This window comes from Phalacrocorax aristotelis, chromosome Z (genome assembly GCF_949628215.1).
Source record: "Phalacrocorax aristotelis chromosome Z, bGulAri2.1, whole genome shotgun sequence".
In the NCBI taxonomy this organism is placed as follows: Eukaryota; Metazoa; Chordata; class Aves; order Suliformes; family Phalacrocoracidae; genus Phalacrocorax; species Phalacrocorax aristotelis.
Window position 1 is genome coordinate 63619138 of NC_134311.1, and position 133302 is coordinate 63752439.

The 133302-nt window shown below is 40.6% G+C and overlaps 3 protein-coding genes across 6 annotated transcripts; 2 read left to right on the forward strand and 1 right to left on the reverse strand.

Moving 5' to 3' along the window:
- Positions 1 to 11014: 11014 nt before the first annotated feature.
- ITGA2 (integrin subunit alpha 2) lies at positions 11015 to 115191 on the reverse strand. Of its 3 annotated transcripts, XM_075078372.1 has the most exons (32): positions 115057 to 115191; positions 96237 to 96360; positions 88130 to 88239; positions 86867 to 86958; positions 82835 to 82949; positions 82313 to 82440; positions 81017 to 81165; positions 79745 to 79895; positions 79152 to 79317; positions 77785 to 77858; positions 76191 to 76329; positions 74008 to 74153; positions 73153 to 73296; positions 70808 to 71011; positions 69874 to 70010; positions 68264 to 68403; positions 67089 to 67240; positions 65913 to 66023; positions 65240 to 65322; positions 64281 to 64422; positions 62535 to 62627; positions 61413 to 61489; positions 61231 to 61314; positions 58363 to 58465; positions 57435 to 57545; positions 56808 to 56912; positions 56374 to 56487; positions 53990 to 54079; positions 50365 to 50481; positions 44630 to 49605; positions 21941 to 22143; positions 11015 to 13261 (listed from the first exon to the last, which is right to left on the reverse strand). In XM_075078372.1, the coding sequence occupies exons 1-30, from the start codon at positions 115103 to 115105 to the stop codon at positions 49516 to 49518; spliced, it is 3540 nt and encodes a 1179-aa protein (XP_074934473.1). In that variant the 5' UTR covers positions 115106 to 115191; the 3' UTR covers positions 11015 to 13261; positions 21941 to 22143; positions 44630 to 49515. The 3 variants fall into 3 exon arrangements, with proteins under 3 accessions (XP_074934473.1, XP_074934472.1, XP_074934474.1); XM_075078371.1 differs by lacking the exons at positions 11015 to 13261; positions 21941 to 22143; positions 115057 to 115191 and having other exon boundaries at positions 38874 to 49605; positions 96237 to 96436; XM_075078373.1 differs by lacking the exons at positions 11015 to 13261; positions 21941 to 22143; positions 44630 to 49605; ... (1 more) ...; positions 53990 to 54079; positions 56374 to 56487 and having other exon boundaries at positions 56770 to 57545.
- Positions 33539 to 38073, forward strand: MOCS2 (molybdenum cofactor synthesis 2). Of its 2 annotated transcripts, none has more exons than XM_075078377.1 (4): positions 33539 to 33801; positions 34157 to 34278; positions 36693 to 36829; positions 37945 to 38073. In XM_075078377.1, the coding sequence occupies exons 1-3, from the start codon at positions 33790 to 33792 to the stop codon at positions 36817 to 36819; spliced, it is 261 nt and encodes an 86-aa protein (XP_074934478.1). In that variant the 5' UTR covers positions 33539 to 33789; the 3' UTR covers positions 36820 to 36829; positions 37945 to 38073. The 2 variants fall into 2 exon arrangements, with proteins under 2 accessions (XP_074934478.1, XP_074934477.1); XM_075078376.1 differs by having other exon boundaries at positions 33541 to 33801; positions 36693 to 36839.
- LOC142050050 (molybdopterin synthase catalytic subunit) lies at positions 37951 to 42249 on the forward strand. The gene is made up of 4 exons (XM_075078375.1): positions 37951 to 38071; positions 38875 to 39028; positions 40473 to 40596; positions 41778 to 42249. The coding sequence occupies exons 1-4, from the start codon at positions 37951 to 37953 to the stop codon at positions 41844 to 41846; spliced, it is 468 nt and encodes a 155-aa protein (XP_074934476.1). The 3' UTR covers positions 41847 to 42249.
- Positions 115192 to 133302: the final 18111 nt, after the last annotated feature.

Below are 133302 nucleotides of genomic sequence, written 5' to 3' on the forward strand. Positions count from 1 at the left end.
ATCTGTGACTGGCCAAATCCTGCACAGGTCACAGCTCAGGATGGTGGCTGAAGGTGAAGTTTTACATAGCTAAACCTGTCATTTTCAAAGATGGATTAGCAGTCGAATTCTTCTTATTGGTCACCTTACCATAACACAATAAAAGCCATGCTGTATCTTTCATTGTTGAAAATAAATGCAGAGAGATGGCTATAATTAATTTGTTGACTTTATACACAAAGGGCATTGGAGTCACAAAAACATGCAGTGTCCCAGAGTGATGGATTTTGCATCTGGATCTCTTTGACTGCTGTCTAAAATTACATGCAGGCAGGCAATTTCCTACTGAATCGAAGGATACTAATTTGTATTGCCCATTCCTTGTAGCCATGTGGGATACACTATACTTATTAAATATGCTGATGACACCATACTGCCAGGAAGCAATAGCTGCTGAGTTGGGTAAAACCCACAAATATTTGATCAGAACATGTCTTTCATCATAGCAATGTAGCCACATTTCAAAGCAATGTGATGTAGATGGTTTAAAGCAAAAATAGCAGTAGCCAACGCATGGTTTCAGTGCTGGGACAAGTGGTAGGAATTGATCTTTACAGTATTCATCCCAAATAATCTTATAACCATGAGCAAGAGCAAAGCACAAGCAATGTGAGCCCAGATGGCTCCACTGCAGGTGAGAAGACATAGATTTCGTGAAAACGTAATTATTTTAGCTAACCAGGATTCCACTACGGTAAAAGTTTGTGGTTTCTCTATCCCTTGACCAAAAATAATGTTACTTAAAGATACTTGTGCCTCACCTCAGCAAATAGTAGATACATGCTGGAATTACTATTCTTACTGACAGACTCACTAATTTGAAAAACCATGGGGTTAGGGTTTAAAAGAAAAAAACCTATGATAATTTACACTATTTCAGCATTATGAAAAGGATAAAAATCTCTATGAATAGTCTTAGGTTTATATCACTGCAAAGGTGGAAAACAGATATACAGTGCTTCTTTACTAGGAAAATTGATTTGTTCTTAACCAAAATATTATGACTACCACAATACATAATCTTAGTGAAAACAAGGCAACTTAGAATTTTCACACATTTTGGTAGGTTGCATAGACAGTAGGAAAATCTCAGGCTATGGATAAGCCACCTCATGCTAGAAACAGAAACTGGGTTTTCTTCAGCTGGATTTTACCCTGGATGTTTCTTCTGGTTCTTGGCACATGAGCAAGTACTGAAAGCACGGTGTGGGTACAGGGCCGCTAATGATAACTATCCTGGTGCCTGCTCTTCAGGAAATTCACTCCTTAATGACAGCAGGATTGAGTTAGTTTGTACTTACTGGAGAGTATGGTGTGCAAGGAACAAGTACAGAGTGGCCAAGCTAACACACAGCTCTGTGGTAACAAGCCCATGTGACAAAGTCCTGGTGGAAGCTTGCTCAGGGAAATCACCTCCTTCCTAATGAAGAAAAAACAACTGTGTATATGTGCAAGGCATCTATCCATCTTCCAGGGTGATAGCCCTGTTTACACCACAAATCACTTTTTTGACTGAAGTACATGCTCATTAAGAAATCAGACACTAGGTATTACAAACAATAGCTCATTAAACCAGTGCCTTCTATATTGCTTATCTTCCTTTTAACTGTTAAAACTAATTTTTAAGAAACTTTCCTTAGCCAGTGAAATCCTTTTATTTTAGGAGACACGAGAGAGCTCCTTTACAGCTGCTGAGGATGAGGAGAAGGTGGCAGCTCTACCTCTTCTGTTGTTGAGGTCTTCAGTGAAAACTCCTAAGCCTTCTCTGACTTAGAGTAACTTGGGTATTCCCAATGGTAAGAGTAAGTATTTTCAGGTAGTTAAGTGTCTGTTTCTATATTTCTGACCATTGCAATTTTTTTAATGGTTTGGTTCTTTCATGTTCAGAACCCAAAACCCAGGAGTAGTAACACTTGCCTACTGCAAAGAGGTGTTGTGAGGTTTTATAAGTGTTCTGTACTGGAAAAATGTAAACACTATAAAATATAGGAAGCCAGACTGTCAAACCAGAGAAGATAAAATTAAACAACCTGTTCTCTGTTCAAGCATTCAGCTATGCCAACAGCTTGTGGAAACTAGTATGCACCTGTAGCTCTTGGTGAAAAGTGAGGGACTTCCAAAGCTGAGACTGTTAACTTGGGTGCTCACATATCAAATTACATTTTTAAAATTCACAGAGACTTGAAAATGCAGAGCTTATATTCTCCTTTTTTATATAGATATGTATTACTGTGTGTATATATTTAGATATATCCATGATACATAATTTGTGCATTCTGCTCCTTCATGTCTGTGTTTCAGAAATTCTCTTGCTTCCAGGAACGATTTGCAGGTGGCTGCAGCCTGCTTCAGGGCACACAGTAACATTAATACAAGCTGACTACATGTTGTTTAGTTTGAAGCTGGACTGTTGTAAAAATCCCGAAGCTCAGTGTCCTTCTGCCCTTCCATTCTGTCATTACTCTTACAGGTTCCCTCCTCAGGCCCTTTCTAGGATCCTTTCCTGGTTTCAGTTTGGACTAATGAGCTTTTTTATACATAAGTTTACTTAGTGCAGATGGTATTTGTCCACAGCCAGAAACACTTCCCAAGAAGTACCACAGCTCAATAAATAAGTTCAAAAAGCATCTTAGTGAAAACAAACAGTCAAATGAAATATTGCTTGGATCAAAACAGAGATTAGCAAGTATCAACCCCTATGAGCACAATAACTGTCCCCTTTTCACCTCCCTCCTCTTTGTTTTAACAATTTGATCTGGTACACAAGTGTAAGAGATAGAAAATTGATTTCATTACTGTATAGATATGATTTAATGAGATTTGGTAACTCAATCTGCCAACACCTGTACTGCATTAAAAATAGGATATTGTGCATCTCTCTAAACTGTACCAGATAAAACTGTTCACTCAGGGTGTAGTGTACTTTGCATTGCAGGAGTGTGGTAATACACGCTTCCTACCAAGGACAGCAGAGGGTCCCTGGGGACATCCTGGCCATGGCTTTTTCTATATAGGTGGAATTTCTTCTTTGCATGCATGCTGTTAATTTTATTTAATTTGTCTTCACTTTATTTTTGCATGTAAAGAAACAAGCAATGCAGGCATACCATTGATACTTCATGTTAATCATAATTCCTACGAAAATATGTCACAGTCCCTTAGAAGAAACAATGGTAGGAAGCAAAAATGAACTGTTTTCATTGTAGCTGAAAGACGTACTATGAAATGTAAGTGAACAGCTCGTCATGCATTTTCTTCATATGAATGTCTCATTTACCTGTTTCTGTTAGTGGGCTTTAAGAGTTGACATTCATCCCTTAGCACTGAAGAGTTTATATCAAGATTTGGCTCCAGCATTTGATACATTTGAAAGGAACAAAGTTGAGATATAATCATAATGAATAACACGATAACATCCCCAAAATTACAGATTGCTGCTAATGTGTACTGCCACCAAATGGTCGATTAAATGAAAAGCACCAGTTTCCCCTATACACAAAGCAAAATGATCACCAGTATTCCCAGAAATTTCTCATGTGGCTTGTTAGAAAAACATGTTTTTATTCATAAAATAATAAATTTGATACAGTACTTAGTATTTCATTAATAGAAAATAGGAAATTAGGTGTTTCAGATCCAAAGGGGAATTATTATTGGATTAAATATAAATGTTTAACCTTTTGAAAACCCTTTCCTCTCCTTCATTCTTCTGCTTCTAGTCTTTATTACACTGTGCCCTCATTAAGACCTGAACATCTCCTGTCTGAAATGGGATTTCCTGCTTCATTGCCGCACCAGGGAGCATTTTTTTCCCTTTTAATACTTCTCTACAGGTTTTGTTCCCCAAGCCTATGAACATTACCTTGCCAGCGATTTCCTGTCCCTTCATTACAGCAATAAAGACAAAAAAATAACCAAGCTGTATGCCCCCCCACCCAGTCTGCATGGCTTTGTCTACTAAATTAATCTTATCAAGTTCAGGTTCTGGTCCAGGACTCATTCCTTGTGCAAAGCCTGCACGAGACTGACGCCAGCTACTGGCTGATGACAGAGCCACAGTGGGCCACTGACCAATGCTCTTCTATATCACAGACATTCCAGTGAACAATTTAATGCCATTCTTTGGTGAGCAGTGTCAGCCTACAGCAACCAGTCACCCTGACGCCCATCTCACCTTGTTTATGATCCTACATTTGCTTCCTAAGTTAAATGTTAAGTTCTGCAGAGCAAAGCCTGTATCTTCTTGTACGCTTGTATGGTGTTAAGCACAGCAGGACACTGATTGGGACATCTGGGTACTATTACAGAACAAAAAATGAATCACGCCAATAATAACTAGGACTTTAAAAAAAAGCAGCAAAACTTATGGTCAGATTTTGGCGTTTGCAGCATGGGAATGTAAGACGTGCATCCCCTTTCTCATGGTCTCATGCACAGACTGTCCTAATTTTGGTACTTGGGCTAAATTAAAAAACACATGGTAACAAAGACTGACTTATTTGGGGTGAGGGCTACTCTTGTATGGTATTTATGTAGAGAGAACTTAGTGCACAGGAGCTTGGAGGGACTCACAGGCATTGCCCCAGTACAAAAGTGGTACCACTGGCTCTGACACCCACGCAATGAGATGGAAAGGTCAAGCCTTACCCAAGACACTCTTCTGTACCAGACTTGGAAGTGGGTGCTGAGCCATGGGAAATAACAGCATTCTGCCAGCATGCCACAGACAGCAAAACATTTGAAACCTTCAGCCTGCACAGTCCTCTGGGCAGTACCGTGCTTTCCTATCTGCATGAACAGGATTTATTTATCAACACCTACAGGTGCGCTAGAGCTAGAGCAGGGGGAGAAAACTGCCTTTGGCGTGAACCCCTCATTCTCTGAGTTTGGATGGGATGAGAAAAAAAAAAAGGAAAGGCAGAAGTGGTGAATGAAGAGAAAATGAAGGGCAAGATAAAATACTGAGATTGCTGGTAGCTAGAGAAGGCATATGACCAGCTTGGGATAATATATTTTTTATTTCCTGGCACTACTCTTCACAGCAGTAAAGCTGTCACTCTAGTCCATGTTTGTTGGCCTGGGGGACGCAATGGTGAGGACAGATTAAGGCACAGTGGAGAAAAAGGTGCAGCTGAGATCTGAGCCTGTGTGAAAAACTGTGTGAGATGAACGAGGCATCAAATCTGTCACTGCAGGAGGCATAAAGGGAGACAGCAGTGCAAAAACAGCAAATCTAAGTTCTCAACAGACAATTAAAATAGCAACAATAGAAGAAGAAAATATCTAAATCCCTTTGTCACTATGCACAGAATAATTTGTAAAGATGAAGTTAATTTTTTTTATGAAAGGCAGTGCCCAAATTAAATACCTGTAGCCAGAAGACAGGTTCCAGTATGCCAAAACCAAACTCTGGTATACTGTTCCAGACGGGTCAGTCTCAAAACTAGACCTGGGTTAACACAAATGTTAATGCATATACTTAGGCATCTGAGCACACCTTATATTTTGTAGACTTCCAAAGGAAAGTTAATTCGATTCAATTAAAGATAGTTATGAAAAATTATATCCTAGAGGGCAAGACATAACAAATACTGAGATCTTATCCTGTACTTGTCTGTGGCAACAACACAGAGTTAAAAAAGAAATCAAGTAAAGGGGAGACTTTACAAAACCATGGAAAAATTAGTCTCAGTTTGCATATCCTCTGGAAAATTTGTCACTGTGATGGTTCAGGATTAATTATAGTTCTGACTCTGCTTTTAAGATAGAAAGCCAAATATCAGTCACAATAAAACAATAAGCATTGTATATAATGTGATACTTCAAACAGTCACAACTACTGTAATGTCCTTAGAGGTCTCTTCCAGACCTTTGGTGCCCATCCTACTACACATATAACCCTTCTGCAACTGTAGCTAACAACGTAGGCTTGAGCACCAGGACCTCCTCCATATTGATTTATGGGCCAAAGGACCATTGCCTAAAAAGCTGGGGAAATAAAGCCTCCCAGAGAGGACAATGGGTTTTCTTTACAAAACATATGTGCTGAATTTCCATGTTTTTACTCTTCTCTGTCAGTTTCACTCAAGATGCATTGCAAGTTAATCGCTTTATCATTTTTCACATATGAATATCACCCATCCTGCAGAATAATATCTTCCAGATTTCATGAAATAGCAACGTGCTTTTCCTTTTGGGGGGGTGGGGGTGGGGGGGGAGGGGAAGAAAAAAGAAGGAGCCTTAGCTGAAAATGAACGACTTGTGCCAGACAGACTGGATCTGCATTTGCAATACCCTTGCTTCAGGGTATTTGGATGTATCCACAGTTTTGATTCAGACCATTAGAGAGACAGAACCCAACTGTAAAACTCTAAGTGAGATCTGAGCAATGCTTAGAGTGTATTTGGATATAGAGTTTTGGCTGACCTATTTAAAGGATGATGTTGTGCAAGCGATTACTCCATAATCTAGGAAAGTGCCAAGACATATTTAGTAGGAAAAAGTAGCCAAGACCTAAAAGTTTTGTTTTTTTTTTTAATAAAGACTGAAAAAAAGGGATTATATACCACTTTGTAGAGTTTTGCAGTTATCTCTCTGCAGAAAAAGTCACCACTTCTCCTAGAAAAAAACAGCATCCAAATTGGAGCGGGATAATTTAGCATTATTTCTGTAGAAGAAGACATATTTATTGTGGTTCTGAAACAACTGTGATGGCTTCTCTTCCAGTAAGCTGGAAGAGCTTAGTTACTGCCTAGTCGTCTGTTTGGGCAACTTCACCTTACAGAGGATCAAAACAATGCCCCACTCCCAGGGCTGTGCTTTCTCCCTCTTTCAGTTCTTCTCTTGGCCTCTGCACAAAACCCAAGAGGGTTCAGCTATTATTATTGTAGTTGTTAGGTTCCTCTGAAACACTGGACCAAAACCCAAGTGCTGTGAGAAACACTGTACTGTTATCAGCACACTGAAAGACAGGGTGAGTAAGCAAGGGAAAGGCATTGAGTTAATACCAGACAAGGAATCAGGATTTTAATGCCTTCTGCTTTGTGGTCTGGAGGACTATCACATACTCTGTCTGCCTTTGCTTCCATATCCTAGCCGCTCAGTAAGAGGGTAATGATCTCAGAGGTTGTTGTAAGAATTAGTTAATAACAATAAGCGTGTTGATAAGGTCAACTAGAAGGTTTGTGAAAGAAGAAAGTGATCTTGAGCATGAATGAGCCTTTTTCTGATGCAAAACTGGTTTAAAGAAAACAGATTTAATCAACAAAAAAATGCCTTTTGGTCAAACCAGAGTGTTGAAAAGATAGAAAGTCTATTACTGAAAAAAAGAAGCTCCAGATTAGAAATGCAGACAGTATTTGCTGGTAAAAAGCAAGGCCCTGTTGTAAATATTTGTACATATTTGCACCAAGCCCCAAATCCACTCAAGCACAGATCCTGTCTAGTCTCAGAAAATAGGTCAAGTTTATAAATGTACTAGCTAACATACGGATAAGTACTACCACACACAGAGCATCACTGCTAAAATACACTAGGTGGGCTGGCTGAACCTGAGATGCTTCTTGTTGTGGGATGACATATTCATTAAATTCTATCCATGTTTGCAACAGCTTGATGGTAATGGGCTCATTTTGGTTTCTGTTCCGAGAAAAACATCCCGTCCTTCTGACTGGGATCTTCAACTCTCTAGTAAGGTTCAGGGCAGACCTGGAGACATCTAAGAATAAAAAAAAAAGGGAAAATATTCCAGGAAATTACATTTGGGATTGAACTTTACATGCAATCAACATGTACGTGCAAAAACCACTAACTGTGGAAGTCAGTCTTGCTGGGAGGCTGGTGCTGGGGGAGGCTGTGTGCTGCACTGCTCTCCCTGCTGCAGTGCCACAATGCCTGCCTTCTATTAAACTCTCCTCCTGGTGGGGTGGGAATTCTTCTGTTCCTAAACCACTCATGGACAATTCATAAGCATAATGGAAATTAAATTCATTGAATAAAATATGTGCTGTAAGTTAGGCAATTGTCTCTAGTATGTTCTCTAAAAACTTTGTCCATTCAATTTCAAATGATTCCAAAGACAGATACATGGATATAACTTTTGGTTTCCTCTGGCCCTCCGGACTCTAATATCTGAGTTCTTTACCATCTGTAGCATATTTATTCTCACAGGACCCCTGTGATGTAGAGAGGGACGATTAAATCCATCTTAACCATAAGGAACGAGAGCCAGAACAACACTGGGATCAAATAGGTGATCCAGACTTGAATAGGTTATGAATCAAAGCCTTCCTGATCATAGACTAAAGCCTTAACTACTGCCTGTTTCCCCCCTGGTACTGTCTTTGCTGAGAGCTTTTTCAAGCTGGGGAATTCTGTAGAGTTGGCAAAAATTCTATGAAAATAATTTCTTTGCTTTTTTACAGTCTATAGGGCCTTTTCCCAGAATGGAAGGTTGGAGGGACCTGAAGGGTGAAATCTGGGATAAGGGGAATAGGTTTACAACCATCACATGAAGGTAACTTCTGTGATATCAGTGAGATAGAAACTCAAGCAAGGTCTCAAGGAGAGAGGGGATAGGAGAATTTCCTTAGGGCAGTGGGCATAAAATTCACAGGAGTGATGCTTTTCACTTTTCAGATATCAAACTTAAGAGCACTACGTGGCTATTACCCAGCACAGTCAGCTCTCCTGTCAGAGCTGCAGGTAGGTGTAGTTTTTCAACTTGATTTGTGTCTCAGTCCCCACTGCCCCTTACTGCCTTCTATTGTTCTCCTATGATTGTTTAGCCCAGAAAAACACTTTTATTTAGGCACTAGATCACATTAGACATATCTAAACTGCTGTCCATTATTACTACCTTTCAGTTTTGCTAATTTCCAGAAATTCTAGATTCTCTAGTTATATTAGGTTGCATTTTTTGAGGCTGAATTCCCATTTAGTGTTTCCAACCCATATTCCTTTCCTCTCAGTCTGGACTTTATTATTGTGCCTGGCCTCCTTCATGTTTACCTCACTTTCCAAACATAATTACTGAAGTTTTACTATTCTTTTCCATCAAATCAATATTGACATGCAATGAGGCTAATCCCTGTGACACTATACGAATATTCACTGCCAGCTTAACCTTACTGCCATTAACTGTTACTCTTCATTTATAACCCTTTACCTAATGAATGAACTGATCAGGTGCTTATTCACTTCCCAGTCAATTTACAATAATCTTCCAAGTTTTCAAGAAGCAATGAACAAATTCCTCTCTCATATCTGGCTAGATTTACTCCATATAGATATCATACAAATCACTGATACTGATTTACATGCTGCAATAAGTATTGCACCCAAACAGAGATCCCTCTATCTCTCCCTAACTATCCTGATATGATCATTTTTATTTTTCAATAATTCTTTGCAGCAAAAGCACATGATCAGGCTGCAAAGTGTGCAGCATATCAAACGAGCCCACTGATGGGGAGCACTGTTAGCCCACAGCAAATGGGCTTAATCTGAAAGGAACTGATAAAGGCTGGGAGGACATACACAGTCAATTACCATGGCTTGGATGACTTATGGCAACTTAACTGTATTTTTGAAATCAGGAGTGATAAATCTATACTGTAAATGCTTACAGCTCACTGTTCCATCGGCCCTGACATTCCCAGTAGCAAAGTATGCATATGTATCACGAACCATTAAGAGCAAATATAACATCAGTCTTGCCACTACCAGCATTGTCTTACACTGAATGACACCCTGACTCAGATTCTGATGTGACAGGATTCTACCTGAACATACTCAAAATGCCTTTTTGTTTTAATTACACCAGATGGAAGAGTTAGAATTGTCCAGTACTTTGGGAGAAAACGTGAGCATTTGTAAGACAGCTTTTAGTGACTAAGTGGCATTTTGTCCTTTCAGTAAATTTTGAAACAATGCTTAAATAGATATTATTTTCCTTTTTTTCTTTTCTGCTGCTTAAGGTGCTGTTTTTGAGAAAAGGCAAAATGAAGCTATAAGAACTTGTGGCAATTGGAATATTTATGGATACCCATATCCCTATTACAGATTCATGTATTTACAAGAAATCCTTTAAATACATTGACCAAATGCAAATGCTAGTAATTAGATCCGGCCCCCCTAGATATTCCCATTATTGTTTTATATGAAGACATTTTTCTTAACTTCCCTTACTCAAAAAAGCTGTTATTCCTGGCATGGTATGGTTACCCTATTCTTCTCTAGCAGTAACTGCATTTCAGTGGTGGGTAAAGAAAGATTTTTATATGTAAAGTCTGTAAAACTCTTTGCGATATGTCATGATGAGAGGTACCCTGTACAATACTATTATTTACTTACTGTATTTCATCAGATTATTCTATTTCACATCATGCCACTCTACTAAAAAAGCCTTGCCAAAAATAAAAGCAGTGCAATGTCATCGAGAAAACAGACGACTCCAAGAGGCAATGTAGCATGCAGATAGCATGGAAGTCCCCTGGAGTCCAGGCTGGTATTGCTATAGCATGTAGGGACATCTGTGGTTTCAGTGTGCGTTAAGTGTAAAACACTGTGTTTTCTAATGTACAGTCGGATGAAGGATAAGAACTGAGTTAGATTGTGAAGAATGCATAATATATCAACTTTTGAATAAATATATCTTCAAAACTACTGGAAACTATAATTTAGATTTTATTAGTTTATGCAGATGGATATAATTTGGAAAACTCTGAAACACTTTGTTAAGATTTTTAGCTGTCCTAATGAAAAACATCTGAGTCCTCTTAAACGGAAAGCTTCTATTCAATTATTCATTACTTTGAGAGGTAAAATAAAATCATTTGTTATTTCCATTTATTTTACCAGAAAGTCAGTGTCTATTACCTCTAATAATCCTCTTTTTTTTTTTTTCCTAGCTAGTTCTTTGTAATGCTATAAAATCCATCATGTAGTTTTTGTAAAATTTATGGAAGACTGTTGCAGATAAAGAATAAATACAGTGAAGATCAAACTTAGGATCTGAACAATTTTTAATAAGACTTGAGACTGTGACTCCTGAAATCCTAATCATATTCAACCAAATCCTGGCTTCCTAGCTGTATTCCAGAATAGGTCATTTTAAAGAAGGAAACTACACCGAGAACACAATCTAATGAATTTCCAAGTTAAAAAAATCACATCAACACTTTATTACTTGTTTTGCAAATCTTTACACAAACAAACAAGTACTACTGTGATTAATTTATTGTATTCCCAAGGCCTCATAAATCCACAGGCATTCTGTGACAATATAATAACAAGTTTTGTTTTGAAGGTTGTAGCTAATATTTTAGCTAACAGACTTTCCTTAAGGCTAACGGCGGATTTGTTCCAAGCCCTAAGCAAGAGGCAGTGCATTGCTGCACTGCCACCAGCAAAGACCAGGGCTGTGCTTGTAATTTTGAGAACCACCTTCTGCCTTGCTCACCTCAATGATGTGAGGAGGCAGCGGGCAGTGATTACACTGGTTCTTTGCCCCATAAAGGGTATGTTTCATGGGAGACCAGCCAGCATAGCATGCTGTCCCCTCTTTGTTTTGCACTTCCACGCTTCCAAGCTATCAGATGGCCCTAGATTATTATCCTTACTTTAACTGAAAGGAAAAGAAAAACTGTCAGAGATGGATCACATTCTCTGGTAAATCACACTGTTGTGGGCACAGGGGAGTTAAAACTGAACAAGGGCAATTCTTCTCTTCACCTTCATGATTCTGGCCTATGCCTGAAAGTGGTCTTTCCTTGTCCAACTTAAAACAGTCCAAAAATAGACTAGACCGAAATAGCTCTTCCTAGGCTGCCTTCTGGGGAAAGAACTACCTAGTAAATGCACAATGGCCATAACCTCTGTAGCTGCGGACTCATCAGCAGCTCATCAAGTGCATTGGAATAAGAGTGGTACCTGGGTTAAAGCTGTTAATGTTGTATGCTAAGAGGCAGGCTGCACTCTCTTCACAGCTCTTCTTAAGTGCATAATAGTGCAGTGTTAACACAGAAATAAACACCTATGTTAAAGTAACATAATATAAGTTAAACCAAAAGCTAAGGTTTCTGATTTCAGAAACACAGGGAGCTATACCAGAATAGTTTTACCACACTTTTGTTGAAATCTCATAGGGTATTATTCTCAGCCCCCTGTGGCTGTAAGTACAATGGGTAGACTGAGCATTCGCCCTGCATATGCTGCTTGGCTTTAAGTCAGACTTCTTAACAGTATCCCAGTGGCATTTTCCCTAGGCCAATTCCCTTTGTTGTGTTGGTTTTTTTGCCACAGGAAAAAAATATAAGTCACTGAAGAACCACATCAGAAACAGTCTTAAAATTGTGACATATCCTTCATCTCAATAGAAAAGCCCCCAGTGTTTCATCTTAATGAAAATATTGTAGGGCTGCATTGAAATGTAACTTCTTATAAGAAAATACAAGCAAACCCAGAAAAAAATATACTTGCTACCCTAGAGAGAAGTATATTAAACTCCACTGCTTCACTCTATTAGAAATGACTGATGAAAGAGAAGATCAGCAGATGTAAAGCACTAAGGAAGAAGGTGAGGAGGTTCCAGCAGGAAGGAGAAGAGAGAGCTGGGCACAGAATGCCAAACAGCTGTCTGCCCCAATGGCTTGTATGGAGGGAATAAAGGTGGCTTTAAGACATCTGTCCATTCAAGACCACTAAAAGAAGAATCACATAAGACATGTATCTTCCAAAAAGTTCGATTAAGCTAACCCACCACAAGCCTTTGCAAATTGCACTGACTGGGACCTTTTTGGCAAAAATTTGGGTTCTATTACTTTGCAAAGCTGCCATAAAGAATTCACAATTATTTTACCTTTAAATCAAAAAAATCTGCTAGCAACTGACAATAAATATAACTGACTAGCAAACACAGTATATAATGGCAATAATAAAATCAATAAATTCCATATATGCATATTTATAGAGCCTCTTTCAGACCTTGAATATACTCTTGGCTTATGGCTTGATTACTCCATGCTACTTCTTACAAAGTTTTAATCTCCCATTAATGGCCAGAAGTTTATTTTTTGTTTACAACAATTACATGGTTTTTATGGGTCAAGCAAGGGGCCTTAGGAAAAATGCTGGGATGGAAGGGAGGGGGAAGTGCTTTGAATGTCGATGAAGAATTAATTCAGAACTCAGTTCTTCCAGGCTTTTAATGATGTTTTCTTTCCTGAAAGACATTAGAGTTATTTAATTCATGTGACCTCTGTAGCATTGAGGACAATGCTTTGGGGTTTTTTTTCTTTACTATGCTTTCTGTTTTATCTTTTTTATCTGTTATATTTAGAGGTCTTTGTTACTTATCAGATGTGATGTTTAAACTCTGCTGTAATTACTGGCTTTTTCTCTTTCTCACATTTAGTTTATTAATGTTGTTACATCAGATTGTCCAAATATTTTGAGAATTCTTCAGAGATTGATAGAGGGCAATTAATATCAACTGTTGATATTCTCTTTCCTTTTCCCGTGCTCCGAAGATTTTATCTTTAATCTAGATTAAAGGGATGGGAGAAAGAGAGGAATCCAAGTCATTTGGACCAGGATTTAGAATCTAAATGTCTTCAAAGTTGTGCTCAGCTGTTTTGGTTTAGCCTTCTGCAGTGACAGGGACCATCTGAGGACTTTGGATTTGGATCCAGGTTTGGATTCCTTGGAAATGAGCCTCACACACAGAAGCAAAGATAAACACAGAAATGTACACGCAAATGTTCAGACTGGACTGGGCCCACCTCTAGTTGCATATTTATAAAATTAATCTGGTATCATAACAAGGTTTATAGTGGAATAATCATAGACATAAATAGATGGTCAGAGACAAACTAGGAAACCTCTAAGACAGAAACCTAAACCTTATTGCTAGATCAGTCTGGCACATAAAGCCAGGATATTAATTTCATGGTATTTAACGGATGAAGCAAAACGTCTTCTAGAAAAGACTGAAATTTAAAATGCTAAAAGATGCTGTCTGTCTCTAACAAGATACAAGATGGTCCTGAATGTGGGCTCAGCAGTTAAAAGGAGTGCACCAGACCCACTGCACTTATTCATGCACACAAGCTTCAGCAAGACAGTCTCCCAAACTACTGAGGAGTTGCTTCGCAGCAGACTGAAGGCTTTTCTTTGAAAAAAATGTGGTCAACCTGATAAAGTTGACAGGAGCTAGAGAAAGATCTCTTTGACCCCAAAAGTGTGTGAGACTAGTGAGATGCACCTGGTATTGACTAGTGGACAACAATTAAATATTGACAAAATGACAGCAAGGTATATGATCTCACCAGAGATCAGAGGTCAGCCTCACCTCTGTGCCTGGGAAGATCATGGAACAGATCCTCCCAGAAACTATGCTAAGGCACACAGAGCACAGGGAGGTGATCCAAGGCAGCCAGCATGGCTTCACCAAGAGCAAGTCCTGCCTGACCAACCCAGTGGCCTTCTATGGAGGGACTACATCAGTGGACAAGGGAAGAGCTACAGGTGTCATCTATCTGGACTTCTGTAAGGGCTTTGACATGGTCCCCCACAGCATCTTTCTCTCTAAACTGGAGAGATATGGATTTGATGGGTGGACTGTTCAGTGGATAAGGAACTGGCTGCCTGGTTGCATCCAGAAGGTAGTGGTCACTGGCTTGATGTTCACATGGAGACTGGTGATGAGTGGCATCCCTCAGGGGTCTGTACTGGGACCAGTCTATTTAATATCTTCACCACTGACATAGACAGTGGGATCGAGTGCACCCTCAGCAAGTTTGCAGGTAACACCAAGCTGACTGGTGCAGCTGACAAGCCAGAAGGATGGGATGGCATCCAAGCAGACCTGGACAAGCTGGAGGGGTGAGCCTGTGAAAACACCATGAGGTTCAACAAGGCCAAGTACAAGGTCCTGCACCTGGGTTGGGGCAAGTCCTACTATAAATACAGGCTGGGGGATGGAGGGATTGAGAGTAGCCCTGCAGAGAAGGATTTGGGAGTACTGCTGAATGAAAAGCTGGACATGAGCCAACAATGTGCACTTGCAGCCCAGAAAGCCAACCGTATCCTGGCTGCATCAAAAGCAGCATGGCCAGCAGGGCAAGGGAGGTGATTCAGCCCTGCTGCTCCTCTCTGGTGAGACCCCACCTGCAGTGCTGCGTCCAGCTCTGGGGCCCTCAGCACAGGAAGGACAGGGGCCTGTTGGAGCAGATCCAGAGGAGGGCACATAAATGATCAGAGGGATGGAACACCTCTGCTGTGAGGACAGGCTGAGAGAGTTGGGGTTATTCAGCCTGGAGAAGAGAAGGCTGAGGGGAGACCTTATTGCTGCCTTTCACTGCTTAAAGGGGGACTGTAGGAAGGACGGGGGCAACCTCTTTACCAAGGCCTGTTGTGACAGGACAAGGGGTAAGGGTTTTAAAGTAAAGGAGTGTGGATTTAGACTGGATATAAAGAAAAAATTTTTCGCCATGAGGGTGGTGAAACCCTGGCCCAGGTTGCCCAGAGAGGTGGTAGATGTCCCATCCCTGGAACCATTCAAGGTCAGGTTGGATGGGGCTCTGAGCAACCTGATCTAGTTGAAGATATCTCTGCTTACTGCAGGGGGGTTGGACGAGATGACCTCTAAAGGTCCCTTCCAACCTAAATAATTCTGTGATTCTATGATCTGTAAATAACCAAGAGAGGAAAAAAATTCCTACAGAATTACAGCACATCAGCTGTAATTCCCCTTTCCTCTTTAGTCAGCTTCACATTTCTTCCTTCTTTTTAGCTGCTTCATGTTTCACCTTGTCTATACTTCTAAATTAGTGTATCACCCATTGTTTGGGTGTGGCGGGATCAAATCCAAATCAGGATCTGAATGTCATGGATCATTTTTGATCTACTGCAGGGCTCCATTCTGTAACAGGGTAGAAAGGCTGGAGCACATGATGATGTGCAGAGCAGTTGTTTGCACCAAGGCAGACCTCACATAGCTCTGGCCCCCACCAGGATTTAGGGGTTCTACATTCCTCCCAAAAGCCCAGATGCATATTCTCCTAACCCAAGTCTTTCTACTATCCCCTCATCTTCCTCTCTTCATCTTCCTGTCTTTCACCTCCACAGCTCAGCAGCTCATTTTCTCTCCCCTCTGCCTGCTGCAATTCTGCCTCCCAAACCTACCCCATGTCTCTGCTCCCATCCTCTCTGGTCTGTGGCACTTGCTTGTGGGCAGGCTTGGACCTTGGTACATGCCAGGTAGCTTGCTGTTGCCAACCCCTTTCTAAAAGAAGAATGAATTATTGTGGGGTAAGAGCCCACACATTGCTTGTAAGGACTGTGCCATTGGAATAAGATAATTGAAGGATGGAAGAAAGGTTAAACAAGCCAGGTCTGAGGGGCTGCTAGGAAAATAAGATCGTTGCTTGGACTGTCTGGGATTAGGGCTGGCCTTGTTAGCATTTGTACTCTGGCTGGTTTCATCTCACCTAACTCCAGGTAGCTGGCCAAGTACCTTTTCAGTTTTAGCTCCTTCTTGAAAGAGAAGAGAAAATCTTTGCAGAGTATTCAGGTAACACCTAACTCCCGCTGAAAAAGTCTCTCTTTCTTAACAGATTATTAAGGTAGCCTAGGGCAAATAGGCTCCTAATTTAAGTCCCTCAGTTAAATCGGGTGAGTCAGACCTTTGCATTCAGCCCATGCCCCACAAACCTGAACTCTACATGCATAAAATTGAGGAAGAATCAGAAGAAAAAGTGTAGACCTGCAGGCAAGAAAGTGATGCAGTTGAATCCTCTGTGACACTTTTATTCAGACAGTAGTGTAGCACAAGTCATTGCATGAGCTGGCACCATGCATTTGAGTGTTGGGACATATGGTAACCAGAGAAGCCGCAGCGCTGCTCAGCGCTACAGGCAAAAAACGTGCCGATCTTTGTTTCTTACATCCCCAGAGACTAAGCCAGCAAGAAACAAATGTTGAGAGGTCTGAGAGAAAGCCACAAAAATGGGTCCAATAGTGGAACCAGGTCTCCTCCTCTCTGAGGAAGATACACAAATAATGACATTTTCTGCAACTGAACAGTTTGCAACCTAATGGATTGAGAAAAAAAATCTGGGTAGGAAGAGCCCTGAATGTTGGGCTAGTTCCATCTGTGGATCAGCATTTTGTGATCCAAATCTAATACCTGGACAGAAAGCAAAAATCTAGACCATACCTCAGATGAAGAAAGACATGAACTAGATGATTCTTTTCTGTCTCAGGGCTGACTGAAAACACTTAATACCACTGACCATGCGAAACTGCAGTCAGAACAGCGAGCACACAGAAGTATTTTGGCATCCAAGCTATTAAGAAAGAAGACCTGGTTCTGATCTGAAGAATATACACATCAGTGTTAACCCCATTCAAGAAAATGGTGTTAGGCTGCTATAAATGTAGTTTTTGAGAAAAGACATTCACCTTCTATTACTGGTGACCAAGATCATTCAGTTCTTACCTAAATTCCTAAGAAAAGTGTCCCACTTTTAAAATACCCATTTAATTTGTAAAAACCCTCTGGTTCTCTCATTTTCTCCTCCACAGCCAGTTATTTTATCTTACTGATTAATAAGGGCCCATTTATGGGCTGACAGTTTGACTAGGCAATAAATGTATGGTCCTGAGCACAGGAATCCGCTGAGAACTGAAGCGCAAGAGTTGAAGAAATTAGCATTTCCTGTGGAAGTCCTCAAAATAATAGATTAATAGAAGAACTGATACTGGAAGGGAGCGTTGGACATCACGCAGTCTCAGCATCCAGTCATGGCAGAACTACTTCCAATGTCAGGTCAGGCTGCTCAGTGCCTTGCTCCCTTGAGTTTTGAATGGAGACTCCATATCCCTTCTGGGCCACCTGTTCTAGTGCTTGTCTGATCGATCCCATTCTGAAAATATTTTCCTTAGCATCTTCAAGGAGTAATTCTCAGAGTAACAACAGGTGCCCAATTTATCTTGAACAGATTCAGAGGTCCAGTGCTTGCTCCCCAAATAATAATTTTAAAAAAAATCCAGTCTTGCCTAAGACCTTCCTGGAAGAGATGAAACAAAATAATTTTTTTTTTCTGGAAATTTAAAAAATGCATGTTACATTATTCTTCCTTTCACCCCTTGAGAAAGTTGTTCTTGGAAGAGCAGCCTCTTCAGAAACTGGAATAGCTAGAAACTCTAGAGATGCCAGAGCAAAACTAAAATAAAAGGGGCAGATAACAGAGCTACTAAGATTTTTTTCTTTGCATAAATCTGTTGCAGAGTAACCTACAGTTTTGTGTTTTACACTCAGCATTGTGTATCGGAATTAGAACAACAAACATCAAAAGAGACGTCATTGCCATCCATGGTGTGTTGAAATTCTGGGAATATTTACTCAAAACAACTACACTCCTGGCAGTTCATTCTGTTTCAAGGCTGACAAAGTTTCAGTGTCTCAAAAACAGCAAGGAAAATAAACCATTATTTTAACGGGCCCTGGCTGCAGAGCCCTGCGATGGGACCACTTTTTTGTCAGGGTCAGTTTAAATCAATTCTGCCATTGATCCCCATTTCCCGAGAGTGTTTACAATAACTATCCTGTTCTTTCCCCATGACTAAGTGTAACACTGATGTAATGGCCAATACTGTTGTTACATGCCAATAGTTAAAGGCAAGTGGTATGAGAATTACCCAGTTGCAAATTTTACCAAGCAAAGGTACTGAACTTGGAAGAGTTGCAAAATTTATCATCTGTATAATTGCATACTATCAATACATACTATTTTCCTGTCATATACCCTGCGCCACCAGAGGGATTCTAGTCCCCTGGGACTGCTCAGTAAAATGAAACTGGGGAGCTCCATGGTCATCCCCCGCTCTGGGGAAGACTAGTAAATTCCCAGCATGTCAATGATCAAGGTGTGCAAGTTCTGGGAAAGTTTTGCCACAGGTGTCAGTGACAAGCACACATCAGTGAATATCCACCCAGATTTCTCACCTAAAGACACAATGGTGCTATACTTATATTTCTTCTGCAGAAACATATATGCTTTACTTAATAGTGTGGCCAAAGGCATCTGACTGATTTGTTTTTCCTTAGAATACCTCCCAGTATCACACCTTCCATGAATGCTAGCAGGCATTCCTAGCATGCCTAGGTCTTCTGTGCTGTCATGCCCTCCTTCCAGCCTGACATGTTTTTAAGCTTTAAGAGTAAAGTGATTTAGCCTGCTTTAGTCTTCATGGCAATGAAATTATATAAACTGGTCTTAAAAAGCATACTTACTAGCATCATTTTGTGTATTTTAATCATATCTGAAATTTCATCTTGGGGTGGCAGTACTGTGAAAAATCTCATACACTGGGAAATATTTAGTTTAAAAGACTGTTAACCTATTTGAAGTACTTCAGTTCCTACAGAATGAAGTACAATCTGTTCTTCATAATTTATATTATTGTTCTGCTTTCTTTACATTCTAACAGTTAAAGCTGAGATAGCTTCCTCTGCATTTATTAAACATCTACTGCAATGTCTCTGAAGCCCCAGTAGTCTGACTTTAACAATAAAACATCTTTGACAGTGGTCAAGACAGAACTGAAGTTCCAAGATGAATATGTAAAAACAGCGGTAATACAAAATAGCTGAAAGAAAGATATTCTGCTTTTCCATCCCAGATCCTACTCCTTGAAAGTGTTGCTCTATCTCATTCATGTGCTGGTAATACGTGGCATATATATATACAATCCTTTCAAATATTGGTCTTTGAATGTGAGGACTTGGATTTTCTTTCAGAGCTGCCACAAGCAATGTGTTATGATTTGCCCTAGCCTCCTGAAGAGACCAAGGAGAAGGACCCATAGCTTGAAGAGGTAAAATGACAATCTCTGTTCAGCAACATACAAAGGCAATGCCAAGGTGAAAATCCTTCACAGCTTGCTGCTGTAATTTGCATCAAGCATTATAATTTCACAGAACCACAGAATCGTAGGGTTTGGAAGGGACCTCTGGAGATCATCTTGTCCAACCCCGCTGCTTGAGCAGGCACACCTCGAGCAGGGGGCACAGGAACGTGTCCAGGCAGGTTTTGAATGTCTCCAGGTAAGGGACTCCACAACCTCCCTGGGCAGCCTGTTCCACTGCTCTGGCACCCTCACAGGAAAGTTTTTTCTCATATTGAGGTGGAACTTCCCGTGTTCCAGCTTGTGCCCGTTGCCCCTTGACCTGTCACTGGGCACTACTGAAAAGAGCCTAGTCCCATCGTCCTGACACCCACCCTTTAGATATTTATAGGTATTGATGAAATTCCCCCCTCAGTCTTCTCTTCCCCAGGCTGAACAAACCCAAGTCTCTCAGCCTTTCCTCATAAGGCAGATGCTCCAGTCCCCTGATCATCTCCATAGCTCTCTGCTGGACTTGCTGAAGCAGATCCGCATCCTTCTTAAACTGGGGGGCCCAAAACTGGACACAGCACTCCAAATGTGGTCTCACTAGGAGAGAGTAGAGGGGGAGGATAACCTCTCTCGACCTGCTGGCCACACTCCTTTTCATGCATCCCAGGATACCACCGGCCTTCTTGGCCACAAGGGCACATTATTGGCTCATGGTCAGCTTGCTGTCCACATGCACTCCCAGGTCCTTCTCACAGAGCCTCTTTCCTGTAGTTCAGCCTCCCGCCTGTACTGGTGCAGGGGGTTGTTCCTCCCCAGGTGCAGGACCTTACATTTGCTCTTGTTGAATTTCATGAGGTTTCCTTCGGCCCAGCTCTCCAGCCTGTCCAGGTCTCGCTGGATGGCAGCACAGACTTCTGGTGTATCAGCCACTGCTCCCAGCTTGGTATCATCAGTGAACTTGCTGAGGTTACACTCTATCCCTTCGTCCAGGTCATTGATGAATATATTAAACAGGACTGGATCCAGCACAGGCCCCTGGGGAACACCACTAGTGACAGGCCTCCATCCAGACTCTGCTCCATTGATCACAACCCTCTGAGTTCTGTTGTTGAGACGGTTCTCTGTCCACCTCACTGTCCACTCATCCAACCCACACTTCCTTAGCTTGCCCGTGAGGATGCTATGGGAGACAGTGTTGAATACCTTACTGAAGTCAAGATAGACAACATCCACTGCTCTCCCTTCGTCGACCCAGTCAGTCACGCCATCACAGAAGGCTATCAGGTTGGTCAAGCATGATCTTCCCTTGGTGAATCCATGTTGACTACTTCTGATAACCTTCTTGTCCTCTACATGCCTGGAGATGACCTCCAGGATGAACGGCTCCATCACCTTTCTGGGGATGGAGATGAGGCTGCCTGGCCTATAGTTTCCCTGGTTCTCCTTCTTGCCTTTTTGAAGATTGGAGTGACATTTGCTTTCCTCCAGTCCTCGGGCACCCCTCATGTCCTCCACAACCTTTCAAAGATGATGGAGAGTGGCTCAGCAAGAACATCTGCCAGCTCCCTCAGCACTCGTGGGTGTATCCCATCAGGGCCCATGGATTTGCAAGGATCCAGTTTGCCTAGGTGATCTCTGACCCAGTCTTTCTCAACCAATGGTAAGTCTTCCTTTGTCCCAATTTGTCGTCTCTTCTCTGGGGGCTGAGATGCCTGAGAGCCAGCCTTAGCAGTAAAGACTAAGGCAAAGAAGGCATTCAGTAACTCTGCCTTCTCTGCATCCTGCGTTACCACGGCCCCTTCCTTGTTCAGCAGTGAGCCCACTACATCCCCAGTCTTCCTTTTACTGCTGGTGTATTTAAAGAAGCCCTTCACATCATCTTTGACATGCATTGCCAGATTTAATTCCAAGTGAGCCTTGGTCTTCCTCGTCGCATCTCTGCACACCCTGACAACATTCCTATATTCCTCCCAAGTGGCCAGTCCCTTTTGCCACATACCGTGTACCTCCTTTTTCCATCTGAGTTTCTCTAGGAGATCTTTGGTCATCCATGCAGGTCTTCTGGCTCCTCTGCCTGACTTCTTCCTCCTGGGGATGCACCGATCTTGAGCTCGGAGGAAGTGGTCCTTGAATACTGTCCAGATATTTCCAGAGATAAAGATATTTTCTTTATCTCGCTGGGTCAAAGAGAATTCTGAAAAGCTAAAACAGATACACTTGAGGTACAAATGATATTGATACTGGTCAGTAATTACTTGAAGTTAATTCTGGCCCTGTTACTTTCAGTTTCACAATCTCTGAGATCCCAAGAGAGTTTACAAAACAGGATTGTCACATAACAAGAGAGTGAAAAATGGACATGACAGTAGAAGTGATTCCCAAACCACAGCTCCTCACGTACATTGTATGTCTTGTCACACATAGGCTGGGTTGTAAAACCAACTCTTTTATCTGACAACTCCTACTCATCTTGCTGCAGAGAAAAAGCATCACTTCATTGAACAACTTTTTGAAAAATAAATCACAAACAGCTCCATTCTCTGTCCATATCCAAGGGAATGATCCAAAGCAAAAGCTCAGATCACCTATAGGCATGTAAGCTGCAGGCTCCCACTAACCATATTAATGTATGTGTGGATCAGCTTGTGCTTCATGCAATCTTAGTAATAAAGAGGCTAAAAGTGGACATGACCATTTTTAAATTGGACCGATGCTGGAGCTGTGTGAAACTGAGATGGCAGTTCAGAAGGAAATGTCTAAAAAGAGGCATTTTCCCTCAGTCCTGAGGAGCATTCCCAAGATGCTTTTACCAAAGGAGAAGTAGCAACAGAAGCACCGAAGAAAAGAATTATTACCTTGGGGTCACTGGAGGATGCTGTGTAGCATTTGAGCCCCTATTAGGTTTGTTACAGATCACATTAATTTCCCAGGTCTGAGATCTGAGTACTAAGCCCAAAGGAAAATTCCATATCAATTTCTACTTTGGAGAGTTTACTTTTACACGGGAAAGCCTTATTCCAGATTAGTTGAGTAATCCATAGGCACTCACTTAATGGCAGGAAGTTACTTGATTCTAGACATTTCTCATTGTATCTTCAAATACCACTTCTTTAGTTCAACTAATTACTTTTGAATTTCTAATTTGTTAAACCAATCATAGGGTCTAGACTTATTCTCAAAATATAGGACAACTTTACTTCCCAGGAACCACCCCTGGGTCTGCTCACAGCCACAGCCTGTGTCTGGGGGTACCAGCACCCTGAAGCCAGCTGTATAGGTGAGCCGATGATGTGCATGGACAGCAGATGAAACATATTCAACTTCATTATCTTGCACCTTCATTTCTTTGACAACAGCACACCCATCTTTAAGCACAATTTTTTAAACTGCCTCTTTTTTGAATTTAATATTAAGAGTACAATTATATTCTGGTATTGGACACCTGAAGTTCTTCTGAAATCTGGGTTCTCTTTTCTGTTCTTAAATTTATGAAACTAAGAAAAGTCGTTATCAGTGTGAGTTTCTACTTACATGTAATTGTTATATTGGCAACCCTTAGTTAGTAGACCCATAAGCAATTTGTTTTGTCATAAACCCCACACTGCTGCTGAAATAACTGATCCCACCTTCCCACTGCTTCTTCCCACCCATATGCCTGAGCTGGCATCAACATCTGTGCAGCTGCATGCTGAACTGGTACACACTCATTGAGAAGTTTTTTTTGGCTGGGGCTAGATGGCTTTCAACAGTTACCACATTTGATGGTGAGGCTGACTACACTAGCTGAAAGTGCTTATGGAATTAGAAAAGCTACACGTGTACATACTATGGCAAGAAATGCTTTTGTAAGCCTTTTAATACAAGGCCAGTAATCATAAGCATCAGGTTGATTGAAGTGTAACTGCTCATTATCAAAAAAGGATGATCACTGACTGGCTATCTGCAATACTTTAAAGGTATTATGAATTTTGACCAGACTTGTAAGTGCAAATTCTTCACAAAAGACTGTAAATGTCCTCATTGCAGAAAGCAAATAAAGCTACGTGAAACTCAAGCTGCAGATACCACACTGCAGACATGGTATGCTTCAAACCGTCCAGCTATTTTTACTTCTCACTGTTTAGATATAGAGGCTTAAGAGGAAGTGACAAGACTATTCTTAGGAGTAGCTATAAATTCTGGCCAGCTTGGAAGACCTGAATTTCAGCAGTGGTCTGCATCTAAAATGGAAAGACAAGGAGACATTCCTTTATTTCAATTAATGTTCACATTCCATTTTTATCAGTTCTGCAGAATTTGACTGAGGGACATCAGCTCTCTAAAAAAGACCCAGGTTTGCAATTCCTAGAACCCTATAAAGTTGCTGTATATTAGTACAGAGTATGCTGCTACAGGCAGCACTTATAGCACTCTCTTGAAGCATTCTGCGGTGTATCTAGACTCATTGCAAAGGTAAGGCTGGTAAGTCATCTCAGTTAATCCACAGAAAACATGTTAGTGCTTCTGCTCATAGAAGGACTATTCTTTTAGTAAACAGATAGCTGGGGTTTTTCCCTGTTAATTTTCATTTTAATTATTGAACAGCATTATTCCAAACACTGCACTGGAAAAGCAAGAGCCTTTTAGAAGACTTTAGGGCTCGTATCACACAGCTTTCATGTTGTTAATGCATTTGGATTCAGTCTCTGAAATGGTCCATTTGAACGAATTTACTCTATTTGTGAATTGAAGTGCTAAGGAAGAGAAACTCTTAAGTATATAGGAAGATCTATGCTCTCACTGAATACCTATTAGCAAGAAAGAGCTGATAAGGAAAACACCACATGACAACTCTGTAGTTACTTCTAAATTTTTTCCAGAGTTGCCACTTCCCAGTACAAGGAGTCTTGTGTGTTCAAAGACTGCACTCTGCACATGCATGACCATGCATCTGGATTGCTCATCTACATCACTGCTTTGTTCTGTGCCACATTGGTGTCATTATTTTGGTGCCATGTTTGGTACCTGGGTCTCCACGTACTAAATATAAGAAACAGTTCAACTATTAAAACCTTCTTATTTAGAGTTATAAGCCATGTAGGAGTGATCATTATTCAGACATGAGTTGCAAATGCAAAATACCACCTAAAAATTGATGGGACTATTTCACTTAACTTTAGCTGTCTAAAAGTTAGGTGTCTAATCGAGTCCCACATGATTCCTCTATAGTCAGTGAAGCTCCACAGTTGCCACTAGACAGCAGATATCTTACCCAGGACAAGTATCAAAGTTACATCAGTAAAAGACCTGAACCACTTTCTGAAGCTGTCTCTACCTCTTCAGTAACTACAGGAGAACCCTAGGCAACAAATTAAGGCTCACAAAATAACCCTTGGACAGCTAAAATTAAGTCAAACAACTCCCGTCCTTTCTGACAGACCTCAGCTCAGAACCTCCCCACAGAAATCGCTGCTACTCTAGCCAGTGTTGTGACCAATCTGGGCTACAGCTTCAGTTTATAGTCTTTTATTTTTCATCCTTATGTTAGTTCTTGTAGATCCTGCAACACTTTTCAAATCTTCTCTGTCAGTACCACTTAGATGCAAGAGGTGGTGACTCACAGGAGTACGTAGAGTGTTATTGGCTTCACAATTCTCCTCAGGTATGAACACTATAGAGCTTAGGGTACTGACCCTCTCAGGGTTTGACATTTGTTTGTAAGAGAGCTACATTTTCTGCATTATTTCTGTTGTCTCAGTGTGCTTGCTGAAGTCTCAGGTTCCCTGTTATCATCATTAGCTTTGCGAACTCACAGGACACTGAAATTTTGTTTTGTCCTATATTATAAGCTATATTGAGCTAAATTGAGGTCTGACCTATGTTAAAATCAGTTACCCAGAATCTTTAGAAATCTTCCGGTGTTTCCAAGGCATCAGGCTTTTCAGCTGGTGAATATATATTCACCCAATCCAGTCTTCTAGATAGCTGAACAGTACGTTATGAATCAATCAGAACCTCTTTCACTGTAACACTTGTAACACTTACTGGCACTGCTGATTCCTTCACCTTAAAAGTGCTTTGGAAAAAAAACAATGCAAGAAGACAACCAAACAACTCTCATCCCCCTCCTCCTTTCCCCTGACATACAGCTATCATTGAAATAGCAGAGATACTTGCTGGGGCCTATAACCAACAATCACCCATTAATCTTCTCTTGCATTTCTCTTGGCAATATCTGAAGAAAGGAAATAATCACTTAAAGTAGCTCCGGTGCCAAAAGAATATCCCAAAATACAGGTTCATACACATAAATACCTTAACATTTTCTGCCATGCATCTAATTTATATTTAGTGGACATGAAACACTTACATGGAGAACTTTTCTTTTTCAATGCATAGGGGAGGCAGGGAGGGATCTTATAGATATTAACTTTTTCCTCTTTCCCAGAAATAGTCACTTGAGGATTTTGGTTCCAGAGTACTTCTGTAAATTTTGCAAGACTAAATTACTGTGCTAAAGGGAGGATATTGTCCTTCCAAATTACTGTATTTTCTTAGAAAAAAATAACCTACAGATTCTTTAAAGTCACTATTTTTCACCAGGATTTCTAGTAGATTCATATCCTCACAATTTTTAATGTCTGTACCAATGCTCAAGTTTGTTCTCATGCTATGAAACATACTTGTATCTATGTATCTGCATTGCAATAAGGACAGGGTGATCCTCAGCTCAACACTTTTTCTGACTTTTCCAATTCTGTGGCTTTCTGCTGAAAAAAAATTTTCCTAGGCTTTCACCACTCCAGAGGACTATACTATACCACCATATCTCTACTCTTTAAATAATGGTATTTAGTTTCTCTGTCACCAGGAGAGAGTATTCACTAAGACCAAGATTAGTCCTGAGAGGCCAATTTCTCCAGACCACCCCAACAGTCAATGGAGAAATAGGCTTTGGCGAGGGGCAAGCAAGAGAAGTTGCTAATTTGGTTCTTCTGAATCACTCTTTGGAAAAGTTTTGGGGTTTCCACTGCTTAGAGTCTAGAGAGATTAGCCTCACTAGGATAAAACAGCTTTTGTGAATACCCTCCGAAGCATTTTGGAAGTTCTTGACAAGTCTCTCTTTCCTTCAAAATGCTGTCCAGCTGATTTCAAAGAAAAATACCTTTAACATCACTTCATGTTGTGTGCAGTCACCGCTGCCAGATAACCCTGCAGTCTGCTTGGGTCACCATCCCTATTTAGCCAATATATTGTTACATCCTCCTTATAGCATGTGGTCTGCTGGCCCCTGGAGAAAGCCACAAGCCTTTGCACTGTTGATAGCCTGATGCTTTGGGAGCTGGGAGGGGAAATGTGATTGTTCCTGTATGGTATTTACATTGGTCAATGTTCCTGGAGTTCAGTGGGGGAAGGAGGCGGACCATCTTGGTCCTGAATCCTCAGCCTAACACAGAGTAAAGCACCAATTCCTCTTTGCCTTTTTAGAGAGACTGCATAACTTCTACAAGTGGTATGGGTGTTGATTGCATATTTTTGTGGATTTCATAAAAATGAGGCTAAAACCTTGGGATTTTTGTTCGGCTTTCAAAGCTAAGAAATAATAAACTTTACCAATTTTAATGAGAGTTCACTTACATTCCATATGAAGCCAGGTTAAAAAAGAATTTTAATTTTATGTCTTTTAAAAACTTAGCATCCTCACATCTCTATGTGATAGAAGTTTATTTCGAGATTTCTGTTTAATGTAGAGGTTAGGGAAAGTAAAGGTATTGTTGCCCTGAGAACTAAAAAAGAATAAAACAAAAATTGGGAACTGTAACATTTAGCTGTTAACCTTCTACTCTAGCTCTGTAAGTGTAAGGATGGAGTGGCCATTGCTTGATATGTTCATATCAGAAACAGATTACGTACTGGTCTGAGAATAAGATGTCAGCTGGTGCCCTCATGTGGATATCTGTGTTGTCATATATAATAGAAGATGAAACTTTTAGTCAAAACAGAGCCATAGAAACTTTAGCATCTCAGTTTTGCACACAGAATTTGGACAGTTTGTTTAAGACAGTCTTTCATTATTTGCTTGCAGTGTGGGCAATTCCATATTACCTATTTGTAAGCAGAATTTCCTAGCTGGATGCCAGTATATAGCCCTTAATGTAAATTTGAAGTACAAAACTGAAATATTTCTTAACTGCACAGCCAGTTTATCTCCCTGACAAAAGCAACTGACTCATATTAAAAAGTAAAAGTTATCAAGTAACTGGCTTTCAGAGTTAATCACACAATTTTTATCCAGGATTTGGAAAAATTTCAACAGAATATAATCTTTATTGAAAAAATGCCTTTCTTACTTTCAAAGAAAGCATTCAATTTGTCGGCCAACACAGAGAAGAGTTGAATATGCACAGGGCATATAGGTGGAAATAATTCCACTTTGGTCAATCTCAGTGTAAGATATTATCAGTCAAGATCTAGCCATGTTTTTCTGGAAATGTGTGAAACAGGTGAGCGAAAAACACATAGCACTTCCAATAAGAACACTGATGCAGTTTCATACATTGACCACATGATAATGAACATCTGCAGACTGTCAGCAAGAGTCCTACGTAAATGACAGGGTAAGCATGGGAATATGGCACAACGCAAGCTGCAGCCAACTCCCCAGCTCGGGTCAGTGAAGATCTACTCCTAGTGTCTCTTGTGCCACTGTCTCTTTGGAATGCTTATAAAAGTGCATGCATTTTTTACTCTATTGCTCAAAAATGCTAAACTTTAAGTGTAGAATTAATCAGGATGTTTAAACACAGGCCCAGCATTCTACAGAATCAGCTATATAATCTTTACATCTAAAGTGTAACAAGAAGATTGAAGGCAAACCAGCTAGAGTACTTTAACAGATATTGAAAGAATTAACCATGTGATACAACTAGAATCTAAATCTAAACTAGAATACCATTTGCAGAATATCCTATCATAATTATGCTGTATGTGTCCCCAGAGGCAGGTAAAGATACTGATCTGAAATACTGTAAAAACTTCACCAAAACTTAAATTTTCAAGCTGAGCAAAGCAGGTACAATTATAAAGAATTTATAGGTAGGGTAGTTGCAATCTGTAATCTGATACCAAAAGTGTCCACCTCAAAACCCAAATTCTGAACTGGTCAGTAATGAGGTTGGTTTTATTTTCATCGACCAGCCACATATCAGAGTAACTCCTATGGAACTCCATTGGCTTCAGCAAATCCATATTGTGAAATGTTTCTTACCTTGTGCAGTGTTTCAAGTTCTTACTCATTGTGATAATTAGAGGGCCAACAATGTAATCTGGGAATATAAACTAAGACTGTATTACCTATCTGCAGGAATTTCATGCCTCCCTGCACAAGGTGCTTTACAAAAGATGGTGAGAAAAGCACACAAGCCAAGCAAAATACTACAGATGAGAGAAATCTTGTATTTTAAAACATAGTATCAAGACACATGACTTGTAGACTTGATTGCATTCAAATTCTTTGCCCTTAAATATATTTTGTGACACAAATTCAGGGTCTTTGCAGGAAGTAATGCATTTTTGACATTACAATTTTTTTTTCCATAATGACAGATAACACACTAGATAAATATTTAGATTACGCAGATCAAATATTATCTGGGAGTTCAGTACCAGGCACTTTAAAAGATGAGACTCTGTGGATTAAAACTGGTGCTTTCCCTTGGCATCAAAGATTGCAGAAACAGTTTTTACCTTAGCATCACCACTGAATGCCCTAATGCCCTTTCACGTCATTGCTGTAATGCCCTATCCTGTCATGTATAACACAGAGCATGTGTTATACTGCTTAATGATCATCCAGAACACCATAGCTAGCTTTATTTGAACGATACTGGTGTGTTTGCTGGTTTAACACAACCTTTAGCTATCCTTTGGGGCAAAAGACAGTATGAAAATGAAAGAGGTCATCTCTTTAGGAATACTGTAGCGATCAAAAGAAAAAAGAATAGTTTATACAAAACCTGTGAATTCATGAATTTTTAAAAAATCTCATTTAAGAAGTTACATATTTCACTTACTGCTGTTGCTCAATTAAAATAAAAAGAAATTCTCATAGAAAAGACTTGCCCATAAATGAGACAGTTGAACAGAAGGAGTTGCATGCCTCTGAATTATCGTTCCAGACTGCTCATACTCTGCCTTAAAGCTGTGCATTCTTTCTCTGTACTTGTGCAAGCATTTATATTGGAAGGCCCTCTTAAAACTGGGTGATCTATTGGTTTAGGGAGCTAAAGATTAATTCCAGATGGGTCATGCTCTTCTAGCCCTTCAAAAAGTAACTACTGCACCATCTGTTTTGTAACAGACAGTTTCAAAGAGTGCCAAGGGGAATGTTAAAGACATTGGTCAAATGGACACATATACCTCACACACAGGAATCTTAGAGGTCATAGTGCTTCAGACAGATTCATATTTTCACTTCTTTCTCTCCATTGTTCCTCCACGGAAACTCAAGGAACCGCTCTTCTTCCTCCCAAAATAGGAAGGAGATGTTTTCCAGATTATTACCAGTGTTGACAAGTATAAGGCCAAATTCAGACCTGAATTCAGTGGAATGACTGGAATTCATGGTGACATATCTCTTATACCTGCCCCACTTTTAGATCCTCATAGAGTATTCCAAACCACTTTGGGTTTTTTGTGGGTTTTGGTTTTTTTTTTTAAATTAACTCAGTAGGAGGAGATTAACCCTAAAGTGACTTCAGATCTGGCTGGTTGCCCAAGACAAATGATGGGTGCAAGAGGTAACGAAGGGATATTCCAGCTCATGATAATTTTTTTTAAATTTTTCCTCATTATTTCAGGAAGCTTGAAGTAAAGGAATTGTGTCCATTCTTCTAAATATAGTGTTATCCATCAATATCTAAATCTCAGGAATATAACAAAGATACACTCAGATCTACCACCAATATAACTTAAACTCTGCACAAGAGTAAAATTGGAATAAAAGACATTCTTGGAAGACTTCCTAAGTATAAATCTTAACTTTAGAGCAATAACTCGTGATTAATACCAAATAGTCCTGAGAAAAGATCTAAAACAAAAACCAAAGAGAACTGGAAATCTACTAAAGGTCAGACATTCACTATCTTGTGCAGTCCCAGAGAGTCATTGCTCCTGCAATGCAGTGATATTAAGTAATTCATTGGTAAAAAAGAAATAAAGATTAACAACATGTTTCCATTTCATTCCTCTTTGGTTTTTCCAGTGTATCCAGTCTTGTTTTATACAAATCTTAGTAATAAGTTATTACAAAAATATCTTAGAACTAGCAGACTAGTGTACCTACTTAACTTCTGTTGACTTTGCTGTGCCTGTCTCCATGCAACGGCACCCTGCAGAATCAGTGCCTTAGACTGTAAGCTTAGTGCCTGGGTATATCCCAGCTAGATCTTCAAAGTTTGCTGCTGGTACGTAAGAAATAATTAAAAGGAGTAACAACTCCTCACCATTTGCCTCTCTCTAGTATTATTAGAATTCAATTTCTTTTAAGCCACAGTTTATTTGGGTAGTGTAAGTAAATTCCATACGGTAAGATTTGCACTTTTTCAGTATTAAACACTAAGAAAATGAAGAAAAATTGGAAAGTGGAATAGGAAATGTCTGCTTTGGAGGGCTTCATCACAGCTTTTAAAATCAAGTACATCCAGAAGAAACACATTCTGAGAGGCTAATATGCATATTGGTGAGGGAGAATGCATACACACCTGTTAGCTAAAGCAAAGGCCCCAAGGCTTAGGACAAGATTTAATATTAAATATTGGACTCAATAAATAATACTTAGAACTAGATGTTATACATTTCAGCTACTCACAATCACACTCCAAACCCAAAGCTGCATGAAGAAAATGATGCCTGAAAGGAAAATCCAAATCAGAAAATATTTTAGAGGGAAAATCATATAGAGATAGCCAATGAAATCATAGAAAAGAGATGGTTTTGAAATCCCACAGAGCTAACACACCTCCTCCACAGCTACAGAAACACCTCTCGTTTCACCTTATGTAAGTATCTGCTACCAAAAAATCCACAAAAGACAAAAAATAAAAAGGCTATCTCAAAATAACTCATTCTTGCAAACCAAGCAGTGTCGTAGTCACACCGCTTGCTGAGGTTAGTGTTGCTGGAAGAAAAGACCTCCAGAATGAAAAGGTATTTAAGGACAATTTTGTTTTAGACGTTCTCATTACACCTGAACTTAATTCCTGCTTTTGTTTAAGAACTTTTAACCTCTTTTTATCCATTCTAGAAGATAGTTAATACATTATCAGAGGCACAAATCCTACTCTATTCCTGTGCTTTCTAGGTATAAATTCTGCCTTTAACTAAGTCATGCAACAGAGAGATGAAAACTGACCCATCCTTCAAATAATACTTAAGAATTGGCTTGGTGAGTCATTAGTTGGAGCTCTAATGAAGAAAATCCAGAAACTCACTGCCAGTAACTCCTCTCTCCTTATTCCATAGCTGACCTAACCCTAAATGCAATGCTAAATGTACAGCTAAATCTTTCAAAGCTCACTGTTCTCTGTGCTAAGAGGCTAATTTGCTCCAGCTGAGCCTAGCACTCACCCACTTCACTCTAAGGACAGTCAACTGTCGCACATCTTTTGCATGGGAAAGTTTTTTTTTAAAAAAACCTTATTTGTTCCTCACAGCAGAGGATTAAGACATGGTGTACTGGGTAACTGGTACAAAATACATGCTCCACGGAAATAACTGTATTTCTGTTGCATGTTTTTTTTGAAAACTTTTATCACTGTAACTTTCTTTGTCTTTGTATCTCGGAGGCAAGAATTATTACATAGAAAGGTCCGTTTCCTTTCTCAGTCATCTTTTGAAATGACTGGATAGTAGTTCTTTATTTGAGGGCTTTTTTTTTTTTTGCTGAGAGCGTTGCACCCAGCTAGGACAGATGTTTTCCACCTGACTGCCTGCCCAAGTCACAATTACTGACCACAAACTCCCTGCTGCTGATAATGGCTGCAAACTTTCCCCTGGTTCACCTGACAGAAGGAGCTCCTCCGCTGCTGTGAGGTTACAAGTGTTACCAGACAAAGAACACAGAAATAACCCCAGCCAGGCCACAAGGACACAGTTTCGGGCACAGTTGGGCCCTGCAGAACAATTGCTACGGGTCTCTCTGCAGCACCTGCTGCCATTTCCCACTTTCCCCGTTCTCTGGTGCCAAACTGCAGGAGGTTAGCTCAGCATTCTTCCACCATGCTATGTTTCCACACAGGCAATTTCTGAAGGTGTACAGTTGTCCACATGGAGACAGATGCCATGGCAATCTCTGCACTGGGACAGGACCTACCCCAGGAATCCTGCGTCAGCATTGTGATGGATCTTTGGCTTTTCCATGTTATGTGCTATTACATGTGTGTGCAGTGGATGTATAATGTGTGCAAGACAGTGGACGTGTAACGTTTGGAATCATCTGCAATCTGTATGCCTTCTGGGGACTAAGTCCATGTGAAAACCTGGCTTTTAAGGCGCTGCCCCAAAATTACAGGTTGCACTTACGGTGCAAAGCCACAGCCTCCCAGTCCCTGATCCCACGCCACCCTCCAAAGGAAGGCCGCCTCCCACCTCCGTTACCCACCCGTGCGAGGGGGAGAGTCCCCGAGGCTGCCCGCGCCGCACCCTTAGGCCGCGCACGGCCCGGCTCGGCCAGGCCTAACAGCGGCGGAGCGAGCCGCGCCACGCTCCCGGCCCAGGCCGCAGGGGGCGGTCCGCGCCCTGCGCCTCCCGCCCGGGCGCAGGCGCCGCGCTGACCCGCGGCGAGGGCTGCCCGCCCGGGACGGCGGCTCCATGCGCTGCCAGGTAGGTGCAGCCTCCCCCGGGGTAGCGGGCCCCGCCGGCGGCGCGGTAGGGCCGCCTCGGCCCGCTCCTCGGCGGCCAGGGCGCCAGGCGGGCGGCCGGGCTAGGCCGCCGGGCCGGGGTCCGCGCTGACTTACACGGCCTTCCCCCACCCCGACCTTCCCCTACTCCCCTTCTGACAGCCGGGGCGGGAGGAGCGCCCCACAGCTTGTCGGCATTAAACAGAGCCAGGGAAGGCTTTTCCTTACGCTGGTTTGGTTTCGATTGTTTTGGTGTTTTCGGGGAAGTTAACGTGCAGTAGCGGTTGTTTTTTGTCAGTAGGCCCCGCTTCCCTGACGGGCGTTTGTTCTCCGAGCAGGTCTCGGTGCTCTATTTCGCCAGGAGCGCGGAGCTGGCGGGGCTGCGCTGCGAGACCCTCTCGGTGCCACGACAGATCACCTCTCTGCAGCTCTGGGAGGAGATCGTCAAGGTGCACCCAAGGTATTGTGCGGTGCACAGAGTTCGATGTGGTTGTGGGTTTTGTGGTAAATACAGATTCAGCCTTTAGAGTTCAGCTGGAACATGTATCTGTACTTTGATACCATGAAAACAGTGTCATTGCCTTGTTTTTGCAACTTGCAGGAAGCATTGTGTGTTTTGGCCACTTGAAAATGCTGTAGTTTTACGTATGTAGGAAAGACTAGGTCTAATAAATGTACCCAGAAGTTGAGCCTGAGGGGTATTTTAAGACATTGCTTGGGAGGGCTGCAGTGCGGTAGCTGCGCTGCACTTGAAAACGGAGCTGTGTTATTAACCTGTGGAGAAGGTGAGATGTCTCAAGAGATCAAGCACAGCCAGGGCAATAAACAAGAAAGTCATGATAATGTGCAGGTGTTTACATTCACTTGTCTTTAACTGTACTGTTGGCCTTTGGTCTGAGCTTACGGCATGCTCTGGAAGGCAGGTCAGGAAGGGAACTGAAGCCCTGCCACAGGCCAGCCACTCAGCCTTACAGCGTAGATAGTCGCAACTGCTTTCAACTTCCTCTGCTTTGGAAAAAAAGAAACCAAAGCACACTGTTGGTTGCATTCATAGGGATTCTGGTCCTGAGAGAGCGCTAGGTGTGTGTTGTAAGGACCCCCGTGGCGCTGGTGCTCTTTGGGCATGTCAGCAGAAATCCCCCCTCAGGTGAAGGCTGAGGGAGGTATTCAGCCCTGTAAAGAATGAGTCTGGGATAGGCAAAGGTGCAACACCATTTTGGAGGGGGAGGAAAAAAAAAGGTGCAGCAGAGGTTGAGGTCCTCAGGATTTAGTGCTGAATGCACTGAAATTCTCATAACTTTGGACTTAGGTGCCAAAGTCTTCCGTAGCCACCAGCCTCCTCTATTAGATCTACTCTCAAAGGCTATGAAAAAAAATTTCATAGTGGCATATGTTTCCAAATGAGAAGCTCTAACCAAATGTTAGACCAGGGGCCTTTTCCTCACAGAGAATTGAGACTAAGTGTGTTTTGGGGAGGAGACTACAGGGAATTAGTGTTCTACTTTGCAGCCTATTACTTGGTGTCAAAAGCAGCAGCAACACCTTTTGTTGGTTTGTCATAGTTTGTCAACTTTGTCCTTCTATGAATGATGACTTGGGGCAGTGTATTTTGCATGTGCAGTTACTTCACAGTGGCCTTCTTGGAAAATGCTTCTGCTCCTAGCTTTTCTGGAAAAACTCAACATAATTGTGGGGCATTGACCACAGACTTCTGTTCACATTGCTAATGGATATGCAAACTACAGCTTGAGCGTACTTGACAGTGCTCTTCTGTTCCACCCATTTTCCCCAATGAATTAACTTGCAAGTGACATTAATTAGAGCCCATCCTTCTAATGGGCACTTCAGTTCCATAGTTGCGCTCAGTTCCTCAGTGGCTTGCTTTACTTTCCTACAGTCCCTCCCTTCAGCCTGCCCTCTAAGTCACTGCTACTGTGTTTTGCTCAGCCTGTGTCTTGCCTACTTTTGTCTATGTGGCTGATAGGAAATAAGATGATCTTTTTTAGCCTTTTGGCATGCCTGCTTGTTTCTAGGCAATACAGTTCTCTGCTGTCTGTGCCAGATTTTGTAGCCTGAGTTAATAACAGTTATCATGCCTGATCTTCTGAAGTAAAATGTTCGCATTCTTTTTCTGTTATCTTACTGGTGTTCCCCTCATACTCACTGTGTGATTGCACTTAGTCATGAAGGTGACTCCCTGCCTTATGGTATCCAAAGCTGTGGACAATCACAGCAACATCTCACAGATGTGAAGTCAAAGAATACAGAGAAGATCTGCCAGAAAACTCACCATATCCACCCTTTTAGTTCTGTTGCCACTCCTTATCAATAGCAAATTTCAGACCTGTAAGTACAAAAGACTCAAAGCCTCATGAACTGTGAGGTTATACAGCAAGAGCATCTCTTTGACCACTGAATCTTCATGAGATCTCAGGAACAGCATCCTGCAATGCTTCTTGCTGTGTAAGAAAATTGCTCCGGTCCAGCCAGACTGAATCAGAGGAACATTTCCTTCTAATCCCACAATGGATGGTTGCTACCTCTTGAGTTACCTACTTGTTTGTTAGAAGCTGCTGAAGTGGGTCTGGTATACATTGGTTTGTTCTGATGTAGGCCTATGACAAATCCAGTTCCTTGTTTCTAAAAATTATACTGAGTTGGTCTCTCCTTAGCCACCACAAGAAGATCCAAGAGTAGGAGGTGGGTGGGTGTTGTATTTTTGAAAGTGTATTGGAAGCAGAGTTGCATAAGTCTTGAGTGGTATTTACCTCAGCTGCCCTAGACTGTGCACCAGTTTGTTGTTTAATGAAATCTCATGGTTAAATGAAAACACTCTATTTAGAACTTATTTGTGCCCCTGCCAATCCCCCTCAGGCTTGCTGTCATCCGGAATCAAGTGGTTTTTGCTGTTCGGCAGGAATACGTGCTTCTTGGAGAACAGCTCCTGGTCCTGCAGCCTGGAGACGAGATTGCCATCATCCCACCAATTAGCGGAGGCTGAATCTGCCCAGGTTCTGTTCGGTAGTGTCACTTCTTGTTTAAATTTCCTATGGAGTGTCATCCTCTGCTAACATATCTCATGTATAATGTTTCGATAATCTTTTTTTTTTGTTTAGGTCTGGAGATGTGATTGCGGTTCTCTCCCTTCACTCCAGTATTCTCTTGAGAGAGGATAACTTGCATTTCTTACTTGAGAGAACCATTCTGCTGACCAGAAACTATAAGCTGGTGTGGAAATAAATGATCATTACATATGCAGTAAATGGAAGAAAATTGCCAGAGAGATCAGGCATTGTTTTGAATATGGGTTTTAGGTCTTGTTATTCTTTTGTAGTTGTTTCTGCTGCCAATAGATACCCAACTTGCCTAAGTAAGATAATAATGAAAAACCTCCTGACACTTTTTAATGGAAAAGATAATACAGAAAAAGAATTGATGGCTTCTTAAAAAAACCCAAAAAACCCTCCTTTTTTGTTTGTTGCTGTCAAAGGAACAGGCACCCTTAGAAAAGCTTAATTTCTTTTCATGCTTTCAAGTGTCAGTCCATGTATTTACTGCACCTTGTTCTATTGCCGGTGCTCAAAATAATTCCTTTCGTCCACATTCTTAGATGAAATGCTGACTGGTTTCTGCTCAGAGAAATTGTATCTCCTGTGTCACTGAAACAGACTGACAGTATGAGGTCTTGAATGTCCTGGAGAGCATATTAAACTTTAGGCTCAGAACCCTAATCCGTGTTTATCAGAAATCTCTGGTTCAGGGTAAGATAGGGAGGAGGAGCTCACACTCTTACCAAAGATTTATGAGCACCAGTGGTCCATGCTGGTTGATTGTACTGTTAAACTGGGACCTTACACTAGTTGTAGTTTTGTCCTACTGGACCAGACTTTCCTACCAGGAAGCAATCTGTGTGCATTAAAAAACAGGTTATTGATATTTGCAATTAATATTCTCTCAGCAAGTCTGCTGAGAAGTGAATTTGCCATGGAGACTGGTCTCTTGGGGTGAGGAGTTAGATGGTGCATGTGTTCTGTATAAATTGGGGCACAGCTCTGGATAAAAAGCAGTTGGCCAATGCTAGTATCACTAAAAACAATAACAGTCTGTTTGGTTTCGGCTTTTCTAGTGAGCTATGGATGAATGTGAAGATGTGCCAAAAGATTTTATCAAACTCAAGTCTGGAAAGCTCTCTGTAGATGAAGTGTCAGAGCTGGTCATTTCACCATACTGTGGGGCAGTGTCTCTGTTTATTGGTGAGTTTAATATTTCTGAGCTGTATGACTGGGTGTGTTAATGGTCTAATAAATGGAACCTAGATTGTCCACACCCCAGACTTGTGCTTCTCAAATAAATAAATTCCTGGACTGAAACCAGTGTGTTTAGAAAGCACATCCTGAATTATTTAGAACAAGACCATGGCAGCTCTTAAATGGTTGCACTGGGACAAAGTGGTGAGAAGCATATGTGCTGGTGTGGCTACCCTAGGGCTGAACAAAACAGCAGCTCTGGAGTACAGGGACTTCGGGAGCTATTCCCCCATCCCCTTGGACACAGCTCATTCAAGCTGGGAAGTGGGATGTTGTGGCTATGCAAACCACAGGTCCACACCTGTGTGAAAGCTCCTCCAACTCAGACCTTGGTTGAAAGTAAATTACTGTTTTACCCATGGGCTGGTGAAGGTCAATACTAATAGCTCTGTCCTGTTGCTTAATGTACATGATACAGATCTTGAAATCTTGGGCAAATGCAGTAATAGCACCTTAGCATTTACCACAGAAGATGTCCCAGCCTTGGCCATTACAGACTGCAGACTTGCACGATGTGTAAACTAAACGCTTTCTTGTATTTTTAAGATTTCTCTTGTTCTCTTTATCTCTTTACACAGCTATGATTAGGGAAGGTTGTTTATATTTGCGTAATGCTGACCTTGACCATAGGAGGAGATCCTGGGTTTTACTTAGTATTTGTATGTAATATTATATAACAAATCTATTATCAATACAAAATATATATTTATTTACTCAGTGCTTTTGGTTGATAAATTGTTTGTGTTTAGGTACTACAAGAAATAATTTTGAAAGGAAAAAAGTGATTCACTTGGAATATGAAGCTTATACTTCAATGGCAGAGACTGAAATAAAGAAAATCTGCAGAGATATCAGACAGAAGTGGCCATCAGTCAAACATATTGCAGTGCAGCATAGACTTGGGTATGTATGACCAGACCCCATCCTTCTGCAAGTGCAATATTAATCCTTGTCTGGTGCATGGCTGTGCTTACATAGTTACAGGACATGGAGGAGTCTTTGTAAACTGTAATGCAGCAAAGCTGGCTGCAAGTTCAAGCTCTTGCTGTGGAGCTGTTTCAGAAATCATCTTTTCAAAAAATGTATGTATTTGTGTTGTTTGGAGTCTGCATTTAGCCTGCAGGATTGTTGTTGCCAGTCTGATGGTTTGCAAGTAGGAAGAAGGGATTGAGATTTCGTTCCAGAAAAGTGGAGACTGTTGATTTGTTTCATCATTTTTTAAAGACATGAAGCTGGGACCACTTTCCTTTTATTTTTCTTTTTCTGTCTTCCATTGAGGTGCTGCAGAATGTTCTTACTGTCAGATTTAAGTCAAATTATGCCATAGGGAACCTGAAAGCTTAGACTATGGGGACAGAAAGACCTGGTAATTGCCAGCCATGTTTGCCAGAGAACCTCCCATTGTTCCTTGAGTCTTGGTTAAGCATTTTCTCTTGGGTTCAAATCATGGAATACTAGTGTGTCTGATGTACTCTTGAGTCTTCACTGATCATCACATTTCTCACTGGAACTAGCAGGATTTGCAGAGGCTGTGGGAAATGCTTGTTATCCATTTCTCTTGGCAGAAGGAACTTAGGAGGTGATCACAAAGGGTAATATTAACTCTGAGGTGTTGTTTCCTTAGATATCCTGTGTAGCCAACAGAGGGTGATTCTTTGAGGGCAGCTCAAAGCATTTAAGCGCAGATTTTTCCTAGGAACTGTTTGCCATAAGAGTCTTATTGTAGAGGGAGGGTTGGGAGGCAGCTTTTGGGAATACTACCCTCGTGAGAAGCAAAACAAAACCTTGTGCTGCTTCTGTTAAGTTTGGAAAACAACATGCCAAACAGGAAAAACTTCATAATTTGAAATCAGAATTTGTCAAAATTGAAGTTTCATTGCAAAACCTGCTTAGTCTGAGGGACTTAATTTTGCCTTTCACAAATTTTTGTGCAAACCGAGATGATTTCGAAGGTTTTCAGATAAGAACTGGCTGTTCCTAACTTTATATTGTTCATTGTTAAGTAAGCTTCCAGTGAGTTTCCTATGCATTGTTGCAAGTTAGCAATTTTTCCCTCTTCATGCCACAGACTTTATTTAAAAAAAAAGAAAGAATGGAAGAAAAAAGCCTATGTCTGGTGGGTTTATTTATTCTAAAGTGTGGAATTCTCACATCTGGTACTGATTTTGGTTGTGGTATTCCTTCTTTTAAGAAGTGTATAATCTTTTGGACATGGCTTGACACTTGCTCAGTATGATGAGTCAGGAGAGCATGTGGCCAGAATACTGACGTGACATGGCCACAACTTTTGGGTGCTGTTGATGTTAAGCATTAGCTAAAGCTGCTGTTGTTCCTCTTCTCTCCCTAGTGTGGTTCCAATAACTGAAGCAAGTGTAATTATTGCAGTCTCCTCTCCACACAGAGCAGAGTCCCTTGAAGCTGTAAAGTACTGCATCGATACCTTAAAAGCATCTGTCCCAATATGGAAAAAGGTACGTTTGGGGACAAATTTGGTTTTACGGCTGTGCCAGTCTTAGACAGCTGGGCTAAAGGCTGCTGCTCTTAAGGGATGAATCTGAAGCTTTACTGGCAGCAGCTGCTTCTGATGGGATGGTAATGTCTACATTCAGTTTCCTTTAATGCAGTCAGGCCCATCTGTGGCAGGTAGGGCACCTGGAAGGCCCTTCCTTGCCTATACCATCCAGCTCCTCTTCAGCACCGTCCTGGGGTTGAAGTGAAGGAGCTCTGAGCTTTCCTTTTTTGAGTGCAAATCTCAGTTCTGCACAGGCTTGTGGAAGAACTTCGAGTCACCTCTGCTTTGGTCAGCATTGCATTTTGCAAATAAAAGTGGCATTTCTTGTTTTTCTGTTTTCTTTTTATCCCTGTGGCCTTGGGAAAGCACAAAGCGTTAAGCAACAGCACACAATGAAGGGATGAGCAGAGGGCCCAAAGCTAGTATGGACACACAAACAATGTGTGGAGAGACCAGCCTGGGTCTAGAAAGAGCCCCATTGCATAACAACAGTATTGCATGCAAGTAATGAGCATTACCTCTGCCTTCTCTCCGAGGCAGAACTTGGCATGTGGTAACAGTGATGTTCTCTGCATTACTGCACTTTGACACCTCTTTCAGGAGACTGGAGTTCTGTGGTCTCAGAAAGAATAATCAGGGGCTCAGAGCCCTGCTGAATTTGCTCCTTAGGCCTGGACTGCTGCTGGGTAGTTCAGTCTGTCATGAAGATCTAATACTCACTGTATTTTCTGTATTGTTGCCATTTTCATTTTTTAAATATTGACATTTTGTATATGCTTAAATACTCCCCTAAACATTATGGTACAGTAGGTCAACGTGGCAACATGTAAAAAGGGCAGCTTCAGACATGAGTGCTGTGGCAGCTTTTAAATAATTTCTTCTAGATCTTTCTTGAATTGACTTCAGTATAGATGGGCCCTTCTAAATTTAATGGGGCTCAGCCTGAGGTTCAGCATCTGCCCACATGTAAGTCAGTATGTTCTAAGGGTGGTGCCCTCTTTTCTGTTTGCCAGGCAAGTGCTGTGCAGTCCTGTTGTAATCAGTAAATAATAGCAGGATGGCTGTTGAGTTATTTGGCTTGGGTTGTGCAGTATCTAGCAGACTCCCACAATATTTCCCATTCTTTGTTTATATTTGCAGGAAATTTATGAGGAAGAATATTCTTGGAAAGAAAACAAGGAATGCTTTTGGGCAAATTCAGAAAAGTAACTACTCTTTTAAAAAGAAAGTGTTGCTGTTCCTAATGAGCATACTGGTTTAGCTTTGAGTTGTTTTTATGGAGAATCTGTATGTTCTTCAGTGGTTGTAATAGACATTTCAATCTGAATAATTTAAGTAGGACTGAATGAAATGAATGAGTTATCATTAGGGTTTTTAGATATTCTTGACTCTCCTTTGAAATCATGTCTTTGGCATTTTAATACGGAGTCAGTATTTAAAACAATCTTCCTTAAAACTCTTGGTTGCAAGGTGTTTAGTCCTCTTTGATATACATTGCTTTAATGACTTTACATTGGTAGTCTGCATTCGCTGTCTGCTTGGGAGGTCACAACAGGACAACTGGATTTTTTTTTTATTCTTAAAAAATAAAATCCTGCATAGTTTAATTTTATGTGACTGTAGAATGAATTTGCAAGCTTTATGCTATTTTTACATTCTTATAACATGAAAGCTTCTTGAAGTAGATGAAACATTTTGGTTCAGAGAAGAAAATGTAAACTATACCCCAGAGTTACTAATTTTTTGGTAGTGGTTATGTTCCAGTAGCTCAGTCTCAGAAACATTTTTACTGTGCAGCTGATATTACAAGTCCATTGCATTAAAAAATACGGACAGACCTTGATTCAAAGTTAGATCTACTACTCTACTAGCAACAAAATTGCATTAGCAATAACACGCAAACTCATAACTACTTAATGATGTCTAAACATGATTAATATTGAAGGAGCCTTTTTGGCTGTGTAATTGTTTGGTGCTGCAGAATAAAAAGGGCAGCTATTATTATAAATAGACAAATAGAAGTTTAATTGGTTTTAGTTGCTTGACTTTGGACATGTTAGGATTCAAAGTCATCGAGATGGATTAGTTTTTCAAAGGCAAGTGAGTTTGTTGAACTTTTGCAGTTTATATATGCATTTATGATTCTAATACGGGTTTTCTCTTGTTACTGTGTTGAAACCTAGTTAAAAGAGAAAAATACTGTCATAGCATACCTGAGCTTCCACTGGGAACAACGGTCTGCTTGTCTGAGCAAGACAATTTTATTTATGTTATTGTAATGTGCCATGATAGTGTTTAGATGCTAAGAGTTCAAAGTCCCATTACATATGGTATTTTTACTAATGCTGAGAGGAGGTTTTATCTAGTCATCATTATCAATGTAGACAAGGTAGGTATAAAGGAAGGGGAATGAGGTAAAGAGAAGTAAAATGGTTTGCTCAAGTTTATATATCATTACATCACACCACACTTGAGCGTCAGCTGTATAATGCATTTAATTGTGTCTGCAGTAAAAATCTACAAACAGCTGCTAGCTACACAAAATAAAATGAGAAAAATAGGCGAGGATCTTTTTCGCCAGTGATTGCAATCAGTTTTAATACTTAGTGATGGTTACTCTATCTGGATTAAGTAAATGCCACGGAAACATACTTCAGGCAGAAGCATGGTTAAAATGTGCTTGTCAACTTACTGATACACTTTCCTCAGTGGAAGTAAGTCCTTCCTCTGCAGGACAGCAGGTTCTCCTTGCATTCTCCTTGCACACTCACACAGCCTCTAAACCATGTGGGCCCTATCATCTAGGCAGAGCTCAGCAAGGTCGAGTTTTGCTTTGCTTTGGAGGTTGGAGAGAGGACCTCTGCTATTTGAATGTCATTTTTACCCCGGGAATTGTACAGAATCCCAAGTACAGATCACTTCCTCTGTCAAAAAAATTCTTTTTGTTTTTAGAAAAGAAACCCACAAACTTTCCCATTTTTGGTGTTCATTTTTCCATGTTCATGTTTGCTGTTACCATGCAACTAATGTATTAATTTCAGAAAAATAATGGGCTATCTTGCCTTGTAGTGGGATGGTTTATGAATGAAGTAAAGCCTATGCGGTGCTTGCACACTGGTGCTGTGCTCTGATAGAGAAAAATAGTGGTATTTAGAACAGTTAAATTGTACTTGTACCCTGCTATGATTGGGGCAATTCCTGTTGCTCTAGTGCCTCTCTAGTGCTGCAGTCTCCCGGAAGACTTCTCTGGGGTGACCTTAACTGCACCTTCCCCATCAGCAATGCAGCTGGGAAGGAGGGTGCAGAAAAGAAGAGAAAGAATAATTGTGTACTTCCCCACAGTGACCAGGAACAATGAATGGAAGAGATGTTGCACTGAGTCACAGCTGAATGTTACAATGTGTGTATGCTGCCATGGTCAAAACAATGAAATGTCATTTTGTGTCCCTAGCTGTGCATGAGGCAAATACTGCTTTGTTCTGGAACAATGATGTATCAGTCTTGTGTAACTTTGGGTTCTTCAGCTGACATCTAAAAGCGAAATGGAAATGCCTCCAGGAGGGATGATGTACATATTTAGAGGTAAAATGTATCTCACTGAAATTCAAATCCATACTTTGAGCTCAGTGTTCCGGCTCCCTCTGTAGGGTTACCCTCTCTGTTAGGGCAGTGGTATTGTACAAGGGCAAACTACTCTGTTCTAAGAAAGCTGCCTAAGGCTATGTCTGGAGCAACTCAGAAGTGCTTCCAAATTTCCAGGCCAGGGATGAATTCTGGCTGTGCCTGACTTCATGTCAGGGTAAGATGTGGCTGCACACATCCTGGTTCCCACACATGCAGGACTAGGCTGCTGGATGAAGACTATCTTGTGTTCTGGTGAGGTCTGTGAGTGGGATGATGGGCAGCTGCAGATCAATATACAATGCAGTCCTAGCTTTCTGGGACAAGTCCAGCGGTTTTTCTGCCTTGGCTAAAGGGGAGGGTAATCTCACCCTGCTGTGGCTCTTCCAGCCGTGTCACAGCATGCTGCAGAGGTAGTGGCTCCAGGTGCAGACAGATGTTCCCAAGAACACTGCAGACGAGAGGGTTATCATGTGATTACTGTAGAGATCTGCCAGATGAGGGGTGTTTGCGGAAGGGAAGCGCATGTCTTCAGAGTGAGAATATGTACTTCTGAAAAGATGTCTTGGTATTGGCTGGCAACATTTGAATACACTGATCCATCCCTTTGTCTGGCAGAATGTCCATATACTAGCATTGCTTAATTCTAAAAGTTTCCTTTCCTGATTTTGATCTTGCATTCTGCTGTTTGCAAGAGAAGCTCAGTCTGATGGATACTATGAAAACAGTAACTGATGGATTGTCGTGACCTACATGGTGGGGGAGGCAGGACTGTCATGAGGACCCTACCCAGGAGATGGCAGCCGAGAGATAGCTGTGCCGAAGGAGCAGCTTCCACCCTGCCCAGCTGCAGGCTGTACTGGGAAATACAGGCACTCGCTTCAGCTGTCATATATGAAAGTGCCACTGTTGCACTCAGGAATCTAGCCTTTAGATTGCTTAACTTTAAACTAGATTTTTGGGTTTTCTCTCAGCTTACTTTTCCCATAGCTGTTCAAGGAATTTGTAGTTTTATAGACTAACACATTCATTTGCTCTATCAAAAACATTGAAAGGAAAAAACTGCTAAGACTAATTATTAACAAAGTGAAATCATCTGTGACAGTAGACAATGCTACCCCTTTGCCCCCCCAAAAGCTCTCAAAACTCAGTCTTGAGCTCTTCTGTGGAGGTACTTGAAGGAAGAGAGTTAAGAATACGCTGAAGACTATAAATCAGCTGTTGCTTTGCATACCTTAGGTCTGTTTTTAAACACAACCTAACCATACAATTTGACCTTATCAAGTGTTACAAAAACTAGCATCCTGATGTATCTTTACAGCAGTTATGTTTTAAAAGTTCCATTTTGACTATTTTAAGAAAAAGAGGCAAATACATTTTAAAAACTGCCAGCACACCTAAGCCTGTGATTGCATATGAATAATGGATCATAAATGAGGGCAGAAATGTTGACATAAAAGCTAGGAGTCAACCTTTCTGAGGCTGTGAAAATTATATATACGTTTTTACCTTTAAAGGCAATAAAAGGTTGAGACAATTAGCTACAGATTTTGAGATGCATTTTCATGCCTTCATTTTCTTTAGTCTTTAATTTGCAAGCTTTTGTTGTGCCTCAGTTTTGGATATAAAGGGTAATACAGGTCGGTATAAAAGGAAATCTGGCTTTCAGTTCTGCAGAACACAGACTTGTGAAAGATGGAGTTTTGTGCCTTAAGATTAGGGTAATCTGGTTCTGTATTATGGAATTGTTAAAGGTGGTAGCCTGAATATTTATGTATCACTGTTAGAAGTACGGACAAGTTCAAAGTAGGGAAAAAAAGGAAGCTCTGTGAAAGTGGTTAGTTTCCAGGTGGTAGTTACTGACATGACTGTCTTCCTATTCACAGCCAAGTACCTCCCTCTCTTCCTTTCCCACCGTGCTCCTGATAAAGCATTGCATTTGGCTTTTCCAAATTATGGTGGGGAGTAGCCAGAGCTGGTGTCAGGACATGCTACTGCTGAGCAGTTCTGTACATAGTCTAAAGTGCATGGCCTGAGACTGGCAGAATGCAGTGTAATTTTAGATGCCAGTGATGATAACCCCCGTGTTTATAGGAAGACCTGACTGTGGTAAGGTTTTAACTCTTAACTATTCAACCAGAGCTATTCAACTACAGATATTTTGCACAACATGAACTAACTTACACTACAATATAGCTTATCAGTAGTGTTATACTCATGACTGTAACCTACAAGACTTCAAGTGCAGCTTCTTTGTATACCTAGCAGAGTCATCCCTTTAGGGTTTTCACTGTGTGCTACTGGAACAAAGAAATATTTGACCCCTTATGTAGTGCTTTTTCAGTAGGATTTCTTCACTTCAGGTTGTTATTTAAAAATAATGAGGCTGTGTTCAGCAGTATTCTTGTTTTTATTGCAGTAACACTGTTAGGCCCTCAGGTAGGCACCACAGTGATACAGTCCCTGCTCCCATAGAGCTTACACGCTAGCTTTCGGAAGTCAGTTTGATTATAAACACTTGTGCACATCCCAAATCTATACATAGGCTCATATGAAACTAACTCTGATTTTAGACTTGATTCTAGTACTTCAAAAAGTCTGCAGCTAGATTTCAAGACCAGAATCAGATATAACTTGAGTTTGCTGAAGGTATTCCTGACTTTTCTTGCTGTAGGTACAAACAGAAGCACATGCTGAAGAGCTCAACGTTTCAGAATATTATTTTACCTGTAATGTGCTGTTTTAAAAAAGTAAAACTAAAAAAAAAAACCCAACCCCTTGTGCATAATACAAAATATACATAATACTTCCAGCATTATTTGTGGCTGTGCCAGCTTAAAAGTGCAAGAGACTCACCCATTACAAAAACGGAATTAGCCATTTAAGTATTAATTTTAAAAGAAAAACTAGTAACTTGAAGTGGTTAGGATACAAAAAGCTTACCCATGGCTATGCCTTCCCTTTATTTTGGGAAAAAGTAGTATGTGCAGGCTGGGGGAAAATCCCGTTGTCTGGGACAAAATAAAACCCAGCAAAGACTACTGAACTGAGTCATTGCTACCTGATTGATAAACTGTTAAATCCCCATAGAAGTTGGATGTCAGATACTGACCTGTACCTCCCACCGAAGGCGGAAGAAGGAAATCTGGCTGAATGCCTAAATGTCCCTTGCAAGCAGCACTAAAAATGAAAGATGCTGCTGTCTGCTCTATTGTGAAATTCCCCCACTGGCCTGGAGTGCATGACCCGGGTTATATAGGAGCTTCCCACACATAGGAGTGTGGGGTTATGTTTTCTTTCTCACAAGTTTACACAAGAATTGAGGCAGACAAATTTTTATCTTTACTTTCAGAGCATTTGCCCTCAGGGTTTATAATTACAAGTCAGGAGCTTATTCTTTAGCTTTATGCAATTGCTACTCTTGTTTTGTTTTTAAATAATTGTTTTGGTCACAAACTCAACTGATGGCAACAGTCTTGTTGGACAGTCGATATCAGAATCTGGATTGTTTTTCAGAATGTTAAAAAACCCACCCCAAAACATTTCACAGATACAAAATAAATCCAAAACACACATAAAACTACACTGAGCACAATCCAGCAAGTGAGGCTGTTATTTGCCAAAGAGATGGTTGGCTCCTGACTGATTACTGATTAAAAAAGACTGAGTAAAACTTTCAAACATGCTCAAGCCTAGTTCTTGAAGAGTCCCTTAGAAAATAATCTGAAGAGTGCCTAAGCATAATTGCAGTCTAGCTTTGGGGGAAAGAACATGTGACTTCAGGTTCTGAATCAGGCACATTTAATGTTTTACTCTTCAAGTAAATCACCTCGGGTTGAAAACAACCTCACATGCATGGCAGCATACATAAGGACAACACACACATCTTCTCTCACCATCAATTATACGCATAAATGCCAACCATGAGAGAGGAAGGCAGCCAAAAGGCCAATTCCCCTGACTGTTTACAGTCTTACAGCATGGGCCTTTTTAAGACTGAGCTTTCCTTAAAACCAGGCAGCATAACGGCATGTGATAAACTTGAGGTGTGTAACCAACACAAAGTCACCCAAATGTTGTGCTCAGAGCTCCTTGCAGAGCACTACAGTACTTCACTGTATAAAACATAAGTTAACTTCATCAAGACATGAACATGTGGGACCAGATAAAATGTGACAGGTAAGGAGGTCATACTGAACTTTGGTCTCCTGGAAGGCACTGAGATGCTAAAGAAACTAGTGCAGTAAACAATTTACAGAGCTTACATCTTTACTATCCCCTGTGCTAACATGCATACTTCCTCATTCATCATCCCCTTTAGATCACTTCATGCTCTTAGTCTTGCAGAATCTTTCAGTACAGAATTAAAGGCAAGATCTTGACTGCCTTCCCTATTTACATCAAAAGCCAAACTGATCTCAGAGGGACTGCAAGCGTGAAGCCCAGTGTAACAGTAGCGGTAGTGCTTTTCAAGATGAAATCTGAAAATCAATTGTAACATTGCAGAGAGCATGCTGTAAGTGATTATTAAATTAATATTTTCTTGTCTGAGAGAAAGTATGCAGAAGGCAATTATACATACTATTTGGCAAAACAATATACTTCAGTAATTTAGTTGTGACCTTAGTGCAAGGAATATGGTGAACTTCTGGAACAGTCTGCCCATCCAGGTGTCTCTAGCATCCAGACAGACGTCTTCATACACAGTTCCCACTTTATAGGTTAGTTAAGACAAGGGTTTGCGGTGCAAATTATTTGTCTAACAGTAAGGATGGAGCAAATGAGTTTTCTTCTCCCAGTGTGGAAGCAGTATTCACCACACATTCATCATCAACTTAATAGAAAATGTCCTTTACACATATGGTACTTGTCAACTGAATTACGAACTGATGCTGTTCCACAATAATCTGAAATAAATTGCTCTGTTTCACTCTGCAGTGGATCAGGAGAAAGGTTGCTGGTACAATATGTTACTGTAAACTCCGGACCTGCCAGTTCTAAGGGCTAAGTTTGTTTGAAAGGCAAAAATTTATAAGAAAAGGCACTATAAATCATTTTTGAAAAAAACCAAACTGTCCTGCAGTTACTCTTATAATAGAGTAGAATCTGTAAAATATTCTCATCAATAAAAAGACACTTTCATTAAAAACGTTTAAATGTTACTAAGCTTTAAGGCACTCCAGCTGACAAACCGACTGGATCACAACTACTGTTCGTGGCTCAGATCTCCCCTCTTTATCCACGTAACTCATCATCTTCAGTCTTTTTCCTTTGTGAGTTCTGTAATTTCATCGACATCTTCTATATCCTGTGTCATTTTCTCATACTGTCTCTTGAAGAAGCCAAGCTGTGAGATTAGAATAACACCACATTGCAGTGAGTCATTGATAGTTACATTTCTCAGCTAAGCTAAATGTGTGATGGTAGAAATGCACGTGTGCATGCACACATATACAGTGTTTGATTATAGACAATTCCTAACTAAAACGTAAGGAGTTGCGCCTTGAACTTCTGCCTGGTGCAACTAAATGCCAAAACAGCAGTGCTCAGTAGCTACTTGGTTCCCTGCCAAGATACAGGCATCTCCATGCTACCTTGGTGTGCCAAGGAGCCCTTCAAGCACCAATGGCCTGGCACATAGAAAAGAATTTCTCTCCCCTTAATCTAGATATCCTTTGTAAATTACTTTTTGCCCTTGCCCTTCTCTGTTTTTTTTCTGTTCAGTGTGTATTCTCTCCCTCTTTCATTCTAATTGCCAGCCTTGCCCACTGGGAATATCATGGGAGTTCAGAGCCCAGTTGGGGAGTTACAGAAGGAGGTAGGCAGTGTCAAAAGGGAAAAAATAAATGCTACAGCCTGTTTTGAACCACTGGAAATGCATTTATCATCCTCGCATTGCCAAATTCTATGGGGACCCACTTCAGAATTTTGATTTTTAAAGCATTTCTAAATGCTTCCATCGAGGGTGCAACACTAATGCACTATTATTCATACCACCAAACTGCATGTGCGGTTTTGTTCAGCACTAGAGAAGAGAGATTCCAGAGAAAATAGCCCAAATGTATTTATCTATTTCTGCTTTTCAAGAATATAAACACCTACTTACTTTCCACAAAACGGCAACCAATACTAACAGCAAGAGAAGTCCAGCCAATATACTGCCAATCACAACACCAACTGGTATCTCAGCTTTCTCATCTGGCTTTATTATTGTAACTGGGATCTGAAAGAAGAGAGATTGTGTGTTAGGGGTTAATGTTAACTCCAAATAAAGTAGGATTTGTGAACCAAATACTTCACTAATCAAGAATAGTTGGACTCTACAGATTCTAGGATCAATGACTGAAACACATAGGCAATTATAGGCCTTTCACTGGTGTCCACAGGTACCTGGTTGCACCACCATGGCACATGGCAGAGCCAGTTAAGGATTAGGGACCCTCATCACCCTTGACCATACACAACAGGCAGAGAAGCAACCTCTTCCACCCAGCTTTCTGCCTGTCCAGTAACAGGAGGTCTTTCAGAGTTGTCCCCATAGTGCATAGACACACCATCACTAGGTAAACCAGACATGCTTACATGCAGGCAGGTAATAGCTTAGTGTAGAGCCTCATCTGCTCAAAACAGGCTTTTGCTGCATCAGCTGGAGAAGAACTACTTCCAACCAAGTGTTGTCAGAGCCTGTTATCTGTGGTGGGCAGCTGTAGGAGGCAAAACTAATCACAGGGGCCAGACAGCATCATGCACTCGCTGTGTCTGCTTGAAATTTCTCCATTCCTGCTAGGCTCCCTTGCCTGCTCTTCCTACCTTCTGGGAAACCACTTGTTAGACCGTCTCATGTTAATCTGTGTTCTCCTGAGTCAACTGCATGAATTTGCTCTAAGATGTATGGGTCAAACAGGAGTGTTTCTAGCATACCTAAGGTTCCTGAACTGCAAGCAATATCAGAGAACTCCCAGAACAGTATATGGTATCTGGAAGTTAGCTTTCAGGTGCTATCCCATCTAATTGGGTTGGGTATAACCAATTGTACAGTTATATATAACACAGTTCCTCAGGGAGACATGGCAGTAATGTTTATGAATTGTCAAATCTTTGGTTTTAATCTTGGAACAACAGGCATTTAGCATGAAGCTTTTTTCCTTCCTGAAACATGATAAAAGAAGTCACATTGGTTTACTGTGTCAGGGTTGCTTGCTTAGTGCAGATGTCTGGTGTAATTTAATCTTAAGCTTTCTGGGGAGCTTGCACTGGACTGACATCTCAGTGATTTAAGTCATTTCTGCTGGAAGGCTGCAATGTTGTGCTAGGTGTGGCTATGTGTATTCATTTCATTGAGGCAGGATGGCTTTGTGTATTTCCTAGCCAAATGGCCATAATGATGATTATAGCAGGTTAATGTTCTGTCCTCCAGCTGGCAGTCCTTTCCAACTTGGAAAAAATCTGAAAGCTTTTACACAAAAATACCTAAGCAGCTTCCCCACATAGCATCACAAAGCAATATTAATTCATTTGGCTACGCAGCAACCCAGCTCATCCAAACTAAAGAGCCAATCTCATACGTATGTGCAGTTTGCCTAGTAATGCTTTCTCTATTAGATTAACAGAAAAGTGGCACTGTTGTAGAGGTAAATTGAGGCCTAAGAACAAATATCTTCCCTGAAGTCAAACTGTGGTCAGTAAGACACCACAGCTGGGTTTCACCTCATCCAGTGTTACATCTACAATGTAGTTCCTTGGGTTCTAGTGGAGAAGTACAGGCTTTTATAGGGCCTAGTTCACCCTACTTATTTTCAGGATCATCTTTAGAATGAGATGACTTGCATCTCAGAAATGCCTATTCTTTCTATGGATTAGGGTTTATAGAAGGGCTAACTCTGATGTGGATGGCTAATGTATATATTAAGTTGGATGAATCCTACCACCCTCGTCTAAAGCAACAGGGTAAGTAGGGAAATAAACTCAGATTGCTTCTGCACTCTCCTGTTCCCAAGGAAGTATGAAGGGCAAAGACTGGGTATTACTGCTGGCCTGCCAAGAATTATATGCAGTGCTGAGTACTGACTCCATCACTGAAGTGTCAAAGCAAACTGTCTGCCCTAGGGAGAGTGTACCTTCACCAGCTGGCACGTTTTCCAAGACTTCTCACAGGGCAAGAGGCTATCGAGTAAGGATGAGCTGTAAACCTCACCAAAAGCCACCATGCTTCTGAGGAGCCTTATGGATAACTTTCAAGGCCTGTTCAGCCACTGGCTCAGAGCCATAAAAGACCCAACTGCAGATATTTCACTGGATGGCTGAGGAATTACCTTTTATTTGTCAAGTGATTGACTCAACAGTCATTTGAATAATTAAATTCTGGTTCTCCTAAAATCACCAACAGAACTGGTGGTAGTATAAATTGGCAGTATCATGCTCCAGCTGTGGAAAAATACCTAGTTATACATTGTTTATGAGGACCTAAAAAGCCTTTGCATTTAATTGGAGTATTTTATTGTGTATTAATGAGTTTAATCTCCTAGCAGAAATAATACCTCACATAGCTGAGGCACTCAGCACATTTCAAATACAGGCGGGTAATTTTGCTGCAAAAACATGGCATTATTTCCAGTACTACACATATATTTCCTTTGCTTCTTCAGGCACTGGAGGTTTCCCTGCATACAAATGGGTCTGTTTAGAGGTTCTTCGCAAGAAATGGAGTGATCCATGAGAAAACAATGACAAAAAGTAGTCCTGAATTATGGTCTCATTTCCACATTGAGATAAGTCAATATGTACAATCTTTGTACACATTTAACTGACTTTTCTGTTGCCTGTGAATGGGCTATGCTACACATTCTCACAGATATTTGGCTCCCCTACTAACTTATATTTTGGTCTTCAGTGGCCTTGATTATTTTTATGGCTAAAACAGGCTGGTAGATCTTGTAAAAATAAATCTAAACTTGGTATTGCAAATGGAAGAGTGTTCCTGTCTAGATAGGCCAAGAGAACAAGGTACCTTTCTATTGCAACAGCACCAGAACACAAATGTATCTGTTAAGTGTTGTTTATGTCTGTATATAGCAGATGGAAGCCTTGAGAGAAGGGTTCTATACTGATAAAGTGGTGGTTTAGAGACTTTTCTTGAGATTAGCTGCGTCCATACTGTCCGTATGACAGCCATTCCAAATGCAAAAAATACTCCACATTCTTTCACAAACGAGATGAAGTATATTTGCTGGAGACCTGTGCACAACATCTGTCTACAAACATCAAACCAAATACAATTACAGAAGTAATACTATAAATCAGATTTGTAAACATGTTTCCCAGAGCTCATTTATCTACAACACGTAATTCTGTTGCAGAAAGAAGTCCAAATTTTGATCTTATCATGAACAGGAGGCTAAATTAATTTCACAGGTTTCTAACTGAGTTTTGCTGATAGTCCTACAGTGTATTTGAGATCTATAGATTTTAACTAAGTCTGATTTATATAGCAGTTGACTGAAATGAAAACACTTTAGTAACATAAGGGAGGTTGTATATAGCCAAAAGAATACATTAATTCAACATAATCACAGAATCATTCAGGTTGGAAAAGAGCTCTAAGATCATCAAGTCCAACTGTCATCAGATTTTGTAATTTGCTATGCACTCCTAAAGGACACTGAAAATTAAGTATTATTACTTTAATACAGTAAAAGAGAGAAGTTAAAAAAATATACTTATCTATCACTTACAGTTAGGGTATTCTCTCCAATTATAAATAACTCAGGGTTATGTGTATCGATTTTTGCCTCTGCAGAGAGTTGTAATGTCTGGAAAGTTAACTGAAAGAGAAGATTAAAAGAACCTGTAAAGCTCTATTATAGGGCAAATCAATTAGAATGTAGACATCCTAAAATAATTCCCTTGTTGAAATGAAGACCTCAGAACCAGAATAAAAATCACGGTATTAAGAAAATCAAAATTATCTTTTTATTTGTCCCAAGCTAACATGTCTGTGACCATAATAATGTATCAGTAATCCAGACTTAATTTTGTTGTTCTTACTTATTAGCAATGAAACTGGAGAACTGGCTTTTTTTACTGTAACATGTAGTTCGTGCAAAACAGAAGGATTTGATTATGTATCCATTTTTACAGTTACTTAAGGCTGTCACTGCTGCTAGCAGGGAAGAGATGGGGGAAAAGTAACAGTGAGAAAGGGAGAAATAACTCAGCAACAAAAGACAGATGGGGATATATCTCTGGCCTTTGAAAGAAATGGAAACTGGATGTTCTTTCCCTTCCCCGCCCCCTGCCCCCCATCCAATGATTCTGTTTTTCCCCTTTTATTTTTTCCTATCACTATCTGTTTCTTTCCACTGCTGAAATTCTGACATCGCTTCCTCAGCTTAAATAAAGACGATGACAAAAATCTTAAGCCAGTTGCCATTTGAAAATGGACCTTGTGCCAGATTCCACTTCCCTCTGAGCATGTGTCAAGAGGAGAGGTGGGGAGGGGAGTGTGGCTGTGCAGAGACTGCCAGCTCACTGCTGCTCTTCTGCCCCGCATGGTGGGCACGGAGAGCCCTGCATCCTACAGCACCACCAGGAACAGCCTGAGGTTCACGGGAGCACAGGAGCACTTGCCAGCTGTACCAAATGCAGTGCCTGCTCTGTCAGTTTGCTTCCTCAGCTATTTCTCTATGTCAGGGCCAGGTACGGTGGGCTTGATGCAGTAATGTGAGCAACCGTGGGTCCACAGCAGCTGATACAGACCAGACTGACAGTCCCTGCAGCACACAGTTATTGCACACCTGCACTGTGGCCATCTGCCCAAGTGTGTCCTGTTTTCCTTAGTGTTCAGAAACCCGCCTCAGCACTACTCAGAGCACCTTGTTAATGACTAAACTCGTCTTTCTTTGCTTTGCTTAGCAGGTACTGGCAAGCCTACTATCCCTTCTTGGACAGTGACTGATTGCCACTAAATAGAAAGGCTGATAATGCGCATTACTGAGTGCTTGCAAGATTATTTGCATTGAACATTGGCAATCAAATAGAAAATAACAAAACAGGAGATGAGAGGAAAATTGTGACGTATGATCTTTCCTTCCCATTGCCCAGTGGTAAACAAGTTATTTCCACTCACTGTCTTGTGAGGGTAGCAACCTTTTGTTCATGTCTCCAGCTTCTGCTTACCTGACAGCACTAACAAGTGGTCTTGACTCAGATGATTTGAAAAATACAAACTTTGAAGACAGACAGGTGCTTTCCTTCACACACTTGTACATTACATTATCAAACCTGACCTTTTCCTTTTAAAAGCTGAATGCTAAAGCTGGCAACAGCCCTACTGCTAAATGTCAATACCTGCCATAAGACTTGCCAGACAAACTAAGGAGACTGCGTCATATTCCTGACACTAGCCAAACCCAGAACTCCAAGACAGTTTGGTTGGTTGCCTAGCTAGGAAGCAAACGTGGTCTCATTTCAAAAGTCTGGTAATTCATGATGAGTTACATCCTGGAGGACATGTGGTGATTTAAAATGGGAAAGTCAAAATTCTATTGAAGGATATTTTTAAGCATCCTGTAGGTCTTTAAACAAGGACTGTGTTCTTGACACCAACTATAATAAAAACAAAAAAATTAATTAAAAAAAATTTCCACACTTCCTCTAACAAATATTACTGGCAGCACTAACAGGCTTTTGATATTTTGATGTGACTTAAAATGATCACTATGTAGGCTGTGGTGTTCAAAAGCTAAAAGCAACATTATTTTCCAGGCTATGATGACGCTGTACTCTGCTGTCCTATGTTGAGTTTTGTGGAAACCATAGTTCCCCTCAAATGAATTTCACAGATGCACAAAATGTTTTTTTCAGCTGTGAAGATTGCATTTTCACAGCATTTTCTTAGGTTTTGTGCTGGACTGAAGGTTATCATCTCCATTTTGCAGCCTCACTACTTACTTTACTTTTAGATTCAAGTTTTCAACCTGAAAAAGCAAACACAACAATGTAAAGTATGGGAAGGTCTTTCTGGATTGGAAGGTCTCTTCACTGAACTTTGAAAAATACCAAGAGTTAGGAATTATTTGAGTATTAGATCCTTCTTGAAGATACAGCTGATACTCACAGCAGCAAAGGTTCCATTCCAGATTCGGGTGGACACATTCACAAAGTACTCTCCCTTCAGTATAGCATCTTCCAGTTTGCATGTGATGGTACTGCACTTCACATTCTTACAGTTCTTCCAGGGGAAACAGCAAGGACAGGCAAAAGCATACATTAAAAATACGCTTTAATAAATGTTCTTTTAACATCCAGATTTTTTGCCCTTGCCTTTGCCATTCTATGCATACAAATTAAGTGCTTGCAGGCTGTGAAAAACATGCACCTTCTGTTGAAGGCAGATGCAGCAGGTGTGAGGACATCCATGGGCTGCACTCTTGCACTGTGAATGAGGAATGCCGCTCCCACCACAGCTGTCCCGACAGATACAGCAGTGGGCTTGTAAGGATCAACTCTGCATCCCTGTCCTGTGGTACTCCAGCCCTGAGTCTTACTCACCAGTTCTTTGGAAGCTCTGAAGTTCTCTTTTGTGAAAGATGAAGAATAAGGTATTTTCCCTATTTGCAGTGGATTTATCTGAGCTTGACAAGTAACACCTCTGGCCTAGGAAAGATGGCAGGAATGAAATTGGATGACATTGTACTCAGGATTTTATACTTACCATAATAATATATCTTTCGGGATGAGATGGTGGCTGTGAAAGGCTTGATTGTGAATTATATAGCACTGGATACTTTAGGAAGCCAAGAAACTGTATGTGGTTTTGGTCAGAATTAAATGGCTTTTGTGGTAATTTTTTTCCCCCTAGGTTGACCAGAAGGGTTTGTCCCTATCTAAAAATTCCATTTTTAGTATAACCTTCCCAGGAACTTGGAGAAGGACCTAGCTGAAGAGATTGTGAGTCATATGAAAAGTCAGCTGTGGACTGTAAAGATAATCCACATCTGCCAAGTAATAGACTAGCGTACTGCTGACATCATGGTCCTCCCCTTCTGTTTATGAGGAAGGGACAGGAGAAAGGGCATAGATTCTCTGAATCTCAGCCACGCTATGAGGGAAATAATTGATGTTTATGGTACTGATCAAACTCCAAAACACAGCAGTTTATGTAATTCAGGTCTTCACCTGATCTGTGGTGACTGCAGTTAGGTACATCAGTAGATTGTCTTTGCTGGTCCGTTCTGGAAGATAGATTTTTACAGATGCCATCTTTACTGGCATACTTCCTGTTGTTACCTGCAAAGCAAATAACTCACAATTAATTCAGGTAGCTATATGCCTAAGCTATTTGATATAGCAAGAAAATTAGAAATCATGGATGACTATGGAAGAACTGGACTCCTTTTGCATTAATGTTTTTTGTACTAAAACACTTTACTAGGGTAGTAATTACATTATTCCAATAGTAAAGCAGAACGTGTACTGTATAGCTTCAGGTCCCTGTCTGTTTCCTTAGCGAAGCTGGTGTTAACAGTATAAAATGTGTTGAAAAACAGATATTCTGCCACAGCCAATAGGCCTGTTATTTAGTCCTTTAGAGTAGTAGTTACAGGAATGTAAATGGAACATAATTTAAATTTCTTCCACGTTGCATATTTGGATCTAAGTTTTTCTGAATTATGTAATAAATGTTGTGATCTGGCTAGTTTTTGCATCTGGTTTGAGTGCTTAACCCTTGCTAAACTTCAAGTTTCAAAGTCCAAGCCTGCAGAGACTTGTTTTCCTTTATCAGGTCAGCAGAAGACAAATACGCTTTGTGAAAAAACAGTTGAAGTTGGCCTAAAGTTAAGCATTAACCATCTTCTAAATATGTAAACAGTGCAGGACCAATCCCTCCCCCCATACTACTTGTGCAGTAAGTGCAAATTTCATCCTTAACCTCATGAAAACTGTAAGCATTTACCCCCCAGCTATTTGCAATTTTTTTCTTATTTGACTGATTCAAAAATATCAAAATCAAACAGTGAAATCAGGAGTATTTTTTCAGCTATGTTTCAGGACCAGGCTACAGGAGGAGATCAGGCAACTTCTCGAACCAGAAACATTTACTAACCTTAACTGAGAAGTTGAATGAGGGGCCAATATCTTCAAAATTATTCACAGTGGAAGGAATGTTATGGCCAGAGTAGACTTCATAGAAGTTGACGTTGGCAAGCCTAGTTAACAACCATAAAACAATACATTTCAATTTGGCAGCTGCTTTAAAAACATATGTTACTGGATGTGCCTTTGTGAAACAGGTCAGAAGTAGAGTCAGAGGAAAAATCAGTCACTTGTACTGCTGTTTGAATTTTACAAAGTTAAGAAAATACATGGTGTACTGAAGTCCAGGGCTGCTGTTAACATGTGAAGTTAAGACTCAGCTTCCTGCACTCCATGGCGTTTCAGTGCCATAATGCAAGTTCCTCTCCTGGGCACAAACTGTGACTTTCAGCCTTGCAGTGGTCTCCGTCCTCAGAAAGGAACCCCTGATGATCCCCCTTGGTACATCTGTAACAGTAAATACTAATAGACTCCAAGGGAGATCCTGGGCCCTAATGCCATAGACCACAGGCAGGTATTTTCCACACTGCCTGGGTGTGGAAACACCACAGCACCCTGCTTGTGTGCGTGGTACATATCGCATAGCCCTCAGTCTCCTCTGGGCCACTTTCTTGAGTATTTATGGGTTTCACAATTCAAAATTTACAAAGAAACAAGGTGATTGCAGCCCACTGCAGCATGAAATTACAGGTGTGTGATGGAGGGACGTGGTGTGAGGGCCCATAGATGCTTGAGGGGCTCAGCCAGCTGGGACCATAGTTGAAGACAATGAAAGCATCCCTGTGTAGTGCATTGCATCCATATGCTCCTCTGGTGAACCATTCCAGAACTGTGTTTGCTCTTCATCATTAGCTTTCATTAGGAGGCTAATTTGAGCAGTCAAAAAGCAAGTTGGGGAGCCATTTAAAAAGAAGCAGGGGCTCTTATGGTTCGTGCATCAGCTCTTCCTGTAGGACAAGGTTCATTCTCTTTACCAGTGCCGCTCTCCCTGTTTAATACGGGTAACATCTGTATGTACAATCCCAAATAAACGTATGCAGTCTCACAGAGGTGCTTCCTGATCAGTGTGCCACTCCATCCTGCCTCGTGGACCCTTTTTGATCCTCCATACTTCCACCCATAGGCCCTTTCCTTGAAGGGCGTCCTCACAAGGACTCCTGTGAAAGCCCACATGATGCATTTTCTGCTTCCTTATTGCTCAGATCTCCAGCCCTTCCAGGATGCATAGTATCAACTTCCTTGTCCTTGCAGGAGTTGCTGCTAAGACTGATTCCCACCTTTTCTCCTGGAAACTCAGATTAGGAGATTTTCCCTAGAAAGTCTTCACTTCAGCAGACAACACATTTTTTCCTCAACCCTTGTATTTTAAGAGGTTGTTCCTTAGCTATATTACCTGCTTCAAGAAGGAACTATCTCCAGACAGATACTTTCTAAGTGGAAGAGTGTAAAAAATTAGCTAACTCCAAGGGAAGCATTTAAAATTGTACCTTGTCTTAATGTGTATTTCCTTTAGTTCTTTTAAATTGATTCGTCTCCAAGAATAACTAATCCTCTTCTGCCAGTGGGATCCCTTCATGCCTTGACTTGCATATGACATTGCATCTTCTCATACTTGGGTGATGTACCTGAATTAAAATCCCTGTTTTTCCTTGTAGTTCTTGTAGTTATGCTGATCTTTGAATATTCATTTCCTGAATTTATTGTTGCTGTGCATTTTTAAGCAGCTTCCTCTTTTTCGAAAGTTCTGACATGCTTTGACTAATCACTATTTATTTTCTACCAGTTTATGTTTACAAATTTTGGAATGCTTCAGGATGCAAAAGTGTTTTTTCACCAAGAACTGGTGAACAAGTGCATTACATGTAACTATATGTAGTTTATCGTAGAGGTTCAGTAACTGAGAAAGATACATGAATCTTTTCTTGGATGACAAGTAAAATATCCTGACTTGATCCAAGAGTCAAACTGGTGTATTTTTGTTTCAGTTCTAAGTTAAGTTAAACTGTAACTGAAATCATTCTTGTTTGGAAAAGTAATAAACTAATGACTGTTTCAGTGCATCCCAAATCACCAGGGATTTCTAGGGCTGAAGACAACAGTTTGCAACGATATGAAGATCAGTCTTAAAGGGATTTTTGTCTGCCTCTCTCACCCTGTCCTGCCTTTTCTTACAAACTGCCCTTCCCAGGGTAAAGGACCCCTTTTGCAACAGCCCTGACCTGATTTCCATGGGGAGGGGAAAGGGGTGACCCCAGAAGGGAAGGGGTAGGTGTGAGCCAGGGTGTCTGGGCACGGAGGGTGCTGCTCCAGGTACCAATGCAGCTGCAGCAAGAGGGGAATCTGCCATGTGCCACTTCAGGTTGTAGTTCAAATCATTATCTCAAACTGCTAACAAGAGTTTATATTTTTGGTCCAGGTTCAGCAGATATGTCAGTAATTTTTTTTTCTTTTTCCCCCCGCTTTGCTAAAAGTTTGAGCTGGGGCATTTTTTCTTTTTCTTGTTGTTCTTTTGTTTAGTTTTGATCACTTTAACATTTGAGCCAGAGGCCCAACCTTATTATATAGTATATACTAATTATACTATCAAAACCACAAGCACTGTTTGGTTTTTATACCACTTCCATTCATGTGAGCATCTGTAACAATTCGGCAAAGATAAACATGGATCCATGATTTCTTACTACACATTCCATAATTTTTTAAATGTAAGATTACTGGAAGAGCATAAGTTTCTGCTACTGTTGATGAAGTGGGAATTTCTAAATGACTTTCAAAATAAAAACAAAGTTTGACTATATTTCCAGTGGCCTTTCAAGACTGTTACTATATTCAAATGCCTTGGCAAAATGACAGTGACTCTTTACATTATTCAGTGTACCTTGTGAAGTGAATTTCTGCATCATATCGCAAAGGAATTGATAAGCTGATCTTGTTGTCCAAGTCTTGCTCTTCCTTACTTTCACTGTTCATCAAAACACATTTAAGACAGGTGTTACAATATTATTTTATACAAATAAGGTGTTAATACTTAACTTGCTTTCATACGATTATATACTTTACCTCAAAGCATGAAAACTTAGAACTGCCACATTCTGAAGATTTTTCAGGTTAAAATCAAAACTAATATCAAACGATACCTATGGAAGAGACAAGGAATACACAGTAAACGAGTTGATGGTACAACATCCAAAGAACTTCCCAACAGCAACATAATTATTCATATGTGCAACAATCTAGAATTGCCCTCTGTATGTGAATTCTCCACTGATTTCCATGTAATATTTCAGTAATTTCTAATATTCCAGAATTGCTCTGTTCTCACTCTCCCCTACAAATTGGAATTGTTAAATAAATATAAGCTATTTGCATTTCTAAATTGTGTATAACTGGCTACAAGGTGCGACAAAACATGTTCAGGATTGCTTCAATTACTTGCTTTTATACACTAGCACTAACATAATCTTTGAATTCACTCTTCCATTCATTCCAACAGGTCTGCTTTGACCAACTTTTTATATGTAATTAGTTTTTTGGTTTTTGGTTTTTTTTGCTCCCGTCACCGTAGAACGTCAAGTTTCTATTCTTTCTAACAAGTTTCTTATTGCTTCAGTTGATTGTGTTAAAGGCTGGAAGCCTACTTCTGTTCTGCCATTGAGAAGTAAGAGATTAAGTTCCATAAAACCAGGGACATCCCGAGATTTATGGTATATATGAGAAAAAGGATATACGATCTATGCTAGGGTTGTGTGGGCCACCCATCTCCTCTCAAAGCAATATTGCTTTCGTGGATAGATGAGATTTACAGAGTGGAAAGGGAGCTGCCTGGGGCTAACACAATAGGAGGGGTTTGATAGGAATCATGCTCAGTTCCCAAGAGGCTATGCATGATGCTATCTGCTTCTGCTCTCAGCCCTCACCCTCCAAGAACTGCAAAGCTACAGTAGCATTTGAAAGCCTTGGGTAGGGACAAATGTGCTTCAAGATCCCTTTTCCCTTTAATCTGGGGAGTCACAAAGGCTTAGCCCTTAGTTTGCTTCTTTTAATGTCTCTGAAACCTAAAGGGAAGTTAACTGTCGCCAAATCTAAGAAATCCTCACCAGCAGTAAATGCAGATTTAGGGGAAAACAACAACAAAAAAGCTTTTAGTTATCATTCAAGGTTATTTAAACACACTAGCTGTACCTGTTGTCCTCTTCTGAAAACAGGATAGCTTATTTGGCAAATAACCGTACTTTGTGCTGTTCCTGTCTGACATGAAACTTCAGTCCCATCACTCTGCAGAGGAAACAGACAGATATTAAGTCATCTTAATATCAGGCTTTGGTAAAGTAGAGAAGAAATTCTCAGTCTGCATCATCAACAGGACATGTACTATGCTAAGGAGTAATACAAGGAGGCATTAGGGCAGTAATTCCTAGAGATGCAGCAGATTAGTGAGGCATAGGCAGGGCTACGGAAGAGGCAGAAGAAAAGTAGGACAAAGACCAGTCCCATGTGACTTCTTGTGAGCTGTAATGGTCTTGTTAGAATTTTGTGCTGGGCTTGGAAGAAGGAGTACAGGCTAGTGAATACAGGTCACCTCCAGCATTAACTCCTACAGTGCTTTTTTACAGCATTTTTAGAGAATGCTTCTAGACACATTTACACAACCTGAGAGCTAGTTAAGTACTCTCATTGTAGAGTTTAGTGTGCAGAGGGGAACTTTATTGTACTTTTTGTAGGAAAACCTACAATATGTAGGAGTTTATCGGCTATATTGCAGAATATTTAGCATGTCATCATCCTACATCAAAGACAAACTCATAGACCATAGGCAGTTATCACTTTGAAAAGAACTTATTAGAAAGTACTGTCTTGTTACAAGCATCCCTAGCAGACATTTACCATTCATGAATTACACTAAAAAAAAAAACCAAACTCAACCCCAAAACACCCCCCATACATTCTCAGATTATGCATTTCTTCCTACTTTCAAGCAGGCACATTTTTGGTCAAAACCTTCACTTGCAGGCTGAAATACTTCTAAGCAAATGGGCTTTTAAAGCAAAAGAAAAATCCTAGCTCCAGTGTGGTCTTTTGGTATGAGTGGAATGAGCAATTTTGCTGCACAACAGTATGGGGAGGTAGAGGGGCACCCTCAGTGCTGTGTGGAGTACTTCTGCCAGTTTGTTGTTCAGGAAAATGCTGCTCTTGGGCAGTGATGAATGCTCCTATCCCTCCTCTCCCTTCAGTATAGGGATTGTTCTGGATTTGACTCCTAGGATTATCACGCACCTCTCCAGTAGTGGCCTGACCACATAAGCCAAGCACTGAAGTCTGGATTTCATCCTTCGTGAGTTGTTTGTGAGCAACAGTTCAGATTATAGACTTACTGCATTCCCCAAAATAGTATGTGGAATTCCTTCTTTTAATCTTTTCTAAGACAAAATTCATTAGAAGAAGAGCTTCTGGTATAGCAATCATTTCAATTTGATTAACTGTCTAGCTGGAACACATGGCCTTGGCAGTAACACTATTTCTAGATCCAAAGTCTGTGCTTTAGGGCTGCATCATTGATGCTGCATGCTTGATTTATCAAATACAAATTCCCTGTGGCACAGCAACTGCATTCAGGCATGTTGTTGGGAGTCAAGCAGAAGATGTGGGTGCCAAGGCCTTAAGTGAGAAAAAGACGACTGAAATACTGAGGTGAGGTCAAATTCGACAGGTTGCCAACTTTTCTGCTGAGTTGGCAGTGTCTCTCCTTGACCTAAATAAACTGATATGCTGAGGGGAACAATTCTGGTATCCAAGAAAAGAAATTGGGAGAGAAGTTTGCATAAACATTCTTTCCTGGGATATGCCCTTATGGAAAGAAAAAAAATAATTCTCTGAGAACCTGGAAAATCAGTGGCAATAACAGAAATGGTGAGGTTTAGTATCACGTACCGGTAAAGACGATGAAGCAAAAAACAAGTTGTCTGAAAATGTAGCCTGGATTCTGGTGTTATATGCATTTTCCTTTTTATTTCTCAATTTCACATTGAACGTTAGTCTTCTGTTTTTGCTGCTGACAACAAACTGCTGTTTGCTGTTGGAAAATAAAGTCCATTGTTGTAAACATAGGTATTAGATAACCTGTGGATCATGAAAATGTGTTGTCTGTAGCCAACAAAAAATAACAAGCACAACAAGACATTTCCTACCTTCTACACACTTAAACTCTCTGCTTTCTAAACCCTTTGACATAAGAAACTCCACGCTGGTGTTTCTTAAAACCAAAAATTAGTGTCTTCTCAAAGTGCAGGACCTTGATTATGTACGGTCAAAATCACTTTGCTGAACTTTCTAGAGCTCTACCCTGATGGGAAGGTGGGCAGAGAGTGGATGGCAGAACTGGGTGGCAGCTCCAGGAACAGGAAGCCCAGCCCTGTCTCCCTGCATACTGTACATGTATGTGTACATCTGCACGGGGAGTTGGGAGTATGTGCTGCCTGAATGGCTGACCTCAGCTCCCCAGTGAGGATCCTCCTCACTTCTCCCCACAGGAGGGACTAAGAGGGCTGCTACAGCCGCTGCTGCTCTGCCAGTGTGCTCCCCTTCCTGACAGCAGACAGACAGACACAATTCTTCTGAATGCTGTGTCCTCATCCCTAAGGTACCAAAAATTGGATTTGTCTAAGCTGACAAGAGTCCTACTTCTATATCTGTGTTCCTATCATACCTCTTTTTCTTGATTAGTTACTTAGACAGAAATGCTACTGCTTTTTTTTTTATCCCTGCTATGTCTAAGTAGATAATGAACTAGAAAGGTATTCTCATCTAGAAATTCATCCAAAGCCTACAGACAAACCAGCTGGTGAAAACTTAGCATCCAACCCCAGCAATCCCACTGATTTAGCTCTTACCCATCATCTGCCTTCCGCTGAACATTCAGAACAAGGTCACAGATACAAAGTTCATCTTCACCACAGTCTTTAACAAAAGGAATCTGTGAAAAGAAAAAACATCTGAATGACAGGGCTCAACTTCAAAATTGTCTACAGATACAGGAATGCAAACACCTTTGAGGCGAAGCACATTCTTAGTTTGCAGATAAGAAAATCCTTCTGAAGGGCATTAAAAACTCTGACATATGAACAAGTTAACACTGAGTAATGTTACTACATGTCAACTGATGCATAAGAATGGTGCAGGCAGGTTATTGTTAACCCACAACAAGTGTGATGTAATCAAAGGGGGTTTCATCCCTCTTTCATGTACTCCTTTATTGCAGGACACACTAACCTAAAATATTTCATCTTTGCCATAAACTAGAAGTTCACATCAACAGTGATGTGGCTCAACCAACATGCTTGCTATACCATGGTGTCTGATGAGTCTGTGTGAGCAAGCCCATGCAATACAGACAAAGATATAAATGGAACCAGGGGACACCACCCCAGATCCCTGCTTTCAGTCCAGTGACTTACCTGGAACACCAGTTTTCACTTGCGTGTACCTCTTTGGTGTTTGTGGGGACCACACATTATGGACGTGTGTATAGCCATGCATTTTTCAATAGTACATCTGCATACTTACACTATAGGCCACAGATGCAGGAGAATATATATCAAGGACAGGGCTGGAACCAGGATTTGCAAGGCCAATGTCAATGCGCAAACTAAGTGAATTCACTGCATCAGAAGGTTCCTGTAAAACACATGGTTCAGATGATAGCTGTCAGCACAGCAAACAGGTTAAAACCAGTAATTCTGTTCTAAATTGAGAATGCATAGTAAGATCATACTTGCTCTAAACAGGAAGTAACAGTACAAAGCTTCACTTCTTGGTCAAAATAATTTTGTGAGATTGCCTAGTGCGGGGTCCTCTTGCTAAACAGCCTTAAGTGCCATTTCTGTGATAAAACTTGTTTTCCTAGAATTCCTGGAGACTCTACTCATCATACTCACTTCTAGGGCTAAGGAATATGCAGATTCTCTGCAGCTGCAGAAGCTGGCCCTCAAATGCCAGCACTACACGACTTTCATTCTCATCAGGCTGTAGAATTCAAATTGCTATTCTACTCTGCCTTGCCATCACAGACAGCAGCTGGGACTGAGTGATACTAGAACATAATAAACCTCATGTCTCCTCTGTTTCTCAGTACTGGATGAATACTCTTCTAGCCCTATGGCTCATGGGCTCCACAATGGCACTAATGTGATCAACAAGTCAAAGATATTTGTATTGCAAAGCAGAGCAGGAAGTCCTCTACCTGACCTAGCGTCATGCAGGGGGCTTAAGGCAACTCTCAGGACTGTGTTTGGTCTTTGGTTCTAGAGAAAGATGGAGACTTTTTTTTTTTTTTTTTTTTCTCCTCTTAGGTGTACAGCTAGGGCTAGCATGCACCAGAAGTCTGCCTGAAATATTCTTTTAAGAGAAGACATTTGCATGTATGTCTTAGTTCTTACAGAAGAGTCTACTCAGAGGGAAATTAAAATCTACTGAAACTATGGACTGTGGGCTTTGTGTTATGTCAGAGCAGAATTACATAATTAACAACTGCCTCTTCTATCCTAAAAAGCTGTGCTGAACCTGACAGTTATTAGTTTCTTTGAAATCAGAATATTACTAAGTATTTTTCAGTTGCGGGGGATTTCAGAATTGTAAGTCAATGAGTACACCATACATGAAATTCATCTTACAGACATAAAATTCATCAATGTCTTCCTCTGATCATTTTTGTCACGTAAGACTGCTTATAATTGCACTTACCTGTACACTGAAGATGTCTTGAACACAATTCTCCTCATGACGTACCACAAGATCCCTCTGCATGTACCTTTCATTATTTTCCTTGAACAACCCTCTGGAAGTCACTCTAGAGGACTGGAGATCTGCATCCAATGTTGCATTGTACTTTATAGCTACAAGAAGAATAACGGTACATTTTTTGCTGAGTATGACTGCTCATGATCTCATTACTATGCTCAACATTACAGACTGACCAGGCTTTCCAAACCACACTAAATATTTTACTTTTTTCATAGCTTGCTAAACACAGAGCAGTCTCAAAATGATAAAATTTTCTCTTGTGTTTTCCAAAACAGTCAAACAGGTTTAAATCCTGACATAAGTTCTCATCCACAGAGAGCACATTAAATGGCAATCAATCTAGTCTCCACTGCAGACATCTGAGCCTGCAGCTTGGGCAAGAAGCCAGTCAGCAGGGCCAGGGTTACGCTAGATAAAGGGGCCTTCCAATCATATCCCTGAACTCAGAGGAGACTAAAAAGAATCTGCATCTTCTCTTCAATCACATAATAATTTCTGTCTTCTCTTCATTTTATGACTAATATGCTGTGGAAGTTCACTGTTATTTTATAACTTAAAATCACGAGTTCCTAAAGGCACTATATATAGCACTGCAGCAGTCCAACTGGTGTTATCCATGAAATGTACATTTAACTAAATAGCTTCATGAGAGGCCAGTGCTGTTCTCAGAAGTATTTGGTGCTCTTCTGTCCTCTGAAAATAAGAGCTTCTTTGGACTGACATCTGCACTAAGCCTATGGAATTTTTTTTTTTCCTCCTGAAGAGTGAAGAAAAAGGTCTGAAGAGAGATGAAAAATCTGCAGTGTGCTGTTGAAACCAGCAGGCTGAAAAAAAAAAATCAGCTTCTCACTAATGACGTTTTCTGGGGTTTGTTGAACAGCAAGGATACAGCTCTCCTACATACTGTTAATTCCTCACTTTTCAAAGATTACGGAATCAGCGATGAAAGTAGATCTTAAAAACACTTTCTTAAAGCTTAAAAAAACACTTAAGTTTTATACTGACTTTACCTTTCGTAATGTTCAATCTAATATATCTTTAGAATTTCCACTTCTCATTTGAATAATGGATGTTTGAAGAAATTAATGTAAGACAAGTCATTGAAATACTCTTACCCACTTGATTATTTCTCTTAGCAGGTCTAAATGTAGCCTGAAAACATATTTTGACAGCTATTTCTGTGTTCTTGTTAAGCAGACTGATTTTCTCAGGTTTAAATGAGGCAATTACGGACACATTTGCAATGCTTTGTGACCTGAAAAATATTTTAAAGGTTACATGTGATTTTCAAAAGCACTGGGTAATGTAGAAGCTGTTGTCTACTACTATTTGTAAATGTAACATTACATTGGGAACCAAGAAAATCAAACATTTTTTAATGGCACTAGTAAAATTATTTTTCTTGGATATAAGTAAATTTGTTGATGCAATAGCTTTTAGTAATGACAGTAAATTATCGTGTCAAATTAATGGATAAACAATGTCCTTATCCTAATGCTCTAATCCTTCCTTTAAGATAAGTGAAAACAAAACCATTGTCCTGTTTTCCCAACAAGTAACCTTCTGCTCCTTTAGGGAAGTTACTGAGCTCCTCTGAAAAGGTGAAGAAGTTAAATTCTTCATTTTAATTAATACTTTTATTTTTCAGAAAAAGAACTTTAATGTAATTAATCAAGATTTTGAAGAACAGTTTCAAAGGAACCCTGCATGTAAAAACAAACACTTTAATCAAAAGTGAAACCCATTAATCGGACCAAATGCCAGAGTGAAATGAGCATCTTTATTAATCAAATCTAAATAAACGCTGGTACTCCAAGAAAGCATAATTTTGTTTAATGCAATTCCCACAAGCACCAATTCTATTGTGGGTCAAAGGTCCACACTGCCCATTCATTTTTAATAATCTTGTTTAATTATGAAATAAGTAGCAATTCAGTGATGTTTTTCTTCTTACAATGGGGAGCCTAAGGCAAGAAGACAGGCGACAGATAGGAAAGCAAGCTGCATTTTAATTTAGCTCCTCAAAGAAGCGGTGGAAAATACACAGGACTTGGAGGCAGAAGATATGGATTCTGTGAAGCCTTTCACAAAATAAAGAAAGTACTCTGATTGCTCTGGCAAAGGCCACATGCCAGAGAACATGGGTTTCTTGCCAGAAATAAGTGCTAAGTCTCCTTCACTGCTCTGTCCTTACCCTGCAGGACAACTCCCTCCCCCAGATCAGCCTACCACCAGTAAAGGTCATGCAGGTTGTCTGGGAAGTGGTTTCATCTGTCTCAGGCCCAGCTATCAAAATTATACCGTGGCTATTGAAGTAGAACCTACTGTTACAAATACTCTCAAGCAAGCTGCACTTCTTGCTGCTGCCCCTTCCCTCTGGACATTGTGCCTGCACAGCAGCAGTGGGCAGAGGTGTCTCCTGGCCCTCCCCATCCCTGCCTAGGTCCCTCCTGGCAGTGCCCACCACCCGGCTTTCCCCCATGTGCCCTGGCTTTGGCCCCCACGCTACCTTTTCTTTCAATGGTTTTATGATACGTGCCTAGAAGTGGTTTAGTCTAATGCTGTTTTTCAGCTAGCTATGATAGCAGCATTGAGGCAATAACCGTGTTAGCTCTGAACACATGGAATGAAAGAGCATTTTGGTTTGTTTGTTTTGCTGTTTAACTAAATGCTCAACTTGCATCCGAATCATTAAGTGCTTCCTTTCTAAAAGGAGTTTACCAACCATAGCAGAACCACATTTCCGTCAGCACCAACTGATACATCAGTAATGTCATCGTCATCTAAGTCTCTATGGCCATCTACGGATCTTCCAAAGAATTGGAGCTGGTGTCCAAAAGCAGAATCCGATCCTAAAATTTTCTGGGAAAGAGAGTTTGACAATGAGTTTGCCACAGAATGGTTAAGTCTGTAGATAGCAGCCTAAGCAATGGATTTTCACTGATATTCCCAGTATACACAATATATTGTTTAAACAAAATGCTTTTGTGCATGTTTTCTCAGATGTTTAAGCACTTTTTCCTCCTCTATTGGAGCAGACAATGCACCACGTTTTTCTGTCTTGGGAGTAGATCAACTGAGTGCTGTATGCCAGCTAGTACTTACTGCAAACTTCTTCCATCTCACATTGAGCAACTCAAAGAATGGGAAGCTTAACAGGACTCCTAACAAATACTTTCTGCAACCAGAAAGTCTGCATGGAAGGTGGCATTAAAATTACCATTACATCAGCATACAGGATATGCAAAGATGCTTGAAAGTCTTTTCCTTTAATACTACATATTTATAATTTACAGAGCTGGGATTTATCTAGTCTTCATTGCTGTACATCAACCTTAAAAACCTGAATAATAGGTATTAAAAATGTGTAAGAAATCAGCTGACGTCATATGCAGACACCAAAAATTATAAGAGGCTCAGATGGAGCATCTTCCAAGTCTCTTTCCTCTATATACATCGGTTATAAGCATCACAGCATCAACCAGGGCATGCTGACAGCTGCAGTAAGGAGAGGCACAAAACTTGAAATAAGCCATGAGAATAACAGTACTCCCTTAGAGGGATGAAACAGTAGCCAACTTAAAGAGAGCAAATTGTTCTGCTTTCCTCTAGTAGATCTAAAGTCACTGAGTATTGCATTACGCAACAAAGTTATTTACCTGAGAATATTTGGTACGTATCGTCTTTTGAAATCCATTGTAAATGTAAATTGCTCCAGAGTTTTGGTTTTCCAGTGGTGCACCTATTACAACATCATTAAAGCCATCCAAATCAACGTCTGCAAGCATTGCAATCGCTGATCCAAAGCGAGCGTTTTCTGACCCCTGTGGACCTTCCAAGAGTTCTTGCTGATCCAAAATTCCCTTTGAAAAAGGAGAAAGAAGAAAAAGCAAAAACACAGCTATCATTGCACCAGATTAGACATAAGAGCAGTATCTACGTGCATTGTTTTTTGTTTCTGTTTTCCAGTACATTCCCCTTGGACTGCTCAACCCTGAATTCCTTCCCCATTGTATTGCCCATTCAGTTTGCGTTGTGTCTCAGAGTCTTGGCAAGCATTACACAGCAAAATCAAAGCATGCTATGCAAAGCACTAGCAGCAAATATAACCATATGTATGAAGCTTAAATGCTCTCACTGTCCTCATCTGACTGTTCTGAAAGTTTCACAATACATTGAAAAATACAGTTTCCAGTTTTGGATTACAGGTTTTTATGCAGAGGGAATGGAAATTATGTAACTGGACATAATTCTTTGAAACAGAAATGGAATTTCCTAACTAAACTAATGCAAAAAACATGTGTCCAAATGCTAAACTCCTGACCTCTCCAGTGCCAATGAAAAAAGAAAGATTGGAGATCTTTATAGTTAAATAATCACATTTACACTAGCTTAAATTCAACTTGCTGGCAAATATCGTTCTCATCTTCAATCTCAGTTGTCACACTGTGCTTAAAATTTTGGAAATACCAGCCAGGTTATTTATTAAAAGTGACTAGAAAAGTATTATTTGCACAACATGGACAAGTTGCACAAACCGAGGTTCTTTAAAAAAAATAATAATTCTTTCATTATTCCTAATTTTTAAAGAATTTCAACCCTAACATTTGACTGAGACTAAATGTTCTAAGAATAGTCTTCCAATTTATGCAGTTTTCAAAACATGAAAAAAAAATTCCTTCATTTTTCTGTTCTTCCACATTTCATGTCTAACTCCACAGTCCCAAAGACCAATGTCAGTTGCCAGCAGTACCACTTACAGCACCTCTGTCTACCTTGAAATTGCCTTAGGTTACAGTTTCCTGTTGCTCCAGGGTGATCTGATTGAGCTGCCACAGAAGAGGAGGGTCCTTCCTTTCTATTTATTTGATCGCAATTTATCTACTAAAAAGGCCATGGTCTGTTTTCTCTGATGGATAGCAGGTATTAATTTACTTTGCATATCCAGACATCCAATGATTGATTGAGAGGCTATTCAAAAGTGCCAGAGGCTCAGGACTGTTAATTACTAGAAATATTCTGAAAACACCTACTACAGGTCTGAATAAAAACAGTCAGTCAAGCATCAGACAAATAACATAGCTTCACTGAACAAAGGAGATAACGTAAGTAGTAGCAACCATCCAGCATGAAAGTCTATGAAACAATGCAGAAAACTGGCAGAAGAACATTTATTAGAACTGTTTTGTGAATACTGTTAAGTGTTGAAAAGATTTGCCAAAATCAAATGGCAAACAATTCATTAGCAAAAGCCTCAAGCTAAGTTTTTCAGAGAAATGGTCAACCTGGTGTTGTATTTGTGCACAGTGCCTGGCATAGCACCTCAAACCAGGACCAGGGAGCCACCTAGAGCAGCAGGTCCCTAGGGGGTCACTGACAGTGCTTAGCTACTAGGTTTCTTATTGACTCCATTTTGGTCTGTTCCAGCTGGCTTATTCCCAGACTACATGCACAAGCAATTCTGGGGAAAGTTTGCAGCTGCTCCTGAAAAGCAGAATGGGCGAGATCACACTGGGAAGGGCTCCATATGCAGTCCTCTAACGAGGCAGGCTTGGTGCCATTTACCCCTGCCCTTATGCCACACCCTGGGAAAAGCACATGCTCCATTTCTTGTTACAAAAACACCACTTGCAATATTTCTAACACTTTGAAAAATATACTTTAAACAGTGACTTAGAGGCCCTGAAGGGATCCAGGGCCACAGGCTTTCTCGCATACGTGTGGCCAGTCTGCTTCGAAAGAAGCTAGCCCTAAGCACTGCTGGCTTGAGTGAGTCTGCCACACCAATTGGCCATGGGGCCAGGGACTGCTCTTGTGACCACTCTCTGATTTAACAGAGCAGACACTACCACTAAGTAGTATTGCAGTTTGGATTGCTTTTTCCTTGGTAAAACTGCAGTCCAGGGAGCAACAGTAAATCCTTCCAGCTACAAATGAAAATATCAGCACTTATGGATGGAGAGGCAGGAAGCTGACTCAAGCTTTGCTACAGTGTCATTCTTACCTTTGTGATGGAAAACATATATACTCTCCCTTCCTCTTTCTTCAGGTCATTCATAAACATTGGTGCACCCACAAGCAGCACATCTGTCACTGAATCCCTGTTAATGTCCACTGAACACACCACACTGCCAAAGTAGGAGCCAATCTGAAATCAGTAGTAAGTCAGTCATGTTTTATGTGGATTTTGCAGTGCATAATGTTTTAGCACCCAACTCAGAAAATTTACACCCAGAAATAGTCCAATACTAATGAATGAAACTTCCCATTGGAATGAAATTACTATATAACATACTCCAGTGTTTGAAGAATCATATCCTTACCACGTGTCCACTATTCTTCCCAGTAGCTGCTGCTGTGGCTTTACCACTCAGCAATAAGAAAGCAAACAGAGAATAAGCTATGGGAGCTATATTTTTTAATATTAAACTGTGCACATGAAACTACCCAATCCCTGATTTACTCTCAGATTTGTTACAGACAAAATCAAACCCATCTAAATTCACTGCTCTTTTCCAAATGAAGAAGAGAATGAGCTTCCAAACCTCTATTTTAACATCATCTACTTCACAATTTCTCAGGCAGAGTGGAGCTCACTGAGTCTCTCCCAATTAAAAGTGCTGACACATTAAGTAGCTTTGTATATTGTCTTCTACCACTAATTGGACGACTTCCTAAAACACTGTTTAAGAGTTACAGTTAACTTCATTGAAATAGTCTAGTGGCAGACGAAAGTTCAAATGCATTCTAAATGCATTGCAAGAAAGAGGAATTTTCAAAAGAAATGCACTGCACTTTACTGCTGTGTCAATGAAAACAGATGCCTGCAAAATGTGCGTTCATGACCAAATATACTTGCCTGCTCGCCTTTCTGGGACTGCACAATTGTGATATTACCATTGCTGTCAACATCATAAACCACTACTCTGCCAGTGTAGTTGGATCTTGGTGCACCAGCAACAAAATAGACAGAGCTCTGAGTTGAGAGAACAGCAACAGAATAACCTGGGGAGAGAAGCCAACATTTAACACGTGTGAGAGACCATTAACTACAAGTCATCAGTTGCTTATCCATAAAGGCACAGAGGATGAGTCAATCTGGTATGTTAGTCGCAGAGAATGATGCTTCCAGGTGGGAAGTTAAGTTGTTACATATGGATAAAATTTACAATAGTCTTCTGGAGAGAAGAATGACACACAGATCAAGTTGAAGCAGGTTTGAGAATAGCATTGACAATAGTTTAGCCTATTCGATAAAGTGTAAACCACAAAAATGTCATGCTTGTAAAGGGAATAGGAAAAAGAGTGCAAAGAGTATGCTCGGAATGAAGAAATAAAGAAAAACATGAGATGAACATTTGGGCCGGCCTTCCAACTGGGTAGGAACACCTAGCTTCTGCAAAGCTTGCAGTACATTTTCCCACAGCTCCCCAAACCACAGCTGAGTGCTTTGGCTGAATAGAACAGGCGATATTAATAGCTTGTCAGCTGAAGGGCTTAGGTTGATTGAACTTGTTTGAACATTTTAATCCTCATTCCCATTATACTAACATTATTTGCTTTCAGGCAATATCTTTTAATACCTGCAAATATTTTAAACATGTATTAGCACTATAAATCTAGCATTAGTACATATTTTACATTTCTGTGGTTTAATTACAGCAAATTTATTTTAACAGAAGAAAACAAAATCATCCTTTATAAAGACTATAGCTAAATTGAATAACAAAATCCCAGTAATTGGGCAGCATATGCAGGTCTTCAGCAAGCTGCAGGACAGTGTGAGGAGCACAGTCTAAAAGGATTATGCTTTGTTCATTACATATACCATTTTAATTCAGATTTGTGTTCAGACACTGTTTTTTTAGGGAAAGAACATAATTGGAAACTAGAAGTTCAACAGGCAACAACAAAACAAGATTTTATTCTGCAAGTTAAGGCCACATGTTCCTAATTAATACAGCATACAGCCATAAGAAGTGAGAGGGTGCAGTGCAGAATAGGGGCCAATCTAGCAAGCTGTGATGTGCTAGCAGCCTTTTACCTTGGGCTCTCCCAAGCTGGTGAGGAAGAGCTGGTATGGAAAGCTCTTAGTGGGTGACAGAAGGAGGTGAAAGAAAAATGAAGGGGCAGAAAAGGCAACAACCTTGTTTGGTCCAGAAACATTAAGGCCAATAATCTAAAAGTGCCTTGTGGGGAAGTGCTGAAAGGGAGTGACCTGACTTTTTAAGAATTGTTCTAGAAAAGGGAGGAATAAAAAGTTGAAGAGGTCACACCTGCAAAAGAGCTACTGCTCATTAGGTTAGGTTTAGCTGTATTCATTGTGTCAGATGCAAGTAATGTTGAGCCACAAGGGAAAAGAAAGAGCATGTTAGTTGCAAAAATAGCATCTCATTAAATAACATCAAGGATAAGAAAGTAGTAGGTGCTTAATGTAGTACCACTACTTAGGGATGAATTGCCAGAGCAGGCATGTTGTAGGTTTTCAGAAAACATTTCTATGAACTGAGAAGACAAACTGAGTGACTGTATTGGGTCACAAAAACATTCATTGGAGAATATACAGGGGTTATAAACAAGACCTCTGTTAAACTGCAGCAGTATTCCTAAGACTAAAAACTGAACTGGGAAAGGCCAAGAAAAGAGCGAGCACAGATGAAATGACAGCAAGTCAATCAACTACTCATCTACGTGTAATCGGGGAAGTACATCCAAATATTAAAACAGAAGGTACCCATAATGATCAGTATGATACATTAAGCAGCCTTTTCAAATCCCATGACTTCTTATGACTCTGTGACAAAGCCTGATGTTTTTTTTTTTCCAGCTTACACATTGATATGAGTAGAATTATAAAAACACAATCAAGATTTCATTCAATGTACTGTTGACCAGTAAATAAAACCTCTTTTGGATGCAAAATTCTTTTCATATTCTCAAATCAGCTCCTAAAAGGAGTGTGGCTAGAGCAAAATTTCCCAAGTTCTGTAATATCTTAATAAAGGTTTGATACATTTTTAGATTTATATTTCAGCCCCTTACCTAGATAAGAGCTATGATTTCTGTCCTGTAGAATTTCCTCAAACACATGGCCTGGAAAGATGGTGACTCTGTCTGAAGACTCCTGAACTACTGTTCCACTCCAGTCATAGGCCCCAACAGCACCCAGCAGCAGAACATCCTTTAAAAAAATTAAAATCAACATTTAAGACTACCTATTTCAGAAAAAGCACAAGCAAAGCTGAAGTTACCACATGTAATTTCCTCCATCACTGTGTTTAGGGCAATGATGTACAGTTTAATGACTGCAAGCAGTTGACTGGAGCTGCTTATAGTTACCACTTACAGGCAGGACTTTACTGCCCTATCAAGAGGGATTATCACCCCTCTACTGCAAGAGGATAAGTGACTGCTTTAGCTCCCAGGACACTTCAACTCAAGATAAAATGTGTTTATTTAAACACTGTGATAGTTTCCCGAGCCTGTCCACCCTGGGGTTGGGCTTGCTAAGTCTATGCTTTTATGCACTCATGATCCTCAGAAGACTAAGGATTAGACAAACAAAACTGTAAGAAAAAGCTAAAGCTCCCTTTTTGCCAACAGAAGTGCCAATGACAGCACACAAAAGCTGATGGAAAAAGATACAAAGTTTCATTGTTTAAGTGTATTGTAAGGAGATGTCCTTAAGACAACCGTTAAATCTAAAATCAAAATTAATATGACTTATTATACAGAACACTTAATACAGAAATACTTAATCTTAGACTTGTACACATAAACCAAACATAGTTCAGACTATTCACATTATTAAAATTCTTTAGTGAACTGAAATACTGTTACAGAGAACTGCTGTAAAAATAGTACGTGTCATTTTCCTGAAGAAAGCCCCAAATCTTTCTTAATTTTTGCCATTTCCTAGCATCAACTGCTTGGTAAATTAAAGCTTCAATTTGTGCAAGTACAGAAGACTTTTAAAAAATTATTTCATTCATTTTTACGGGCTGTGAGAATTTTCAGTTGAAAGCTGCTTGAACTACATTTGAATTTTACAAAGAGGATCTATTTGGTCAAGATAATCTTAAAAATTGATTAGCAAGAAAAATATACCTGATTTTTTATTCTTTCTAATTTCCAAATGAAATATGCTTTAAAACAAATATTAACTTTATAAATATTAGACAAATTCTTTTCAGACTTGATTTATTCACAAAGTGGTGACTGCCTAGAAATATAGCAGCTTTGCAATATGATTTCAATTCTTCTGAGTTATTCAACTACAAAATATTAACTTGGAGCAATTGAATTTTTCATGCTACGTAAACTCAGAAATCACTGAAGTCATTGGATGAACACATCTCAAAATCATTACATGAAAGAAACTTTTACTCAGCTTCACATATCAATTAATAGGGTTTTTTTGTTTTAGGGATATACAGCATCTATTAGAAGAAATTTTTGTGGTATTCAAATAAAAAAAAACCCAAACAAGCAAACAAGAAGAGGATTATTTGGCATTCTCCTGCTTGTAAAAAAAAAAAATCTTAAAATTGTATTTCATTAGTCTTTTGCACTTCTAAGCATTCATGTCTACACAATTACCTCTATTTGTATCATTAAATGATTAAAATTCACATACCTTTTTTTGTGAGTAATATGCACTGAAGCCCACCTGTGACATTTCCATTTGGAATGTATCACCTTGATCCGTACCTGGTGAAACAAATATTCACATATGGTTAACCCCACAGAACCACACAAGAGATCCAATGTTGCTGTCTCCGAGTGTAGCTATATAAGGACTGTATGTTATTTTTTCCAAATCCACCGATCCTGCTGAAACATTTCCAACGTTTACAAACATCAGGAATCTGAGAACTAATAAACTGTATAGTATTTGGAGGATTTAACGGCAAATTGGTAAGACGGAGCCATGATGCTATAAGTCTCTTCCAAAAAAAGGCAGAGATGATGATAAAGTTGGCTTGAACCAGTCTGCACAGCATTGCCACTGTGGCTAATCTCTTTTTATGTTTCTTAGGAAGCACTAATAATACACTGAAATTAGCTTCTTTAATAACTGCATATTCACAACTTTCAAATGAATTTTTATTATCATACAGGACTTATAAAACTGTTGTAATTGTCTTGAAAAATACTGTGATGTGCAGCAATATTTCCTAAGCTAGATGGATGGGGACTTGAGTAACAGAAGTTTAAGGGGGGTACAGAAAACCCAAGACAGGTTGCTCACCCAATCCCCTTGACTCCATTAGCAGCGTGGGACTGGTAAAGAATAGACAGAGGTGAGAGAGAAGGGAAGATTTCATCTTGAGCACAGGAAGACTGCAGCTGTGAAAAGCTCCTTAGGGAGGACTGAGGGCAGGTTACAAGTCTCCTGGGCATGGTCTAAATCTGACTTTAGAAAGCTGGCTTTTGGGAGGGGGGATGAAGTGCCTCTGAGTTACCTCTACAGCCCCTTCGCCCAGACAGCACACAGAAGACTGTGGGCGATGCTGGGTGTAGAGCCTGGTAGATGCCACACGTATAGCATTACTGAGCTTTCCAGTTCTGTTATCAGTAACCTAGTCTTCTGATTTGCTTTTTAAATTCACAGTTGCTTAGCATTAACAGAAAAACACAGGTGAATCTGACAAGCATAAAGATACCTTTAGTCCTCTGGCGGTAGTAGCTCCAAATACATTTGGACACATATGGACAAGCCCCCAGTGGATGCCTGAAGCCCAGGACCTGATTGAAATTTTCAGCATCTGGGTAATATTCCCCACAAACTGCAGAAACTTAACTTGAAGCTCAGGCTCATTAGGGGTGGGGTAACTGGGGGAGTATCTGTGCAAACCAGAGCCCTACTGAGGAGTAGGGAGCAGCCCACACCTCCAGCTGCCCCTCATTTTCCCAATACTACACTAAGGTGAAGCTAAATAAAATCCTTAGCTCATCAGCTGGGAGAATCTGATCTAATTTAAGAGACATTGAGTATTTTACCTTCTATACTAAAAATGCGCTCTCCAAGTGTTCCTGCTTCTTCCAGTAGTGCAGCTTCAGATGACACATTAAAGAAATACTTGTCTGTTGGATGACTAGCAATTCCTTTGATTTCTTTAATTAAGTTTTTAGTATCAAGTTCATGCCTGATTAAGTACCCCAAAACCTGGGGTAAAAGAAAAAGAACAAAATAAGAGTGAAGGAAATAATTGTGTTACTCCATTTCCTCCTGTATCATATGAGTAAATATTCTGTCTATTAAACAAAAAATTAGCTTCATTCATATTACTGAATTGTTTATTAGGCTGTATTCCTATACAAGGGACCATTCAGATAGGAAAAATACATAAACCAAGGCAAAGGAGAAAACTACTAAAGTTGCTTAGGTAATATTGGTTTTGATTTTTCAGCCAGTTAAGGAAGACCAATGTTTCACTAGTTCATAAAGATTAATTTTGCTTAGTTTTAGCCTCACCAGTGTAACAATGCATGCATTATATACAGCTTACATATGGAATACACACTTTCATACATACATAACAAAATGATCTTTCAAAGGCTGGAATAATATATACAATTATAGTATTACTTACAGCAATGCCAAATCTGGTTATATTGTCTTCATTGCATTTACCTATCACTGTTTTCAAGTTGGACCCATCATGTGATTCACCGTCTGTCACAACAACCATTACTTTAGTGGCTGACGGACGTCCTCCCGATTCAGGTGAGAAGGCATATTGTCTGTTATAAAGTATGGTATTTATCACATGTCAATTTAAAATGGATGGAATTTGGTATGTATACTGTAATGGATATGTCTATCACAGACTTAGAACAAGGTGCATCTGTAGTGCTTTTTAGTTGGAAGTTAACAATCTGCAATAAGAATTTCCAATTTTGTTCCTGATAGCTCTTCAAGCAGTGCTTTGAGAAGAAGCTATCAGAAGTGTAATCAAGGGGGTAAGAAAAAGGAAAAAACCAAGGAGGATTGGATGGTATTTCTGATAGAAATGTACATTTCCAGGCAAAACAAATTTTTTTGTACAAATGTTTCTAAATAAAAAGTGTTTTTGTCAGAACTATTAATGTTTTGTAACACCAGAGTAGCCATCAATTGGCTCCACCAAGTTTGGAAAAAAAAAAAAAAAGGGGGGAAGAGTATTAATAATAGGTTCCTTAATACTACTGCAAATATCACTTCCAGTGAAGACTAAGTCTGTCCCTAAACAAGATTATCAAGGCCATTTGACTCAGCATGTATTTTGGCCTAGAGTCCTGTCCTTGATTCAACTGCAAAATAGCATCTTCCTATTGAGAAACAGACCTGGCTTGTATACGTATTCAGAATTATGGTACATTGTTTTAAGTTCTTCCTATTTTTCACGCTGCTGGTGCTGCAGAGACAAACTGACAACAGACAAAAGATTTTGTTTTCTCTGCAATCAGCCAAAGCCTGACCTGCAAACATGAATGCTACTGGTCCCACTGAATCCCTGGATAAACTTTTCTTCTTTCAATGGTTTTGTATATTTCTAAAAGCTTGTCTTTCTGAAGTGTTTGATGCACTGTCATGTTTAGACATCTGTGACAGCCCAAACAATTCTGTTAGGTACCAGAACTACTTTCATGTAGAGTTTAACTCAATCATTAAAGACATGATTTTCAGCAGGTCTAGTTTACACAACCCTGCACTGTTCTTCACGGGGCACTGTAAATGCACCTGAAGGATTCTGCCTAGTGCAGGGCATCTCCTCAGAGGCTCTAAAGCATGTGCATCCCCAGTGGGAATGAAATTCAGGATGTGCCCATTGCCTTGTAAGGTAAACTATAATAGTTGCACAGTAATCACCGATGTGTTTTACCTTGCATTGTCAATGGCTTTGAAAGTATTTGTCAGATCTCCTCCTTTCTGAAATGTTGCATTCATTGCTTTAACAACTTCATCCTTTGTTTGATATGTATTCAGGTTGAACACCACACGGGGATCATTAGCATACTGAATTAAACCCACCTATGCAATAAAGAAATTATGTTATATTATGATGCATTACAATCAGTTACACAGAATTATGATGCTTACTTATTTTTCAGGTTGGAGTAAAAGATCTGCAGATGCACGTGGGGTTATAATTTTCTTTAAACATATAAACCCAATTAATATTAACACGCTTGGAAAGCAAAGAAAGCTAAAATGGTCTTGCACCTTATGTCATTTATTATGGACTACAATATGTTAATGCAAACAATCTGAAATAGTAGGCATTAAATGTTTGCTTGGTTACTTCTGGAAGAGCCGATGGATAGCAATAATACAGGGAGCTCTGGGAAAAATGAGAAAATAACAAAAATTCTACAAGCTGACATCACCTCAGTCTGATCTCTTCTAAGGAAATCCTAAAGGTTAGTTACTTAACAACACTGCAAACCCTATTTATTTTTAATACAGGTGAAGCTAAAGACATATGCTAAGATGTTCATTTAGTATGAAAGAAAAAAGAGAAGATGCTCAAGGTGAGGTACAGAAAGGACTGAGCAGGAAACCTAGCTTTTAAGCACCTCACTTCCAAAGTCGCCCAAGGAAGAAGGCAGCCTTTGGGAGAGAGATTTCCAGTGCCCCAGTCTTTGTTCCCAGAACTGTTTATGGAAAATGGACAACTGTAAAGACAGAAAATGTTTAAAAGAAAGGCAATAAAATTTTCCTTACCATCACCAAATTAAAAGGAAAAAAGAACGTAAAGATCAGACAGTAACCAAGCAGGAAAACCTAATATTTTAAAAACATACCAGTTTGAAACTAAGAGCCGTATGAAAAGCCCACAAAAACATCTATGCTACTTTTATTACATCCCCACAGACTACATTTTAATTACTTTTACACCTAATGCATGAAAAAAATCTGACTAGATATAACCTAGACTTCTATTTAATTTACTTTACGTTGCCAATCAAATTACTAATCCCATTTGAAAGAGGTTAGCTGTGAGCTAAAAGAAAAGCCCAGTACTGAAAGATACAGGACAGCTGCATAATCTGTGGCTTTGGGGGGAAGTACTGTAGTTAAGCTAAGGCACACTTGGTTTCCTTTAAAATTGATAATAAAACCCATTGCCTTTTTTTTGTTGTTGTTGTTGTCGTTCACAAAGATGTCTTTGACTTACCTGGGTTTTGTTAATTCCTATGTCTAAGCCTTGCACAAATTTTTTCAAAAATGCCCGCACTGCATCCCAGGGATAAATGCTGTTTGACTCATCGCAAACCACCACCACATCTATGACAGAGGAACACTCTAAAACAAAAATAAAACATGGAGATTAAATGCACTTTCAGGCTCCATATATTTATAACTCTTTGGCTAAATCCAGAGGTGCATATTTAGGTCTCAGACAGGCAACACTTTAGATCAGGAAGGTTTTGCCAGAATGAGGACTCAATAGAAGCATATGCATATTTTGAGCCTGCGCTGGTGCAATGTCTCTGACTTCAGAGGAGTGACTCCATCCATATTTATACCAGCATTGGATCATGATTTGTCAGTCCTTACATGTGAATCACAGGACTTTGCTTTTTGCACATACTTTTTTTTTAAAAAAAATCCCAACTTAAGAGTCCCCAACACAGTGTATCTTGATTTCATTTTATATGTTTTTTGAATTGAATCTGTTTTGCACATGTTGCCTTACTTTGAACAGCAGGAGAAAAGCTTCTTAGGATCTGGAAACTTGGACTGATTTCAGAACAGACTCCTGTTGCATAGTACTGGCTTCCACACTGCTGTGCCCACAAGGGACCACAAGTCTTTAAAAATAACAACAGAAAGAAACTATAAAAATAACAAATACTTGTCTCACCGTATCCACATACAAAAGCACAATAAGCAGAACTACAGGCATATAGGATCAGAGAATCCCTTGCAACCACAGTGACAGCATAACCCCTTTCAAAGACCTTCTCATTGAAAGGTTTTTCTGTTCATGATCATCCTAGTGCCTCCTGCAAGCTGTCCCCTCCAGACTATGTGCCGCTATACTATCTACGGAGTGTGACTTGGTCTGCAAGGAATCTGTCCTGCTTTAAGCCACCTGCTCTACAAACTGTTGGTTTAAAAGTAGGACTGGTATTTGCACACCGCTTATAAGCGTGCAGAGAAGTACTTCCACTAACCAGGAGGTGGCATCAGAACCATGAGCACGCACGTCGCGGCAAACACGCAGAGGAGCTTTTCTTGCGGTTTGTCGGATTAGCCACCTCCACCAGTGCGACCAGACTGTAGAGTTTTGTGATCAGTGCGCGCACACACGCCCACAACCCCCCTTATTAATTTGAGAAGCCTTGTTCCCAAGGGAAATTCACTTTCCCAAAATATTTACAAGTTAAACTTCATCACCCCTTCCAGCGAGGGTGCAGCCTCACAGTATGCTCTGTCCTTTTTAGCTGCAGCTAAAAGCGGAAGGAAGTTTGGCCCTGGCCTCACGTACCCCTCGGCTACATGCTTCATTGCCTTCTGGGAAAAATGACCTTGCTCTCTGCTGAAAATGACCTCTGTAAAAAGATTTTTAGGTTTTTAGCTGGATCAACCTGCTGGTTGCATGACAGCCACACCTCAGCCACACCTCTCACGCTAGAAGGATAGGTACGAAAGCACCTAGATAATAAAGACGGATAATCAGACAGTACTTTGTCATGAGGATACTTGGAGGGAGAGGTTTTCTGTTTAAAAGAAAATCATGTTAGAAACTCAAGGGAAAAAATATAATCTCTACATAACGTCTGTCCAACAGTTCTGAAAGAAATGATAGCTTCGTTACGTACACTTTCTGACTACCCTATCCAGTCAGGACAGCCTGGAAAACAGAACATGCACCATCTCTATTTAGGAAGAGAAGAGAAGGTGAACAGTACTATTAACATTTTCTCAGGAATATTGGAAAAAGGGTAATTAAAGGTAGAAGTAAATGGAAAATGAACCAAATCACACACGGATTTACCAATGGTAGACCACATCAAGCTATCCTAACATACTTGACAAGACAACAGATTTGCTAGTCAAGAGAAAGGAAGTATATCAACTTTATCCAATATTGAGATAAGTGGTCTTTTTAGCCGCTACATGGGGCATGATTAGTTTTACTGGAAAAAATGGATATTTACAGAGGTGAGAGGTACAAAATAAATCATCTATATTGGTAACTACAAAGCTGGAGGAGAGTTACTAGTCTTTAATTTAAAGTTATTTTTAATTTAAAGTTTTTTTTAGATCAATCTCATTTGCCCGTTTTCTAGTTTTCTTCTGTATTAGTGGTAACTCAAAATGGCGATGTTAATCTTGGAGAAAAAAAATGTAAGTGTTCTAATAAACTTTGCTGATCTTGATGGTTGGACTTGATGATCCTAAAGGTCTTTTCCAACCTTAATGATTCTATGATTCTTCACTTCAAAAAAAAAGGAAAAGCTCTAATGTTCTAGAATTTTAGTCAGAAATTTAAGATGCATCATTAATGCAGGGGAAAACTGGGAGATGACATACCAAGAACTGCTGAACTTCAAAAGTGTAATATTAGAAAAGGGCATAGACTTGTTCTTAATGACTAATGTTAAGAAACATGGACATAAACTGGGAGCAAACTGAGCAGAAGATAGAGGAGCAGACAGACTGGGCACTGCCTTATTGCAAGGCAACCATAATCATGCAGCCAGCATGCAAAGCAAATGTGGCCTTAAGATATGTGACAAGAAGCACTTGCAGTTGAGGCAGAGAAATGCCAAATACGCTACATAGTGCCCTGGAAAGACTCATGTGGAATACAGCATAGATCTGCTCATTCATGTTCAAGAAAGGTATATTTTGAAATGCGCATTTCAGCCAAAAAACCCTGCGTTTGTTTAGTAAAGCCAAGGACAAAGAAGAACAATTGGTGGGTGTTAAATACAGAAGGTAGATGTTACATGTAAGGAGATGGGAGCTGTTCCTTTCAACTAAAGGCACAGCACTGCCCTAAGAACAAACAGATAGAAACTTAATATCAGAAATCTGGAAAAATGTTGTTAACCATCAGTGAAACTCTTAAGCACCTTTCCAGCAGGACTAAGCATGCCTCAGAAAAACGTAATGAGCATGTGGAACTGACTGCTCTGTAGTTAGGATACCGGTGGGAAGCAATCACATGGCATCCAACAGCTGAAGCAGCAGGACTCACGAGCTATGACACAGACACGACAGGCTGGGTCACGCTCCAGCCAAGCAGCCCAGGGATGCAGCACAGACTGGTGCAAGCAGATGGAGGCTGAGAGAGGAGCAGTCACAGGAGGAAGGACCACAGTGAGCTGGGCGGAGGAAGCTCTGAGCATAGTCCACCACAGAGGCCAGCTGCCAGAGACAGCATCTCAGAGCAAAGTCCTGGCTGGAAGCAGCTTGCAGTTTCAAGCAGTCTTCTGCCTGCTGTCCAATTCTTGCCACAGCTAAGTCATAGGACTTTTGATATTTGTTGTTCGCAGATAAGCGCCTGTCTCTAGTACCCCATTCTCCTTATGTCAAAAACACTCCGGCCACCAAAGACGTGGCTAACTCTTCATGTCTTAGCATTAAATTTTTTTTTTTTTGTTACTTTTTGGAATTTAAGGAGAGTCAATCAACAACATATGGATCAGGAAATTCTTTTTACCTGAGTAAAGTTCAAGTATTATTAGAAAATACAAATTATTCTGTATGAGATGTTCTAAATCACTGCAATTGCTGATACTAATTAAAAGTGGGTATGCATGGGGCAGTATTAACAATAACTAAAGGTATTATGCAAGGGACAGAATAAGATTTTTTTTAATCAATATCTTCTCAAACCAACAATCAAGAGCAGCACTGTTGCTGTTTTTTGAAGTTATGATTAATTTTAACTCCAACAGAACTGCTGGAAAGGTTGGAATTAGACCTACTTCAGTGAACTGGGCTATGTGGTAATGAAGATAATAAACATCTCAATACTTCTGCAATTACTAGGAAGTTACAACAGAAAAATGCAACGCTTAAAGGGAGCCTCAAAGCTCTTGTCTGTAGTTTATTGTTTCACTTAATTACTGCACATGCCTACAACATATGTATCAAGCTGGAATACACTTAACACTGCAACGGTTTTCATGCTTACGGTTAAGATTGTAAAAAAGCATATTAATCAGGCGTTAACATCCTTTCAATTATGAAATCTGTTTTACAGGCTCTAAGGAGAGTGGTTTGCAGAATATACATGTAGCAAATGCATCCTCCTCCAGCCCACTAATCAAATAAAACATATTCAAGTTACACGGGGCTAGAAATCCTAACATCTCAGGAGAACAGTCACTGTGCAAGTGCATATGGTGGAGAAGACATCCCATACTGTCTTTTGAAAGCATAATCAGAACCATACAAGACTGTCTTAAAAGATGTCCTTGGTGGAAATAGCCTTGCCTATGTTGTCTGACTTACATTGCATAACTTTTAATTACATGCCCTTCCACAGGATATTGAGATAAATGACAAAGGAGAAAATTTATAAATTTCCCAATTTTGGACCCTAGGTAGTGACAGTGGGATGGAATATTTTAAATATGCAAAATATGTATTAATCTATGTTGCATAATAAACTACATTCAGCTTGGATTTATAAAAAGTGTGGAGAATTCTAGTTTCTTCATTCTCCTCAGGAATTTCTGTGTGTACTGAATATGTCCTTGATACATACCAAAAATCCTCCTGTTTTTGAGTTTTGTATCAGAGTCAAGCCAAGATTCATGTCTTCCTTTATCTCAGTCACGTTTGGAATATTTATTAAAGCTGAAATAAGAGGAGATTAAGTAATGACAGAAGAGTAAATAACAAGTAGAAGTAATTTAGTAAGTTCAAATTCCTTTTCGAAAGCTTGATTTATGGACTCTAAGACACCTTTTACAAATGGCTGTATACAATTCTGAGACAAAAGAAACAAAAGTTAATCTTTGTCAAAAATTTACTAACCATTAACTATAGACATAATTAAGTACGGCCGTTTAGAGTACCTGTCCTCCACAGAGCTGAAGGCAAAACACAGGAAGAAATGGTCTACCTATTAAGCATTTCTGGCTGGCTGAGTAGCTGCAGCCAAGCAGCTACTGTTACATTCTTCAGGACACCAGACTCCTCTGATCCAGTATCAGGCTTTAGACAAAATCCTGGAAGGAGCGGTGGAGGACAGAAATGCTCCGCACCACAAAGAATCATAAAGTGGGCATCTCGGCACACTCTGCTGCCCTGTATTTTCACCGTATCCAAAAGGGAATCCCATTTTGTACTTAGTTTGCAAATACACAGTGGCAGAAAAGGCTTCATACCCACCCACACATCCGTCCCTCATGCGCTCCATATTTGCAAGTCCCCTTGGGTATACCAGCAAGGACCACCCCCGACCTGATACCCGGACCTGAAGCCCCCCTAAGCAAGCTGGTCCAGCTGAGAGTTTGCTAGAGAATACACATACACACACATCTGGTTTGGGGAAGATCTAGACACTTGCCCCCTGCAGCAGCCTGCACCAGGCCTCCTGGGCTGTGACCCACGGTCCCGCTCCAGCTGCCAGCATGGAGCTCCTCACTGATGCAGAACCCCTGCCCCCCCCCAGCAGCTGGTTTCGGGACACACACCGTTCCTGCCCCATTACTGGAGGTTCAAGACCCTAGTTGCTCCAGCAGCTGATGCCAAGACCACACTGGCTCCAGCAGGTGGCACCACTGACCGGGGTGCCCACAGCCCCCGGCCCAACTACAGTGGCAGGCGCCAATTTTCTCTCTCACACACACATCTCACCAGTAGCTAGCACACAGTCCTTGCATCACACTCACACTCAAAACACACACATAACAGGCTAAGATTATGCACAGAGGAAGCTAAGATTTAATAAGATAGAGTGGCATAGTTCAAAAACAAGGAAAAACCAAACAACTGTAGTGAGACATTAGTCATTACAACTTACCTTGTAAATTCAATTTTTTACATGTGGTTTTGGACATACCAACAGGACATGCATAGATATCTCCAGTTCTGTTAGCAGGATAGCCACTCCAGGGTGAGCCAACCAACAACCTAAAGTAACAGGAGCTTCATTAGGTCTTTAATGATACTGGAAAACTCCAGCAGCACTACTGCATAGCACACTCTAGGTAACAGGTGAACAGGCTTTTACCCGATACAGCACCTAAGGCACTCGGGAGTCTCCTCCACAGCTGTTCAGCAGCTTTACTTGCATGTTAATACACTGGATTCACCAGGAGGCACTTTGGTAGAGAAGCCCCTGGGGTTTAGGCTGCCTCAAATATTTATATTGTTGTTTCTGCGACATTATGTCACAGTGTCAGGAAAGATACAGCAAAGATATTAATATATACAGATGCACACAAATTTAGAAATATATACATATACAGAAAAAACTTATTATCCTGTTAGTTAATGGTTAACCGAATCCTTTTAAGTTATTCTTTTAGCTGATAAGAAGCATTTCCTACAGGATCTGCTCAGCAACAGTCAAATGCTTATGTCTGAGCTTGAACATTACCACGCCTTCACAACTCTGAGTCAGAAAGAAAATACTGCAGTTGATAAGACTGCTGTGTGAAGTATTTAGTCCTGAACATGAAAATTAAGACTTATGATAATTTGTGCCTACAATATGAAGTGATTCACTTTGTCTGACTCATTCCTTTGTCTGCCATAAAGTGCTCCCTCCAGTATCTACTCCTCAAGATCCCTTTCATTTTTATCTGAAAGCCTTCACAAAACTGATTATTTTACCCCCTGGGAATACTACTTAAGAACATCTATTTTTCAGCACAACCCTCAGAGAGAGTAAAACCACCAGACAGTATAGGGTCATGTAGGGCTAGAAGAGAAGGGCAACTCTTCATACAGCTGAACGTGCAGTGAAATAAGGGCAAGGCAAAACATGACCAAAGGCAGATGACCTCAAGGGATATGAAAAAAATGAAGCAGATTATTAGAAAGCAGGGACTGTGGGTATTTGCTCCAGCAGCAATGTGACTTTCTTTTCATACAGAACAGTCCATGGTAGTAATTAATGCTTTTATGGGACAGTAAAAGGACAAGCAATGGCACCCCAATAAAGAATATGGGGTTTCATAAGAAACCACCTTTTTTAGTTGGTCAATAGATTGCTAAAAGCAAAACTGTCATCCTCTAAAACTTTATAGGTAGCTAATGCAAATATGTTGCACTACAAAAAGAACACATTTTAAGAAATTATGTTCCAAAGCAATTGCTGTATATCATATTAACTTTCCAGGGGTCATCTGATTTTATTGCTGCAATTTTATAACCAGTTGGAATAAAATACCTTTGGTAAAAATACATAGTTTTAGAGGCACAAGCAAGAGTTTGAGTCCTTTTTAGCTTTCTCAAAGAAAACACTGCTAACTGCAATTTTTAAGTGTATTTCTTCTCAATTAAACACAGACTTAGAGCACAAACACTGTTATTCTGTTTTACCAGTTCGCTGGGGGTAACTTCAGACTCTATCTTCTTTGTGTGGCAATATGCTAAAAATACCTACCTCCTTCTCAATTACCTTGCTGAAAAACAGTGATTATGCAGGCAGCAGGAACAGGATTTTGTGTACTTTTAGTATCTCTAAACCTGCAATTCAGGTTCATATAAATACCTCTCTATATAAGAAGAGTGTATGTTACACTAGCTGTGAGGAAGCCTCTGATCTTGTTGTTTTTTTGAGGAATATAGCCTTTTCTGCATAGCTCGGGACCAGACTACCTGAACTCATGAGAAACTACTCCATCGGTCATGGTCTGATAGATGATACATCCTGCAGACACTCGCAGTGACAAAGAGGGCTGGAGTCACTCAATAGTGACTGACAAGAGGAAGACATGGTGTTACAATCTCCCCCCTTGTTAGGTACTACAGAGTTATTTACAGTTATAAAATGCTAACTTGGCCAATGGGAGAGAGGAAGCGCTAACAGTTTTCGTGGAAACAGGAAACAGTTTTAAAAAAGATGGCAGAACTGCATGTGTAATATCTGAAATTGGAACAGCTTTTCAGCATGAGCTGTCAATGTGAACAGTGCACTGTATACATTTTGTAAATATTTGTAAGTTTTTTCTAAGTTTCCCAGAAGGCAAATGTATTTCAGACTCCCTGCAGGAGGACAGCTACTCTTCGAAGAATGACCTTAACAGATCTTGGAAGTAGTCCCTGCACCACTCTGTCTGGTCACGAAACTTGCTGTAAATCTCTGCACTGCACCAGCATTGCTCTGCAGCCATTGGTTATCCTGAAGTAGAAAGCACACAGTTTCACCCACGAACAGAGCGAGAACGAGAGCAGGAGAAACGGAAGAGCAGCATGCTTGAGCGCTAGCTGTCCCCAAATCCAAGCCTAACTCCAACCCTCACCCTTGCTATTGGCATAGAGACAAAATCCACAGAGTTTAGAAAAAGCAATTCTCTCCCTTTCAGCATGCATATTTGCACTCACTCTATGGGCTTTCTGCTGCTCAGCAGTAATATGGGCTCTGAAACCCCTCTTTTCCCCAGCCTCAGTATTAATTCCAACCCAGACATCTGTTTATACCAAGGAACCTTCACTATTTATACCCAATCTACTTCTAAAACTTAATATTTGCAATTGTGTTTTACTTTTCCTAGCCCTAAAACTAACCACATAGCTGTTGCATGGTACAAACAGAAAAACATAAGACAAACAAGACAAACTCTTACAATTTTAATCCCAAACCTAAACCTATGCCATCTGTGCCTAAAGCAAGCTCAATTTTGTCTTTTATTTAGCTTGCACTCTTCATACTTTACTGGAAATTATTATACTACCTTACCCTTTGCTGCATTAGCCTTCCTTGTAGATTTATAGGGTCCATGAATTTCAATGCCATAACTATGTTGTAGGCCAAAAAACGCCACTCTCTACACAGAATTTAATACTTAGAACTATTACTGACACTGTGATTTTCAGAAATTACAGCTAAACTCTTCCCCTTATCTGACTTAATTAGTCTAACCTGCCATCAATATGCTCCTGAGAATAAGTTATTAACTAATTTCTGCCAAGCCTAGCCCTCTACTTTTAATTGCCAGCCTTAAAGGTCCTACGAAATTGTTATTTCTCTCGTATCCTGAGCCTTACTTAAGCTTAATACTAGCCTCAATCTATATTAGAAACCAGCAAATCCTACTTGCCTTTGAAAATTAACATAAACCATTACACTAGACAGTTACACAATACTGCTCTGGGAAAATGCATGTGTATCCTTCCAAAACATCAGAAGGAAAGAAGGCAAGGGATTACCTGACTAGCATCCTGCTAACTACAAAAATATTTTTTTACTGTGAGTGAACAGGATGCACATGAGGCAGAGTGAAACAGAGTGTATTAGGAAAGAATGCAAGAAATGAATTCTAAAATACTTGAAAATGCTTGTTTCCAAAAAAACTGTATCATGTATAGTGTACTAAAGTTCTTTATCAGCTATGAGTTAAATATTTATTTTTACAAAACTTCCTTATGTGTCCTTGTAGGTTGTCTTTACACAATACTATAGTGATTAGCATATAATATTGCCACTGATTTTATTGTTCTGTTCCTTAACCAGTCTCCAACACTGTATACAGAGCAATGGAACTACATGAAGTCAAATAAAGTTCAGCAGCAATGCCATACCACACAGGCTGCAGGAATGGCAGATCAAAGTGCAACAGGAATTATTTCTGGGAAATTACACCATGACAAAAGCTAGTAACGGGCAAAGTGTGATGTAGCAGAAAACAAAATCAGAATTCATGATGAAGGGCTGAATTGCCAGCTGTTGTCAGAGCATGTTTTATATTTTCTGGGTTTTTTTTGTTTGTTTTGGGGTTTTTTTCCCTCTTCATGCATTTGCTCTTTAGTGTGGTGTTTTGTTTTTTTTTTTAAACACAGAGATAGCTAATAAGACATACAAAATAAAAGTAGAAAGGCTCTATTAAATCATCTGGCCCTTTTCCCTAAAATTACAGGTAGCGATGAATAGATATGAAGACCAGAAAATGCTTCACTCTCATAGATGCTTCTCTGCACACCCTAAAACACTTATCACCATCTAAAACTTTTGATCCTTTGAACAAAAGACTCAAAACTTCAAAAACTACAGTGAGCCATGGCAAAAGAGTTTGACTGACAAACTCAAAAGGCCTAGAAGACAGAAGCCAGAGCTGGTTCTCCAAGCAGGAAAAAGTCAAACTGTAGGGCATGCAGTCAGGGGAAGCAAAAGCTGGGCAAAGGACTCAACATTAGCAGTGGTGCTGGCACTGAAGTCATGCAGCTGTAACAATGGGAGCATTTTAATTAAAAAAAAAAAAGTTGGCAGAAATTACCCTCCTCATTAAAATCAGATGGCTTTGAAAATGTCTTGATTTCAAGAAAAGTTGCTAGAGAAATGTGTCTTTTTGGCGAAACATCTTACTAGTCTGAGGAGGCAACACACCGTCTCAGGAGAAGGCTGCTGGGCTTCGGTGACTTGTGAGCAGTATGAAATGATTTTTAAAACTATTTAGTAGTGCAATGATTATGCGATACATCAGTAAGGGCAATGCATATTAAGGTGACATTACTGACATGATATAGAATGAAACACAATATTTAAAAAAAAGAAAAATCCTGTAACATATTGCAAAACAAAATTTAAAAATTCGAAATCCTAAGTATGCAGACACAACTGAGCAGGGTGGCTGCAACTTGATACCAAACAGTACCTCAATAGCAGACTGAGATTTTAGCTCTGTTGTGGGACATATCCACAGACTTAAGACATATATGGGTAGGAAAAAGCGTATTAACAGCTATATACATCTACTCAATCCTCCTCACCTGAGACAGACATAAACCAAAATCTCAGGAGTAAGTACTGTCATCTCTGCAGAACGTACTCTCAGCTGCTGTTCAGGGCATGCACATTCAAGACAGATTTGACATGGTACAGGCTGCCTTTATAAAAGCTTATGTTTATAAAATAACAGATAATTTGGTCTTGATTTAAGGTTCAAATACAGATGATCTCATGACAGGGCGGACCAGAGCATAAACTGAATAATGTTTCTGTTGTGGCTAATTACTTGCATGGTGGACTGCCTAAACTTTTCTAATTGATGAGTTTCTTTGGTGTTCACAATTTTCCTTGAGTTCATTAAAGAGCTCTTGTTTTGAAATTCCCACCAGACACCATGAAAAGCTTGAGATGTGCTTGACTTGCAAGTTTGTCCTTATTTACAAGCATCACATGCCATCAATGACCATGAATGCACAGCAGACCAGTGTCCAATTATCCTGGATCATCTGACTCTACACAAAAAGAGCTCCCTTGCTGGTTTGTGTCACAGCTTCCCAACACATACCAGCCCTGTCTAAAGCCCTGTGCTCCCGGTTGGACCATCTTCCCTCTTCTCTCTGAACTCACTGCCAAGCAAAAGTGATAACATACTGCTGCATGCAGTCCCAGTTCTGCAAAAATTCTCCTCTGTATTTTGTACAGCACTTACTGCCTCAGTAGCTGTACCTCCCAAAAATACAGCTGAACAATATAACTAGCATCTCCTGTTTTTTTCTGTCTCTCTCCTTTCTGCTCTTAGAGAGTATAGGAAGATTTTTAAAGCTGTATTTGATATAGTACCATGTGATCTTATTAACAGAAGCAAGGTCTAGCAGGTGATGAAATTTCTGGTGGATCTCAGATTCTGGATAACCTCTCCCTTGGAGACAGGTGCCACCCCAGCAACGTTTGATGTTGTGAGCAGCCCTACTGTGCCTGAACAGAGTTTTCAAGTCATTCTTGCTGCACAATGACAGTCTCTTCATAAAAGTATATGATGATAAATGTTCCCCTCTGACAGAAAGCAGCATCCTGATTATGCAAAGCTCAGGCTGTTTATCTTAGGCTTACTTCAGGCATGTCAACAAGTGCTCTGCATGTGGACTGCAGCCTCCATATCACTTATAGGAGAAACCAACTCTACTGAACACCTTGAGCGGTGATTTTTTTCTTAAATAATGCACACAAGAAAAAGCTCTATTGTCCCCAAAAAAGAAAATAGCCTAGAAATGAAGGGAGCAAGAGAGTAAACTATGACTGACTTTTTAAGATAGTCTAATGATTTCTTGAGAGGAAGACTGAAAAGAGCTTTATTTCACTGAAGAGACTCTAACAAGTCATGGTTACTTGAAAAAGAGCTGACAAAACTCCCCTGAATTTTGGAGCTATGGTCAGACATTGTGCAGTGAATAAATCAAATGATGAAGTACCTAGCTAAAGAAAAGTTTCCCAGATTCATAATATTCATATACTTGGGAGAAGACAGGAAAAGTTAATCCAGAGTTACTTTCTTTTCCAAGCTCCACCACACATTATCAAAGAAAGTGATAGTGGAAGAGTTTTTATATCAGAAGTAAAAATAAAGCAGAGAAATATAAAACATTTATAGCTTGGATGAGTCTGGAACGTAGCGCACCTTGTTGCAAGCTCGTAGAAAAAACAAGAAGGATAAAACACAAGACATAAGTACTCTATGTGTGAGTCAAAGCATTTAATTAACTTCAAGCAGACATTCTTGTTCTCCTTGAAGTTGGAAAAGGTAAAAAAAAGAAAAAAAAAGGAGATCTGGTCTATGGGTGCCTAAACACATAGTTAAAACATAGTTAAAGCAGGCAGAAATTCAGTGAGAAGCCACCACAACATCAGGTGAGGAGCAGCGGTAGGTTGGGAACCTACACAATGAAGGGAGAGGAAACACTGACCTGACCTTTTAGTTTGGAGGATACAGCTCCACTCTCCTCTTACTCTACCTCCTGGGCACTGGTAATACAGTAATACTGGAGACACAGGGAGATCTGGGTAGTCTTACATCTTGTATATGCAACCAGTTGCAACTGCACAGGGTCCCTGTGCAGGGCTACACATAAATGTCTCAGCTAGCTCAATATTTTAGTATAGGCTTTTCCAAACATTAACTGTAAAACGCTTTCCATGGATTTCAGATTTTAACATCTTACTTCTTTTTACCGAAAAAAGTTCAGTTACATACTATCCATCCATCATCACTTAAGCAAACATGCCAGTTTGTAGCTATTTTGGTTCTGACCCCATTTCTACGGAGAATGACACATCTAAAATGTTGTCTCAGCTTATGATAACATATGTAACTCGTGTGACTTTCCGCTATAGACTTAAAACCATGTAAACACAAATAACCACTTAAAGTAGTTGAGTAATACTGAATTATTTATAGACCTATAGTCCTTGATGTGAAAGACGCCTTAAGCTTTGCAGTTGCTGAGGCTGCAGAAAAGGAGACAATGTCTCTTCCACAAAATGGGCTTACTCTGGGTTAATATTTTAAAGTTCTTTTTGAAACCAAATTACTAGAAAAAATATTTTACTAATTACTCATCAAGCCCAGTGTTGTGGCAACAGTGGATTTCACATCAAATTTTATGGCTGAAGAGATGCAGCAGACACAAGGCCTTTGCTAGGATTGTGTTACTGTATACATCTAAATATGCTGACCCTTGAGGAGTGAACACTTAATACCATTTTGTGCCCGACAGAGTATAAATTTAAGTTAACTTAATTTTAATATTAATAATTAGAACTTCCCAGTCCTAATCATTTCTTTAACCTGAAAAATATCCCACAGAAATGTAATGTGTAACAAAGATGCTATTGAAGGACTGAAATTAGAGTTAAAATTCTACAGAAATTGTGAGTTTGAGGAAACTGGTGTATTGGAGATGAAAGTAGAAGATAAACGTAAAGACCTCAGATTGCATTGTGTAAAGGAAAAAAGCCTGAACCTTCACATGCATATGCCTTATATTTCATAATTCTCAAGAATATTTCAACTTTTCTTTTAATAATATATGTATTTATTCATAAAGATATAGCTCTAATATACAAAGGAATTAACCAGAACATATTTAAATGAAGTGCAGAATTATAAATGAAAACTAATTGCAACATTTTCACCTTAAGCTTTTAGCTGGGCATAGAACAAGCTATTCAAACTGCTTACCATTTGCCTTGTTCGTTTATAAATTGCTGAACTGCATATCCAAACTGCTGTCTTGATGGACCTGAAAATATTTTTGCTTCTAGGAGCCCAACATTGTAGGCTTCACAGCAGTTATGAAGAATGCCTGTTAACAGAAAGATTATGATTATCACAGAAGGAATTAAAGAAGAATTTTGATCCCACTGAAAAAGGTTCTTCATCTGTGTCAGCTCTCCCAGTAAAAGAAAATAAAAGGTAGCCTTTGACACGTGCAAGCAAAAAAACCCAGGTTTTTTCCTACCGTACCCATCTGCCCACATGTAATGCCTGTCGAGCACTCTTTACAGGTAATCTTGTGGGCAGGGATCAATGACTCATTCACTGTTTGCCTTAATAAAAGTTGCAGCATTACTAACGGGAATGTTTTACCTGAAGGGAGGCAAGAAATATCATTCAGAGGTCTGTTATCCTCCTTAGGTAAAGGCATAATTAGCTTTAAGCTTATGGCACAGCAAACATCAACAGCCTGCTGAGGTACATTACTATGAAAATGAACTGACTGTAACTACCAATGTTGTTTGTATTCTACTGTATCTGCAACTTAATGTTTGAAGCACTGAAACAAAAATCACATTATCTACTGCATCAGAAAAAGTACATTTTTGAGTTATTTCATTATCATGCTAAAAGCCTTTGTTTTCAGTCCAAACAGTCTGAAGAGTTGTCCAAACAGGAAAACTTAGAAATGCAAACATGTAAGATAGAATTGCATTAATAAATCATGACACTTAACACCAAAACTCCACTTTGCTGTGGTCATGGTATTAATCGCTTTTCCTTGGGCACTTGCATGCTTAAGAACAAGGGTATTGCCACTCCACGCCACTTTGCAGTGTGGGCTGAGGGCAAGGTCCCAAGTATCTCAAGTTTACAGGGCATGGGAGCCCACTCCTCATGATTTCTTTCTGATCCAGTGCTGTAGGTGGACATCTAGGACAATGTCCACTACAGAAACTGCAGGGAAAAGGCCAGCATCCCCTAACAGTTAGGAGTAGATAACTTCTCCTCCAGATTGGAGGTGAGATCCCAGGAACAAGCTACAGCGCAGCTGAGGAACACCTTAGGGCTCCTGACAACCCCCCAAAATAGCAGCAATGGAAGAAATCATGACCTGTAGTTGCACCGTGCAATTACTGCCCAAGGTTCCCTGTTGATGCAGCTTCATGGAGTTGCTCACAGGTTAAACATCCCTCATATTGCCCCTCCCTTCCTGTGTGCCCGGACAGAATGTGTTTTATCTGCTCTACACACAAAATATGCCTCACCATAGTTATTCAGTATGAATCATTGTGTAATGAAGTGTCAGCTTTTATGATAAGCCCTTATAACAAGGACCCTTTAAGGAAGGATGTGCCGATCTTTGGCGTTTTAAAAATATAAGCTTAAATTCTAAGTGTTTCTCTAGTTTTGATGGGCAGAGCACTCATTGTTGGTATCACTCTCTTCCAGGTCCCAAAACCAGTTTTGGAAGAGAGGTTAACAGGGATTGTATCAGCATAAAACAGCCCATCACAGTAGCTCAGCTGTAATAGTAACAAAAATAAAAACATCATAGTAAGAACATTAAAATCACAACCACAGGTCTGTAGGCAAAGTTCATGACACAAAAAATGTAATTGAATTTTGTACTGTTGTCCATAGAATACGAAACACAAACATTACTAGCAGAAGACTAAATGCAACTCACATAATTACTATTTTTTTACCACAAACTCAAAACAGGAAATCATATATTAGTGTTTTCAAACAACCACTATCTATAGCTGGCCGCCGGAAAGCAAGCAATCACCCTTTGCTAAAAGTATAGTTCCTTGAGAAACATCCTTAGAGATAAATATATTCCCTGAGTCATGTTATTTAAGACTAGAGAAGAGAATGTATACAGACATACCACGCTGTGTTTTGCAATACTTTTGATGCTAAACACAACCACATATTCATAGTTCAAGTCTGGGTTTTGGGGAGTGGGAGAAGAGGAGTTGAAATAGATATTGACTGTTGCCAGTAATTCTTTTGTGATCTAATATACTTGCATTTTATCAAAATATTCTGCTCATGTCACATCCTATGTTTATTTTTGGGTCTGTTGTTTTCAAATTATATTATCCTCAGTCAGAAATCAAGCACAATTTAGCACTGCCCCATTCTTAGGGGCTACAGGAGGCTATACCACAATGCCATCCCACATTTAAATACAGAGGAAGAACAACTGTCCATGTTATATGGTTCACATGGACATAAACCCTGGCTTTTGAATGAAGAGCCAAAAGTATCCTAGAATCCAGTCTGACCCCAAATCCAATGACATCTAGAGAAAACCTCTTGACTGCCTGGACCCTGTTACACAGTTACTAGCAAATCACACTGCTAGACAACTTGTAAATTTGCTAAATATCTTCTAAGTGCATTGGCCAACTTCGGTGCAAATGCATGGAAGAACTTCCAAACTGTGTCCAGGGTCAGGGATTGATTTATTTATTTATTTATTTATTTATTTATTTTGCTGTGGCAAAAATTTCCAGAACTGGATAAAACTACAGAGACCAGATGTCACAACCAGCAGCCTGACGGGAAGTCCCCATGCTGGTTAAAGTTCCCCTAGGGCGCTGTGACAAGTCAGATGGAGCTTGACACAATGCGTGCTTGGGTACACGTTGCCTGCCAACCTCTCCCCTTGCCCTCCCACAGGTGCTGCAGCATCCCTCCCTGGACTTTCCGGGGCTGCTGTTGTGCTCCTGCTTTCTCCAAGGTAGGGGCTGATTCCAATGAGCAAAGACGCTGCCTGGCCCAGCCTGCTGATGAGTCGGCTCCTTACAGCTTCTCTGGGCCTTATCACAGCTTAGGGAAGCAATGCTCTTTTTTCTCCCCAGACTCCCATCTCACCTCCTCCATGAACCGTTTCACTCCTCCTTCCCACTGGAGCTTGATTTTATTATTTTTAGTAATTTGCACCACTGCAACATCAGAGCACTGCTCTCTGAAGGCAAGAATTTCTGCCTAGAATAATAGGAAAAGTGTATACCACACCACAGGTTTCTTCTCGAAACTGCCTCTATCATTGTCACTTTCTGGCCAGGCAGCCAGTCAAGGACAGCAAAAAGAAAAGAGCGAAAAAGCAACGAGAAAACCCAGCCTCTGAAGACATGATGTCATCTGCCATATTCTTGTGGATCAGCTTGGCCTCTCACTCATGACTGCTTTACAAAATCAAAGTAGAAAAGCTGGCAAATACACTCTGACTCACCACAAACATTATCAAGTGAACAACAGTTTCAATCACAGTAATTTTAAATTCCACATTTTTATGATCATTAGCAGGTTTTTGATTTTTAGATCTACTCCACTGAAATCTTATTAGGTTTGCGCCTAGCAAGTATATACTTGCAATAACTAGGCATTTTCCTGCCGTCTTCCACCATCTTATACAGCGCTTACAGTATAAGGGCATCTTTTATCCATTTTTATATCTATCTAGATATAACATTCAGAACAATAAATTCGAGCATTTGTAGCCAAAAAAGAGAAAATGCTAAGTTTGCTTCAAACCTATTTTAAGCCTCTGCCAGAATAAGAGGGTCTCTTATGCACTAAAAGAGTGCCAATCATTGAAGCATCTAGGTTCAAAGTTCTGTATAGTCGGCTGGAAAGACTCAGTATCTGTTGCTGCCTTCAGGCAATGAACTTTGATAATTCAAGACTCTTGAAATAAAGAAAACTAATTCATTATCTAGATTTTAATAGCTTTTGGTGACAGACTTCTACTCTGTGACGTAAAAATCACGATGAGAGATTAATTGGTCAAGTAAAAGTCCACTTCCTAACTTACGTCTGTAAATGGCACTTTATTTATAGTCAAATAAACAGACTGCACGGAACAAAGGAAGCCAGATACAAGCCTAAAGCTTCTGAAAGCCTCTCTGAAGACTTGAAAACCAGCAGTTCCCCTCCACTGACTGGGTAGGGGGCATGGGCACTTTGCTTTAAAGAGGGCCGCTTCACTGAGCAGAGTAGCTCCCAACATAAAGACAGGAACAGTTAGGAAAAAAATCCTTAATGGGATAAAATGAACTGTAAGCTTTCCAGTAATCTCCAGTATCCCTTTGAATGGGATGTTTTTCCTGAGAACTATATTTCAACAACTGCATTATTGCTGCATATACTACACGAGCTGCAGTGTAGGAGTACAGCTGCTTTTATACTTCTGCACTGCCATTTTCTTGTTCCTAATAGGATGAAAAATAAGACATGTTCTGACTCTGCACCTTTAAGCCTGAAGGTGTGGGAATTCTTCCTTAACTCTAAATGACATGTCTAATGATGGCTATAATGCCTTCTGTTTGCTGCCGTTGAAGTACAAGCTGAAGCAAGTTTACTGAAGTAATAGCTCATATTAGGTACACCCAGCTCATAATCAATTTGGTTTTGTAAGCAAAGCTCACATCTTAAAGCGAGCAAGCAGAAAATGGCTATTGGGTAATCAATCATTTAATGTCATTATTATAGTAGTTGTCTGATTGTAACCCCTTATTCATATTAATCCATGTAACAACAAGAAAAAAGTTTATTTTGATGAGAAAAATGAATCAAATTTGTGTGTTTGATTACTTGGTTTGTGAAATAAGTTTATAAAATTTTAATAACATACTAAAATATTATTAATCTGCATTTTGTGTTATAAGTGTCATAATAAATGTGTCATTTTGTTTTCGCTGTAAATCGTAAAACTGAATTTTCATTCACTTTATACTACATTGCAAAGGTGGTGTTCTAATTTAACATGGCAATACATGACAGAATCATGCAGACTCAGTTATACCAAGTCTCATCTCTCATTGGAACATCCAGTCAAACAGAAGCATTCACTGCTGCTGTTATTCATAGCCTGGATCAAACAGGTCTAGCCATCACAGTATAAAGAAAAAACAAGACACAGTGCAATTTGGCCACCGAGTCTATAAGGATCCACCTCATGTTAAGCGTTAATTTTAGATTTATCTAGTGTTAACTTTGCCAGTAGGAAACTTCATCACCTTTTTTCATTAATGGTATGTTAGTCTCTTATTCAAATGACTATTAGCTATAAAACAGAAAAAGTTCATTATACAATCTAGCTAAGCGACTGTTCATCTTTGTTAGTGAACATTCCCACCAGTAACAATGCCAGGAGAGGGAACAGAATGAGCCCCTATGGGCAGCTCTCCTCTGCTCAGTAGCACGGCCACAGCTATACTTGCTGCCCCCGTGCCATATCCAACAGGGCAACGGACCCTAACAAACCCAAAGTCATCAGCATGCCTGGGTTTGGGGGTGGAGGGGGTAAACATGTAGTCACTAAAGAAAGCAAGGCCATGACCTGGCATTACGGTAAAACCAAGGTAGTATTACAGGCATTCTTGCATGGGTTTTTAGTCCATGAATTGTTTTGGAAAAAATTTCAAGAAAATCCTACTGGATTATTGGCTGCTTCCTGAAGCAGTTTCATAGATTGGCAGACAGTAAGATGTGTACAGCCTCCATTGCCTTAAGTGCTCAGGCTAGCATTTTTTTAAAGTATCTATTATTTCCAGAAGAAGGCTTTACTTTGCCCTTTATGTTAATCTGCTCCATGAGAGCCACTAAAAATTCCACAAAGAAAACCTTCCCCTTGGTCTCAAAGATTTATTCCTCCAAAAAGCACACACTGGCAGGGCCCTGAAGCCTGTCAGACCCTGCTGGGGGCAGAGAAAAAGAAAGAATAGGAGAGATGAGAGAATGCGTAACTCTCGGTTTCCGCTAGCTTCCTCTCACAGTGAATTGTGCACTCTGGTTCAAGCTTTCTCCATGGCTGAAATACTTCTAAGGGCTCTCTTCAGGGTGGATTGTTTGGTGCTTTGCATTGTGCAAGGTCACACGGGATCTCCTCAGTTGTCAGGGAACTTGTAAAGGAGCTTTTGTCTTGCTCCAATACCCAACTGAATTTTTTTTTCATCCCTCTGCATAACTTTGCTGAAATTGGATCACAGATTCCAAGTTAGTACAAGGGAGTACAGGCACCTACAGATACCGTTCACACTACAGTTACCTACTGTCCTTGAAATATTAGGCAGAAGGGGGAATGATCACAGGAAGGGAAAGTACTAAAGTTATGGAAGAGGGTAGTCAAGTAGTATTTGCTTCATATTAAATATATTTAGTGTTACTTTGCTGCTTTTTTATAAAAGGCAAGAACCTCTTTTTATAAGAGTAAAGTTACTCCCTTATTATCAGAACCTATGTTATCAGCAATAATCCAACTGGAATTAGTCAAGTATTCTTACAGAATGGACAACCTATAATTTGAACAGCTTTCATAACACACCGTGTTTTGAAGGTTTTATTGACAAGACTGTGAATACATAAAGAATAAAACAAGCAACATGCAGCTATTTTATTCTATTGAATTGCAGCACAGATATTCTTCATTGTGGCTTTCAGAAGTCACTGGGCAATTCTCACTGCAATGAGCTTGTTCAGGGCAGAAATCTGCCCAAAAATGAACCACTTTTTTTTCTTAACATATTAGTCTTCAGCCTCATCTGCTTTACTATATTGGTATGTGCATTGTGTGCATAAACAGCTAGTGTCATCAAACCAAGTTCTTTTCATGTAAAACAAGTAACTCTATACTGGTTACACTGTCTGAGGCTTTTTTGTAAATAAATCCTCTTTTTGATGTATCTTTAGGTACTCAGACAGGGCTTTGTGGAATCCAACCCACTTAATGCAGTGAAAATAGAAGACTACTTATAATTCCATCTGGAAAGGTATATAAACCTTTACCCAATACAGTCAATATAAGTGAAAAATATTTTCTCATTAGTTTTCTCCTGTATATTTACTTCTCTATTTTTTGTATTTTTTTCTTCAGTATGCACAACCTCATCAGTATACACACACGATGGCAAGCAGATATCTTCATCTCCTGAACTGAAACATCAGTTTTATAATCACAGTTAATCTGTTTTTATTTTAAATTTAACATATTTCTTATTGAGGACAACCTTCTAAATAAGGCAATGTGAACCTCTGACAGGAATCAAAAGGAGCAAAGAATGTGACTGGCAAGACACTAAATTTTTTTGTACTTATAATCCTCACTTCAGTTACTTTGTTGATATTTCATTATGTTTACAGAAGCCTTACCAGGTAAGTCTTCGTTTTACTACTTCATCTATTACTTTTACTTGAGACTGACATTTTCTTCACAACAGCTACAACACCTCAAACTACTTAATAATGAACAGAAATTAACAGCGATTATAACTTTTAGTGTAAAAATAAATTATAGGCCACAAAGAAAAAATCCAAACCCCACAACAATCAAAAAAACCACACCCAGAAGAAAGGAAAAACAATGCCTCATTTAGTAGCAAACTCTCCCTCCCGCCCCTCTTCCTCCCCTCCTCTCCCTCCCTCCAACAAGTTTTCTTGGCTTAGCTGGCTAACTGCTTCCTCCTGGAAGTAGGTCAGCTTCCAGCCCGAAAGCCTCCGAGCGTGTGAAACCCTGAGTCAATGCCTTTCAATTACAACTGTTTATGACCCAAGAAGCTGCACTGAAGAGTTACCAATAACCTGCTGTAAAAGCAACCCAAACATGATACAACATACAAATTGTGAATGAAAAGTTGGAGAGACTGGGACATGACGAGGTGCTATTTTACTGTTCCAGCACTGCTGCAGAGTAAGAGATCTAATTAAAATTTACCCACAACTGCATTAGTTACTCTTAAAGACTTATCTTCCTCTTGATAACTCCCCTGTGGCACACACATTGCTCTCCTTGGCTCTCAGAGCAGAGAAATAAGCTGCTCTTCATCTGGAGTTAAGAAATCTCAACAACCTACTGTACACGCAGGGACTGATTCCAAAGTAATGCTTAAGAGCAGTTCCTGCAAGACTGACAACTTCCTTTGTGTTTTTAATAAAGACAGGAGGAATGCAAGCCTACTCAAATTTATTATCCTGGCATGTTTCCATTGTTAAGTGGGGAAAACTTTCTTTTACAGAAAAGTCACTTAAATTCCATCTTTCTAAGCCGACCTGAAGTTTTTCTTTTACGTTAGTACAACAGGAACTGTTCCAACCTTGTCCTTATACTACCAGATAACACACAGATATTGAAAGTACCTAAGGCTAACAAGCCTGTACACAGTTATATTTTTTTATACGCAATTATGTCACTGGCTTTGCAAATCATAAAATAAACCTTCATGTGCTTCCCTGTGATAAAACCAACTTTTCATGCAGCATTTCACTCCAGCAAATTCTCTTCCCTTGTGTCCACGTTATCAGTTGTTGACCCTTTTTTTAAACCAGCAATATTTCCAAATATAGTCAGAGAAGCATGAACCATGTTATGACTGTGAGGAAATGCATGTCATCACAGAGAAACCAATGTGACTGCTATCTCTATTTGCTGCATTTGCTCGTCTCAGCTGCTATGAAAGCATGTTTGCACACAGGTATCAAGAAGATGACAAAGAAACCAAAGGCATCTATATTTCCCTACACATATCATACTCTAGGCTATATGAAAATTCAGTGTATTATAACATATTAATGTATTATATGATATTACAGTTACGTGTGACATACAAGGCTGAATTAGAAAAAGGCTGAGGGACTTGCCTTCACCATCTCTGTGCTGCTCCAGTGTTGTAGCTGCAGCATGAGGACTGTGGTGGCTTGAGAGTGACCTTGCCATCACTCTGTTTAGGATACTGTGTTTAAGACCCTGTTCCTCCCTCACAACTTCGCAAGAGCTAGCCGGAAGCTCAGCTTTCTGCACTGTACACAGACAGCCCCAGAAACAAGAACAGCCTCAGCTGTAAGAAGTTGCTACATCAGCTTCCTGCAACAAGAAAACCTCCAAAGTGCCACAGGATATATAATACAATAGTTGGAAGAGCTATAATTATCAGAACTTTTATATTCCTATAGCAGAGAACAACTATTTCTCTCCCCTGATTATAATGGGAGCTTATGGCTAGGCAGCCTGAATGGTAGGTAGGTGGTCTCAATCACTCACCTGAAATTCCTCCTTAATGCACATTGAAATGATAAATTCTGGCACCAGATGGGGCTTAGGCGAATTTGGGCTCATTAAAATCAGGGAAACTATCCAGGAAGCCCAAACCTCAGTAGATGCCTAATCCAGAATGGACTTAAAATTATATGTCACCTAGGTTTCATAGCACAAAGTCATATAAAGATTTATAATATGATACAGGTGTAGAAGTACCCTGTCCAAAGGAAAGTATCCCACCCTACTCTGATATCATGGCCAGAAGCTATGACTACTTCCTTCATAAATAATTTCTGCTCTAAATAATTAAACCATTTAACTAAATAGCTAAATAACTTCTCTTTATGCACTGCCTATTTACCAAATGTGAACTGCACGAGCAGTCCAAAAGGGCCCACTCGGAACTCCTCTCCTACCAGCTAAGTGCCCCAGACGTTAGGCCACAGGCAAGATGTGCCTTTGCTTGTCTCCTGGAAACACAAGTACGCGTCCTGGGATGAGCTGAGACCTGGTTCCAATTGCAGAGGTAAAGAGCACTTCTTTTTGCTTTATTGCCTGCTAGCAAAGACGCTTCTGGACGATTTTGGGAGGCAAGCCTACATTGCCATGAGCCTCAAGGGAGAATTAAACCCACGTTTCACAGATGACTATTACCGTCACTTCTCAGGGAGCTACTTCTTGAAAAAAGCTGAACTAGACATTTACTGCTCCTAATTTTTCCGCAGCCCTGTCCTCAAGGGAAGGAGGAACCTAATACAGGTGCCTGAGAAGGATGAAGTTCAAACACTCCCCTTGACCCTCCTGAGCCTTCCTGCTTTGCAAGCAAATATTTTTCATGTCCTTTAAAAGCAGCTAAATGTCTCTGCTGGGTCCAAGCCATGGAACTCTGCCACTCTGGGGCAGGAAGAGCAGGTTTAAGGCGAAGCGGGCTGCACCATGCACTTTCCCAGCCCTCAGCCCGCACACCGGACTCTGGCAAATCTAGATGTCTGTGGTCAGGTGGGTGACAGGCTATGTCTAGTCAGAGTTTGGAAAGAAGTTACCGTTTTTGTAAGATGCAGCCATTGTACATTTGGGGGGTCAGAGAGAAGGGCCCATGTACATTTAGGAAGAGTTTTCTGGAGATAATACTTGGTTCCACAAAAGCAGAACAGTTGCTTTTTGTCTTCAGAGAAGCGAAGTCTATTGTAGCTGTCAACTTCTCAGAAAGACAGCTCCAGAGACTTGTATTTTTTTCCTGTGCAGTACGATGAACTGGCTTTGGGCAGTTTGGAAAAGAAAACAGAGAGAGTAGAGACAGCAAAATAAAATGATACTTCACTAGAGTCAAAAGGATAACTATTACTAGCAGAGCTACTAGTGGACTGCTAGCGAAGCAGCGCTGCTGGATTTTCTTCTGTTTATTGTTTTGCCCATCTTTATAAGAAAGTGTTTTAATTTTCAGTCATTTCTGCTGTTCTAAATTTGACCTATATGTATTTCAGGCATACTTAAATGGGAACTGTATTTGGTGGGCATACTTAGACGAACTGTTAGGCCACTAACATTTTTTTCACTTAGGAAAGGTTAGCTAAATTCTCATTTGAGAAATTTCAGCTAAATTGGAGTTTAATATCTATAAATCCAATCAGTTCTATATGCATCTGAAGTACTGCACATAAATATAACCAAATTATATGCCACACAATAGGAATGCTGGATTAAGTGGCTCTCATGTTCATTATTAGAGCACTACTCTTATTGTCTTACTAGAATTTACTGTTGGGAAAGTAGAAGCAGTGAGAAAATATTTAATCAAATGCTATGCCCTTTTGCTATTTGAGCAATTACCATTCTTCTCAAACAGAAAATGCAAGCAAGGATACAGGCACAGAAACATTGGAATCACACACTCTCCAATGCAGTGGTATTTGGTAAGCATTTAGGACACATTAGGTACACAGGGACAAGATACTCCACCTGCTTCTGCTCCAGACAGGTGCCTATCAAGTGGATTCCTCTATGTTTTACTTTCCTTCTTGCACCACATTACTATTAACAAAGCAGGCCACTAACTCTTGACACAGGTTGCCCTGATTTGGACACCTACATAGACATTTAGCTCACTAAGAGAACAGGACTGGCCAAGAGTAAATTTGGGCTTAAAGTCCAGTAATTCACTGATTTGTTGTTTTAGCAGATAATGCAGTTAAGTAGGATTTCTTAGCTGATGTGCTTTCACAGTTGAAGGGAGACATGAACACAACAGTCACAAGAACTGAGAAGTTATGAGAAGTGACTGCTCTGCATGTGGAAAAGCTAGACACTCTGTTGGCTAATCCAGCTGGTTTACCTACAGGCAGCTGCCTTAGTCCAGGCAGCATAGAGCATGGCACAAGCACCCACCCAAAAAATGCTGACTTCACAACTTCTCATAACAGCACCCACCACTGCACCAAGCTCATGTGAGTTGAGCGCAGGTCAACTACTCCTCATTCAGATAAGAAATCTGATCTTGCCATCGGTGGAGGTAGTCCTTTACTGGATAATCTAATGGGTCAGGCAGCTTCGGCATCTGCGGTCCTATCACTGTATACAGCTTTGTGTCACAGCCTTAACATGCCATGGACTGCTGCCAGCTTTCTTGCGTAAGGGCTACTTATATTTGAGACAGATAGCTAGACAGGTAGATAGACTGGGCACTAGATAAAAGGTAAAAAAGCTATTTCAACCTTTCTCCACAACCACCCCCATCCTCAAACTCCGTTATTTCCTTAGGTATGCTCTCTTCCAAAAGTGTTTGTTAACAATATTTTTCCTCCAGATTTCTTTATTGTCTGTTCTTCAGAAATCAGCAATCATGATATCCTGAAGAAAATGGAATTTTTGGAATTTTCTGCTAAGCCATAACAATGAACTATGTGAGCCTGGCAAAACAGAACTGACTGCCAGAGACGGGAACTGAGAGAGAGGGAAGCACTTGTTTTACAACTATATCCTTGGGGAGAGTTGAGAGACTGATCTAAGCAAACATCCTGCCTCAGAAGACACTGAGAATGGGGTCATAAAGTGTATGTTCAAGGAGAACAACTAATTGCGATGTTGGTAAGAATTAAAACAAAGTGCCCATTAGGCGAACTATCCTCATTATAATACTAAAACTCAGGCCCATAGGCCAGGAACCCCCCCCGCCAGTAAGTCCCTTACCCTCTGAGCATGTGTGGTAAATTAAAAATGAGCTGTACCTTTATATCCAAGAAAGAAATTAACCAATTATTAGCTGAGGCGTGTAAATATTAGCTGTGACTGACAAGTTTAACTGTATAAATGCCTTGTAGTTTCTCCATGCAGTGTGCTAGCTTTGTGGGTTACCACCTAGCATCCATCTTTGTGCAAAGATGAATTAAATAAAATACCTCCACTCTTTGGGTAGTTGTTTTGCACACTGGGCGAACAAACTCCCTTTTCAGGATAACAATCATATTAGCCAAGGAGATTTGTAAAATTAAAAAAAATATATCCTTTATGAAACAAAAGAAGAATCATTAACTTGGAAGCAGGATTAAAAGGGCAAAATAAATCAGGAATAAGGGAAGAGAGTCCCACCAGGGCTGTGCGTAACTTCCAAGCCCTTCGCCCTGTCTACAAGTAATTTGAAAGGGACAAAAGAATCCATGACATTCATCATGTGTGACATTCAACCATGCAGATGCCATTTGGCTATACACAAAACATCTTTGCTCATATGGCATTCAAATACTGTTGAAAGAGTTTATCTTACTTCTTTGCCTGCAAAGTTCCTCTTTTACATCCTGAAAAATACACAAGTCTCATTAGATTTTTAATGACTAGGCATCTCCAGGAGAAAGTAAAACTAACTTAGTCCTCTGATGATCCTGAAATGCTATTCAGGAACTAAATAAAACTAACAATTAGTAGCACCCAGAATACTGAGTTTATTTGCTAATTCAGAACTCCCACCCTGATGTGGAAGTGACAAAAATGCTCACATAGCGTATCTTGACTCCGCTAGATGCCTTTAGTATTCTCCACCTCCATAAAATGAGTGCAGCATGAGCAGGAAGGACATTATTGCATATTGCTTTACAGGTATAATCACTCACACTCAGCTAATATAGACAGAAGGTATCATTTATCCCATGTAATTCACATTCATTTATTTTTATTATCCTTTCATCGGTGACTTGAAAAGGGAGTATGTTCATATAACTATTTAGCACAGATACACATCAGGTTTCACCTAAAGGTTTAGAAATCAAAATCCTGCTCTGTTATCTTTTTTTAACAGAAATTGAAACCAAGGCTGAGACAGTTCTCTGATGTCCTTGACTAATTTGAATTTGAATTTGATTTACACAAAAAATAGGCTTATCAACTTGCTTTCTCTCACCTTCCAGGGTCTGAAATCCTAACACAGCACAGTATCACAGAGCCAGAGATCACTTGGTGAAAAAGACATCCTAAACATTAAAACTGCTAATGTCCGAAATGTCCTGGAAATGTCCTAAACCAAGCAGATAACATGTGTTGGTATGCAAGTGCATGGCTACGCAGACGAGATTCCAGCCTGTGTCCTGTCTGCATTTCGGCATCGTCACCATGGAAATGGGAACTGGCCTGCACAGAGCCTAACAAAGGAAACCTTTGGATGAAAAAAAACAACACTGGATAGAGACTGCCCAAGACTTCTGCTGGGGAAAATTACTTGCTTTACTCTTCTGAAGATGCATACGCTCCCTTTTACCTCTATAACCCTGAAGGAAAGTATGTGAGTCACGTTTAGCTATTTGGACATTAAGCGATTACATTGGCAGTTCTAGTTATTAGCCCTCATGAAAATATATTACGTGAAAAACCCCACTTCCCTTCATTCAAAATTAACAATAGTGAAGAAAGACCACAATGAACAACATTTATACAGTGGCTAAGAAATACAATAAAATCAAGGATTATCAGTCCTGTTACTTCTTTCACTCCTTTAATGACAATTTTGTGTCACTGAATCAAAAAAACAAAGAACAATTCGAAAATTGTTTCAGAGCCAGACAGCACATAGTTAAAACTTGTTGGTAAAGTTTCATGTTTAGTTTGCCCAAATTATGCACAAATAAATATTAACTGTTAATGTGTTTAGGAGCGCGATGGTAATACCCTGTACGTGTTCTAAAATAAACATTATTTGTACAAAATACAAGTCCTGTAATACAGTATGAATGAAGCCTTACTTCAGTGTGCAATGCTGTGAAAGGCAAAACTCCAAAAATAATACATTAATAACATTCCTACTACCTAACAAACTCAAAGTAGGAAAAACTAGAGATAGTTTTAGTTTAAGAAGAATTCATGTTTGGGTCCTGCTTTCAAACAATCTCCAGATTTCGGAATGATTTTTAACATTAGTGTTACTCACAAATATAATAATAAAACAGAAAAGTAACGAAAGATGATCACAAGGGAAAATGCAAAAATTAAGATGGGTGCTACAGTCTTACAGGTTGTAAGTTCGTGTGCGTGCACATGTATGTTATGATCATACACTGCATTTTCACCTGGACTTTGGCTTCCTTTATTTTACCGAATATGCAACTGTCACCTGCTATCCAGTTATCAGTTTAGTCCCTGCTACGCAGTACATTGCCTTGTACTTTTTGTGTATACTATTTTAACCTACTGAATAAGCAGCTCAGCTTCCTTTTGGATTCATCTCTACATATCTTGACCATAGCATCTAAGTATTTGCGAGTGACAGAGAATTTATTTTTGAGCACTCAAGTGGAATAAGAGATCATCCTTAGTTCCATTAAAAAAAATAATCAAGGTCAAAAAAACCACTTTTGGATATCTAGCAAAACAGCTAAACTTTTTTTTTTTTTTTCAGAATACTTAGCACATTCAAAATACAATTTCCATTGACTTCATTCACAGCTGTGAATACACAGCAGCTTTGCATGTCAAGATACACTTTCACAACCAGCTTAAGCCAGTGGAAGTGCTGGCTACCAGTGAAAGGGACTTTTCCAGCTTCCCTCCCTCCTCTGGCCATGACTTCTCTCCTCTATGCCAGTGCTAACACTTAAATAAATTGCTTAAGTGAACAGGATCAGTTTAGCTCGTCTCCAAAACAGACCTGGCCCAAAAAAGGGAAAAAATTTTTCAGGCAAATGGGTCCCTGACCTGTTCCCCAGACCAAGCCCCAGTGATAGCACAGGGAAACTGGTGGGAACATGCAATCAGGAGTGGACAAAATGTCCTTGCAGCGTCAGCCCCACAATCAGGTCAGCTTAACCAGGTCATGAAAATGCAGCTTCAGTTTTGAGAAACCCTGGCTGAGCAAAGAAAAAGAGGGGAACACAAAAGCTCCAACCACGTGTCAAAGATTTGATTTAAATGACTCGCCTGGAATTGCACTGGGCTTTTGTGACAAAAAAAGGAGAGAAAGAATCCAGTTCTGCAAGGGGAAAAAAATATATATATTCTTTTCCCTTCATCCTTTCTTCCTCGTTCAGAGAGCACCTTCTAATTTCAAAGCTAAGCAAGGCAGGAGTCCCACCCTCTTCTCTGACGACACTACCTTCCCCTGTCCACAGACAGTGACAGCAGCAAGGCCATATCCGCGGACCCAAGGGACCACATGATGCATTGATGGGCAGAAGGGACAAATCCAGGTCGCAAACTTATTTTGGGCACTTCTTAACTTTTGCATGTTAAATTCTGTTCTTTTATTACAACCTTCATCCCAGTTTAAACAGAAGTGATCTGAAGAAAAAGACTATGATAGTGGTGTCCTCTTCCATCCATCTACGCAGCTTTACAGCCCACTGCCAACAGGGTATTTTTCATCAGCAAGGGTCAGTTATGTACCAAACAGAAGAGGGGTTACATTTGGAAATTCTGGATTCTATCCAATGTTTGACAGAAGCTCCCCCTTCCCAATTTCAAAGAAGGGCTGCCTTCTCCTCCAGGCTTCCTGGGTCCCACAGTGAGGCTTGAGGGCTTGGGGTCCTCAAGTGGTACACCTGTGGTCCAAAGGGCATAACCCTCATTTAGCTGTGATTTTTCACCTCAGAGTTAAATACTGTGAAGGGTGCATGCTTCATAGAGTGGGGATTTTAAGAACCTACCAGAGTTATACCATTTACGCCTGGGGTTGCTGGACAAAGGTGTGCAGTGTGCTTGAGCATGAAGGCCTGTTAAGATAGTATAGGTGAGGCCACACTAAACTTGGTTTCCTCCTGGCATGGTCCTCCAACACTACCACTTGACAATTGACTCTGATGTTAATTACTTGCATAAAAGGGAGAACACGAAGATTCACCCAGAGTCCAGGAATCAGCTAACAGCATGGAGTATGGACAATCAGCAGGACAGGATCCAGAAGCAAGCTGGAAAGCAGAGTGCCTCAAACAACAAAAGAGATTGCTGTAAAAATACCAAATAACATGAGGACACAAGAGAGTTTCTGTGTTTGCAGGTAGACCTAGACCTCACACGAAACCAGCTATACCCCACTACAACTCCAATAGGAGACAAAGTCTGACTGAGCTCCACACCAAGGATGGACAGAATTTATGTTAGAATCAAGCTGATAAAAAATAGATTTCTTTCCAAAAGAATGCATTTTTCCAAAGATTTGTTAGTTGGCCAAAATTAAGTAGATTTTCAAGACAAGGTAAACAGCACCTTCCTGCTAAATTTCAAGCATCTCCTCTGAAGCATGAGGGTACTAGAGCTTTCCAAAGAAAATGTTACTAAAATTGAGCCCAGGAAAGCTACTGTATTTTCCACTGGCCTCACTCTCAGAAAGACCTGGGCTATTTTGGCCCTGATTTTTAATAACAAGCTAAGGAAAAAACTGGGTGCTTAAAATTTAAATTTAAAGATCTAGATGTGGCAAACCTATAAGCAGCTAAAGGCAGTGTGTTACAACATAAAGCATCAGGCTTTGTTGCATTTTTTGCTCTATTAAGTCTTTCACTTGTTATTCCTCTCAACATAATCTACTTCTGTGTGCTATACACTTTTTGGTCAATGAGTAACAAGGTTGGTAGCAAATATTATCAAAATGGTAGTTCTATTGCATTTCTATTCCTTTCTTCTTGTAGCATCTACAAAGTTTTAATGACTTTCCAAACACAAAAGTACATACCAACAATGAATAACCCACGCCTTTACTATCTGTTGCATTACTATTAGTTGAATTTGGAGACGCAACAAAGCAATACCCCTATGTGGTCCATTTAATAAAGATGGTAATTCATATACTGACATAAAAATCAAGATTATTTTAAACTTGGAATATTTTCCTGAAGTCTTGACTAATTCACCTAAGCTAGCCAATTATATTCAAGAATACAGCCTTTGAAAGTAAAACAGTTCATTAGAATTCAAATATTTAAAAATGCTTATGGGAGGCCTCCAACAGTACCACCACAGCGGGACTCCAGATCACTAAAGGAAAGTGCTCCTGCCCTGAATCTTTATTTGCCCTGCTCCTTCTACAAGCTCAAAAAGGCCTAAGTAAATACTAACTCAGCAATTACATCCGCTAACATCAAATGTCATGACACATCTGAAATCAGAATTATCACAGCTTTCAACTGTATAAATGAAGACAAATCATGGATACTGCCTGAACAAAGAGCTATCCCACTTCTGTCAGCCTCATTGCCAGGGGAACCTCCTCTCACAAATTAGTCCCTCTGCTTTCAGCACCGCGCTACAAACCTTTGTGAGTCCTCAGACCCCATGAGTTACAGGGCATGTTGATGGTCCTGGTGTGCAGTGACTGTAACCGGGAGAATAAAGGATGGATTAAGCAAAAGTGCAGAGTGAATGCTTTGCCCGTCGATACTTTTATGTTTTTTTCATTTTATAAGAAACTACCAGGTTGTTTGTATAATGTATATCTCACCACAGGTTAATATTTTTGTATTTGATTTCATACCCTGTAGCCGCACATTCCAATGTGGTGTTTGCTATAGTTACTGAAAGAACAAGTTGGAACAGCTCATCAGTGAAAACTCATATTTATGCTGCTTCTTCCGTGACTTGCTAATTAAGAGTTTGTGAGAGCATAAAGTAATATTAAAACCCTGAAAGTGCCTGGGAACTTGCTCATGGCAAGTGAATATGGTAGCTTATAGTTCCCAGGAAAACATATGTAATGGTAATTTAGTCAGCCAAGAGAAGGAGGGGATAGTTCAAGTTTCCCTGTCTTTTTCCAAGGAGAGACATCTGCCCAACAGGGTGGGAACAAACCTAGAGGACTCTTGCAAATTAGGAACAGCATTCACAATGAATAATATACTCTCCCCTTTCAAAAAGGCACAATCGCCTTAAGCGTAATTTCACACATCAGACGGCACCCATTCCCTCCCCCGCAGCGCACACACGCTCCATTTTATGGAAAGGTAAACTCCACGCAATCCAAGAGTTCGGGGGTTTAACCTGCTTCAAAGACGCCGCCTCACATCGCGCTCCACACACGGCCACCACGGCCGCTTCTGCCGCGGACACCGCGGAGGGGCTCGCAGCCGGGCACCCACCGCCCGGCTCTGCCCCGTCCCCGCGGCCCGGCGCCGCGATGAGGGGCGGCGGCCGCAGCCGGAGGCCGACCCCCGCGCCCCCCGCTCCGCACCGGGCGCGGCCGCCGCCCCTCGCCCGCGGGGAGGCGGGCAGACAGACCGACCTTCCCAGAGCGAGCTGGGGTTGGGGGTAAAGACAGACGGGCGGACCTACCCAGAGCGAGGAGGAGCAGCGGCGGCAGCGCCGCGCCCGCGGAGCCCATGGCGCGGCGCGGTGCGGTGCGGTGCTAGGGCCGGGCCGGTGCCGCTCCCAAGCTGGCCGCTTCCCAGTGCAGCACTGAGCGCCACCTGCTCCTCGCCGCCCCGAAATACCGCTCCTCCTCCTCCCCCTCCTCCTCCCCCTCCTCCTCCTCCACGCCCCCTGCGCGCCGCGGGCGCGGAGCTGCCCCCGGCACCCGGCACCGCGCCCGCACCGCACCCGCATCCGCACCAGCGGTGCTCCTGCAGACTCTGCTGCCGGGCGGTCCCCCTCGGTTCTCCCCCAGTTTCAGTCCCTAGAGAAGACACCCGCCGCTCGCCCCGGCTGGCGCTGCTTCTTTCCGAGTTTGGGATTCTGAAAAAATGTAGAATCGTGGTAAAACGTGGATTTATGTAACATAGAGTGGTTGTCTTCCTCGAGTATTAAATTGCACATTTAATGACGTGGAGTCTGTATCTTCTCCTTTAAATGAAATCCCTGCAGAATATGCCGTCAGCTATGCAGGTGTGCAACAGGATCCAGCAGCCTTGCCACACAACTGATCCGAAGTTGGCAACGACGGTGATGGTGTATTGCCTATGCAAAATACTGCCTACGCTGGCTTAGGTCCCAGGCCAAAACCCAGGGAGACAATGTGAATCAAAGCCAGTAAAAATAAGGAGCCGAGGATTTCAACCTGCTAAGAAATCAGAAAGAAGTGCAAACTGCAGGGTACCTGTGTGCTGTGCAGCTTTCAGCCTATCTGTTCTTGTCAGAGCTGTCTGAATACTGTATATTCAGAGGGTTTGAGAAACATAAATTTTCTCCAACCCACAGTTCTGGTACATATAAAAGTCTGTGGTGCTACCTTTTCATATGGGATGTAATTTATTTTGTAACAATTTCTGCTGAATAATTTTTAACTTCTTGGCATTACCATTGTGTAATGAAAAAGACAGTTTGCCTGGAAAATTGAGATAGAAATTCTTCCTTCCTTCCCCCTTCTCAGCATCTAGGTCATGGTCCTTTGGTGTGACACAGACTATAGCTTTTATTTCAGGAGTGCTGTAAAAGTACATGTGTCCTCTCAGTTAATTTATTTTTTTTTTTAACATTCTGAATCTGAATTTTAAGTCAAAATAAAGAAGCCTGTCAGTAGGTGGGATTGTTCAAGAGGTATTTGGACATTGGTTCTTTATGGACATTGTGTATTTCAAGAAAGCTCTGCCGCAACATTAAAATCGTTGACGGAGTACAGCAGGGAGCTGTCCCAGTATAACTCAGATTGTTTTCTTTCAAGTATTTACTCTTTAAGGACACACAGACGTGTAACTCTTCCTAATGCATGAACTTGCACATAGACTCACTGTTTGTGAGCACCTCCCAAGACACCGTCACTTCCGAACTCTGAAGCCCTAGGTCAACCATTACCAGAAATGACTCATGTGTATCTCGGAGCAGTCCCTGAATTTCCTCTTTGTGGTGTCACAGGACCTCTGCAAACAGACACTTCAAGGTGCAGCTACCTAAGGCAGAAACGCCAGCTTTAGTACCAAGTGTGACCCAGTGACCAGCAGGCAAATTGTGATTCAGAGACCAGCTCTACCCTCTTTGCTTCCCACCTGCGCCAAGTGTATACATGTGTATACAGCTCTGGACAAGGAGGAAAATCTGTGCTTCCACAAGGAAGAAGAACACTAATTAATGGATACTAATGAAAGGACAATAACAAAAAAATCTCCAACATAGGAAAAAATGGTTTCTTAAGAGATGAAATAAGCCTAGAAACCCCCCTCTGCCCCACCCTAAAATAACCTCCGCAGGCTAAGATGTCTCAGTTTCCTAAGGAACAATGTTTTTGATTCAGTTACATCATTCTAATTATAAATATACCCTAAGGATACGAAACTTTCTTCCTCATCCAGACACAATGTTGAAAAATAGTTTCTCACACACAAAGGCTGGCTCCCAGGGTGTTGCTTCTCAGACCAACATTTGTCTGAATCTACAAAGAATAGGTCAGAGGAGAATAAATACTGTGAGAATTAGTGTATTCTTTAACAATATTGCCTTTAAAAAGCATTTGTTAACAACCCTCTCATATAATCCTGAACTGTATATTGTATATTATAGAAAAAAATCTTTTTTACATTGTGCAGATTTTACCTTTTTGACTCTCCTCAGCTATTTCATACATATTATACTTATTCAGAAAAATTATTATTGATTATAGTTCACCTACACTGGTAAAAAAATCATTCAGAGAACAGTTTGGTTAGTGCTCTTTATCTTTGCAATTTATGATTGGGCCTGACACACAGCCTTTGCTCCACATGTAGTTTAATGGTGTGTTTTGTAGTGCCCTGTTGTGTCTGCTTGTCACTGATCACAGGGACACTTGCCAAAAATGCCATATCTGCCTGAGCTGATTTGCAAAGTTTCAGGCTTGGTTCCATGCAAATATGGATTACTTGCACATTAGAAGAAACTATTTTGTTGGCAAGGGCCAAACAAACTTTTTTCTTCACAGTAAGGACTGCGGTAAGCAAGTAGCTTGATCAGTTCCACTACAAAAAGATCACTGTAATTTTTGCATTTTTAAGAAAAAATAAAAGATGCAGAGGGAAGATAGTTAGCAAATATTTGAATTTTAAAAGATTCTTGTGAACACATGCTTGATAATCAGTTTTATTGTGAAATTTTACATGTGTGCTATCCTAGCATTTTAATGTGATGACAAAATGTGCAATTAATGCCAACCTTCTCAGAAAAACATTCAGGTATTTCCATTTTTGTCATCTGTGAGGGGTAGCCAAAGATTCAGAGTTTCTGTGGTGTGTAAAACCGAGGAGTTTTTTGTTAATGTATTTCTGGGAGAGGCTCTTGCGAAGGTGATGTAATTTTCACACAGGAGGCCAAGGTGTATGGTCACTCCTGTGATGTGATTTGCCTGCAGTTGTTAGAGGGAAGGGCTACCAAGTATCAGTTATTATTTTTGGCAGACACATGATGTCTGTAGCAAAATGTTACATTAAGGGTTGCAGGGAAATAAAAAAGAATAAGCTACTAAAAAAATCAAATCTAAAAAGGAAATGTTAAAATTAGCTGTGAGGGTGTAGTTTAGACATTACTAATAATTCAAGTTCTGAATTAAACTGGAAAAGGTCAAAAATACACAAATGAGATTTTAGGAATTATTTAGGCAATGAGTAGAGAATAAAACAGCACTTCAATATGCTACTGTCCAAGCCATAAATTTTTAACACTTTGTGCAATTTTGGTTCAATCATCCCAAAATCCTACAGTAGAACTAGAAAATATTGAGATAGAGTAAGGAAGGTGGGGGATGGCTTCAATACCAGGGCTAAATAAGTGAATTAGGATTCTTTGCTCTGAAGAAGAGAGGCCTTTAAAAGGTAAATATAATAAATATATACTAGAGGGGCATGGATCAGGATGAAGGGGTCAGCTGTACTCTGTCTTTTACAACACACGAAGGAGGGATGTCTGATGAAGCTACCAGATAGCAAGATCAGCACAAACAGAAGACGATTTTTCTCCCAGGGACCATGCAGGTGCAGATCGCAATGCTGTAGGCTGGGGGATGTTTAAAGTTCACCTGGGTTCCCAGTCAGAGTCAGGGAAGAGAATTCTGCCAAGGATTGCTAAACACATTGAAACCTTCCCAGCCTGTGATGACATTGAACTGCAGAAAGGCAGGAGGCTGGAACAGTGGTTGTGGGAAGCTCGTCGCCTGCATGCCTTCGTCTTATGCTTTTCCCGCGGTATCTGCTTTGGATGATATGAGGCAGGACTTTGTACTGCACAGACCTTTGGTCTGACCCAGTTTTGGTTCTTTTACATGTTTCTGCTTTTGGGCCAATTTATAGTTTTCTATTCAATTGACATAATTATAATGAATAATCAGGAAGACAGACTTCTTAGTATGTATAAGGATTGGTTATTTTTAGTATTTAGCTCATTCTATGATTTAATTCCAAGCCATTATTGAGACTATCACAGCTCATTTGACTTTAATAGATATATTTCTGCATTCTTAATATTGTATTATTGACAGGATAGTTGCTTTCCCCTACTGGGAATCTGCATAGAGAGCAGAAGATCAGTGACAGTTGAAAATATCCAGTAGTCTTGTTTCACTTTGAAAGCCTCTGCTTGCAAAGGGTGGACAGATAATTCAGGCAGCAAGACTCCCTCTATGTAGGTTTCAGAAATACCCACACTGCTGACTTGAACAGAAAACCAGTCATATAGTTCAGGAGGACTGAGGTGTCAGACACCTGAAGTAGTACATAATATGTAGAGTAACGTGTAAAATGGTGCAGTGAGTCCTTTCCTCAGGCACACACATATGCACACCCTGTGTGAAGGCACTTGAGCCCCACGTTTAGCGCTTGTTCCTGAGCTTAGTTTTCAAAGCTGAAAAGCCACAAGGTACAGCAGTTAATGGATCATGCCTGCCATAGGTGATATATTCTTTCTGTCTTACTCTTTGGCTGTGCGTTTAAACCAAGGTTAGGTCTGCACTCAGCCTCCCCTTTGCCTGGCTGCGCGCATCCAGCTCCACCTCTTCTGGTGGCACTAGCACTTGTACAAGGGTGTAAGGAGTCAGTCAGGGGGTTGGTGTGGCTGAAAGCTAACATACACCCACACAGACAGACACAAAAGAAGTTGCAGATGGGTTACAGAAGCAGACAAAAGGCAGATCAGTTTAAAATCCATAGAGTTGCCTCCTTGTGCTGGTTTTGGCTGAGAAGGGGTTAATTCTCCTCACTGTGGGGGTCAGCTGCCTTCCCAGCTTCCCGCGCTCTGCCGCGTGGCGGGGGGGGGGGGCTGGGAGGGGCAGGGCCGTGGTGGGGGCGGCTGACCCCGACTGGCCAATGGCAGGTTCATTCCATACCACGTGACACCATGACCAATATATTGAGGGCGGGCAGTGGCAGCCCGGGAGCAGCGCGGCGTCGGGTTGGCGCGCGGTGAGTGGCTGCGGCGCGTGCGGTTTGTTTCGGCGGTTCGTTTCCCTTCCCCCTCCCCCGGGGCTTTGCGCCTCTCGTTGTTCTCGTTTCCATTGCATTTCTACTGTTGTTTCTTTTAATTTTAATTATTAAACTGTTCTTATCCCAACCCACGAGCGTTACCCTTCTGATTCTCTTCCCCCATCTACTGGTGGGGGAGTGAGCGAGCGACTGTGTGGGGCTGAGCTGCCGCTAAACCACAACAGTCTTTTTGGCGCCCAACGTGGGGCTCAAGGGTTGGAGATAACAACAGCTGCTGGTCACAGCACCATGTTGTCCTTTTTGCAGTTGGTGTGAAAGATCGGTGTTGGTTTGTTTAGTCTGCTGTGTTCTGCTGTGATTAGTAATGTTTTGCCTACAAGATTGTTATACAAACATTCGTTTTCAGCTTTATCTGGTATTTGGGGTTTTTGCTGAAACCCTTACTGTACTTTGGATACCACCTTGTTGAGGCAATTAGAAATTATACCTTCTCCTCTGAGAGATTTTATATGGAGGAAATACAGAATAATACCTTTGCAACTTTGTTCTATGATGTCTGTGCCTTTGTTACAACAACGTTTTTGTATCTTGAACATCCTTGGGTGGTTAAGGTGCACTTATTGTTAGTTTTTGGGCATGTTGTTTTGGTTTTGACTAAGCAACTTAAGAATATCACCCAGAAATCTGCCCCGAGGGTTGACAGTTACGAGTGGCAGGGCATGTGGGATAGCATGGGCAAATACCTAGGGCAGTGGGCACCCCCAGTGTTTTGGAGTTTCACCCCCGAACAAGTGTAGAATCCTAAAAAACTAGTAGAATATTTGGAGAAAGTATGTTGTTATGCTGGGCACTCCAGAGAGACACAGATAACTGCAACATGCTGGGGTCTGGCCCATGCATACCGAGCCCTGCTCAACAGTATTCGGTGCCCCCAGGGGGAAGAGAATGTCTCTGGATTGAAATGCAGAGTGACTGGCACTGTAGACAATCCAGCCCTGACGACAGGCACTGCAGCCACTCAAACCCCCACAACAAGTACTGGAGCTGGCTCAGAAAATAAACCCGTACCAGTATCAGTTGCCCCCATACACAAGACAAAATATTGGAAGCGGACATCAACCCGTTTAGAACGGGATGATGAAGAACCAGGGCCATCGCGGGGAGAGGAGGAAGAAGTAATAAATGAAATAGAGACCACCTGATCCCTGTCCTTAAGTGAGTTGTGAGATATGCAAAAAGACTGTAGTCGTTCAGGTGAGCACATTGTCACCTGGCTGCTCCGATGCTGGGATAATGGGGCCAGTAGCCTGGAACTAGAGGGAAAAGAAGCCAAACAACTGGGATCCCTTTCTGGGGAAGGGGGTGTTGACAAAGCAATTGGAAAAAAACCACAAGCCCTCAGCCTCTGGAGGTGACTTCTGTCTGGAGTAAAGGAAAGGTATCCCTTTAAAGAAGATGTTACATATCGCCCAGGAAAATGGACAACTATGGAGAAAGGCATCCAGTATCTAAGGGAATTAGCTGTGTTTGAGGTGATTTATGGTGACCTGGATGATCAACGGTCATCCAAAGATCCAGATGAAGCCAAGTGCACACGATCCATGTGGCAGAAGTTTGTACGGAGCGCACCATCTTCGCATGCAAACTCATTTGCCGTAATGTCCTGGAAAGATGACGAGACACCAACGGTGGCAGAGGTGATTGATAGACTCCGGGATTATGAAGCAAATATCTCTTCCTCGCTTGTCTCTGCTGTGGAGAAACTATCCCAAGAGGTCCAGCAACTCAAAGAAGACCTGTCCTACTCCCCACCTCGACGGAGTAGTGTCTCAGCTGTTGGGAATAAGCATCCTTTGGCTCAAAGATGGGGATACACACCACGGGCCACCCTATGGTCCTACCTGCGTGACCACGGAGAGGACATGATGAGGTGGGATGGCAAGCCTACCTCGACCCTGCAGGCATGAGTACATGAACTGCAAGGAAGAACAGTCACTCAGGGAGGCTCTTCCAGGAAAGCTGCTGCTCCAGTTTCCAGTGAGCAAGTCCCCAGACAGAGGAGTAGAAGCGCCGATTTTATTTCTAAGCATAATAGAGGGACTTCTGATTCACATTTACAGGAAGTGAGTTGTGACTGCCATGATCAGGACTAGAGGGGCCCTGCCTCCAGCCGGGTGGAGGAAAGGGATAACCGGGCTTACTGGACTGTGTGGGTCCGATGGCCTGGCACGTCCGACCCACAGGAGTATAAATCTTTAGTGGACACTGGCGCACAGTGCACCTTTGATGGCATCAAACTATATAGGGGCAGAACCCATTAGCATTGCTGGAGTGACAGGGGGATCCCAAGAGCTAACTGTACTGGAGGCCGAAGTGAGCCTAACTGGGAATGAGTGGCAAAAGCACCCCATTGTGACTGGCCCAGAGGCTCCGTGCATCCTTGGCGCAGACTATCTCAGGAGAGGGTATTTCAAGGACCCAAAAGGGTACAGGTGGGCTTTTGGTGTAGCTGCCTTGGAGACAGAGGAAACTAAACAGCTGTCTACCTTGCCCAGTCTCTCGAAGGACCCTTCTGTTGTGGGGTTGCTGAAGGTCGAAGAACAACATGTGCCAATCGCCACCACAACAGTGCAACGGTGGCAATATTGCACCAACAGAGACTCTCTGATCCCCATCCATAAACTCATTCACCAACTGAGGAGCCAAGGAGTGATCAGTAAGACCTGCTAACCCTTTAACAGTCCCATATGGCCAGTGCAGAAGCCCAATGGAGAGTGGAGACTAACAGTAGACTATCGTGGCCTGAATGCAGTCACTCCACCATTGAGTGCTGCTGTGCCAGACATGCTACAACTTCAATATGAACTGGAGTCAAAGGCAGCCAAGTGGTATGCCACAACTGATATTGCTAATGCATTCTTCTCCATCCCTCTGGCAGCAGAGTGCAGGCCACAGTTTGCTTTCACATGGAGGGGCGTCCAGTACACCTGGAATCGACTGCCCCAGGGGTGGAAACACAGTCCTACCATTTGCCATGGACTGATTCAGACTGTACTGCAACAGGGAGAAGCTCCAGAACACCTATTATACATTGATGACATCATCGTGTGGGGCCACACAGCAGAAGAACATTTTGAGAAAGTGAAGACAATAGTCCAAATCCTTCTGAAAGCTGGGTTTGCCATAAAACAAAGTAAGGTGAAGGGACCCGCACAAGAGATTCAGTTCTTAGGAATCAAATGGCAAGATGGTCGTTGTCAGATTCCAATGGATGTGATCAACAAAATAGCAGCCATGTCTCCACCAACTAGCAAAAATGAAACACAAGCTTTCTTGTGCGTTGTGGGTTTTTGGAGAATGCATATTCCAAATTACAGTCTGATCATAAGCCCTCTCTATCAAGTGACCCGGAAAAAGAATGTTTTCAAATGGGGCCCTGAGCAACGACAAGCCTTTGAACAGATTAAACAAGAAATAGTTCATGCAGTAGCTCTTGGGCCAGTCCGGGCAGGACAAGATGTAAAGAAATGTGCTCTACACTGCAGCCGGGGAGAATGGCCCTACCTGGAGCCTCTGGCAGAAAGCGCCAGGGGAGACCCGAGGTTGACCCCTAGGGTTTTGGAGTCAGGGATACAGAGGGTCCAAAGCCCACTATACTGAACTGAAAAAGAGATATTGGCAGCATATGAAGGGGTTCGAGCTGCTTCAGAAGTGGTTGGTACTGAAGCACTGTTGCTCCTGGCACCCCGACTGCTGGTGCTGGGCTGGATGTTCAAAGGAAAGGTCCCCTCTACACACCGTGCAACTGATGCCACATGGAGTAAGTGGGTTGCACTGATCACCCAGCGGGCTTGAGTAGGAAACCCCAGTCACCCAGGAATCTTGGAAGTGATCATGGACTGGCCAGAAGGCAAAGATTTTGGATTGTCACCAGAGGAGGAGGTGACACGTGCTGAAGAAGCCCCACTTTATAACAAAGTGTCAGAAGATGAAAAGCAGTATGCCCTGTTCACTCATGGGTCCTGTTGCCGTGTGGGAAAGCACTGGAGATGGAAGGCTGCTGTATGGAGTCCTACACAACAAGTAGCAGGAACTGCTGAAGGAGAAGGTGAATCAAGCCAGTTTGCAGAGGTAAAGGCCATCCAGCTGGCCTTAGACATTGCTGAATGAGAAAAGTGGCCAGTGCTCTATCTCTATACTGACTCCTGGTTGGTGGCAAATGCCTTGTGGGGCTGGCTGCAGCAATGGAAGCAAAGCAACTGGCAGCGCAGAGACAAACCCATCTGGGCTGGCGCATTGTGGCGAGATATTGCTGCCCGGGCAGGGAAACTGGTTGTAAAGGTACGTCATGTGGCTGCTCACGTCCCCAAGAGTCCGGCCACTGAAGAACATCAGAACAACCAGCAGGTGGATCAGGCTGCGAAGATTGAAGTGGCTGAGGTGGATCTGGACTGGCAGCATAAGGGTGAACTATTTCTAGCTCGGTGGGCCCATGACACCTCAGGCCATCAAGGGAGAGATGCAACATACAGGTGGGCTCGTGATCGAGGAGTGGACTTGACCATGGATGTTATTGCACAGGTTATCCATGAATGTGAAACATGCGCTGCAGTCAAGCAAGCGAAGAGGGTAAAGCCTCTGTGGTATGGGGGATGGTGGCTGAAAGATAAATATGGGGAGGCCTGGCAAATTGACTGTATCACACTCCCACAGACCCGCCAAGGCAAGCGCCATGTGCTTACAGTGGTAGAAACAAGGACTGGCTGGCTGGAAACATATCCTGTGCCCAATGCCACTGCCTGGAACACTATCCTGGGTCTTGAGAAACAAGTCCTGTGGTGACATGGCACCCCAGAGAGAATTGAGTCAGACAATGGGACTCACTTCCGAAATAACCTCATAGACACCTGGGCCAGAGAGCATGGCATTGCGTGGGTGTATCACATCCCCTATCACGCACCAGCCTCTGGGAAAATTGAACAGTATAATGGACTGTTAAAAACTACACTGAGAGCAATGGGGGGTGGGACATTCAAGCACTGGGATACACATTTAGCAAAAGCCACGCAGTTAGTCAACACGAGGGGATCTGCCAACCGAGCTGGCCCTGCCCAGTCAGAACTCTTATGTACTGTGGAAGGGGATGGAGTCCCTGTAGTGCATGCAAAAATTATGCTGGGCAAAACAGTCTGGGTTCTTCCTGCCTCAGGCAAAGGCAAACCCATTCGTGGGATTGCTTTTGCTCGAGGACCTGGGTGCACTTGGTGGGTGATGTGGGAGGATGGAGAAATCCGATGTGTGCCTCAAGGGGATTTGATTTTGGGCGAAAACAGTCAATGAACTGAATGGCACAATGTGAACTGCTATATAATATTGTGTGTCACCTCTGTGTTGTATCAATGATATCAGAGTACGAGCCTCCCAACCTGTGGCAGACAAACTATGAAACAAGCCATGCAGCAGTGATGGAACGATGACTGACTCGGTATGCAGCAACCCAATGCCACACACCATCTCTTCCACCCTGAATGACTGATACAACAGATGGAGCCCAGAGTCATGGAGTGGGTGAACTCAGTGGACATTTTAATGGACATTTTACAGGGAAGGTCTATGAACTAAGGGAATGATGTCTGTGTATTATGTTAAAGGATGGGAAGGGGAGGGGTGGTGGTTGGTACGGTTGTATTGCATTGTATGGGACCTGGGCATGCTGTAAATGGTATGGAATAAGGGGTGGAGAATGTGCTGGTTTTGGCTGAGAAGGGGTTAATTCTCCTCACTGTGGGGGTCGGCTACCTTTCAACTTCCCGTGCTCTGCCGCGTGGCGGGGGGGCTGGGAGGGGCAGGGCCGTGGTGGGGGCGGCTGACCCCGACTGGCCAATGGCAGGTTCATTCCATACCATGTGACACCGTGACCAGTATATTGAGGGGGGGCAGTTGTGGCTCGGGAGCGCGCGGCGTTGGGTCAGCAGGCGGCAAGCAGCTGCGGTGCATGCGGTTTGTTCCGGCGCTTCGTTCCCCCTCTCCCCTCCCTTCCCCCCTCCCCCGGGATTTTGTGCCTCTTGTTGTTCTCCTTTACATTGCATTTCTGTTGTTTCTTTTAATTTTAATTATTAAACTGTTCTTATCCCAACCCACGAGCGTTACCCTTCTGATTCTCTCCCCCATCTACCGGTGGGGGAGTGAGCGAGCGGCTGTGTGGGGCTGAGCTGCCGGCTAAACCACAACACTCCTTTACCTCCCCGTGCATGTCCAACCCTTTGAGAATCATCCATATCCACTTTGGGATGCTGGTTTTCTTACTTGGTGATCAAGAGTAACCTACCGTGTTACACAAGCCATCTTAGAATAAAAATTTTAAACCAAGTAACCTGTTTTCCACAAAAACTGTTAAAAATGAACAGGAGAGGGCTAATGGAGATGACAAAGACTCAACATAGATCATGGCAAAATGTTTGAAAGCCTGGCAGGACCTGCAGGTAATACAAATCTTGGAGGGACAAAATGGAGTTGAATATAGGAGAAGTCAGGATTTTAGGGAGAAAGCACAGCAGTCATAGGTAGTCTAATGCTCCTTTTCACTACAGGCCAAGACAAGTATACCAGTGTTCTGATCTGAAGAGCAGTCCTGCAGGAATAATATTGATGTCCTTTAAAGTGAGGCTTTCCTCTGAAAAATAAATATGAAATTGATATTCAAGATAGGGGTCAAAGTAAAACTTTCAGAAGGCATATAGTGTGGGTGTCATATCCTCAGCAATAGCTGTATCACTCTCCAGTCCTGCTCCTGGTGCACAGCACTTCTTCCTATTCTAAATGTACCAGCACACATTTACCTATTTCATGCTGTTTTGACTGAACTATGTCCTACCTAGCATAGAGTATATATGTATTTTTACCAATTCTTCTTCCAGGTGAGCAAAGCTTGTGCCTGTCTTGGGGGAAGTGTATTAATGGGAAATAAGGTAGCCAGTGAAGAAATGTTCCCATTCTCCTGTGATTCCTGAAAATGAGGCCCTATACAGGAGGCTGCTAATGCAGCCTATGTAATTTCATGCTCTCAAGAGCAGCTGGTGTGCCACCCCAGCAACTTCAGCCCATTTACCAAATAACCTTGATACAGCTCACATAACCACTTGAACTCATAAAAATAGTGGGTGTCTTGAAAATATTTCTCAGACTGGGGTACATGATGAGAAGACGAGAACCTTCTCAGAATATGTCTTTATTTACATTTTTGACCATTTCTATTTTGAAAACAGGCGTTGTTTTCTGGTTTGTGGAATGAAGACCTATCCATTCTTCCTTTTTATTTGCCTGTCACAAAAGGTTGCTCAATCATTTGGCAGGCATTTTTCAGCAAACCTGACTCCCTTAACAATTCCAACCGAATCACACTGAATTTTAAATTAATTAGGTGAGATGAATTTAAGTCTTAATATATAGGTGTGTTGTTTTTTTTCTTTTTTTCTTATATTGTTTACAGCTTAAACGTGTTAAGCTAATAAAAAATAACACTGAATATAAAAATACCACCTTTTGGTATATACATAACTGCTGAATTGGCCCTATTCTCAACTGATAATTTGCAACCTTGTCTAGCTTTAGCTATTAAACCTTGAATTAAAGTTGAAATACCAGACAGGTAGGTGGGGGATAAAATGTGGTAATGGGATCAAGTGTCACCTAGTTGACTGGATGTACAAAAGTGTTCTTTATCAGATTGCAGAAATCTTACTCTTCTTATAAGAAAAATTCTCTGGGGTGGGGCAGACAGGCCAGCCCTCACTAAATGGAATGAAACCTGAAGGTGTTTTGCATGGAGGACAAATTATGTTGCAGCAGTCTTTTAAGACACACATTTCTCTTTAAATATACTTGCTAATGGCTGTTTGCTGAGAGCTATAGGCATCTTTCTGAATACTGGAAATTCATTACATAAAGGAAGCCAGAGACTGTAAATTAATTTTGGCCAAAAAAAAAAAAAAAGGCAAAAAGAAACTCAGTAGTTTTGGAGGTTCTGGAGAGTCTCAAAACCAACCACACCAATACCACCAGAACTTCTTTTTTTTTTAAGGCTAACAGGGTAGTGGGAAGTTTCAGCTGAACCCTAGAAGTTTTGAGATGTAATAGCATCTGTTGTGGCATGGTGTAAAATGACTGAGGGCAGAGTAAAAAGTTCTTGTCAGTGAGATTTTATGAGCCGGCAAACAAGAAAGCAAGCTATTCATGGATATTGATTTGGGCCATGAGATGAGAATACTCAGCAAGGTTTGTGTATACAATTCCCCAAAACGAAAGAAAATAAATTACTTTTCTCAAACTGTGTCTACTGTAACAAAATTGCAAAATTTCGAATGCTTTTTAGGGAAAACTGAGGAGATCCTCTGTTTTTCATCTTACCCGCTCTGATAAGATGAAAAGGCTCTGTAATGGAAGACAATATTGTTACCGAAAAACGCGGTAAAATCAGAAACAACTCTTTAACACCAATTTAGTATTAAAGAGCAGGCATTCTTTATTCACGGCGCCAGATGCACGGGGGAATCACTCCTCCTAACGTGCATACCTTACACACCTTTCCCATACAATTTGTAGATCAAAAATTTACCTATTCATACATATTCATTATTGTCCCTTCTACTGATTGGTACAAACTTGCCCGTTCCATATGTAAATTACTGTGCAGACTCAGTTGTCCTTTTCTATTTTCTCTTTTGAGTAGGTGGTATTACTTGGGTCGGTGGTCCGTGAGTGGGTGATCACGATCTCCCCCTGCCAGAATTACCTTTTACCCTTTTGGCTCTCAGTCCCAGCAATCCTGGCCAGATTTCTCAGTCCACTAGACGAAACTACATTTTCTCATCCTTTTCTGAAGAAGCACATTGTCTATTGTTTTGTTCACATTAATGATTACCTAGGGACTAAAATACAGATCAAAGAATACACTGATTGGTATACTCCATGTCCCCAGACTTAATGTCCAGTTGGACAGGGCTGTACAAGGAGTATAGCAACATCCATGGTTGGTTAATTCTATTGCTCTGGTTACAATATGAAGACATTTTGACGAGAAAGAGAGATCCTATTCCTTTAATCCAGGAGGAAGAACAATGACACCCTTAACATGAATAAACCTTAAGGACCATATGTAATACTGAACCAGATATGTGAAGCTTTGCAATAATTATTAACATCCAGTACCAAATAAAGCCGAACCATAACTGAGAAGGGGGGATTTCACCATGGCCACTGCTGAAAGGGAACAGTGGGTGTGAAAAGGGGATGTGCCCAGACAACTGTCCCACTAGATCTAAATGCACAATCTACTTTGAATACTTCTGGTCCCTCTCCCATTTCTTTGAAAATCCCTAGGAGGTGCAACATTCCATGAGCCCCTGAGGAATGTATGTCCTTTGTGAGATGACTTACAACAGAGAAAAGGAAAAGGGCAGAAGGGTAAGTGCATAGAGGAAAAGCAGTAAAGGAGCTTTATGCCCACTGTACTAGAGTCAGGAGAATAATCTGCCTGAGGGTCTTTTTACTCACCCTTTTTTTTGACTGAGTGAGCAAAGTCCAATATCTCCGGGGTGTCAGCCTCAGTCTTTGTAATTAAAACATGACTGCATTGAGGATAGCTCACTTTATCATCCACCTCTTTAAACAGAAACCAGTTGTGCTGTCTAAACTGTGGTATCAACCAACTGTTACTAAAACTTCATCAGTGCTTTAATCGTTATGACTCTTCATTCTTACAGGACTCCCACCACACCCACTGTATGAACTGCTGTTGCCTTTGAACTGTGAGGTGTTAGGGCTGCTTCTGCTAATTGCAATGAATTATAATCCAGTTTGTGTAAATGATACATAATATTACACTTCTTGCTGTAAGAAAGCGATTGTTTCTTTTTAAATTCTGCTGAAACTCAATTTAAAACAAACAAAAATAGAAGTGGCTTTTTTTCGGATTTCCATGGAACAGGTCCAGCAAACTCTAATGATCAGATATATACAGAGTAGGATATTTGGTAAGCACTCCCCTATGACTAGACAGGATGTTGCTATTAGAGAATTGTGATTCACCATCAAAGTGGTCTCTGATGAGATAACAGTTAAGTAATTACATGGTTTGTAATGTTTTCTAAAAGTTAACTGTGATATAAAAGGTGTAATCTTTGTCTTCTAGGAAGTTTTATTACAAATGTTTACTAGGCTTTAAGGAAGATAACGTGAACCATTTACAACTGTGCAGGACAATGGACTATTCGGGTCACAGGAATAACCTGTACAGAAAAAACACTGGAGAGGAAGAATGGTTAGCTGAATGAATGTGTCTTCAACTTTTATGTATGCAATGTCATGAAAACAAATCTGTCAGGAAGTCATATGGTCCTCTGAAAAGCTTTCATGTTTGGTTGTAAGTACAGAATCCACATGATTAATTGGAATGTATTTCTGACAGCTTGGCCACATTCAAGCTTTCCTTGATGTTATGCTGTGAAAGAATACATATTTCTGCAATAGCTTTCTATTGACCGGGAGGTGGATTTGGTTTTAGGTACTGAGATGCCCTTATATTATTCTTATATCAATGAAGAGCAAACAAACTACAAAGGAGGCTCACTAGATTCTTTTTTTTTTTTTTTAATCAATAAAACACATGGAATAATCTCACAGGAAAAAGAAAATGCTGTGCAGAATGTTGCAATTTTCTTAAAAAGAATGCAAATTCCCTCTTACGCCTGTTAAGTAGTATAATTAATGATACATTTTTATTCTGTTGCTTTTCTTTTATTTTTGAATGGGATCATTATCTATACAGTAGTTAATTCAAGAAATTAAAACAGTAGACAATGTGGAATTCATTAGATGAGTGTGACCTTAACTCCAGCTTCTCAGTGCCAAGTGAGATGAAAACCATTGACTCCAATTGAAGGTAGATTCCCCTGACTCAGGCTCTGCAGAAGAGGAACATCATGCTCAAAATGACTCAGCACAAGATATGTACTGAAGGGCTAAGGTAAGGGGTCAGGGTAGGTGGGTTGTGTCACATAATACAGACCTAGAGTGACACCAGACAAGCACAGGAACATAAGCAGCAGCCCAGGGAGACTCCTCTAATGTAGATACTGTTTTCTAAGTCTTCTAAAATTACATACAGAATCAACAGCCTCTAGACCAGCCTCAGATTGAAGCAGGAGTGGTGGTTTGAAAATCTTGCTCCTTTCCAGAGAAGTTCTATGCTATAGAAATGTAGCTTGTCCACTCCCTCTAAGATTAGCTACTTCAGTGCTTAAGTTAGAAACTGAGCTGCGGCAGAATCCCTCCATTGCTTAAGCTCTGGTTACACACCCAATTTTTTTTTTTTTACAGCCTTTTATTCAAATATAATAATGTTTAGTTTGTTAGTTATTAGAATCATATTATAACCCTAATGTGTCTTTTTATAGGAACAAAACAGATTACATGGTGTTCTGATATTGTTTGTACCCGCCAAATTTCAGCGAGATGTTCCTGATGTTTGCAATATTGCTTTCAGTAGGCTTTTCTGTTGTACATAGTGAAAAGCAGTAAAATACTGCTCTTGCAGTGCTATGTAGAGAGGCTTTTATGGATAAAATTAGTGATTTTACTAATTTAGCCTATGTAAGAATAATGTGCTATAGTGCTATCCCCTTTACATACTCATATATTAAATAGATATTATAACTAAAAATCTAACAATAAGACAAACGTGAAAAGGAAGAAAGCATCAGGACAAAGAAGAAAGCAGTGTGGTTATACGAAGGTTATTGCTGTTTTTACAGTACAAAGCATGAAAAGAATGGAAGCTGATCTCAAACACACTCTGCATTGATAAAATATGTATTTTTGCTTAGTCTTTATCTAGGGAAATAGACTCTCATATTTACTTATATTTTTTCAGTTAGGCTGATGCTTTAAAATAAGTAATGAAATGTCATCAGAAAAGTAAAAAGCTCTGGTTAACAGCTTATCATAACTAAAAAGTGAAACACTTAAACAAAATAAAAGTAAGCTACATAAAAACGATGTGTGGTTTGCACAACTTGTGAGTAATTTATGAAGCCAGGAAAAATGACCTCATGGTTAACAAACTGGCTGAATAAAATATAAGTATTTCCTCTGCTACCACAGACTTTCTATGTGTACATAGGTGTGTCACAATTCCTTCATAATTCTCTTCCTTTACAAAACCATAGTAGGATAACAGCACTGCTATACTTTTACAGAGATACTATAAGGAAAAACATTTACAATTCTGAGGCAATCAGATGCTATGGTGACAAGTGCCATTTAAATCTTTCAAACAAATTGGCAAAATCATACATTTTCTTAAAAGAAAACCTGCATCTCACATGGGACTGGAAACACCTCTGCAAATACTAATTTATCTTCACAGTTCAACAAATGGATTTTTGCTTTCTTTTGAGGACTATTTAATTCACACAATGAATAAAGCAGAGATTCTATCCACAAATCCCCTGTGTAATGTCTTTGCTTCCGTTCAAGTTTTCCTTCTGTGCTCAGAACCTGGGCAACTCACCTTGTACCCTTTTAGGTAGGGTACACTTTCAGGCGTGCAGATGGGCACAGCAAACAAGTCTGCTGACTTGGTGGCTCTCCCAGGCTCTGCAAAGCACAGCCACCCACAGTGTTCCCATGGAGGGCTTTGGCCTCTCTGAATCATGCTGCTACCTTCAGCAGAATGTTGTTATGAAATAACCACCTTTCCCACAGACACAAGGAGAAATTGCAAACACTTTCAAACTTAATCCTACTTGCTGCCTGCACAGGAGCCTCAGCCTTTCTCAATAAGTACTCTCTTTAATTTAGGAACTAAACAGAAGGAACTTAAGAGTGACAGCACCTTCTGGCACTCTTCCAGAGTTGTACTTGCCAGCATGTTCAACCCAATCTATGGTCTCTTAAAGGCAAAAAAGTCTTTATAAAATGTATTACTGCTTCTTAAGCTATTACTTAAAGTAAGTGCTAAGTTAACACCTTTTGGAAAACTGCAATGATTTTGTTTTTTCATTTCAGTGACATTTGTACCAAGAGGAGGAACAAATTTTCCTGGCTTTCTTGGCAAGGCAAAGCTTTCTGCAAACAAGTACGTCTCACAGAACTTAGTATGTCTCCTCAACATTTTCTGATCTATTGACAATCAATACCAAGTCAT

Excerpts from the sequence above, each read along its gene's own strand:
- MOCS2 (XM_075078377.1), top strand. Across the intron at positions 34,279-36,692 it reads ATCGTCAAGGTGCACCCAAG|GCTTGCTGTCATCCGGAATC; the intron begins GTATTGTGCGGT and ends AATCCCCCTCAG.
- ITGA2 (XM_075078371.1), bottom strand. The coding sequence starts at position 96,436 with ATGAAGAACCTTTTTCAGTGGGATCAAAATTCTTCTTTAATTCCTTCT. Across the intron at positions 70,011-70,807 it reads TACGTACCAAATATTCTCAG|AAAATTTTAGGATCGGATTC; the intron begins GTAAATAACTTT and ends TCTCTTTCCCAG. Across the intron at positions 68,404-69,873 it reads GGAAATGTGGTTCTGCTATG|GTCACAAAGCATTGCAAATG; the intron begins GTTGGTAAACTC and ends AATATTTTTCAG.
- LOC142050050 (XM_075078375.1), top strand. The coding sequence starts at position 37,951 with ATGGATGAATGTGAAGATGTGCCAAAAGATTTTATCAAACTCAAGTCT. Across the intron at positions 39,029-40,472 it reads GCAGTGCAGCATAGACTTGG|TGTGGTTCCAATAACTGAAG; the intron begins GTATGTATGACC and ends TTCTCTCCCTAG. Across the intron at positions 40,597-41,777 it reads CTGTCCCAATATGGAAAAAG|GAAATTTATGAGGAAGAATA; the intron begins GTACGTTTGGGG and ends TTATATTTGCAG.